General features: G+C 42.7%; 3 protein-coding genes across 3 annotated transcripts; 2 read left to right on the top strand and 1 right to left on the bottom strand.

Annotated features, from left to right (window-relative positions):
• Window positions 1–576: 576 nt before the first annotated feature.
• On the top strand, window positions 577–28472 carry ATP6V0A4 (ATPase H+ transporting V0 subunit a4). The gene is made up of 21 exons (XM_075074473.1): window positions 577–1135; window positions 3023–3234; window positions 3735–3813; window positions 4645–4739; window positions 5796–5921; window positions 6315–6409; window positions 7461–7587; window positions 8172–8254; window positions 12588–12681; window positions 14129–14341; window positions 14751–14901; window positions 15485–15624; window positions 15933–16090; window positions 16359–16452; window positions 18242–18360; window positions 19333–19549; window positions 21161–21268; window positions 23118–23252; window positions 24224–24341; window positions 26251–26422; window positions 27526–28472. Exons 2-21 carry the CDS (start codon window positions 3118–3120, stop codon window positions 27617–27619), a joined length of 2535 nt encoding a protein of 844 aa, XP_074930574.1. The 5' UTR covers window positions 577–1135; window positions 3023–3117; the 3' UTR covers window positions 27620–28472.
• Window positions 28473–31574: 3102 nt separating this feature from the next.
• Window positions 31575–52925, top strand: SVOPL (SVOP like). The gene is made up of 16 exons (XM_075117550.1): window positions 31575–31834; window positions 34508–34626; window positions 35629–35720; window positions 36760–36858; window positions 37304–37375; window positions 37480–37604; window positions 39091–39154; window positions 41249–41374; window positions 42719–42847; window positions 44501–44574; window positions 46048–46250; window positions 47455–47566; window positions 48694–48775; window positions 50305–50394; window positions 50767–50880; window positions 52841–52925. Exons 2-16 carry the CDS (start codon window positions 34548–34550, stop codon window positions 52850–52852), a joined length of 1473 nt encoding a protein of 490 aa, XP_074973651.1. The 5' UTR covers window positions 31575–31834; window positions 34508–34547; the 3' UTR covers window positions 52853–52925.
• A 214-nt stretch (window positions 52926–53139) lies between these two features.
• TRIM24 (tripartite motif containing 24) lies at window positions 53140–118282 on the bottom strand. The gene is made up of 19 exons (XM_075117538.1): window positions 117761–118282; window positions 92576–92694; window positions 84030–84177; window positions 81619–81751; window positions 80192–80308; window positions 78940–79054; window positions 78100–78246; window positions 75258–75375; window positions 71606–71871; window positions 70803–70967; window positions 69048–69227; window positions 66516–66651; window positions 65283–65355; window positions 63729–63897; window positions 62873–63186; window positions 59973–60105; window positions 58479–58553; window positions 56960–57109; window positions 53140–55897 (listed from the first exon to the last, which is right to left on the bottom strand). Exons 1-19 carry the CDS (start codon window positions 118152–118154, stop codon window positions 55688–55690), a joined length of 3162 nt encoding a protein of 1053 aa, XP_074973639.1. The 5' UTR covers window positions 118155–118282; the 3' UTR covers window positions 53140–55687.
• Window positions 118283–120531: the final 2249 nt, after the last annotated feature.

Genomic DNA, 120531 nt, shown 5'->3' with positions numbered 1-120531 from the left:
GCTTTTGAATAGAAAACCTCTTTGCTGGGAAATGCTCTGCTGTTACTCACCTTTCAGCATTGTTCCCTTGGACAAACTGCACCCTTTGGCCTGTTGGGTCAGGGCTACTGGGTACCTCTGAAAAAACGGGTCTGAGAAAGCATTTCTTTAAGGGGTGCTTTACAATTTACATATAGCTATGCATTTTCATCAGCTTTTCTTTTGAGATAAAATTTCTAACGGATGCTAGATTTAATAGTGACCCAGCCAGCCTTATTTACCAGGATGAAGCCCTGCCTCTTCTGACCTCAGCGGGAGCTAAGCCATTGGTTTTAGAAGGGGCCGAATTTCTCTCTGGAGCCCTTGCTTTAGCAGCTGAAGAGGGAGAAAGTCTATAAAGCCACCATTTGGCACAGTGTTTGTTATTTCAAGGAGTGAGAATCAAGTTCCCGTGTCTCTGCATTGCCCCAGGCTAGCGCAGCTCTCCTGACTGAGCCCCTGTCCTCCCAGCCCTCTCTTTGCTGTATAGCTTTGCCCGTCCCCCGGCTGCAGTAAAATCATTAATCTCTCGTTGTTTCCCTGTCCTTTCCCCAGCTGCCTTCTGTGAGGAAAAACCAGCAAGAAGCAGCACAGAAGCTTTCCACCTCCCCGGCGACTGATCCTCCATCCAGAGCTTGCAAATGAGTTTTTACGGGTTTGTAGCTCTCTGGGTACAGCGGGTTTCAAAGGCTCTGGCTTGTTTTTGGGTGGCCAGGACGGTGTGAGCCGGCATGCCCCTTCTGTTATTAGTCTCAACAAGCCGCGTGCTGCTGCAACACGGCATGCGCTTGTCACCAGCCTGACGCCGAGGTTGTGACCAAGCCAGAAAGCGCTGGGTCCAGACCACCCACGGGTTGTTTCGGGACAGAAAAAGTTTCCCTTCTCTGGTCCAGACCAGTTCTGACCTTAAAAGAAAAGGTTTGCTGTGCTGCGCATGAGACGGGACAGTTGGCCAGGGCGCTTTGCTCGCCGCCCTCCTTGCCCGGTGTGGTGCTTGCAGCCATGCCAAATCACAACCCCGCTGTTGTCGCCTGACGGGACTGCTGGCCAGCCGAGGGGAGAGCTCACCCCTTCCCCGGGGAGAGGGCCTGCCGGAAAGGAGCGCGGTGGCTGAGAGGTAAACCCGAGTAACGCCTTCGCCAAAGCGATTTACAGCACGGGGATTTACCCTGCCCAAAACCTGGTGCGTTTTAATGCAGTGCAATACTGCTGGAAAATAACAGCCGGGGGCAGTGTGAGTGGTTTCTCAGTTAAGTGTTCTTTTGCCAAAGGAAAAAGCTGGGGGGGTGTTGGGGGATGTTGATGGAGGCATGGCTGGCAGAAGGTGGCTTTGGGCAAGCCTCCTGTAGCTGCAGGAACGGATAAAGGGTGAATACTCTGCCTTCCTCGGAATGGGGCTGGGAAGGGTTTCCTGGCTGGAAAGAGGTTTCTTTTTTTGTTTTTAATTTTTCTCTCATTCCGAATCAAGATGAAAGTGAACCTTTGGGGTTTTCCACTCACTGATGACCGAGGAAAAGTAGAACCCTGGTTTTGGATATTTTTGAGGCAGTTTAACTATTTCCAAATATTTCATTTGAGTTTTGTTCTTTAAATTCTAAGGTTTTAACTTTTTTTTATGGAAGTTAACTGCAGGTTTAGAAATACAAACTGCTTTAAATTGTTGTCTCTTCACCCTTTACCGTCTACAGAAGTTAAGATGGGACATTTTGATGATCTTTTAAACTTTTTGAAAATCAGAGCTAGGGAATTTTTTTTACTCTCTTGCATGTGTAGTGGGGGTCTTTTGCAGCTTTTGTGTCTTTTTCCTGTGAAAAATATAGTTTCCTGAAGAATGTCCAACTAATTTTAAAGAGTATATCTTTACTCAACCTACTGGAGCTGGCACATGCTATGTTTTATTTTAGCAAGCTACTAGTTGTTATGTATTATATTTTCAACATCTTAAATAAGTTAGTGAATGGGTACAAAAAGTAAGACAAGGAAAGCTCACAGGACAGTTGAGCAAATACAGACTTGCAACTGTGGTGCTCCTATTAAACAAGGCTTTAATGTCTTGCAAAGTGTTTCTTTCACATTTATATAAAATCTTTCATATGTTATTAAGAAAGTTATTAGAATCCACATTTTAAAAAAAGTGTTGCAAAAAAAGGTTTGGGGGGAGAGAGAGAGAGATAGATAGAGGGTTAAGGACAATTGGCTTCCCATCCCTGTCAAATAGTAGAAATGCAGATATAAAGGGACTGTGTTTTGCTTTTTATAAAATGTAGGCTCCTACAAAACTAAATGCATGGAAGAAGTGTATCTACTTGCATGGGATTTTTCCTGCGTAATAATTATGGTGTTTGTGCATGCAAATCAGTTAATTTTGGCAATTTGTATGTTCAGGTTGCTCAAAGTAAATGAGGAGAACATACAGACCAAAGGAACTTTTATGAAATGCATGATATTTCATGTATCTCATTTTGAAAAGTCCTTTATGGGGAGAAAATGCTCTTTAAATCTTAAAGTTTGTTTTAATTTAAATAAAATAATCATCTTTTCCCCATCCCCATATAACATGCTCCAGATATGTTCGCAATGTTGTGTTCACACTACCAATGAAAGTGATATAAACCAGCCAAGCCTCTTCACCTGTCTAATTGCAAGGTGAAATTAATGATTTTTTTAATCTCTGTCTTGTGGAAGACAAAGATAAAGTGGGTCCTTCACAGGCTCAGCATCTGAAACCCAAATCAAGGGCCTGAGTGCAGTGGCCTGAAGCATCTCTGGCCCAGCAGAGGACAGGGCGGGGTATTTGGTCTTCATCTGTCCTAGGGGCCCAGTGGCTCCCCTTTTTCCATGTATCACACACACACTGTAGCATCCATCACTGCGCTGGTGGGATACGACTTCACGTGGGTCTGAGAAGGCTTTTAGGAAGTGAAGAAACCCTTTTGAAGGACATGATAGGCAGCGATGTGTTAGCTTCCAGCACTTTGACTCAGTGATCCCAATGTTTCCACAGTGCTCAGCACCTTCTGGCACCTCCCTGGGTGAGGAAGAGTGCACTGCTTCCAGCAAGGCCCCCACGGACGCCCAGGTCGGAGGAGAGTAGGTGAAATGGCCTCAGTCTTCCGGAGCGAGGAGATGAGCCTGATGCAGCTCTTTCTGCAAGTGGAGGCTGCCTACTGCTGCGTGGCTGAGCTCGGGGAACTGGGTCTGGTCCAGTTCAGAGATGTGAGTAGTGCCCAGCTGGCACGCTGAGCTGCAGGAGATGCGCCCCCAGCTGTGCTTGTCCTTCCCTCAAAGCATTTGGGGAAGGTGCACCTGCAGGGTGGTCAGAAAGCCCACAGAGAGAGTGGGACTTCCCCAAAGCTCATCTGAAAGCCAATCTCACCATGCTGAGACCCAACCTGCTCCTGAGTCCCCATCTGGTGCTCTGCACACCGTACGCACAACCTTAGGACAATCCCATCCACCACCAGAAAACAGGGGATCTCTCCATGAAAGTCCATCTATGACTCCTGCTGTCGCAGCAAGGCTGGGTGGAAATGAGCCTGGTAAGGCCATGATGTCCTTGGCCCTAAGGAAACCCATGGTATTGCCCTGCCTCTAGGAGTCTGTAGGATGCAGCGGTGTTGGCTGTCTGCACTGAAGGTGTTTATTCTGTGCTGTTAAAAATGAGCACGGTAGCTTGCAGCCTCCAGCCCCAGCCTTGTTTTCCCTTCTGTTTTTAGCTGAATGTGAATGTGAACAGCTTCCAGAGAAAGTTTGTGAATGAAGTGAGGAGGTGCGAATCCTTGGAGAGGATCCTGCGTAAGTAAATGCTTGTCAAATGCAATCGGCTTTCCGCCAACTGCTGGTGTGGGATTTATTTCTTTGTTAAGTGCTCTCACACTGTGGAGCAGAATTAGTGGCAAAATGGTGATGTGTTCAACTGAGCCCCTGGAAATGTTTTGCATGCGTCAGCTAATTACCGCTTCACCCCATATGGGCAATAAATTGTTGCCCCTGTTTTGAAAACTGAACTGAAAGGAGATTAATTAGCTTATATAAAATCACAAGATAAATCTGGGGCTGGGCAGGAGGCTAATCCAGACAAACAGACTCTTACACCAGTGCTCCAGCCGTTGGCATACACTTTCTGTGGCCAAGTGCTTCAGCCTGGGGACAAATCCTTAAAACCTGAGCAACAGAGCGTGTGGCACCTGCTCTCCTATGGACATGTGTCCTGTGAGCTCTGTGCTCCCCCCACCATAGCACTGGTGCCCACCGTAGCCACTGTGGCAAGGACAGCACTTGCCATTGCTAGAGCAGAGGAGAAAAGCCTGACCTTGCTGTGTGCCTTACTCACTGCTCTAAGCAAGCAGATGCCATGCCGGCAATTTATTCCAGGGCTGAGGGCTGTGCAGGGCAAGGGGTGGGAGCAGCCACCACAACTTCAGAAGAAACAGCATCCTTAGTGAGAAAGGAGGCTGCTGGGTGTCTGACCCAGATGGTTGTGTATATGCAATGGGTTGATGGCCCTTGTGTATCACTGTCCCTTGTCACACCTCCATGTGATACCTCAGTCCTGACAGGGGGTTTAGCAGGAGCAGGTGACCAGGGATGACTTTGTATGCAGACTTCTGTGTCCTTTTCTTGCAGGTTTTCTGGAAAATGAGATGGAAGACAATGTTGAGATAGTCAAACTAGAAAAGTACCCAGCGACCCCTCTGCCTCGAGAAATGATAGATATGGAGGTACAGAATTTGGAGCGGGACAAGGAGAGAGAGATGGGGATGTGCACCGGGATGTCTGTGTAATGTGCTCAATACAGCCCTCCCCTGTAAGGAAGGACCAGGAGCTGAGGCTGGCACAGATCTCCCTCCCTATGGGGGTGCTCCCTGAGTCGCTGTCTCAGCAGTAAGGTTAAGGCTGGTCTTACAGCATGTTCCTAAAGGAGTCCAATCTTTTTATCATCCTCTGGGAAACATCCCTCTGGCCCCACATATTAATGGAAAGATATCACTATCCCAGAATGCCCCCACCATCCTGTAAGAGAGAATAAGAAAGTTTTTGGTGATTAACCAGGAGACCTGATATTAGAACCAGCTTCACTGCATAAAAATTCCAGGGCTGTCAGTCCTGGTCAGAGCATGGTTGTGATAATATTGATGTAATATTGGGGCCTGATACAATATTTGTGCCTTGCCTTTGAATGTGCAAGTGATGCTTTATTCTAGCCCAGCTGGAAGCTAAGTTTACCGACAGGGTAATTTTTAAATGCTGCACACGTAGGTGATGAGGGGGAAAAAAAAAAAAAAAGCTTTCCAAGGGCTTCACCTTCATGAGCAAGGTGGTTGCCTGGTGTGTTCCTGGATCCACATCCTTACCTAATTTTTGGCCTGTAGCTAATGAACCTGAGCCTTGTTGTAGGCTTCACTTGTAGGCAATAGACTAACAGTCAGTCCACCTGGGGTCTGAGATGTTCTGCAGGAACTCCAGAGGTGCCAAGACAGGCTGAGACATCTGCACCAGGCACCCACTTACCTGCCTGAACTTTGGTCAGGTGAATCAACTCAAATGCCAGAAGAGGACAAAGCACCTAGTAGGGAATGTGGCAATGGAAAAATGAGGTGTTGGCATTGACTAATACCTTCCTACAAACTCAGTATTTATTGAAGTCCTCATTGAATATTTCTACATTCCCTCCTTGAAAAATACAAACCATCTATTGTTTGAGATTCAGTATCAGCTTGGTAAGGGGCCATTGGTCTGCTTCAGAGTTTTTCTGGATGTGCTTGGACCCTAAACAGACAGTGCTGGAGAAACTTGAAGCTGAGCTGCTGGAAGCCAACCAGAACCAGCAAACGCTGAAGCAGAACTTCCTTGAGCTGACGGAGCTCAAACATCTGCTGAAGAAAACCCAGGACTTCTTTGAGGTGAGAGGCCTCTGCTCTTCCAACAGAAATGTGGAAGGTTCCTAAAAATGCTGGCATTTTCATTTGGTGTGTGTTGCTGTCATTGATTTTTAATCAAAACTCAGCAGTCTTTACCACAAGCCAGTAAGATATGTTTGCAAAAGCATGTCAATCACTTTGGAGCTGGCATCGATCTGTGAGTCGGTGGGTCTCAAGAACCTGGTTCCCAGTTCTCTTTAAAAATGGCATTTATGCTTTTCTGTTGCTAAGAGAGAGTTCAGCTTTTTATTTCTCCCTTTCGATCTAAATCTCTGTGGAAAACTACCTTTGGGGGGAAAAAATGTCAGGAGAAAAATGTGAAAATAGTTTTCAAACTGGCAACACTGAATAGTTTTTAAAAATAATGTTTTCCAGGCAGAAACCAATCTGCCAGATGATTTCTTCAGTGAGGACACATCTGGACTGCTGGAGCTGAGAAGCACTCCTACTGCTGCAGCTGCCAAGCTGGGGTGTGTATTGGTGACGGCCCCCAGCTTGGCCAGGCTTCCCAGCTGCACTGCATTGCTGTGACACTGGCACACTTCCTTCAGCTTCTAAGTAGAGGTTGCCCACCAGCCTCTTCAGACTAGCTGTTTAATGAAAATAGAAGAGTGACTGTCCTCTGAAGTTATCATCAAAACTATGGTCAGGTTATGGGTTAGTGGGACAAATGGATTTTTACTTCCAGGCCATCAGTTCCAGTGACCCCTTAGTAGGTATTGACTGAAAATTATTATGGCACCTCACCTGTGGCTTCTGAACTCAGGTATCTGGCTACCAGCCTGGTCCTCAGGGATGAATGTCTAACCACAGCAAAAAGCCATAGGCTTGCTTGCCACTGGTCTTTGTCTGCAGCAGAAAATGGCACTGAGGGTGAGAATTAGGGGAGTGGAAAGGCCACAGTGCGTATTGCTGGCAGTAATTCGGTGGACAGCATAGATTCAAACAGCTTTCCCTACATCAACTAGGTGTGCTGAAACTTGATGATGGTGTTCTTCCAGGCTGGTGTTTTTACCTGCCTATGCTGGTATTTCTGAGGTCATGTTCATATCTTTTATGAGCAAAGCATATGCCTGCAGAGGGCTTGCCTTGGTGGGTGTATACCAGCATGTCGTGCTGCACTTCAAAGGTGCAGTCTGGTGCTTTCTGGGAAAAGGAAAACAGGAGGGAGTAAAGACAGACCACCACTTCAAAATTGCTACCTCCTGCCTCTGTCATTCAGGCACTCTCTGTTTGTGTGACTTCAAGCATCTCTCCATTCCTCCATTTCTAGCCAGAATTGTTTCTTCTTTTTCTGTTGATCTGGTGAGGACTTAGAATGTTTTAAAGGAAAAACAATAGGGTAAAGTCAGTAGATTGAGATAAGAGCCAGGCTTGAGCAAGGAGGTCTTTCCTAGAAGTGCCTACAACAGTATCAGAGCCCTGGCTATGACAAACAAGAGATTGTAAAATCGTGTGTGTTACAAGTCCTAAAAGACTTAGAATGGGCTTGTAATTTATTTCTCTCTTAACTCTGCTCAGATTCACAGCAGGGGTAATAAAGAGGGAAAGGATGATACCCTTTGAGCGCTTACTGTGGCGAGCCTGCAGGGGAAACATCTACCTGAGGTACACTGAAATGGACACCCTGCTGGAGGACCCTGTGACGGTGGGTACCAACTTGGTTTTGCTTCACACTGCTCCTCGTGCCTGCCTGTCACCTGCAGAAACCGAACAGGTGCCCTGGCCATGCTGCAGCACCGGCTGCATCACCAGAGCTGTGTCTGAAGGCAGCCTGTAGAAGAAAGGTGGGGAAGTCTGAGAGTGGGAGAAGATTTTTTATGTTGCTTTCCCTTTGTGCCATTATCAAGGTGGCTTCTTTGTCCTTCCTAGTTAAGGTACATGTGAGTTCTAGAAGGGTGGCTGTGTTACAGGGATCACTGGGGAGGTGGGCTGTGTCTGTCCTCACCTGGGGCTGGCCATGGAGGGTTGATTCCCCTTGGTGTATCTGGGATGATCCCTGTGCCTCGGCAGATCTCCTGTGCCCTACCTCTCTGCTCCACATTGCTCCTTCCCCCATCACCCAGAGCTGCCACCCATGCCTGGTCCCTGAGGAAGCATCTAGGGAAAACATTGATGCTGGAAAACTGGGACTGGGGGAAAAGAAAAAGCCAGTAAAGAGGCTGCTGAAAAAAACAAAAACCATCACCTTTTCCTCTGGGTGCTTTAAATTCTGCTTGAATTGCATTGCAGAGAGAAGAGGTGAAGAAGAACGTGTTCATTATCTTCTATCAAGGAGAGCAGCTTAAACAAAAGATCAAGAAGATTTGTGATGGGTAAGGCAGGCTGGTGGGCAAGCCACAGAGACTCCTGTGGAGGTGTTTACCTGTCAGCCTGGGCTGGCTGGGTTTGGAGCTGGAGATTAGATCTCTGTGCCCCTGCTGTCAGCTCTGCCACCGAGCTCCCTTCCGCTCCTCAGCTCTGCTGCTCCTAATTCTGAAAGATATCCATCACCTTGGCACTTGGAAATTGAGGTCCTAAATTTTCCAGAGTGCCTTAAAGATCTTGGGAGCTTCAGTTGCTAGGATTTTAACTTGGGACATCTTAAAAGGGACTGGTTTTTAAGAAACACTCAGCATTTCCCCTGAAAACCAGGGCCCCAAACTTGGGCACTCAGAACATGGTAAACCCTGAACTGCTCTCAAGCCTTCCTGCACTTCAGTGAAAAAGATGATGCAGTAGTTTGTTCAAGCCTTTCCCAAGGCCTTTGGACAATATCTGTGTAATCAGAGACAGGGCCCAGAAGAGAAATGAAAGCTTCATACAGCCTGACTTGTTTCCACCCTGTTAAGCATCTTGAAAAGATAATTCAGTTCGAATATTTTGTTACTCTTTCATAACACTGATGACCGATGGGCTTTGTTGCAGTGTAAATCAGATTTGACAAGGGGATCTGTCTGCTGTCACCGAATCCATTTCAGGTATAGCCCCTCGGCCAAGTGGGGCCAGCTAAGTGCCAGCAGGCTGCAGAACATCGCAGGGAGGGGTTGAGCAATAGCTCCTACCTGACATGTGCGCTCAGAGCAGGGCTTTCCTTACATCCTGCCTTTAATCAGAATAAAAGGAGGAAGGTCAGTTCATCCAGCTGGGAGAACTGACTTCAGTCCCATAAGCAATAGACCTCTGGGGACTATTAGCAGTTCCTGCACTAGAAATGGGGTCCTCCGAGATTCCTTCTAGAGGCAGTGGAGGGCAATGCTCATCCTGAGAGCAATTCAGCCCTCCTGAGGTGGGGATCTCTCTCTATAAAGCAGCCAAGGGGGCATGGAAAGCTGGGGGAAGACTCCTACATCTCAGTCACTCATTTCTGATCCTGAACCTCAGACACGGAGGGAGTTTTGCCATCGCCACTGTGCAGGATCAGTCTGCTGCTGCCGGTGGTCTTTGAGCTTTCAGCGAGTCTTGTTCTTTTTCTGGATTACAATTTCCTGCTTATGTCCCATTTCTTTGCCTGCTTTGTAGACGCTGTTCAGTACCCTTCTCCCCTTTTGCACTCATGGGCAGTTGCTGGTGGTGAACGCTGCCCGTTGCATTGGCCCCTGTGCCGATGGCCTTGCAGGTTGCCAAGCCATACATTTAGGGTTGGCTGGGGCTGCCCACAGAGTGCTGCAGGTGTTTGGGTTTGGAGGATTTATTTTTTTTCTGCTGCAGCATTTTAAATTCTCTGCAATCAAAAGCCCAATACTTTTTTTCCAGTGTGGGCGCAAAAGAACAGGCAATGTGATGCCTGACAGCATTTTTGTTATAGATTGAACCCAGAATCTTCCAAACCAGAGGCACGACCTTCTGCAGCGGGTACAGCCGGGAGCATGGGGCCAGGAAGCACTGGAAGTGTGAGCAGATCCCTGCAGGGTGGGCCACGATGTGCAAATTTGTTATGACCTGGTGGCATGTATGTGGTGGTAGGTTTATAAAAAGGAACTTAGACTGGTTTATCTCAGCCTCTTGTAACTGAATGAAAACATACCGACCTACGACAAATTCACAGGATGCCCTTTACCGTGCTAGTGCACTGGTTTTTGTTTATTGCCAGCTATCAGGCTACACTTGCATTTGTCCTTTATGTCTTTTCTTCCTCCCTTTCAAATTTTTCACTTGCTAGTATGCACATATATATGAATTTTTTGCTGAGTGGCAGTTTTTAAAATGCGTTAATCCCATAACTCTCCTTTTGTGCTCTGTGGGCCATCGGCCATCCCCAGTACACAGGTCAAGACATTTTGGTCTGGTCCATGTTTAAGGCAGGGTTAACTATACCTAAAGCAGATGGCAGTGTCATTCCAGCCCCAGCAGGACATTTCTGCTTAGCACTAAGTCATCATTCATGACAAGTAAATATCCTGCAAAAATCATGGCACTGGTATAAGCCAGTCTCCTGGAAGGCTGGCTAAGATTTGTTTGCAGAACAGTGTGCCTCAGGTTACGGTTGTAGTCCCTGCTGGACTCTAATTGGTAACATTAGTCTGCCAATTTCATGAGCATTAACTCCATGCACAAATTTATTAGTGAAAGGTGTAGAGGGAGCAGGGAAGAGGAAAATGTAAGAATTTTTCTTTTCCTCCTTTTCTTGTGGCTGCCTCAGTGCTAATGTGAATCCTAAACTGGGTTTATCAATGTAAGGATTCCCTGCTGAATTCTCCTGGAGCTTTCAGAGACGTCTGTGCCATTAGGGCAAAGCTGATACTCAGTATGCAAAATGGCTGTTAAAAGATCAAAGCAACACTGCTGCAATAACGTTATTGGAAACGGGGGAACTGTACAGCATGGAGGAATGAGCTTTCAAGTTTGATTAAAAATCCTTATTAAAGATGAACTAAGAGCTGTGAAGAATAAGAAGATGGAAATAATTAGGCAGGGTGTATAACCTTTGGAAATGAATACCAGGTGTTGAGTGAGGAGAGATTCAATTCTGGAGAGGGAAGTTTAGCTGAAGACCGCGTGCTGTCATTACACACAGCTCTGGGCTGATCTCTGGGAAACTGCGGTATGTTTTGTTCAATTTGCAACTGTCCTCACTTGTGCTGGAACTGATTTTGGAGAGCAGGTGGTGATATATTCTGTGCTCAAACAAAGCCAGAACGTGATGCTTATCTGTACACAGAGCATGCACATTTTTGTCTCTTAAAAAGGGGTAGACCCCTATGACCCTGTTACATCTTCTTTTAATTCATCTCACGTGCAGAAAGACAGCCCTTCTGCAACCCTAACTCAGCATAACTCCACTACAGGATGGTGCGTGCAAGTGTATTGCCTTAGGTGAGCAGAAAACCTCCACTCTGTAAAGTGGGATGATCTCTTCCTGCAGACCTCTTGGGACAATATTGAAGGAAGATATTTATAATGCCCTTGAAGTGGCAGGGCTGGCACAAGCAGTTGATATCACTGAACAAACTGAGTAAAATGGAGAGATCTCTGCTATTTTAACAACTGCAGCACCTCAGCTCAGTTAAAACTTGGAGGCACGGTGCCTACCAGCAATGTACCTTGCGACCTGTGAGGTCCCAGTGGGAACTGTTGTGCCCACTCTTAGTGTACGAAATATATTCTGGGGCTTGTTTTGCAGGCAGGACAGGTAGCTGTACACTTCTCAGAGGGACATGCAACTTATTTATTTCTAATTGGCTGTGTTGGGTTCATATAGTGGCTTTATAACACCGCAACGGAGAAGGTCATATTGCATACTACAGATGAAGCAGTATACAACACCTGCATGGAGATAAGACCTTCACTCACATATTAGAAGCCTACATTAGTCCTTATTATACCACATTAAACAAACCAGCTGAATCTCCCAAATACAGCCTTGGGGGTAAGCTTATAAAAGCATTTATACTGGCCTGGCTGCATGTACACTGACATAATGGATACCACTCTCAGGTAAAAACTACACCCATCCTCCTCTTGCTTTCAAGCTGTCTAGCCAAACAGATGGACCAGAAGCCAAGAGCTGGCTGTATGGTCATTCTCCTTTTGTTTAATCCTGGATGTAGTTGTTTGCGTGGTTTTTCTGGGCGGGGTGTGTGTGTGGTTTTGCTTTTTTACAGGGTTATTTACTTACCCAACCTGCACACACGAAGGGTGTTAGCTGGATGTGCAGCAGTAGCTCAGCTGATGCCTTCCCCCAGTGACTGCGAGAGGGTAGTGCAGAGTCAGGGACATGGTATTTTTCCAGCCTCAGTGCAAGAGGGACATCTGTTGGCTACCGTGTTAACGGGGCTCCTTTTGCCAGGGTGGGTTTTTGTGGCTCTTTGCAGTTCAAGCAGCTTCCCCAGACGTTACCAGGGCATCCTTAGTGTGGGCATAAGGGAGGTGCCTGTGTATTAGTGCTGACCATTGTATAATATCATGTACTTTGTAGCACCCGAGACAGGGAGCAGTTTTTTTCAGCTAGAACAGGCAAAGGGATCCTTTTTCTCATGAAGAGATAAATGTACCTTTTTGGACCTTTGTGGGAGACCAGGCACAACTTTGTAGTATATAAGGAGCGTATACTACCAGGTGAGGAATAAAGTCCAGTTTCCCCAGCTTAAAACTGAGAAGGGTCCAGAGGAAGAAAAAGGCAGTCAAATAAATAAATGGTGTTTCTCACTTCTCTCTTACTGAGGCTAGATTTCGCGCCACAGTCTATCCCTGTCCAGAGTCTGCCAGTGAGCGCCGAGAAATGCTTGATGGAGTCAACACAAGGATTGAGGATTTAAACACAGTAAGTGCCAGTGGCTTTACTGGGGTCTGAACCCAGCAAGTGGGACCTGCCCAGATATTTGTCCTATCTGAAACCATGTGGTCATGGCCAGATCCCAGGCTTGTTTTGGGAGCTGGCTGTGCAGAGCTGGCCAGGGGCTAGGGATGAAGCCACAAGCTCAGGAGTGGTCCCCCAACCTATTGCGAAGGCCAGTGCCTGTGCTCTGCTCTGTCTATTTACACCCCCAAGGAGCTGCAGGGGGACAGCCTCCCATGTGAGGGGCTCAAAAAATACTTGCTGCTATTGGATGTGCAAAAGTCAGAGGTTTAGACCTTATGATGAGGGGCTACAGGGTGGGATCTAAGGTCATGAGCAGGTTATAGGTACTGTAACCAAGTTGCACATTGTTCAAAATGGTTTCATCTAGCTCTTACAGCATGGTTTCAGCAGCTCACAAAGTTGCTTAGTCACAAGTGTAGTACAACTATACTAGGCTCAGAGAGGACTCTAACAATTTATTTTATATTCAAATTAGGTTTTCTTTACCAAGGAAATCTAGGGGTGCTTTCACACTAGCAATGGAAAACCAAGACTGCTGTTCTACGAGTACAAGTCTCCAACCTCTTTACTCCAACATTTAACACGGGGCTGAAAATCACAAGTTCAGTTGCTGCAGGTGTTCGGTAGCTTGTATATCCATATACTGTATCAGGACTTCACACCTTTTGGAGGGACTGGTGGCTGTGACCTTTGTATTGTCACACATGACAATCAATTGGTCCCAAGGCAGGAGGGACTGGATACCCTGTTTGCCTGAGGTGGCCCATCTGGCAGTTGACATCCTGCTGTCACCCCCTCTGTGGGTGCCTGTGGCTGCCAAGCCTGCACACAAGACTGCTTCCAAACTGACTTTCACTCCTGAGCATCGTGGGCAGCTCAGCTTCTTCAGTGCTTGTAGACCACACAGGTCGTCTTCCTAACATGTTATCTCCGTTGCTCATTTATGCAGCAGCACTGTGGTGGGCACATGATGCATGGAGGTCCCTCAAGGGCCATGAGCTGTAGATCCAGCAGGGCAGGCATGCTTGTGGATGTGATGTGCCCCAAGTTCATGGCACAGAAATGCCTACAGGAGATGGCAGGGTGGAAGTGCATGGTGAGATGTGACCAGTCTGTAAGCAACTGGGTAAGGAGCCAATCCCATAGCTCAGTAACTCCCGATGGTCTCCTCTACACCTACAGAGGCTCTGGGCCATGCAGGGAGAGTCCTTACTGAACAGCATTGTGCATCTGGTGTCAAGTGCTCCTGTGTCCAGACCTGACACACTGCCCTCCAGGATGCCCCACACATTCATATGAATTGCTCCCTTCCACAACCCTCTTCCACCTGCCTTCCCCAAATAACTGCTGAGTAGACCATGCCACCTATGCCTTCTGATCTTGAGCACTGCCTGGGCTGTGTTTACAGGTGATAACCCAAACCGAGTCCCACCGCCAGCGACTGCTGCATGAGGCAGCAGCCAATCTGTGGTCCTGGGGGATCAAGGTGAAGAAAATCAAGGCCATCTACCACATCCTGAATTGCTGTAACATCGATGTCACCCAGCAGTGTGTCATTGCAGAGATCTGGTTCCCAGTGGCTGATTCTGGCCGGATAAAAAGAGCTCTTCATCAGGGAATGGTAAGAGACCAACATTTTGGGTCCCTGAAGCTGTCACCTAAACTGAATTGTTTATATGGTGAGCATATGTTCAGACTTCTGTCTGTTACTGTAATGCTTTTCTGTTTTAATTAAGCTGAGGTTGTTGCATGATCGCTTGGCCTCGGGGAGTTTAAGGTCAGCATTAAATCTTAGCAGGTTTGTGATCGACCCACAGGAGTCAGCAGTGCTGGCAGCTTTCCCTGAACAAATCAATAGCACAGAAAATGGAAAAATCTGGATATTAGAAAAAGGGTTGAGATATAACACTCTTGAGCCCCGCTTTCATGTTGTTGCCTGTGCATGTCTGGACACAGACCTTGGTGCTGTGGGACCAGTTCCTCTCTGCTAGTCATCCTGATTGTGTCTGTCCTTGTTACCGGCTTTGCAGGAGCGCAGTGGCTCTACTATCGCCCCTATCCTGACCGCCATACACACCAGGATGGCACCACCCACCTTCAACAGGACCAACAAATTCACAGCTGGATTTCAGAACATTGTGGATGCATACGGTGTAGGCAACTACAGGGAGATGAACCCAGGTAAGAAACACTCAGAGACCTGCACCTGCCTTGCTAGAGCCAAAGTGAAGCCTTTGAGCTCCATCACTGTCCTAAAACATGCACTCATTGCTGACTGAGAAACGGAGACCATATTTTCTGCTGGTAAAAATTGTTACTGTTTGGTGCATAAGCATGACTTTTCTCAGGTAAAGAATTTGTGTGTCAGTCTTCAGTGGTTGATTGTGGCAGAAATAACGAACTACACAAATACAGGATTGGGAATAAGTGGTGAGGTAGCAGCACTGAAGGAAAGACCTAAGCTCACAAGGCAAATACAGGTTGAGCTTATCATGCTGAGGCAAAAACAAAAAAAAGCCAAAAGGACCTGGGTAAAGTGTGAAACATTAGTCTCAAGGAGAGCACTGAAAATGAACAGAAACGTAGAGTCCTTCTGGTGGGAAAGCTAGTCCTGCACTAGATGTGATTACCCGGTGAGTAGGGGAGGGATCGTGGAGGCCTTTAAGGGCAGCAGCTGTGAGGAATGGTCCAGTGGGGTGGACTGCTTCTCTGCTGAGTTCGTTTTGTTTAGGAGGAGCTGATTTTTGCCCTTTCCTTCCTGCAGCTCCATATACTATCATTACCTTCCCTTTCTTGTTTGCGGTGATGTTTGGGGATTGTGGCCATGGTGCTGTCATGCTGGGCTTTGCACTCTGGATGGTGATTAACGAGAAGAGCCTTCTTGCCCAAAAAAGCACTAATGAGGTGAGTACCAGGAGCTGGTGCACCCTATCAGCATAGGAAAAGGCTCCTCATCCCCATTTGATAAAGGGGACAACCAGCCTCCCACGGGCTGAGTGGAGATGCTTCGAAGATGCTTGTGAGGCAGAGATTTGGCAAGTAATTCTGCCTACTTCTACACAGAGACCTGGAAGGGTCCAAGGGACCTGGAGTTTCCTACGAATAATTGTATGTGCGTAGATTAGTACAATCACGTCTCCTGTTCACCGAGGCCCACCATCTGATGGGACTGCAGGTACTTTAATCACTGGCACTGCCTTCTCCCCCTGCAGATTTGGAACACCTTTTTCAGTGGGCGCTACCTGATCCTGCTCATGGGTATATTCTCCATGTACACTGGCTTCATCTACAATGACTGCTTCTCCAAATCGTTCAACATCTTTGGCTCTTCCTGGCATATCATCCCCATGTTTAAAAATAGCACTTGGAAGTAAGTGGCTAAATGTGGGAAACAAGTGAAAACACACCGAATGGAGCACATAGGCTTTGAAAGACAGTCACAGTGACTGCCTGTGTGGGGAAGGGAAGAACTCCCTGCTGTGGATGCAGCTGTGAATGAATCAGAGGTTTTGTCTGACACACACAGACAAACTTGCTATTGAAATGGAAATGCAGAGTCCCTGGGAACACACCTGTTTGTTCAGGCACTGATGTGCATAAATGTCTGCTGCAAAGGTCATTTCCCTTTTCTCTTGTAGTAAGGATGTGCTTCTGGACAATACAGTGCTGCAGTTGGATCCAGCAGTCCCAGGAGTCTACTCTGGAAATCCATATCCATTTGGAATAGATCCGGTAATTAAATTAAATTGCTCTAAGATAATTTTTATTTCAATCCTGTTTTTACATATCAGGTGCATCAGTAGATCCCTGATCTCTCTTCTGAAGCTGTGCTCTTCACTTCTTGCTCTTCGCTTGTTCTTTACATAGTCATTGTGATGCTTTTCTTTAGCAGTAAAGCACACATATTGCTCACAGTTTTGCACAGGCAGCAGCAAAATGGTAAGCAGGAAGGAACTTAGATTATGCCGGAGAGTGGCCTTGTGCTCCAGTCTCCACTCTGTCACCAGTCTGCTGGACTCAGTTTCCTTACTTAACACATTCCAGAGCCACCTCACAAGTCTGAAGGCAAAGTCCTGATTTCCATGCAGTCGATTTATTGTATGAAGTGTGAGGTAAATGCCAGTATTAGTTAACTTATACACATTCTCTTCTCTGTGTCTTATTTCCCTTTTCTTGAGTTCTCTCTTTATGATGTATTGAAATGTAGTTGTTATGAAACTTTCCTGTTTTAATCTTCATATTAGCCAATTAACCTCTGTTCAGCTGAATGCACTCTCATTTCAGTCGGTCACACAAAGAAACACTGGCTTCCCCTTGTTTGCAGAGACATTGACCTTCCAGTGAGTTTTTCACAAACCTGGCTCTAAAGCTTTGCCCAGGGCATAGGCACTGCAGTTCAGGAGGTCACGACAGAGGAAGCTGAATTCTCTGTATGTTAACCTGACGCATCCCTAATTCAGGTTAACCTAGGCTAGCCCCTTTTCCACCCTGCCTGCTGCCTGCTTGAGAGGCTGGGACCCCTTGCTGGGGGGGAGGAATGGCTGAACAAGTGCTGACAGGAAAGGGGTAGACTAGAAAGCACCAGCCCCCGCATGGCCCTCTCTGTGGAAATTATGTCTGTCATCTGCCCAGAAGGATGGATGGCTTTTTGCATTTTGCAAGTGCTGGCAGGATGGCTGAGGTGATACTGGAAGAGAAAGCATCATCCTGAGATGAAGAGGCTAGGCAGTCTCTTCCAGAGACATAGAAGAGGCAAAGCATGCTGGACAAAGGCACATAAGCTAATGTTTTGCCTTCCAGATAATCCTGTCTTCCTCCCTTCTGTTCAGGTACTATACTTAATGTCTGAAAAGAGGTATCTGCTTACCATCTCTGAGGTCAGAAGACTTTGGGGTCTAGGAAGTTTTAGAGGAAAGGAGAACCAAACCCTGAAGCTCTGTAGCATAAAAAAGGCAGGACTGAGAAGCGGTGTACGGTTTCTGTCCTAACACAACTGAAAAGTTACTGCAGAGGCAGGTGACAACCTGATCCGCATGGCCAAAGAGCTGGAATGAGCTTTTTTTTGTTCAAGCAGAACATTTGAACATGCTCTGGCCTCGGTGCTTCTCTGGTGAAGGTGGAACAAAATTCTGTAGCAGCAGGAGGGATTTATTCATGCCTTTCCACCTCTGCTAAAGAAGATGACTCAGCCTAAGGGCAAGGAATGACACTGAAAAGATCTAGGTTCTGCGACCAGCCTTTGTATTGGTTTCTGGAGGACTGAAGCAAAGTCACTACATCATTTTAAATCCCTGTTATTTCCTCTGTTAAACAAGGATAATACTTTATACCTTTTAGATTAGAAGCTTGGCAGAGTGAAAAGTATTATAAGGAACATCTAGGTTTCAGTTGCTTGTTATCTTCTTACCAGATCTGGTAGGAGTAAATTGGTAGTGTCAAAGAAACAAATTCCACAAAAACGTTACTGATCAAACAACTGAAAATCTTGTTCTTCTATCTCCCTCTGCTCCTTTCCCCAAAGATCTGGAATGTTGCATTGAACAAGCTGACTTTCCTGAACTCCTACAAAATGAAGATGTCTGTTGTCATAGGGATTGTCCATATGATTTTTGGGGTGATACTCAGTCTCTTCAACCACATGTAAGTCTGTTTCACCAAACCTGTTGCTGCAGCACACAAGCCCTCGTTGCTAAATTAGTGTCCTTCGTTCAGAGAAAGTCTTATATCTCAGATCGATGACTTGAATGTTGTCCTTTCCCCGGTGCAAGTAGAAATGCCCTGTACACTGACTGACTCACGTCACTGTTGGTACAGAGTCCTGAGTCCAAAGGCCAGAATGACAATCATCACGCTGCAGATATCCTCTTGGATAAAGTCTCTTTTCACTTTCTCTTTTATATTCTTGATTCTGCAGAAATACTGAAGTACACTAAATTAAAAATATACAGCACCTCCCACTATTGATAATATTTGTCTTGAAAGACAAGCTCTTCTGTCCTAATCCAAAGCACACTGAAATCTTGCACAGTGTGTGTGTGCATGTTTCACCTGACTTAGTGGGGCTTTGGTCAGGACCTGTGGGTGTCCATGTCTATACCTCTGCCTCTACATTTTGCAATAAAAAGTAAGAAATGGTGATAGAATGGAGGGGCTGACACCACTGTCTTGAGAGACTGTCCAAAGCTAGAAGGTGTGTAGTGGCTTTCAAGGATGGAAAGTGTTTGCAGATGACTGAGAGGAGGACTGCCTCTACAGAATTGATTCTATACCTGGTTCTGACTTTTGCCAGTGTGTAATGCTTAACCTTGTAAATTAACCATTTTTTGAAAATTTGCTTTTATTTCAATGTAGTAGGCTTTTGAGATGCTGAAATACTGGTGGGTCAAGTACAAAAACCTGAAGAGAATCAGTACGACAAAACTTTTGTATTTAAATAGTGGTTTTCATTGATGAAGACTGTAATTACAGGTTCCTTTCTTGTCTAGTGATAGCTGTATATTTCTTATGTTATTTTCCAAAGACTAAGTAGTGTACAGTACTGCCATACTCGGGTGCAACCTTATATTAATACCTAGTGTATTAATTGTAGTTATCTTTCCTGATTCTTTCCAGCTACTTCAAGAAATACATAAACATTTTCCTTCAGTTCATTCCAGAGATGATTTTTATTGTCTCTCTTTTTGGCTACCTGGTCTTCATGATTATTTTCAAATGGTGTCATTTTGATGTCCACTCATCCCAGAGCGCACCAAGCATCCTCATCCACTTCATCAACATGTTTCTGTTCAATTACGGTGACACTTCAAATGCGCCATTATATCTGCATCAGGTATGGATCAAGCAGCTCAAATCCAGTGTAGCTGGTTTTGGATTTGCAAATTCAAGTCCAGTCTCTGCTGTTGTGGGCATAAAGATGGGGAACAGGCTCAGAAGCTCAATCTCAAGTGCCAGTCACATAAGAGAGTTTTTGTCTTCTCACATTTGTGTTGGCCTTGAAGACAGGTAGGACAGAGAAGCCATCAATCAGTGATGCAAAGGAAACCTCATTCTTAGTGTCATCCTTACAAGAATGATGATGCAATTTAAGTTACTTCTGCAGAAAGAAGGAAAGAAGGATGATTAGAGATGCAAAGCTGGGCATTGCAGATGTGTTGTCCTGAAGTCTGTGCATGATGCTAGAGACAAAGCAAGCCTCTTCTTTCCTTGATAATTTCTTATTTCTTCTTTGGAAAACTTGAAAACTTTATATTTTCAGCTAAAAAAATAGAAGTAGCTAGAGGATTTTCTGGCAGCTTTTTGTCAGAAATATCTCCTTTGGGGAGGTCACTTAAAAAAAAAAAATCTCCCCTAAGAGAAAACTTCTTTTAAAGTCATCTCTATTTATTTGGTCAGAACATGGATTATTATTTTTCTGGCTTGGTTTTACATCAGCAGCATCAGTGAAGAATCTGCAAGCAAATGCTGCCTCCAGCCACATGTATGCATCTACATCTATACAGCTGCACACTCTGGCACTTCAACATGAGCTCAGTTTTAGGGCTGCTGGTGAGTTAGAGTTAGTAGAGAGCCCCGATCAGTTCTAAGTAACTGTGTTAAGGCTGCAGGGGAATTTGGGAAAACACAGTTTTCCCAGCTTTGAAAAAGTCTTTAGGGAACTTTTTGCTTTGTAACAACCCAAAGCCTTTCCAAGATGGTAATTTTTTTCTCATAATCCTATCTCCCCACCCCACCATAACTGCCTGTGCCACCTACCTGGGTAGTCTGAATGCAGAGATTGTATGAGACCAACCATAAGGTGATCAGAGATGTGAGCCAGCTTTTAAAAATGCAGACGCTGTAGTCTGGGGGTTTCCTTTTTGGGTTTTTGTTTTGTTTTGTTTTTTCTTAAAGTACAGTTATGTTAGGACAGCAATAGGGGTGGCATACTGCAACAAGAGCACCTTATATTGTGGGGGCAATGTGTTGTCAAACCTATGCTATAGGGATTCAATTCCCTTCTGGAATTGCAAATGTAGAGCAAATCCTGGATTCCCTGCTTTCCAGGGGAAGACTTGAATGACTTGGTTCTTACTGCAGCATTTCTATGTTGATCAAAGCAAGGCAGGCTGACTGGCTCATGCAGCAGTTAGGACATTCACTTGGGACACTGGAGAGCCACGTTCTAGTGAGTAACATTGTTCTGGCAAATTAACCCTTTCCAACATGAAAGCCTTTCATTTCCGAGTCTCCAGACATCTCTAGCTGGCAGTGCTTTCTGGTGCTTTAAGCAGTATACATTTATTTTCATGTCCTTACAAGCAGGGGAGACTCAACCAATACAGGGAGTATATCTGTTGTAATAAAAAAATATGATTTTATAGAATCAGGTTTCTAACCATAAATGCAGTTGGCTAAAGGAAATAAAGTAACTTTTTGCTCTTCTTATTGCTTTGTCTTTTAGAAAGAAGTGCAGAGTTTCTTGGTCATATTTGCTCTGATTGCTGTTCCCTGGATGCTCCTAATTAAGCCTTTCATCCTCCGAGCCAACCATCAGAAAGTGCAGCGCATGGTAAGGGATGGGGATCAGGCAAGGGGGATGCAGTACAGCAAAGGCAAAGCTGAGGAGACAGACCCCCAAAACCTCTTTGATCTAATTCTGCTTTTCTCTGATCTCAGAGTTTCTCTGGTGATTTCAGACTGTGCTTTACTGCACATGCACCAAGAACATGTGTATGGACATTTGGCTGAGCCATCTAAATGGGAGGCAGGAGCTTTGCTCACAAGGCCATACCCTATTTGTTGGGAGAGGATTTAAGCTGACACCAAGCTCTTTCAAGTGCTGTATCCAAAACCAGAGAAAGTTTAGAAAGACTGAAGTTTTGGTAGAGCCAAGACAGGGCAAAAACCTCAGTTGCTGGTCCACAGCCACAACTAACAACTGGTCAGCTGCTCTGTAGGAACAGGGCATCTGCAAGACTCCTGGCCTTGGAGAGGTCAACACTGCTTGGAGGAGAGGCTTGATTCAAAAGCAGTTGCCTGCTTTCTAGTGATGCTTTCTTCCCCAAGTGGTTGTCCTCACATTAACGAAACCCTCCTTCCCATGGGCTCTGAAGTTTGCCCAGCTCTTCAGCATATAACTGCAGCAGCTGCAGTTTCCCAGTTGTTCATTAATTATCTCCTTTATTACACTAACAGGACGTTACTTGTCTGTCAGGATTTACTTCTCTTTATAGTTGGAGTTAGTGCCTGGAGTCCCTTTTATAGAGCACAGATGTTTCCATTTGAAGAAAAAGATGCTGGCTGTGCTTCATGACCTTTTCCAACCCAGTCACTTCTGACCTATAACTGAAAGCCGGGTCCCTGGGAGACCTTTGCATCCCTGCCTCTGAGCTGTAATTTCTTATTTTGTCATTCTTCTGGGATTTGGATGAAAGCTTGACATCGCTGACTCCATCTCCTGCTTTTATGCTAACAACATCTGACAGCTTTTCCCCACCTCCTATTATGCCCCTGTATTTCTGTTCCTAATTTTCATATGTTAGCTGTCTGATCACATCTCACATTTACCCAGATTTATATGTTTGCAACAAAGTCTGTTCTCTGTGCTGACATTCAGGTAAAGCAAAGATAAAGCGGGTGTGACAATGATTACTGCTGCTACAGGAAACAACATGTTATCATGAGACCTTGCCCACGAAACCTGCTGGAAGCTATAAGTGACAGGGCAGAACCTGACAGAAGCTGAGATATCCATATTTGGTTGTGCTGCATAATAGGACTGTTATAGTCATATAATGTAGGGCTATTCTTATGCTATGCTGTAATTTCTGGAGTGAGGCTCAGATCAGGTTGTTCAGGCCCCTAGAAAAGCTCTGTAAATGATTACAGAGAGAAGATGGATTGTCATGAGGTTTTTGACAATTGGAGAGATCAAGAGATCTGAATTGTATTTCTGTCTGTATCCCAGGAACTGTGTGACCTTCATCAAGTCACTGGATCCTTTCAGGCTCCTTTTCCCTTTCACTTGATGCTAATTCCTTTGACTTGCACCCATCTAATTGAGATCATCAGCTTTAATGTGCCTCAGTTTCCTCATTTGCCAAAAGTGATGGATCTTCTCATGCTGGGTATTAAGGGTGCATTGTGAGACTAGAATCTGGCTCCAAATCAGTTGGAATCACTGGAAAATGCTCTAGGATGGAAAATATTTAAGTATTATTAGCCATTCAGCAGGACTACTCAGTTTCTGTGGTCCATGAGGAATGGCTATTGTTGAAATTGTCCTCATGTTCATGATACAGTCCTTCTGATGTTATCCATTATGGAGTTATTGATGGAGTTCTGTGACATGCTCTGCTTCATTTCGGTATCAACCTGTAGCATGACACAAAAGACATATTACATTTTGTTTCTGGAAGATTCGATCTCAAGCCATCTCGGAAAACCCTGGAGGTGAAAATGAGGTAGATGTCCCAGAGAACAATCACTCCAAGAAAGCTTCCCAGGGAGACCACAGTGGTGGCCTTGGAGGACATGAGGATGATGACGAAGAGGTAAGAAAATGTGGGCAGAAAATTATTCAGACACACACAATAGCAGAAGACACGAAGTCAAGTAGAAGGATTTGCAGAGTTGCCAGCCCTTCTTTTTAAGAAGATACCAAAACACACTGTTGCAACAGTTTGTGTTTCCAAACAGAGAAAGCTTTGAATTTTCATAGAATGAATTCCTCTAAATTTTCCCTTTAGTTCTGCCTGGTGAGGGCAGGCATTCTTACAAACCTCAAGCTTTTACAAACTTCAAGCTTTTGTTTCCCCAGGGTGGGTTCTTTCACTTCCATATTGCACCCAGAGAAGGTCAAGCCTTCCCCAAGAGTCAGTAAGTTTTCCTTCCTTTAAATTGCAAAGGAGCATTGAAAAAGTTGGCAGCCTGCAGCATTGGCTAGGGAGAAAAGTCTTTCTTTGGCAGATATTGTCAAGGGCTTCCACAGTATGCAGCAACACAGGTAAAGAACTGACAAAAGTGTTTGTAGCAGTTGGAAGTACCAACAATATTGACTGTGGATGTGGCTGACTGAACAACCCCAGTCATGGGGAATCTTCACTGTCTTAGAAGATATGCTTATTCAGGGATATCTCCCAAAAGGCATGTGCCAGTAGGCAGATAGTCTGAAAAACCCTATTTAATATAAGAATTTCTATCTTTACAAGAAATCACAAAGATTGGTAGCAATTGGATTGCCATCTTATTCCAGATTTGAAATTGTAAGACTGGAATATGAGCCAGTTCCTGAACATTTTCATTTCACTGGAATTTTATAACTCCGGGGAGGATGTATGGGAAGATCATAGAGAACTGAAAATTTTCAAAGCAGTCTTTTTATCTGGAAACTATCTTTGTGTTGCTTAGGACTTACCAAGGAAAAGGCAGGAGTATGAAGAGCGTTTGGTAGAGTGTTGCTCTGTTAACCAGGAAGCCCTGAACTAAGCACTAATAAAATGTATTTGGTTTTATTTTGTTTCAGTTCAATTTTGGAGACACGTTTGTCCACCAAGCTATCCATACCATTGAGTACTGCCTTGGCTGCATCTCTAACACAGCATCCTACTTGCGGCTCTGGGCGCTGAGCTTAGCCCATGCACGTGAGTGATTGACTACCTCTTAGTTACCTCACCAGCAACTCCATGCCAGTCGCTGCTTCTGCCAGTGTTTGATTATTGCTGTGAATTTCTCCATGAAATCAAAGTTCTCCTAGCGGATGTTTGTGTCTCAGAATGTTTGGCTTCAGGTCAGATCAATCCAAGCGTTTCATGGTGGCTATCTCATTTTTAAGTGGTGATTACTGGCAGCTATATATCAGGCAGCTCCTGACTGCATTTGCTGGCTGGGACCCATTTCCTACTCTGCTCTGTAGCCACCCCTCTGGAATAGTCCTCATGGTGTATGGCATGGTGGGAGGTGCAGTCCAAATGGGTAGTCTGGTCTACAGAGCATGGGAACCATAGCTCCAGTTCCCAGGAGGCACTTGCTACAGCTTTAGGGTATGCAGATGAATGTCAAAATGACCTGAAACAGTTATTTTGACTTGGTTCAGCAAACTAGAAAGAAAAGTTTTAGTTCAAGAACTCCTGGAACTTGTTGTTTTCACTGGGATTTTTCTCAGCAACATTTAGTGGAACCTCACATCCCATGGGAAATGTGCAGTGTTTCAATACCTTTTGTCTTAAGATAAAAACAAATGCTCAAGTACTAGAAATTGCCTCAGGCTGGAACTTCAGATTTTCAATTACTCTATACTGAAATGTTTTTTATTAATATTGCTGTACTGCCTCTGGCTAACAGTTGCGTCTGCCCTAAAGAATTGGGCATACAAAAAAGGAAAACAAAAGTGGGGTGGGAAATGGCATGGATTGACAGGGGTAAGCTGTACTTCTTGTCACAGAAATGAGCTAAGTGGGAGTGGAGTAGAAACTAATACACATTAGCTTTACATGGAGGACAGGTATCTAAATAAAATAAGCCAACTAAAAACCTTAGCTAAGAGCAGTCCTATGTGCTGTGTCAGAATTCTGCCTGGAAAACCACCATATTCCTTTGCAGCCTTACAAACTGGCACTGACAGGTGTATTTTTTCCTGAGGGCAGCTGTTGCAAGGGATCCCTTGCATCTGCTGTCACCTAAAGTAACAGGTCATGGAATCTATAGTCTGCATATGACGTGAGGACCAACGACCATCAAAATGGAAAATAAGGCTGAACCAGCGACTGGAGCATCTGGATGGAGAAGGGCTGGGCTAAGTCCTTGCTTTGCCTGTATCACAAGAGGAAAATTGCTCAGTCCTGAATCTAACCAATATGACTGGTGTAGTTAAGGCAGGAGTATGGTCCTGCACTGACAGGACATGGCAGATATACCAGTGCTGTGAATGTTGACATAAACCTCTGCAGGAAAAAGTCTTTTAGAGCATGCAAGCATTCTAAACATTAATACAGCCTGCCTTGAGTGGAAACAACCAGTTGTCTTTTTTTTTTTCCACCGCAGCATCTCCATGACACCCTAAGTGGTTTGGAGAACAAATGGGAATTACAGGTCTCCCATGGATCAAAGCTAGCATCAATTAGTACATCTTGTAACCTAATCTATGCACGTATTGACTATGTCAATCAATCGTGTTCACTGGGATTTAACAGCAGGTAGTCCTAGAAGGCTCAGCATACTGCCTACCTCCCATGTTGAAGAGGTGCAAATTAAACTGATGACTGTATTAGGGTAACAGCAGTCCTGGTAGTGTGCTCACATGGAGTTGCAATACAAAGCAAAGCCAAAACAGCACCATGAGCTTCTAACACAGTGAAGAGGAGCAATGGAAAAGAACCTGCATCCACTTTCCTTCCCTGGTCATTGTGGAGAGGCAGGGTGGCCAGTCATGATTATTGTCACGTACATTTTATCCTAGGCCAGCTCATCTAACTGGGAAAAATGGTGTTTCTGTCCGTAGCTGTTGCTCATCACTGTTGCTCGTCACTGTTTTCCCTTAATTTCCTTCTGCAGAACTGTCAGAGGTCCTTTGGACCATGGTGATGCACAACGGGTTCAATAACAGTGGCTGGGCAGGCCTCATTGTCATCTTCATCATCTTTGCAGCATTTGCAGTGCTGACAGTAGCCATCCTGCTTGTCATGGAGGGGCTCTCAGCCTTTCTGCATGCCTTGCGTCTGCACTGGTAGGTGGTGTGGTCTTTAGGAGCTTTTCCCAAAGCAGTCTTTGGGAGGGATCAGGCTGTGGAAAGGGATGCCCACACCAGCCTGTGTTAGACATGCCGTGATACCAGCTATGCATTAGGACATCACTACCCCTTGACAAATGAAGTAAGGGAGGCGTCTCTGATGGGAGCTCAGAGCTCCCTGTTCCATCTCTGAGCTGCTCCCTGGAGCAACCTGCCTGTCCTCCTGAGCCTGTGGGGACTCTGGACACGTGTAGCAAATGGCAACCTGCAACTCTGCTCCCATAAACATGCAGAACCACCCAGGCCGCCTTGACCTGCATGATAAAGCCTGAAGGCAGAGCTTCACCACTGGTTGTGTATTTCACCCAGGGTTACCATCAAACAAACCAGCTGGGGACTACCTACTGCAGCAAAAGTCCAGCCAAGGCTGCAAAACCTGCTGAAAACTTGGGTTGGCACTTGTGCCACTAGCCCAGGTTGAGCTCCAGGCTGTTTTGGTTTTGTGGCAAACCAGTTTCAAGTTAGCTTATGTCTGCCTTAACTAGATGTCAGTCCAGGAAAGGACAGCAGCGCAGATGCACCATCACGCTAGTATGTAAAGCAAGACCAAGGTAACAAATTGCCCCTCATCAGCACCATAACTTGGCATCCTGCCTGAGCATCCAAGCTGTGGCCTTTTTCACCATGGAACATCCCACCACAAAACACAAACGCTGCCAAGGTAAACCACGGTGCAGCTGCTTGTCATCGTGCAGGGAAGGGGAGATGTCTGTCTCCCACCAGAGCGTGAAACCAGCAGGTGGCTATCCCAGCTCTCAGAGCTGCTAGAAGCAGTTTAGCAGACAGGCAAGGTCCTGTCAGCTGGCCTCATGAGGAGTGTTTCCAGGCTAACTGATGGAAAGTCAAAGCTGACGCATATCAGGTCCCTCCCTAGGCTGCCGGTGTCTCACTGCTGGCTCCAGAAGGAGCCTACATTCCCGGCTCAGAGGCCACCATCTCTTGTGGCCTTCCTTTTCCCATGGGTGCCACATTTCAGCCTCTCGGCTGGCCGTAGGTTTTACCAGTGAGCAGCACTGACACCCCCTTCTGCTCTTCCCCAGGGTGGAGTTCCAGAACAAGTTCTACGTGGGAGCTGGGTACAAATTTTCTCCGTTCTCCTTCCAGAACATCATTGATGGCACTGCAGAAGAGTGAAGCCTGTACATTTCTGCTTTGCTCCTCAGACCAGGCTCTATTTTCTTGTGGTCACTCACCCACAGAGTGGGGTGTATGGGATGAAACAGAATGGGATGTGGCTCTTGAAAGAGATAAAAATGTCCCAGTTGCATTCACATATACTGCTGTATCAGCTGAGAGCTGAACTACATTGGCTGGGCTGGCTGGACCCTTGGCTGAGTATCTCCAGTGATGTCTTTGCCAAGTACTTGGTCCTCAGCATTTGATTGGGTCAGCTGCCTAGCGCTTGGTGGAAAAGAAGAGATGCAGCTTTTGAATTAAATTGGTTGTTAATAGTCAACTCGCATGTGTTTTTCTCCATTTACTGCCTTGTCTTTGTGGCATATTTCTTTTTGAGGAAAATATGTTTCGGCTGTTGTTTCAAGCTGTGGTCGATCATATGACAACGATTAAGTCCCTTATGAGATTGCAGCCCTTCATTTAGCACACAATGCAAACCAGCTCAAAGACGGATCATATTGCAGGCTTGCAATTTTCTACATACTTTACTACAACAACCCTCTTTTTATCTGATTTGCTCCAGGGCTTGACAGCACTGGATTATAGACGTTTGCACACGTCATCACTTAACAAAAGTGTTAGTTTTGAGCTGTGTAAACAAAAGAGTGCGCCAGTTTCCACATTGGCAGCCAATTTATTTCTTTCTATTGACTTGTTTCTCACTGGAGACTTAAGATGACTCCCCTTGTGCTGTATTTTTCAAGACGGGTTGTTAAAGCAGACTGTGTAGAATTGTTAATACCTAATGAACAGAAAGAAGAGCAGAATCAAAAGAGTTGAGATGAATTTGCAGTATGGATGTACTGTGATCTTTCCTAAATATTAATGAATTACAAATCTTTCAAATTGAATAGTATTAATTGTGACTGTATTTTTTTTTTAAGCATGGAGGATGTAAAATCCCCACACAGATTTGGAGGTGATAGTGCTTCCTTCATGGGGTGTGACCACTCAAGCCTCATTTTCAAACCTCACACCTCTGATATCCAGCTCCACCAGAGAAACCCAGCTGGGAGTGTTCCTATCAGGACACACAGTGGAACAGTCATCGCAGGCCGTGAACCTGCGGTAATGAGGCTTGAGAGCTGCCACCTTCCTGCTACATGGACCAGGGAGGAAATACAGTCCCAGGCAAAGTAGTTATTCCACCTTTTACCTTGTGGTGCCAAGAAGCCATACTGGGGTTGGGAAGTGGTTACCAACAGTCAGGAGCCTTTTTCCCTTTTAACAGCAGCTTGGGTTTGAGGCAGCAGCTGGAGCTGAGAAGAGGCAGGCACAGGAGTGTGTCCATGACCCACACGTGGCCTCATGCCACCAGTTCTTCAGGCATGGCTAACCTATGGTACAGACAAAAAACACATGGACATGAACGCAGCTGGTGTTACAGTTGCTCTGTGTAGGCACATCACCTTTCTTTCTTCCTTCCAGCCTATTTTGTTTATTCCTATCCAGGAGAAAAGGTGTCTTGAAGCAAGAAAGGCCAAACTAGTTTAATGCGTTACCAAACACAGAGAAAACAATTTGCTTTATGAAACAGTGGATGGATTTTCTGCACAAACACCTATTTTATCTTCATTGCACCTTTCCACGTGATTGCAGTGTAACTGAGAAGGTGATTACCTGAAACAGAATATCCATTCTTTTCAGAGCTTCTCGGCGTTTTGCTTTTTGTCTGAGGTTTACATTTTAAGCAAGAAAAACAAGTTATCCCGTGAACACTGCAGGTGACAAGATGGTCTGTTGTTTACTGTACCAAACAGCAATTCAAACATTCGGCTTAATTTTGTATTCAGATCTCCCTTTCTGTGTGCAACTGAACAACACAGCAGAGCCTGGGGCTCACTTGTGCATTTGTGATACAGGGACGGCACTTCCCCACTCTACATGAGGACCAAGCCCACTTATAATCAGGGAGCATTCAGATGAAAAATTGCTGAGAGACAGGGCTGTTCTCATACCCTTTGAGGAGAGCCCTGGCTTTCATTGGGATTGCTTTTAAGACTTCTTAAAAAAAAAAACCAGAAATATTCCACAGAGTGCCTTGTTTTTAAAAGGTTTTCCTGCAGAAGATGAGGGGGATTTTGGAGCAGAGCCGTCACTACCTGTTCCCCAGCACAGCTGCTAAGCTGAACAAGACCATGTTTTCTGGCTTTTAGTGTGAATGTGGTCACCAAATGTGGTCAGATCCAGCAGAGATCACTGTTACAGACTAGTAGATCTCGGTACAATACCCTGGTGTCCTCATCTGGACTTTACTTATTGCTGGAGGAGGTATAACTTCCAATTGCCTGACTGGGAACGCTTCCCAGGTCAGGACCTCAGTGTGCCCCTCCGGGATAGACTCAGGACTGGTGCCTAGGGAGGAATGGGTGCCTCTGGATACAAAGCTTATCCCATTGCTAGGAAGCTGTCTCTGAGAGCTGATGCCATGAATTGTATAATTTGGATAAAATTAATATTAAAAAATCAGTGAATGACCATGTAGGAAGGGAAAGGGATAACAAAATCAATCAATTGGGTTTCAATTGCTCACACTCATTCTCTCGTGGATTTTTTCACTCATTCTCACAAGAGCCATTGCTGTGTGTGGCCAGGCCCTCCTGCCAGGACGACTTTGGTGACACGGAGCATGTGAAAAGGCAGGTATCGAGTTCTTGTCCAATCTCTTGGGTCCTCTGGACTGATGATGATGAAGAACTGGTTTTTGGACTGGGCTTTCATAAACCAAGGAGTTAAAAGTTTCTTGGAGCTCAGCCTCAGGCTCCTCAGCAAACAGCACTTTCCTCAGTGTTTACCTGTGTGATGGCTCTCTGTCACGTCCTTGGCCAGCATGAAGACCTTTCTTCTCACCCTCGCTCTCTTGTTTCTCCTCGAGCTTTCACACATGCAGATATTTCGGTTCATGCTTCAGTATGACCAGTCTTTGCATTTCTGTGGCAAGTAACTAGAATATCATGAGATGGTTAAAAAAAGCGACAGACATAGCAACGCTTTGTTCAGTACCAAACACCTGGGCCTGAAAGCACATCTCTGTGGCTGAGAATTTCACTGGTATTTTGATAATTTTTTCCCTTCTGTGCTGGAAAGATGGAATGCCAAAACATCTGTACCCGCCTGTGATTGCAGGCACGCTGTCTGAGTTTTTGCAATGAAAACATAATGGTATGGATCTGGCAGCCCAGAACATCCATCTAGTTCAGCAGATGCCAATAATGGCTGTTGCTGAATATTAGACATTATTAAGAAGAAAATAAGGCTGTGAAATAGCATCTGTTTGTTGGTACAAATGTCTTCCTGATGCTTGGAAGCATGAGATTCAGCATGGGAGTTAGATGCTTTGATAAAACTATTGCAGCATTGCTGCCAGCTCAGTGTACATATTTAAAAGAGAAGGATTTTGGCAGCCCTCACAGAAGAGAGAGACAAAAAACATCCCAATGTCTTCACTGGGAGAAAATAGAGCCAATACCAACACACTTGAGTAGTAAAAGGTGACATATTCTCTCCTAATCAAGACATACCTATTGTAGCTCAGATTCACTGGCCAAGCCAGCCTGTAGCACAGACATTTGATGCATGGTAAGGTCAGGATTACTGCAGCAGTTTAAGCCACAGATGCTCCCTGCAGTTTGGTACTCAGGAAATTTAGAAGGATGAAGCAGATGAACAGGCCCCATTTTTTTCATGGTGATGGCACCTGAGTTGGTTTTGCCTGGCTTGAGGGGGGCTGTTAGCTGCAGCACCAGGGTGCTACTCATGGCTTTGCAGGAGTTAGCAAAGGCTCCTTCCATGTATGCTGGTGCTGCAGGACCTGCCCCCAAAACCTGTCAGCTAAAATCTTGCTGGTATAGTAACAGGGATATCTCCTGAGTGCCCTCCCTCCATCTCACTGGGGTCGTGCCTGTGATGGGCAGCCCCTGTGGAAGACCTGTACGTGCCGCAGAGCCAGCACAGGTCATCACTGGGCCACCCCAGCTGCAGCACCTACTTCTAGGGAGGCGGATGTAGGTGGAGAGGGACCCGCCTGTGCCTTACAAGGAGGAAACCTGACTCCTGGGAGCTGGATCTCAAACCCATAGCACTGCCAACACTGTACAAAGAAAAGAGCAGAGGGGAAAGAAGCAGCCAGAGAAGAGGAAAGGTCTGATCCTTCATGCCTGAGACATTGCAGAGGTAAGGAATCTTCACTCGAAAGAAAAAAAAGAAAAAATATCTAATCAAGCCTTGCTTTAACAATGGGGGTGTATGATCATTTGTATGTCATGTGCAGAAGCTCTCTGACTTTACTAACAAAATTTGCAGCTGGTTTTATAAGCAGTATTGCATATCATGTGCCCTTTGCTGTATTGCAAGCCCTCCAGTGTGGGGCTCACAGTACCCTGCTGCTGGGTCCCAGCAGCAGTTTCACTGTGCTCTTGGTATCTCCCTTCAGATGGAGGATGGCTAATTTCCCTGCCAGCAGCAGCTTTATCGCTGCTGTTCTTTTGGCCCTTGTAATTGGCATTTAGTGTTTTCAGTGGGATTTACAAATAGCAGGAAACCTGTGACTCCCTGAAGAGGTGTGATAGACACTAGGTACTCCAATAGGGCAAACAGTGCTGCAAATGTTTGGGATGAGCAAACCGTGGGTTCAGTAGGAACCGTTAGGGGTTTTACTGAAGAGTTGCATCTAAATCTCTATCTTTTGGACATAAATGCTAGAGCAGAGCATACAGTGCCAGGGACTTACCTGAACAGTGGCTTCTTGTCTGCTTATGGATGAGTGAATTTTGCTCCAGCTGCCCCATTACCCTGGAGAGAGGGGGAATGCAGGTGCCTGCACAGGTTACTGGTGTTATTTCAGATGCTACAGCAGGTAGGCCACCTGCTCACCCGCTGCTGTTTGGGAGCAGTGTGGGTCTCCCATAGATGTTATCCACCACCCTGGTGCCTGTGGGGGTGTCTTGGCTACTGTGGGGTGTTGGAGGCAGCAATGCACACTTCTGCTTGAGCACCTGAGCCTCACCAGGGGTCCTACACATCAACGCAGGGGATCGGGGTCTCCTCCCCTTTTCTGGAATGGCTGCAGCACTTCCCAGCATGGTGGCAAGTGGCCCAGAGAGGGTGAGTGCAAGCGAAACCCTCTAGTGCCTCTCAGCAAAAATCAGCAGAGTATCCCGGCATCAGGCTTTCACATTGGGGCGGGCAAGGGCCCTGGACATGCCCCAGAGCCCAGTGCTATGGGCTATGCCTGCCATGGGCTTTGGAGGACAGTGGCTGTTTAATCAGATACAGGTGTGACATGGCACTCTAGGGCAGAATGTGTTTGCAGGTCCCTAATCATAAAGGAAGAGGAGGCCCACAGATTTTGTTATTGCAAAGCCCTTCATGATTCAGCCACACAGTAAAGCTTTACCTCTTCTCATGGGCTCTTCCAGGCACCTTGTTTGGTGGTTTTTGAGCTGGTTCCTCTTGGAAATGGTCCATAGCTGGTGGCACTACGTGCTGCTTGCAGCTATCACCACCTCCAAGGACACTGCTGAGAGACAGTTGTAAGCAATATCCCACGCACCCTCTTGGATGCTGACTGTAATGATCTGTAATAGCAAGGGCAGTGTATGTGACCCAACTGACTGATCTGCCATTAATCCTTGATGACCTCCTTATAACTGTACCTCAGTATAATGCTTTTAAGGTATCCAGCCTAGGAGTACTGTAGCTCCGTGCATTCCATATTTGTGCTGCCCTCCATCTCAGCTGGGATTTTATATCTTTTGTTAGATGTTCTCAGTCATTAATTCTCTCAAGTCTCACCCTGCTGCAGCCTCCCCAGCCACTTCTGGGTGGCTGTGAATGCTGCCTAGGCCAAGTCCAGCACCCCTGGAAGGAAGTAATCAAAGGAGAGGCTGCTGTCAAATTGAAGACGAGTTGATGGCCCCCACCCCAGTGCCTGAGCATTCAATTGGCAGGAAAGCTTGGGGGTTAAAGCAAGTGGTGTGCTTAATCTCTGCCTTAGGATTAAGATGAGTTTCTCTGACCAGGAAAAGTGGCTGGGATCAGGCCAAGGGATCTAGCGTTGGAAAACCGAAACACTGGGGGAGGAAGCCAGCTGTCCCCTGTTGCAATCCAGAATGCATGGCTGTGTTTTCTTGCTGGCGTGAGAAGATGGGGATTAGCACAGCAGTGGGGTGAGGCAGAGGATCAGGTTTGCAGCGGGAAGCGCTATGCTGGCAAGGTGCAGACTGGGTGACGAGGAGTTTGGTGCTTGCTGCTCGCTGGCCGCACCATCTCGGGGCAGCCAGGATTAGGTGCATAGGCTGTGCCACCCTGCTCCTTGGCATGGCTGTTCCTACCTGCTGACTCTGTGTCAGTGCATGGTCTTATAAGGCTGAGCAATTACAGAGTGCAGCACCTCTACATCTCACTCAGCCCGGGTTCCCAAGGGGTGGCAATTTCTGCCTCCAGCAGGGGCAACCTGCTGCCAGTCATGCACATCTTGGCTCTTGGAGATGCAGCATCTTTTGGCTGCCTCTGCATTTCACTCACCTCCAGACTGGGGAAGTCATCACATGCTCTTTTGTGTTAGCAGGTGTCCAGTCTTCCCGAAGGCAGTCCCAGGACTTTCCATAAAAACATCCAGTGCAATGCAACCTCTGATCTCTATCTGTTCCGTTAACTTACCTTGTGATGTTTCTATGTGTTTTTCACAAAAAGCACTCTGGGAAGGGATGCATCCTAGTCACTGTCTGAAACAAACCCATGTTTGAGCATATCTGAATGTTGCCATTCCAGCGCAGGATGCTGCTTTGCTGGATTATTGCTCAGATGGCTTTGTGACTGTGCAGAGGTTTCACAGTTAAATTCCAGCCTTGCCTGACAGTGACGGTGGACCCCAGGAGGAGCTGAGATGGCCACTGCACCAAATGAGGCAGAAAATGCTATTGGCTTGGAAGAAATCCACACAGAAAGACAAGAAGCCCCAAAAGGTGGGTTTGTATTGGCAGGACTAGAAATTTGGTTCCTCATTTAGCCAGGGTAGAGGGAGGGTCCCCAGTCGTGGCACTGCAGCTACCTAAAAGCTTGGTACATGGAGCCACAAGCATCAGCTTCATACTGCTCCTCTCCCATCACAGCTGCCAGACTGGTGGCTGCTACCTACGGCGGTGGGAAGAGCTGCCTGGCTTGGTTTTTCTCAGGCTTCTACTTTGTGTAAATATTTTATCAGTAATTCAAGGATTCTTCCATTTTGGATAATTTCTTTTTTTATATATAAAAGAAAACCATATTCTATTTCAAAAGTATTTTAGAGTGAAAAATATTGTACAAAAGCATAAAATGAAAAGTCCTACATTTGCAAAAAAAAAAAAAAAAGATTTCTCCTGAAACCCTGCAGTAAGTTTTGTTTCATTTCAAAGGTAATGTTGATGGGTTTGAGATGACTTAGTTGGGAGATAAATGGCCTGACAGAAAAATTTATGCAGCTATGACTTTATCTAAATAAGAGCTTAAAAATATACATATACTGAAAGCTTTCTGCCAGGTCTGTTTATAAAGTCACCCCAGCCCTGATCCTGAGATGCTTTGTTTGCTCTTGAAATGGAGGGGTGCAGAGGGGCTGAGCCCCGCAGTGGTTTGGGCAGAGGAAGGGAGCAGACCACTGCCCAGATACAGTCCCAGCCATGGGTTTCTGAAGCACCTGGGGTAACTCAGGACAAGGCTCTAAAAGCCCCAGGGGAGCAAGTCTGTCCTTTCCCCACGCCCATCTTGCCCTCTCCCCCACTGGCTGCTGTTTCAGCAACCCCTGATGTGCCTGGCCACCAGCATGCCCAGAGGCTGGTCAGTGGTCACACAGCTGGTTGATGTTTCCAGCTTTTTTCCTGGTTTGGCCCACAGTAGCATGAAAAGCATTGACATTTCATAAAGAGGAGGTACAATTTGACTGCTGACATGGCTTTTGTCTCTGTCATTCTTTCCCTTTTTTTCTTCAGGGCAGAAGACATTTACGGTGGAAGAAGCTGTGGAAACCATTGGGTTTGGGAGGTTCCACATTGCGCTTTTCCTGATCATGGGCAGCACTGGGGTAGGTGTCTGCAGCCATCTGCACTGGCCCGAAGAAATGCTTATTTTCCTTATTACTGTGCAATAACAACCACAAGCACCACAGGCATACGTTGCAGCCCATTTTTTTCACACATACCTTCTCAAGCAGCATTTCTGCTGTTGTCGTCTCTGGCCAAAATTAGTATTGGCCACAGCTGATATCAGACCTATTTCAGGGCAAAGCCAAGCAGGTTGGCCCAGAGCATCGTGGCCTGGATCCTGTCCTGGAACACCATCCCACCAGGCAGCACTGATGGGGCACATCTTCAATAGTGCCTGAGGGCTTGTTTCAGCCTCCTGATGGCATTTTTCATGCCATCTTCAGGATGTCCAAACCCTGTGCAATCTGGCATGGGAGGGCTGAGCCTCCCTCAGCCTTGGATACCTGAAAAATTTCCTAACTGCCAGGGTCTTCGGTTAATGGTGTATCTGGTCTGGGAACTGAGGCACAAGCCTGAGACCAGGCTGGTGTAAACGTGTGATGGAGACATATCCATGAGGAACACTGAAGCTGAGGTGTAAAAACCTCTAGCTGTATGTAAATGACAGGCTCATTTCTTAACTGAAGCCAGCTGCCCGGGCAAACAGCCAACGGAGCAATGAAGTTTTTAATCAAAAACAGTTTTAAGAGGTCATCTTTGTGTTAGATGCCTGAATTCACAGCTGGGTAGCTAACCAAGCATCTTGGTTTCCAGTCATAGTTGAAGACCTTCCACTAGCACAGTTGGGTAAGAGTCTTCTCTGCAAAACATGAGTCTTTCCAGCCTTCCTAGATACACAGCGTACCTAGATACCTGTTTTCTGGGTGCACCTTTCTCCCCTCCTCTCCCTGTTTCCAAGTGCACATGTTTTCCAGATCAGGAACAGGGCTCAGACCACTATCAAGGTACCATGGCTTCACAGGGCTGTTTTGACATGGTGTGACTGCCATAGCTGCAGGCTTGGTGGGACTGAGGGACCTTCCACTGTGGGCTTCTTGTGGCTTCCTTTCTTGCTAATGTGCATGCTCATTCCTGAAGGTGGCCGAAGCCATGGAGATCATGCTAATAGCTGTTGTGTCCCCTCTCATCCGATGCGAGTGGCAGCTTCAAGACTGGCAGGTGGCTTTAGTGACAACTGTGAGTGACTTATGTTCCCCCCATGCAGGTATGTGGGCATTGTCCAGGGCACCACCACGGGCTTTGTAAAGTACATTTGCCAGTGGACCAAATAAACTCCTAGGGCTTCCTCTCAGGTACAATAAGTGTACCACAACTGTAGAAACACAGAAAGCGAGACGATGTCAACACATGTCTGCACCCAGAGCTGTGATGCCAAAACAAGGCCCCATTTCCATATTCTTATTTTGAAGTCCTTGCCATCCAACCCTCAGCTTTGAGGGCTGAAGCAGTGAGTGCCTACATGGAGGAAGTCAACCCCTGAAAGCCACCTTGCTCATGGCTCTGGGCACTGCAGTTCATCCTGCTGCTTGGAAAGCATTAAACTCACCCACAGTTCAAAGAGCAGAGCTGCCTGGTGCTGCAGGCAGTGGGCCCTCCACAAATGAGTTTCAATTCCCCTTAGATGGTGTTTTTTGGCTACATGGTCTTCAGCATAGTGCTTGGGCTCCTGGCCGACAGGTATGGCCGCTGGAAGGTGAGTGGGCACCAGGGGCCGCACGTCTTTTCCCCAAGCCCCACGGGAGCGATGTGCCTGTCCGAGCCCGTGGTTTGATGACCCTAATTTTACCCTTTTTGCAGATTCTGCTGCTGTCGTTCCTCTGGGCAGCCTATTTCTCCCTGCTGACCTCATTTGCCCCATCTTACATCTGGTTTGTGTTCCTGCGGGCCATGGTAGGAGGTGGCGTGTCAGGCCACGCACAAGGGTAAGGTCACGCCTCACGCACCATGGCACGGGCAGTGGCAAGCCAGCCTTCACAGAGAGGCTAGCAGAGGCACCCCAGACCTAGAAGGGCTGAGTTCCGGGGCTTACAGCAAGAAAAGCACTTCAGCTCATTTTGGCTGACCCTGGCCAAGTGCCCAGTTTCTCTTGCACTGAGCCTGATAAGCTGTGGCTGCACTGTGACCTGGAGGAGACGGCGGGGAAGGGGCCTCCAGGGGGCTGGATGTGGAAAGAGGAGCAAATTCCCACGTCACCTTAAAACAAAGTGCTGTTCTGTAATTTCACTGAATCCTGGTCGATCAATCTAAATTGCAGTTCCCAAGGACTCCCAAGCCCAGGAATAGAGAGGACAGCTGGTTTACGTTAAGCCAGTGACAGAGGGATTATTAGGCACGTATATTATAAAAACAATTAGACAGGTAACAGATGAGCAAAGGCTGCTTCCTCATAAAAAAGTCAGAACAATTCTGCTTAAGTAGCAAATTCTTCTTGAACTGATGTAAAATGTTCCCACTTAAATGAAACTTGTTGCCCTGTTAGGGCGGAAAGGGGGACGTGGAGGGGGAGAGGAGAAATTCACAATATTAATAACCACTTCACTAGGAGCCTGGAAAAATAAATTATTTCTTTTGACTGTCTCAGGGAAACAAATGCAACATTTCAGCATCTCCCGTGGTTCCTCGAACCTCCATGCTGGCTGCGCAGGGAGGCTTAAAGCTGGTCACTCTGACCCAAGACCCCTTTGCTGAAGCAAAGGATGGGAAGGAGATAGGTGGTGTGGGGAGGAGAAGGCACTATGTGCCCAGGTTGTGCATCCACCAAGCTCCCAGCAGTGCCTCCTTTGCAGGAGGGCTCCCGTTCCCTGGCCACAGAGACTGCTAATGCGCCTAATGAGGATGGAGGAAAATTGCACATTTTATAAAATGCTTCAATAGCTGGCATAGAAGAGGCCAACATGGGTCTCTCCCTCCCTCTCTCTTTTCTGCCAAGGAAGCAAAATTCACACCTGTCAGCTTGAGAGGTGCCAGTGCCAGGCCCTCCCCCAAGGGCTAGCCAACCATTTGCTAAAAAGTGGAACGGACTGTTTTGTTTATTTAATGAAAAAATAAAGAGTCACTAAAAATTGTTTGCTCCTACAAATGTACTCTGCACCTGTGCTGACCGATTGCCCCACAGGACCTTCCCATAGGTTTTCTGGTGCACAGGAACACCTGCCTGGATCCTACAGCCTTGGCCTGGAGAGGATTCATGCCATGCATCTCCCTTGCATGTAATTTGGTGCCTGCCTGAATGGGAGGCATGTTGAGTGTGGGCCCCCTCTCTGGGTGCTCAGTGGTAGAAGAGGCATGGTCATTCTACCTATGGGCAGCAACATCCAGCACTAACTGAGCTGAGCTGAACTGTTGCTTGATTAGTACAGAAATTCTCATTGTTGCTGTATTTCTGCATTGTTTTCCCCTTCTCACTAGGCTTATCATAAAAACGGAATTTTTGCCCACCAAATACCGAGGATACATGTTGCCCTTATCTCAGGTAAGAGTGAGCACGTTACTGTTTCTTCTGGACCCAAGTCCTGGGAGATTTGTCCTGCTGCTGTTTGGAAGATGGGTCTCCAGGACGTCAGCCTTTCTCCCGGACTATTCACACTTGTCTTGGTCCTAGCTAGCGCTTGCTACCTCCTGCGCCCTGGAGCATGGCATCTGCGTTATTAAAGATGTACATGGGCAGCTGCCTGCAGAAGAGAGGCAATTTCTTCTCAAATAATTGGATGTTCCGAACATTGCATGGGCAGCTTGAGTGGCGGCTGACACCCAGCCTCTCAGTTGCCCTATCGATAATGGTGCTGCCTGCTCTAACAGGGCCAGTGCCGATGGGCTTTCTGGCAAGCCCTGGGGCTAGTGGCACCACTGGTTCCCTCTGGGCCTGAGTTCATCCTCTCCTTTCTTTGGACTTGTTTAGTAACAAGTGATTAATGAGGTGATTCCCAGAAAAGGTCCTAATCTGCGCCTCTCCCTGTCCCTGCTCAGGGACAGCATGGGGCTTTGTGCAGGGTAGGACTAGCGCAGATAGTCTCAAATTAGGCCTGAGACGTGCTGGGAGGGTTGTGACCACTTGCTGGGCGAAGACCACAGCAAGCGTGACTGGGGTTGTTGCTTACTCCAGATTTCTGCAGTGGGCACTTGCTGCATGTGCAAATGATCTGCGGAGGCCTTACTGAGCACACAAATTCATCTGACTGTTGAACCAGAATTGTTTGTATATGATCCTTGTGGCAGGGATAATTTGCTTTTCATTACTGCCTGTTTGATCCCAGGGCTTCATTACCGAAGTGTCATCAGAAAAACAAAGGTTTATAAACAAGAACAATCGTGTATTTCTCCCCAGAAATTTGTTATTTCTGCCCACAGATTACTTATGAACTTGCTATGGCTTTTTTGTGTTTGTTTGCGCTTTGTGTTGGCTGAGCTCCTGTTGTGGTTTAACCCCAGCTGGCAACTAAGCACCACGCAGCGGCTCACTCACTCACCCCTGATGTGAAGGGGGAGAGGATCAGAAGAGTAAAAGTGAGAAAACTCATGGGTTGAGATAAAGACAGTTTAATAGGTAGAGCAAAAGCCACACACACAAGCAAAGCAAAACAAGGAATTAATTCACTCCTTCCCATCCACAAGCAAGTGTTCAGCCATGCCCAGGAAAGCAGGGCTCCATCATGCGTAATGGTTACTTGGGAAGACAAATGCCATCACTCTGGATGTACCCCCCCCCTTCCTTCTTCTTCTTCCCCCAGCTTTAGATGCTGACCATGATGTCATATGGAGTGGAATATCCCTTGGGTCTGTTGGGGTCAGCTGTCCCAGCTCTGTCCCCATCCAGCTTCTTGTGCACCCCCAGCCTGCTCGCTGGTGGTGTGGGGTGGGGTGAGAGGCAGAAAAGGCCTTGACTCTGTGTAAGCCCTGCTCAGCAGTAACTAAAACACCCCTGTGTTATGAACGCTGTTTTCAGCACAAATCCAAAACAGCCCCATGCAAGCTACTATGAAGGAAATTAACTCTATCCCAGCCAAAACCAGTGCAGCTTCCTTGGATGATCCTCTGGAAAGGGACACATCTCCTAACGGGAAGAGGTGGACTTCGGGGAGGAATGTATTTGCAGATCGGGAGGCGCACATTCTCTGTTGGTATAACTTGGCATTGAGTCTATTGGCGACCCACCAACTTCCAGCAGCGGAAATCTGGCCCATTTTTGCCTTCAGTGCTTGTAAATCTGCTGCTTCCCCGCAGAGATTTAGACAAGAGAAAAATTCATGGGTGTGAGCATTAGCAGAGAAGCAACTAAAAGGACAAAAGAAGTGGCTTTAAATACAATGGTAGCCACAGCAAGTTATCTGTTTTCATCTGGAGCTAATTAAGACTATCTTCAGCCATCCCTCCCAAATCCTTGTCTGTCTTTCCCTCTTTCCTTCAACCCAAGCTCAGCTTCTCAGACAGCCGTGAGATGGCTCAGTTTGAACTGCAGCACTCCTCAGCACAGATTCCCACCTAGCCATGGAACCAGACCAGAAAGGAAGAAAATAAACAAATTGTTGTCATGTGCTCATGTTTTAACCCTTTCCTTTCCCTTGGAAAGGTGTTTTGGTTGGCAGGATCCTTGTTAATCATTGGCCTGGCATGGGTGGTGAACCCAACCATCGGCTGGCGGTGGCTGATCAGAATCGCTTCCATCCCTGGCATCCTCCTCATCCTGGTGTTCAAGGTAGGAAAAGCTCCCCTCCCTGCTCCCTGCCACACTGCTACCGACCTGTTGTCTCTCCAGGCAGCAAAGAGGCATCGCCCTCCACCCCCACAAGTCTGGGGCTGTCCTTTTGTCCTGCTTTCACCATCACAGCCCTCTCACCTGGAGGGCTTGGGAAGGACCTGATGGCCTGAGGGCAGCTGCAGACCAGCTGCTGGGGAGATGTCACCCTGCAGGAGATGGCTTGGGTTTGCTTTGCTGCCCTGCTGTAGCCCTCCAGCACCACAGGCTCCAGTGTCCAGGCTGCCAGTGGTACCCAGGGACCATCAAGAGGGAGACAGACTAGGCAGGGTATGCAAAAAATGACAAGTAATATGTTCAGTCTAGTGCTGGCCACAGTGCGCCCTCCTCAGTCTTTACATTTGCTGGGGCTGAGGAAAGAAGCCTCAGTAAAGTGTTTATAGAGCAAACGGGTGCCAGGGTCAACCGTGGCTTCCCCAAGTTTACTCATGCTTCAGAAATATCTGCCTCGGACATGAGGACCACTGTATCCGTGGGGAGTGATGTGGAAAATCCCTACTTACAGTGCTCGTGGACATTGCAGTGCTAAGCTGTGGCTGGTGCAAGCCGTGCAGATGTGAAAGCCCTTCCTGCAGCTGAACGAATGCACAAGTCTATCTGGGGTGCTAGCTGGGCAGTCAAATGCAAGGTCGTTGTGAATGGCCACTCGTATAATTTTGACATGTGGTTTCCCTGATTATTTTTGACAGGAAAAACTGGGTAGCAAAAGTTTTTAGTCCAGAATAAAAAAAGACACAGTATATACACCTTTAAAAAAGGAGTCTTTAATTCGTATTTCAGTGATACAGCTATAATTGGTAATATTTTAATAGAGCTAGCATGTAATAAAAAAGATATTTTAGTTTGGAGAGAGCAATAGGTGAGGGTGAACGTTGCAAATGCTACTGATGAGTGAGTGTCTTCCTAAATTTCATCCATGTCTTCTTTTTCTTTGATGGCCTTGTTGAGTCTTCCAAGACTTTTGCTTAAGTAAGAGAGACACATGAATTCAATTTTTGTTAAACCTGTGTCTTTGGCTTCCACCTCTCATGAGTGCTTGCCACAGAGAGCTCAGTAGCAGACGCCTGGGAGCTAGACGAAGAAATAGGTTTTCTGGGCAGGGTGAGCCCCCCCAACATGGGCTGTGGGGAACTGGGACATGCAGGGGTACTCCAGGGCACAGCTGTGGTGGTGGTGGTGCCCTGTGTTATCCTGGCCGGGCTCCTGGGCTTGGCGGGAAGGTTTGAGCAGGGTTGCGTGGACAGAGGGGTGTAGAAAGGCTTTCTGCTGCTGCTCTGCTTTCAGTTCATCCCGGAGTCGGCGCGGTACAATGTGTCCACAGGAAACATGGCAGCGGCCCTGGCCACACTGCAGAGCATAGCCAAGCTGAACGGCGCGGCGATGCCCGAGGGGGTGCTGAAGGAGCCCGCCAAGGTAAGCCGAGCCCGTGGCGCTGCCTGGCCCCTCTGTCCTGGGCAGGGCTGCCGGCACCCGGGGTCTGGGGAGGGAGCAGGACTGCCAAGCATATCTCGCTCTGCCTCTCTCCCCTTCCTCACCTGGTTTCTTTCCAAACAGCTATTGAATGTGATGGTGAAGAAGTAATTTCTTCTTTTGGAGAGACAGTAATCTTGGCCCTCAAAAAAGACTTTAGTCTTCTGCTTTCTTTCATATTATTTGTGTTCGCTCAGAAAAATATCTTGCTGTGAAAAGGTTTGCTTCCTGTACCACAAAAAGGGATCCTGGCAAAATGCGGTCTTCCTTATTGCCCATCCATCCCCCAGGGGTGTCCCGTGGGCTGTGAGACCTGGGACCGGCCCCTCAGGCTCCCTCTCAGGGCTGTGGCTGGTCAGGCTGCAAGAGTCCCTGCCGTGGGGTCAAGCCATGGCTCCCAGAGGCTTCTCCTAGCCCCTGGCCAGGCTTGTCTGCTGGGTCCCAGCACCACAGTTCCCTGAATGTGGAGCCAAGGGCCAGCATAAGAGGGTTAAAGCAGGAGAGGCCATTTCAGAGCTACCACCGTTTGCACCTGTAAGCAGCTGAGCAGCTCAGGAGTTGATCGCTACTGGACTGAAATGCCCCAAAACACATGTGGGTGTTGCAGGCAGGGCAGGAAAAGAGCTGGGGGCCAGGCCCCCCACCCCCAGGCTTCTCACCCGTATCCCACGTCCAGGTTCTGCTGACTGTAGGGTGGGAAGACTTATTCAGGTGGCTCCTTTGGCCCCCAGGAGAGGAATATTGGACAAAAGTATTGTCCAGGGCCTCAAAATTATTATCCAGCTCTTTTAAGTCCCTTTCCTGGACCTCTTTGCTGCTTATTCAATCCCACAGGCACCAAGCATTGTCCTTAGCAAGTCATGCAAGATGGTGCTATTGTATTGGAATTAATTAGGATTAAAGCTTCCCTGTAGCCTAATTGAATTTATGTAATGGATCCACATTGGCTGTGGGAAGGGTTTTTGTTAGTTGTGCACCCTCTTAGGCTTAATCAATGATGAGGAAAATAAAAATAAAGGCAACCAAAACCGTCCCTGTGAACTCGTCTCCCCTCAGTGGTGGGAAGCTGGGGCAGCCGCCGGCCCTTGGGGAGCAGTGGGGTGGACAGGGCCCCCCAGTGCCTGCTTGTCTCTCTGCTCATGGCATTTCAGGCCTCCCTGCAAGATGCATGTGGCCACAAACTTGCTTCACATGCAGAGCAGTGGATGCTGGGCCCCTCTCCCCAGCATATGAGGCAACAGGAGCTGCCAGCAGCTGCAGCAGTGCTGGGCCCCCGGTAGCAACCAGGTCCCCCTCTGGCACCATGACAGTCATGCTGGGGCCAGACTGCCAGGAGCTGGGGGGGTCCTGAGGGGCCAGGAGTGCTCAGGGTGTTCTCTTCTGCTCCCTTCCATCCTTTGCAGCGCCTCCTCCTGTGGGAATCCTTTGGGAAGAGGGGCTTTCTTATCTGGAGGGCTGATGGGGTGCTGTGTTGCACCACGGGCAGCCTGGGGCAAGGGCAGGCGGGCCAGGTGTGCCAGCTGCTGCTGCAGATCGCTCACCCCTGTATAAAACATGCCTTTTAAAAACCTTCTATTTCTATCAACTGATTTGCAGGAAAGGAGAGGAAGATTCAAGGACCTCATGCACCCCAAATACCTCAGAACCACCTTGCAAATATGGATCATATGGTAAAAAAGGCTTTTTTTTTTTCCTCTTATTCGGTTCTTCTCTCATCTGAATGGGTGCTGGGAGCAGAAGTCTCCTGTTGACTCTGCCAGCACAGGTCACTGTAGGTGTGTCCTGATCTCAGACCATGCCTCAGACACCCTGTGTCTGTCAGTGTTTACGTAGGCAGAAAAAGGCTGGACACCCAGGATGATGCAGGTGCATAAGTCCTTCCTCAGGACAGGGCAGCTCAGGAGAGGTGGGGTGGGAGCCAGACGAGCGCCACAGGAGAGAGCCCACGCCTGCCTGCAGCACGCACCAGCAATGTGCCCGCGGCTCTGCTTCCCGTCTGCGTGTAAACTTGCTCTTCCCAAGAAGCGAAATGCCCCACCTTCGCAGGCCAGCCAATGTATCAGTGAAATAGGCCTCCAACAGAAACTCATTAACTGTTACCACTGCCACTGGCCAGGGAAAATTAAGATTGAAGAGAGATAAGTTTCATATGCAATGTTCCCAGTAACTGTATGCAAGGGTAATATATGTTTCATTGACTTTGCTATCTGGAATGGAAATGTATGGACTCCATGGGAACTCATTGACCCAAAATGTTGCTAAGTCAGGCCTTGGATTTTTTATGGTTTTTTTTTCCTCCTCAACTCCTATGCATGTTATGAAATATCTTTCCTTTTGTTTTCTAATCCTCCTTTCTCTCCTAGTCCCCCCAGGAGTCACTGGCGTGTTCTCGGGCTTGCATTCCCACCCCCCCACACCCCCACCCCGCTGTGCCCCACGCATCCCCCGCTTCTCCAGGCAGCTCGTTTCCCTAGCCCAGATTCTGCTGCTCATTTCTGAGCCTGCCGGGGGGGATAAAAAAAGTGAAAATTACTTCTTGGCCTGCTTATGATTAGGCGTATGCTGAATTACTTGATAATGACACAGCCAGGCTGCCATCACCAATGCTGTGTTCTTGACAGCAAGCCAGGGTGCGATGTGAGCCTCTCCAGCCAGTTAATGAAAACCCCTTTCAAAAATCCCTGGGCAGAAAGGATAAGGGCTAACAAAAACCTAGACAGTTGCTTCATGTGAGCTGCAAGCATTGGGGCATGATGTTGAGACTCCCTAGCCCCCTGCAAAGGGGTGGTTTGGACATGTTTCCACTTACAGCCCTGCGTGAGCAAAGGGACTGAAGGAGCATGCTCTCCCCAGTGTGACCACAGCAGGCCACCTGCTGCAGCGCAATAAACAGCACTAAGGGGCAAGTAAAAACACACGCTATGACCTGGGGTGGGGGTCCTCCGAGGAAGAGCGGTGCATGGACAGAGATGGTAGCAGTGTGCCATGGGTGGAGTGACCAGTGACCTGCTGGGTCAGGCTAAGGGGGTCCATCACACAGAGCTGGTGTGCACAGTGGGCTCCCAGGGCATCCAAAACCTGTTGCATTTCAGTGTCCCTGTCGTTGCTGCCACTCACTGCGGCATGTGTCCCCCCCCCCATAGGCTTGGCATAGCTTTCGCTTACTACGGTGTCATCTTGGCCAGCGCCGAGTTACTGGAGCGGGACCTCGTCTGTGGCTCTGTGGCACCACCAGTGCAAGACCCTGGCGATGACTCCGAGGAGAGCCACAGCCCCTGCTGCTGCCGCTTTTTCGGGCCCGCTGCCTACCAGACCATGATCATCAGCACAGTCGGCGAGATCGCACGTAACCTCTTCTTCCCTCTCTGCCAAGCTTTTAGCTTCGCATGCATTTAGTGATGTGCCAGAGGTTGAAATGTCCCCAGCATTGCTGGCAAGTGCCAGGCATAGGCTCTTCAAATGATGGGCTGGGACACGGTTCATGAGCTGGCGGCAAGGGAGGGCTTTGCTCCCCAGGTGATTAATTAATTCACCTTCAGCATGGGTCCCTCCAACATCAGCCCCATCTTGGAAGACCTCCTTTGCAGTTACTGTGTACTGACAGCCTTGGTTAGATCCCAGGGGAAGTGCTCCTGACTTATCAGAACAAAGCCTCGCTTCCAAGATGCCTAGATGTGTAGTTTTTAGAAAGCCATAGATAAGCAAGGACTGCAAAGAGTTGTATTGATTGATGTAACTGAACGCACCACACATGTGCCCTATTTTCAGAGATGGCGGCCTCAGGAGCAGGTCCTGTGCTGAGAGCTAAGGGACAGCTAGTGCCCAGGGAAGCCACAGCAAAGCAAAAATGCTTTCTGGTGCAGCCTGCCAGGGAGCACTGGGGGATGGCAGGGAGCCCAAAGGCAGCCACATGGTACCCTGGAAAGAACTTGGCACTGTGTGTGCGGGGCTAGTATTGCAACACTCCTGGGTGATGGATGGTTTCCCTGGCTCATGTCAGCAACTGAGCTCCAAAGCGATGGGGTATTGGATCCTGCAAGTGCAGGTAGGTGGGCTGGGACCAGTCCCGTGATGCACTCAGGTGCCTACTTGGCTCTCAGCTCATGGCGGGACTCAATGGGGCTCACTCTGGTCCCCCATGTTTGGCAGAGCCATGGCCAGAGGGAGCAAAACCACCCAGGCCAGCTGCATTCACCCAGCACCCAGGTGCCTTCCTTGCCTGTGCTACTCATGTCTCAGGACCAGCACTGGTATCCTGCTATAACAGAGCAGGGCAATTTCAGAGGACAGGCTCCATCCTGTGAGAGGAAGGACAAATGAAAAAGGGGCATTAGGACAAACTATAGGGTTTGTGCATTTTTGTAGAGCATTTGGCACGTGCTGGGGCTGCAGAGAGGTATTTCTGAGGCACGCTGCATAAGGTCTGTCATGACAGAAAATCATTGCAGTTAGGCCAGCTGACATTTTACTGTTTTCTGGGTTGGTTTTTTTTTTTTGTTTGTGGGTTCTTTTTGTTCGTGTTTTGTTTTGTTTTGTTTTTTTTTTTCCAGTAAATCCTTTGAACATTCTTGGCATCAATTTCCTTGGAAGACGCCTGAGCTTGTGTATCACCATGGGATGTACGGCGCTGTTCTTTCTTCTCCTTAATATCTGCACCTCAAGGTAGTCTCGCTCAGCATGCAGGTGTGTGTGGGGGGATGCAATGCTGTGGGCAGAGGGCAGTACCTGTGCTATTCTCAGGTCGCTGGCCAAGCCAGTAATTCTTGCACACCTGAAAAACCCCTCTGACTGGTTCCCTCCACTTTCTGGGAAAGCTGTGGCAGCAGATGCTGTGGTGCGGGGCGGGGGTGGGGGTACAGAACAACTCACTGGTATTACTGAGCCCGCATGGCTTCCCCTAAGCATACAACTAGCTGCTTTCTAGTGCAGCCTGGAAAATTAAAAAGTATGTGAAGAACATCCACCAGAAAGAAGTCTAATTCTTCTTTCAGCTTCTTCCCCCACCCTCCTTCTTTCATTTTTGGCAATGCTACCTGCATCTCCTCTAACTTGTAGAGTCAGGCACTTCAAGTGGAGCTCAAGGCATCAAGGGAAAGGCTGCCACGTGTGCTGTAATTATCAGGTCGCTTTGTGAAAGACCCCTCTTCAAGCTGGCAGAGCTTAACGGTTACTGAAAATCAGGATGGCTTCGAGCTGAAGCTTCCTATAAACTGGCTGGTAGCCTGGCAGCTGCTTGCCAGCGGTGTCCGCCCCTGCTGCCTGCCCTGTGGGCCACTGGCCCTGGAGGCTGGCTGAAATACTTCGGAGCCGGAATAGGAGGCTGCAAATTATTGTTAAGCTAAATAAGCCCCTGTCAGGAAGCTTACAGTCATTCAGCAAGGCATTGGCCTCTGTACTGCTATTATTATTTTCAGTTTTCCCTGAAGCTGAGCCAGGCTGCCATATTTGCTTGCAACAGTTTTATAAAGGAACAGAAAGCAAGGGCTAGGCTGGAAGTCAGACCTAACTGTAATGCCGAAGGCACCCCCTGAGCCACTATGGTCCTAGTCAGATCATTCTCTCCAGCCTCTAACACTGGCCTAAAGGAAACCTAATGTGCAATAGCCTGTTGTCAAACATGCCTTGCCACCGGGCTAAAGAAAGATTCTACTTGTCAACAATTAAATTTTCCTTATGCTTTCCCTTATATTAAGCTGGTAAAGCCTTAGCACAGTGGATATTTAGGTTGCACCTCTGCTGATCACCATTCAGTGATACTAACTCTTGGCTCCACATGGCTTTCTCTCCAGCACAGGCATGACTGGGTTCCTCTTCATGCTGCATGCCTTAGTCTCGGCAAACTTCAACACCATCTACATTTATACAGCAGAGGTGAGTCCTCCTGAAAGTACGTTAAGCTGCTCTGGGGCATGAAAGACCATTTGCCTATACCCAGGAATGCTGGTGTATTTATTCACTAGTTAGAGTCACTCTCCTTGAACTAAGTATCTCTGGCTTCCTGGCCACACTGTTTTCACATGCAAGATCAGAGAAGGCAGCAAAAAACTAGCTGCAGATGACAAGCGCAGGTGGAAGAGGAATGCCCTCCTGACGCACCTGCTGGTCAGCTACCACAAAACATTATTTCTGAGGACACTGTATACCACCATCTTCCAAAACCCACGATCTTTCCCCTCCCCAACACATGCAAAGTTAGAAAATAGGCTACCACTGAAAGGAACCTCTTCCAGCACTTAAGGGACTGAGGTAGTAGTATGAGAGAGTACATGAGGTTATCTATACAATTTTCTTTTCACTTTCATGGACATTACTGTGTTCTGTCTGCAAATGATTTTAACCCTTCAGTGAGCTTGTCCTTCATACAACTTCAGAGCCGTGAGGTCTGTGTGTTAAGTATGCATTGTTGGGGTTTTTTGTTGTTCTTTTTTAAAAAATTGCACAGAGTTAAAAGGCAGTTACCTTGCAGATTGAATAAAGTGCTAAAAGTCAAATGGAAGTAGCTCCCTGTGTTGGCCTGATACTTCTTTTAATAGTACACTGTATTATTTAAGCATGCACCAGCCTTGCATAAACACCAACGTTTGAACAGTCCTGAAGTGGATGCTGGTGATGTACAGACCATTGCTGCAATGGCCATATCATAAACCAGTACTACTCACAATTTAATTGATGACCAAAACCAAACCTGGAAATCCCCTTTACAGCCACATGCCTGGACTCTCCTTGAGGTACCTTACCTCCACTGGTTTGGCCCAGTAAAGTATTTGAACAAAGGCTTCCATGGGTATACTTGCTAAAAATCTATTAACAGGACTTTAAGCAAAATACATGTTCAAGTGCTTTTTTGGCACAGGTGTTTTGGACACGTGAAAAAGAAGATCCACAAAGCACATTCTTCTAAGCCTGGAGGTTTCATAGTAGGATCTGGTTTTCTTTCCCTCCTCCTTAACAAAAGTGCTGTTGATAGAAATAAATAGGCAGTCTTAAAGGCTGCAGACAATATCCTTTCTTCCTGCTTTCCAGATACTGGGCTTGGCAATATAAACTGAATTCTTCCTTTAGCACCCAGCCTATCCTCTGCGGCTTTGATGTGAGCTGCCCAGCACAGCTGGGAGAAAGGTGGTGGTAGTAGTGGTGGCACGCAAAGAGCACGGGGATCACATCCAGCTGAGATTGACTTGCCCTAAAACTTTACTTGGGGCAAAAAATGGCAGGTTTATAATGGCAGAAAAAAGAACCAAAGGAGCCTTTATTTCTTTTCATATCTTAACTCACTAGCTGCCCTTGATAATGTCATGAGTCTGTCTGAAGAAAAATTTTAAAAATTAAAAAAGGAAAAATAAGGACACTTATCACAGATTGTTGTTGCACTGATCTGATTTCTTTCTGGCCTCTTTTAGGTTTATCCCACCACAATGCGAGCCTTGGGGATGGGAACAAGTGGGTCATTGTGCCGTGTCGGAGCCATGGTGGCCCCATTTATATCACAAGTAAGAGCACGCTAGAGAATGTTGGTAAACATTGTGCCAATCACTGCTATCAAATGTGCAGAGATGCCCCTGAAGTTCACAACAACAAAGTATTCAATTCCCACCCCCCACCAACTCATTAGTTCTTTATCTGATGTTTACACAGAGAACTTATGTAGTCTTTGCCAGATGCGGATCTGCAAAAATCTCTTCTCAGAGCTTAGCCTGCTAGTATTTGTTACTTTCTGAACCCTCTTAGATTCACAAGACGTTGTTTTTCTATTATCGAGTCTCTCAGGTGTTTGTAACCCTTTGTCCACTCCTTAATTCCTAATTAACTGCCAGCCCCCCCATACGGCCGGGCTGATGTTTGACCTGTTCATTTACCCGCAGGTTCTTATGAGTGCTTCTTTCAGTGGGGCCTTGTGTCTTTTCTCATCTGTGTGCATCGTGTGTGCAATCTCTGCGTTCACACTGCCCATCGAGACCAAGGGCAGGGCACTGCAGGTTTGTATGACCACTCCAGGGGCTCCTGTATATCTAAATGCTAGTTAGAAACTAGTAGATTATGATTCAGCCGGAATCCAAACCAAACTCTCCCAAGGGTTCACAAGCCAAAATAAGGCCTGACAAGCAAGCACAGGAGCGAGCTGTTGCAGCAGCTTAAAGCACTGTCACCTTAGATGCCTAAAGCTCATTTCTCATAAAAGAACAAACCAGAAGGGCTGCCCTAGCCCCAGCTCCCTCATGCCGGCATGTTAGCTTCTGCTAGCGCAAGCCCCTCTGTGCTGGTATCTCTGGTCCTGACTTGAAGTTGCTTCTTCACAGGCACACATTCTGTTCTGCCTGTGCCGTAGGGAGAGAGGGCAGCAGATCTAACTAATACCTTAAACTACTAAAGCCATTTCTTTATCAAATTCAAGTCAAAAGCCCCAAGAGTGCATCAGCCTGCTAGCTAAGCCCTTGTGGCTAATGTTTCCTAAAAAGCAATCAGCCAAAACACTAAGCACAAAGATGAAGGGGGAAAGTTTAAATTCAGACAGCCTCCCATGCACAAGTCGCGCTAGTTTAATTACAGGAGGTGGTGAGCAGTTCTGTGACTTCAGCCGATTCAGCTGTACCAGCATGGCAATTTCCACGTCATGCATGCAGCATGCCCGCATCACACTGCCTCTTATCCTGCAGTCTTACCTGTATAAACCAGAAGACCATGGGCTAAATAATCCACATTCTTCAGCAGCCTAAAGCAAGACAGATGTTTGATCAAAGTGTTTTATGTAGGCTTCAGAACCAGACTTTAAAAACCCTATATATACAAATACACACATATTACATGTATAAACACACACGCACTTAACACACCTGACTTCTTGGGGTCGCATTTTCTAAGGCTCCTCCAAGGTGCATGGGACAGTTAACATTAAGAGTTTTCAGAATATATTTCAGCAATATATTAATCATTGCCTGCTTCTTTAAATGCTTGTCTTGTAGAAATGCTTGTCTTTTATGTTTTTATGCAATTTAAAATATCTATAATATTCTGTAAAAGACTGGTGAAAAAAAAAAATCAAAGTTTAAGTAAGGAAGTGGACAAAGCAACTTATTCTTCCCTTGTGGTGAAATTAAACCTCATGGACAGACTGCAGAGAGCCACATAGGCCTTCAAATAGTTGGATTTACAAGAATTTCTAAGCAAAACACTTCATTAAAGCTGCTTTAGACCTAAAAGGAAAGCTTTGATTCAGCTACAGTTGGATTAACTTTGGCTAACAGTGGTCAAGATAAATGGAATCATAACTATTCTTTAATAGGATCCCCCCTTTTCCTGGGGACTTAAATCAATAGCATTATCCTCCTTGCTACAAATAAGAGTTATACCCTCCAGATGCTGGCTTGTACACGCGCAAGTCAAAAGGATAGAAAAAAAAAAAATCTGCAGAACTAGTTGTGCACTCAGAGAAGCCTCCATTAGATCTTAACTTCAACTTGCTAACTCTTATCGCTTGGTCATTTCAGAGATTACATTTGCGTACGTAGTCATTCAGGGATTGCTGAATCATGACTGTTGAACAGGTTGTCCAAGGGCCTCACACAGTACAGTCATCCAACCCGTAAAACAATTTAAATACATGATGTCAGAGCTCTTAACACAGTGGTATTTAGTCCTAAGGCTCCAGGTAATATATGCGCTCCTTAAAGCTAGGTGTAAACAAACCAACTAAATAAAAAAAAATATGTAACTTTTTGTGAAATCTAGACGATGACATTTAAAAAGCGTATCTACTCATTTCAGTTTATCAGGACAGCATCACACCACTCTCAAAGAAGTCATGGGGGATTGCCTATCAGAGGCAAGACATTTTGGACATACCCAAAAATGCACATTATTTTCCCCTGTACCTATTTCTGCTGGTTTTCATATGCATTTTATTAATTTTATGTTTTCTTTTTCCTTTCCCCTTTTTAGCAAGTAAAATGAAAGCAAGTGTTTGATGTTGGATTGGGTAGGAAAGAAAAATAAACCTTTGGAATCTGCCATTTCCTGTGAGCTGCATTTGATGTTGATTGCTTCTCCATACCATTTCCATTATTAAAAATTGCAACTGAACGGTGTAAGAGGTATGATTTCTATAGACAAACGGCAAATTTCTCAAGGACGTTCCATTCCTTATGATTCAACAGATAGATGCTTTCTACCTGTCCCATGAAGTGAGATGAAGACTTTACTACTAGGGCTAATAGTAGTGACATTCCACACACGAAAGGAGATAGAGCGCGGAGATAGAGCGCGGAGATAGAGCGCGGAGATAGAGCGCGGAGATAGAGCGCGGAGATAGAGCGCGGAGATAGAGCGCGGAGATAGAGCGCGGAGATAGAGCGCGGAGATAGAGCGCGGAGATAGAGCGCGGAGATAGAGCGCGGAGATAGAGCGCGGAGATAGAGCGCGGAGATAGAGCGCGGAGATAGAGCGCGGAGATAGAGCTCAGTGGATTGAGGCAAAGACGGGAACGCAGATACAGTCTTTGCCATAGCAGGTTGAAAAAATATAGCGTTTCCTTTAAAAAGAAAAAGACATTCCTCAACTATTTGTGCGTATCCTACCTGCATTAAAGTGGTTACATTTAACATCTCAAACCTCATTGCAGTTAGTTTCTGAAGATTCTTAGGGTGATGTTCAAGACCACAAAACGAAAGTTGAGTCAGATTTTTCCAGTGGATTATTTAAAGAGAGACATTTTCGAACAGTTTACAGCAGACAGATAAGTAACTGGACTGCAGGAGTACATCTACGCTCCTCTCTCCAGTATTTTCCATGGGTAGAAAAACTTGAGTGTAAAGCTGTATAGGAGTCTAACTTCACCTCTAATGCACTAGGCCCCCTATTAAGCCTGTGCTTGCAACATACAGTCCAGAGAAACACACAACACCCTCCTCTGGAAGCACTGTTAAACTCAGAGACAGGGTATCTAGGACTTCTAGGCATTGCCAGATCTTTAAGACTTCAAATGTTGCAATGGCAGGGCCTCTTATTTCTCAAGTCTGTGCTATAGTAGCGTGCACTGATCACACCTGTTTTGTCAGAGTGGTCTTCCTCACTGTCCTGGTCTGCTCCTTCACCTCTCTTCCTTTTTTTCTGGTACTCTGAGATGGTAAAACTCCTGCTACAATCAATTCTCTTCAGGTAATAAGTGCCTTTCCACCAAAAAAAAACCCAAAAAACAACCAAGCAAAACAAAACACAACTAACCAACAACAAAAAAAAAAAAGGAAAATGAATGGTTACTCTGGACAGCTTAAAAAGCAGCCACATGATCATGGCATTTCAAAAGCTCTGTCAAAGACCTGCTGCAAACAAAACAGTGTTATTCTGAAGTGTCCGCTACCTTTCAGTATGTAGTGCCACCCTACGTGGGTACTACCCTAGGTGGGTAGTATCTCATTTGCTGAGAGGCAGCAAAAAGGCCTTTTTCTGAGCATATATGTACACAGCCAGGAGGCACACGCAGCACTTGTATCTAGTCTCTTCAATGATCTATCCATGGCACCACATCGGTGCTACAAAGCAAGTCAAAAGCAGGCTTGTGTACACTCAGATGTCTTCACAATTCCATCTGCAAAATTTTGGCATAATCGGAGCTCAATTAATCCAAAAGACTGCTTGTTTTCCCAAAAACTCAGTTTTCATTTAAGATGACATAAATGAAGAGTATAAACCAATAGCTGGAGCAACCACAGACAAGCACTTCACTCTGCAATCTCTGAGGGCAGAAACAACCATCTATATTATTGTCGGTGCTTCTGGAAAGTAGACAGAACAAAAAAAGGCAATTTGTCCTCACCTTCTGGTGATTTCAATAGGGACAGATGAAGGGTTGAAAAGCAATATCTTTCTTTTTTCTCCACCTCTTCAAACTTGTGTACTTCCAAGTCAATAACAATGCTGGTTACATTCTGACAACAACATATTTAGAAATTTGGAAAAACAACAAAAGCTTGAGGACAGAGGGGATGGTTTTCCCCCCCTATTTAAACATACACAAAGACTGACTGATAATTGCAAGCAAACATTTTTCCCCTCAAGACTTTGCCATCAACTTCATTAAACAGAGGTACATCAAACGAGACACCTGTTAAACAAAATAGTACAGGAATACCATTGCTTCTTGCTGGTGGTGAGAAAAATGATGCAAAACAAAGTATTCTGTCCTTTGCTTCCTCCATTAAAAACTCTCAAACAAATTCCTTTTCCTTTTTTTTTGTTTAAAGTTATTTTTAATACACTCTCCCTTACATTTTAAAATTACCAATAACTTCTTTGGGGGCAACTACACTTTCATTGTACCAGTCAGTATTGCAGGACAATAATATTACACCATCTGTTTTCATGGCTTGTGTTAAATACAGTACAAAGAAATCAAATTATGGCCAGCCACATGCCTTTGGTAAAATTAAAAGTCTGGTGAGACCACATTTTCTTCAAACTCAGAAAGCCACATGTTGAACCCATGTAATGTCATAAAGTTCAATTCTATACAAACTTCTTTTCTTCCTCAAAGTAAAGTTAAACAGCTGTCACCCCACGCAAATGGCAATTTCTGCGCTGCTCCAGAAGTACAACGAAAATTTGGAACTTCAGAAGATCTCTCCTCATGCCTTGATCTCCGTTAGATTTGTGTTTCTGTCAAGGGGTAGAAAGTCTAGTAAATATCCACAAACCTACAAGTCAAAGCAGTCATGGTTTTTCCCCTTTTCACAATTAACAGTGATAAATATTCTTAATTTTTATAAAGCGTTCCGTAGTAACACGTGTGGCTCATTTAAGCAACTGACGCTCTTCTCCTTTGAGGCGTTTTTTCCGGGGCTGTACAAATTCGTCATCCGAGTCATCAGTAAGTTCTGGATTATCTTTTTCACTCTGGCAGTTGGGCTGTACAGGGAACTTTCTCTCAGGGTAAAGGTTCCTCAGAAGTTCTTCAAAGTACGCTTCAAGTTTCATGCCGGCATCAGCCACTTCTGAATCGGGCTGTTGAGTGAATTAACAACATTAATGCATCACAAAATAGCTTGAGTTCTTCAGGTGCTCTTACAAACGGCAAAAAAAATCAATCAGCAGTAAGAATGGCACCTGTGAAACACATGGTCCCAAACAGCACAAGCCTGCAAAGCAGAGGGCAGGGGTAGATCTTTTGGCCAACATCCCCCAATGACTATTTTCTGTGATGGATTATCATAGAAGCCAATTGCAAAAGCTATACTGCCTGGGTTCTGAAAGCTATATAAAGAGATTCTAAAAACTCTTAAATCCTAACTAAAAAAGTTGGGTTATGCTGTGAAATATATAGGTATGCCTTCAGGGTGTTACAGTGTTTGGAACGACTGCTTGAAAACTAGGATTTCTCTAGCTTACAGACGGTGAAATTATTACTAGGATAGATGATGATTGTAACGTGGAAGATCAGGCAGTTCTGAAGTCATTCATAGCTACCATGACTAATCAGTGTCATGAAGTGGAGGTCACCACGGCAGGAAGTATTTCCAGCTACCAAGGGTGACTGGATGAGAGCCCCACTGAGGCCACTTACAGGAGCCTTTATTCCGAGTGTAATTCTCTCTCATTTTGTGGTCCACTCAGTACCTGCACCCCTTTTTCACCACATGTTCCCTTACGTGCAGTGAGGGTTAATAACAATCAGTCAATATCCAACTAGACGTCTTAAGGGTGAGTACAGACCTCCTGGAATGAAACTCCCACTGAATTTAAGATTTGAGGCAAGGAAGATTAAGCCAATTTTTAAATCAAATGCCCACCATTAACCTCTATGATAAACAATTGTCCTATTCTTTACCTGCTGTCCTGCCATTCAGCTAGCATGTTTGTTACAATCCTCTGTCCTTCTGTGGAAGGATCTACACTGCAGAGTCATCTAACACCACAGGGTTTCAAACGTGATCTATGTTTTCAGTGCAGTCTCACAATCAAAATAAGTTTAATACAGTAAATTCTTGTGTTGTAAGTTCTACCCCCGCTACTCTTCCTGAAAGCAACTAATCCCACAAAACCAGATAAAGTATCTGCTTTTCTAACCTCATTAAATTCAGCACAGTTTTGGAAAATCAGTCTGAAATCAGCCACAAAATCTTCCGGCTTTGTGTAGAATGAATTGGTCACTTCAAGTCTTTTCTTGATGGTTGACAAATCCATAGGCTTTTTGATTATTTTGTAGTAATCAGGAACCTAAATGGAGAAAAATACTTTTTATTGAATGCAGTCATGTTCATTACTTATTGTTTTATAAACCTATAGCTCTGAGGAAGAGGGCAAGATTTAGTCTCATCTCCAAAGTACAATTCTAAGATATAAGAAATGTAATTCTTATATATATGCAGACAGTTTCTGGCATTACAGTGATATATGCTAGGTTTGCTGGCTAAAATATACTCCTTCCAAAGCCTATTTCAAAAGAAAAGAAGAACAAATAAAAAAACGCACATACATTGACTACATATGATAGAGCAAATGATTTGGACATTATTTTCGTATGCCGTCAAATGAGCCGTCTATTTAGTTTCACTCTCAGGGCCACCATATAACAACTTTGGCAACCCACTTAAATGGAGGCAGTACACGGGTTGCTTAGTATGAATTTTGGTTATGAAATACATCTGTGGAAACGGTGGCAAATTTCAGCGATGTCAATGATTTTGGCATCTCAGCTGTGGTTGTAGGATCAAGATTTATTCTTTCTTTTAAAAACAAACAGAAAATAAGTTATGAAATCTAATGGTAGTATTTTCTTATACGTTTTTCCTACCTAGATTCACATTTTAAGAGAAATGCTGTACTACCTGAATTTCGTAATACATGATCATTCTACGATGAATCAATTAATCCCTTTTGCCCTTATTATTAAAATCTGTGGAATGTTCTTCAAAAGAATTCTTATTCAAATGGAATAAAAAGGGTGCACAGGAGCTTATTACTTAATGATGAATTATTTTCTCTCTGACTTGTCTTGAAGAACATGAAAGAGGTACTTTTCGTCTGATCATGCTGGTAACTCTTTTGTGTATCCTTGGACTACAGTTTGCTTGCTTTTCTTTTTTTTTTAAATGGTAACAGCACACAAGTAACTTTCTGTCTTCCTTCCATTGTCTAATGCACCCAGGTATTATTTACCATTTAAAACTAATGAACTTCAAGCTAATAATAAGAAATTCAATTTCATATTAGTACTGCAGAGCACTCTAATTCTTAAAATCAGGTAACTGTTTTTAAAACCAAACATATCCCAATTCACCTTTTTGGTGATATCACTCAGAATTATGAAATCAGCAGACAGCGTTAGAACTTACTTTTTGTGTCTGGTTTTGATGTATTAAGTAAAATCAGTTCCCAGGGAATTTTACTAGTAAATCCTCTTCCAACCCAATGCTTCAACTTCTAACTCCCTATCAGACAGTTTAAATAAAATTTAACACGTTTAGTACACTCAGTGTCTGGGAAACTTGACTTCTGATAATGGACTATGAGTGGACATTAAAATGTCACTAGAAACGTGCCAATTATGTTGCTAACATAAAACGGAAAGAAGTGAGGTACATACTGTGGGAGGAACAGGATCTTGAAACGCAAGACTCATTTCGTGACAGTAGAGGTACAGCAGCAGCCTTTCACACTTCTGTGTCGAGAAAAATAGATACCCAAGTAATTAGAGAATCCTGTAAGATTTGTTCTAAAATGACACACCACAGAAAATATCAAACCGATGCTCAGTACTCCCCCAGCCCCTAAGCAGAAAAGTGAGCACAGAAACTGTATTTGGAAACAAGCTTGACTGTCATAACCAATGGCCTACAGTATCCTTTCTCTGCAATAGATTATCATTATCAACTCTCAAATGCATGCTACGAAGCCTCATACAGTTACTAACAGTGTTATTCAGCATTTGCTGAGGCCAGCAGAAATTTCAGGGAATTAAAAAGCATGCGTAGCTCTTAGGGCTTCACAAATATTCAGAGATATCAGTAATATTTTTCTGATCTGGGTATAACTGCTCTGACTGCAAAGCCTACGGTGCTTTTCATTAGAAGTGGGAAGGAATATCTTTTCTTTGTGTATCCAAATATATTAAACTGGATCTTGAGCCTTGAAAGAGGTTCTAAAAATAGTTTTGTGTGATTTTATGCTTGCTGATCCTTTATCAGAATATTTACAGGACTTAAAAGTGAAAGTTATATAATTTACATTTAACACAAATACATGGCTAGTTTTTTTCCTTTCAGATAGCAGCACTTGTAAACAACAGTTCTGCAGGTAGACTAAGACCCCAAACAAAATACTGATTTCAGTCTATTTACACAAGCTGCCAACTGAAACCAAGTAGAACACTGCTGGAAGTTTCCAGTAGAGCTCAAAATTGCTTTAGAAAAGTTTCAAATAACAAAACAACTACAAAGAAATAAGAAAAATCAAAAAGGCAAAAAAACCCCAGTACCCTAAGAATCCAAAAGATTCCATCAAGCAGTTCAACTGTCTGCTCAAAGGCAATTTTTTTTCTTTGAACTCTGAAGTTTAAGGGAAAACAAAAGTTAGAGGTCCACCGCTTGCTTTGTAGCTTTTCCGCCAGAACACTCAAACCTGCGAAAGGACAGCAGTTATTCCCAGAGACTTGTGTTCATCTCTACAGGATCAGTATTATTTCTCTGTATATCTTTGTCAGCATCCTTTTAAAAAATTAAGCTGGTTCTTTTGCCACAAAGTGCTTTAAAGAATGAAACCATTAGTTGATAATGTCAATCTATGCCAAATTTGGAAAGCACAAACAAAGAAAAAAATTCTCAATGCAAGGTCACTGTGTACAAGAGCTTTGTTGAAAACAGCACTTGGTAATTCCTAGGACACAGTCCCAGTGCAGAGCGCAAGATCACAACCACTTCTCCAACAGTCAGGGTGCGTTGTTCAGCACGCTTACCTGATGGCTGCTATGATCTCAGAGCTTATTTTAAAAGATAATTCTCGGTTTTTACCATTCCTTTTTAAAAGGTGCATACATTTCAAAACACAAGAAGCAGCAAGACAGTATTCATTTTATCCTCACCCTACGGTCTATTGGTGCCAAACCCACACTGTCTTCCAATTTTCTTTTTTCAGCGCTGTGAGCGGGTTTATCACAGTCATATTCAACTTCTGGCTTGGACAAATCCCGACAGAAGGTACAAATCCACTCGCCACTAAAGAGGACAAACAGACACATTGACCTCAGTGATGTGGCACGCTTGACAAAAGGCTTTCCACATATTTCTGGGTAAGTTCCTCATTTGTGGGGTGTTTTTTTCTGCATTGTGTGTTGTTTTATTGATGTAGGCTTTTTTAAACACTACAAAAGGCAGAGATTGCTGGCAACAATGCTTTATTAGAACTCTGTTTCCTTTTTAATGGCACCGGTGTAATTTATGGTGTGTTAACACAAAAATGGTTTGTCATAATAGACAAATGGTGTCTACCTTTGTTAGTACTGGAATTCTTCACTTAAGCTCACAGGATCCAGTCAAAGCACTATTAAAGAGTTCTGTTTCCTAACTGCACAGAGACTGAAGGAATTGTATAGGCCAAACAGGAGGAAAAGGGTTAGTGTTATACGGCGAGAACTATATATTCTCTCTACAAGCTCAATCTACAACATACTGTTACTCTATACAGATTACCCTAGACAAGGTTTTTTTGAAAACTGGAAATTCTTCACTCCCTAAAACTTTCAGATGTTCTTGATCTTATCAGTTAGCTAGCAAAACCCTACGGATTTAAATGACAGCATAAGATTATGACAAAATTAGTTCTGTAAGCTATGTTCACTGATTCTCTAATACAATTTGTGAACCTCAAAGTTTTGAAAAACCTAAGAAGAGTGTTTTTAATATAGTTCTTCACAAATGAAGGCACTTGCATGCTTGCAGATAACCACAAGAGGGCTGAATTGTACTTCTTACACATCAGACAGATTTCAGCAATAATCAGTTATGAGATCTAACTGCATGAATTTTCTCAGAGATATGTTATAACAAGATCTTTGTAACTGGGAAATAGTTTCTGCAGCACCTTTTGATTAATTTCAATAGTAAGGCAGAAGGCTTTCCAAGTTTAAAAACAAAAAATCTTACTGTTTTTTATTTAGAGTAATCCAAAGGTTTCCACCATCTACTAATTGTAGCATACACTAGTAAATAATGGGCATTTTCCTTCAAAGAGACTTTTACCTTCTACTGTCTTAACTTGATGGAGTTATTTATAGGACGGGGTCACCGCTGTGCCTGGACTAGCATCAGAGAAATGTTGTGGGAGATAAACAAAAATAGATACATTCCATGATCTGAAGATCTTATGATACTAGAAAACAGGAAACACACGAAAGATGGAGGAACAATACATTTAAATACCCCAAGAATCAGGCAGAGTGTGGTGGGTTGGAGTGAAGGAAAAAAGATGCAGTGACCAGGTGATCTATAGGGGAAATCGTTCTATCCATGTGAAGCAAGAACAAAAAGCAATCATGAAAGAAGTAGACTGACACCACTGACATAATAATAAGATAATTATTTTGTGTGTTTGAAGGAACTAATGCTAAGAGACCAAAGTTTGTTAAACAGACTGTTACAGCTACAGAAAAAAAATCAAAACAAAACAAAACCCCACAAAGATGAGAATAGAAACCTGATACATCTGAAGCCAGGAGGAAAATTAAGCTAACTGTGGTTTTGAAGTCCAGGAACACAGTGCACTTGTATTAAATATGCACCTTTACAGACCTGAACACTTGTCAGAAAACTTGGTTTTGGCTCCCTTGCCCCCAGGGCATCATCATCTCAGTTCCCACTGAATGATCCAGTAAAAAAAAGATAAATTTTAAAGGCTTATTCTTGAAGCTTTAATTTTAATAGAAACAAAGCCTTGTAAATACATAGTTATCTACCTGCTCAATGATTTTTTTTTTCTTGTCAGAAAGGCACAAGTGTTTATTAGTTTAAGTGCTTACTGCAACTTTACTGTGCTTTGCTTACGGCACAAAGCTGTCACATAGCATGTTTTTATTTTAAAAACCCAAACTGTAATTTGAAGTTTCAAAAGGTAAAAGGAACATTCTTACGTGCCATTTCTAGTCACATTTGAAAGATTAGATATGCTTGCAAAAGCATGCTTGCTCAGTGTGGCCCAGAGACGATCAATGTTCCAAAGTAAGTTGCTATCTGAATGTTTTACACCAGCAAGCTATGCTGATATTTAATAAGAAAGCCTAATATTTATAAAAGCATTAAACAATGAACATGTTATGACAGACGCTTTTATCCTTTAATACTAATAAGCTTACTGCATGGCATTTCCAAGTTGGAACATTGCAAAATGCCATTTATTTTAATCAAAGACACTAATTCCAGAAGTAAATGCCAGTAACGCTTATAACAACAACCTCTTTAAGACTGTATTTTGAAACTCAAGAAACTGAGCCAATCAAGAAAGCCTACTCCTTGTTTCAACACTGAACAAGATGTTACTAGAAGATGTCAGTCGCTACATCCCACGCTTGAAGTGTAGCCATGTTTAGCTCAATATAGTATTAAATGTATTGCTATAATCTTAGATTTTTTCCTTTAGTTATTTTTGTCATTATTATTGAAATGTAAATATTTTATGTCATCCTTAAAACATTTTATGACAGATTGGTAATTGTGTAGGCCAATTTTAATAATAGATGCCCTAAATGTAAGTGATCTTGCTTAACTGCCAAATAAGTGAAGAGTTTTATTATTGTGGCTGTAAATCTGTAAAGTTAAACTGGAATTTCAATGCAAATTCCAGTTTTCATCAATTAATAAAACTTCTGGATTCAAGACTTCGAAGACAACGCTGCTTGCTTAGAGGCTGAGACTTCTTGTACTAGGTTTCACAGCACAAGCTTATGGCTTTTGATGCAAGTTTAGATGGAATTGAAGGGGTCATAATTACCTTGGAAAGCTCATCAACGTAGGGACATGACAAGAAAGATGGAATACTTTGGGACATTTCTCACAGCAAAGGAGCTCCCCTCCATTTTGACATACTGCACACCAATCTTCATTGGGATCATCCTCTTTTCTGCCCTCCCCAATGTGGGGGGGCCCTATCCATCCTGCCTTCCCACTGGATGTGTTCTCCTGCAGTATCCCTGGCTGATCATCTGTGCTGTCTGGTGCATCTGTTCTTAAGACAGCTTCATCAGAAGTGGAATTATGATTGCCATCTAACAGCAATGAAGTAAGTATGCTTCTTGAAAAGGTGGCCTGTAAGAAGAAACAAAGGAAGCCAGATTATAATATTGATGTGAATTTACCTGACCCTAACAGCAAGTAAACTGACCAGAATAACAAATTTATATGCAGGCAGCCATACAACTTGCAGCACGCATGCAAAAATTACTATCGTACTATAGCATCAGGCAACTAAACACAAGAAATCAGCTATGAAAGGCTATTGATTGCTCACTGCTCCACTAAAAAAAAAAAATAAAACAAATCTTTGATGCCCCCAAAGTCTAGCAGCCTTATTTATGTATATTACTGCACTATGATTAGAAACACTTCCTAGCACCACGTAAAAATTTAACGTTTGCAAGCTATTTCCTGCCTTCACAGGTTTTCAATGGACAAAAGCAGTCTGATCGCACCAGTTAATTAACTGAGTTGGCAGTAGAGCTAGTTTTATTTAGCTTTTTAGTTTGCCCCTGAAAAAGTCCCCAACAGAATATTAGTAAATTATTTTATTCCCCATAAATGCAAAATACCCTCCACCAAAGAGAAAGGAGATATTTATAACTTAATATTACATTCCGAGGCCGGGATTCCTCATCTGTTTCTTGCTTCACTATAACAATTGGGAAATCAAAGTTCTCATTTGGTGCACTTGACTCCTGTTTAATTCTGATCGGCTCCAACATAACAACTGGGACCTTGTGTGTAGAATCAGCTCCCGGTGGCCTGCTGGAGGAGCCAGAACTGTAAGTGACAGAAAGAGGCAGGAAAAAAGGGAAATTAAGAGTCAGAACTGGATGCCTTTTGTACACTGATGCTTTCTGAGACCTCAGGATGCTAATCCATTTTGCTTCTTTGAATCCTGAGCACTGCAGTATTACATTTATACAATAAAACATCCAAGTTTATTTCCTTTCATGTACATTGAAGAGGCATTACAAAAAGGGGAAAATTTTAATGGCGCAGTTCCAGAACTAGAGAATTACTCATGGTTTTACTTCCCATTAGTGCAAGATATGCAAATAATCTCCATTTCTTTTAGGTCATACACAAAAAAGCACTTCCACCGAACATCATCCCACTTTTGAAGAGATGCAGCTGTATTTTGGGGAAGGCCAGTGTTTCTCTGGAGCCAAACTGATCATTGTAAACCACACGAGGAAATAAGCTGGATAAAACACATATTTACATTATCTTGGAATGTAACAGCCTTGCAGCTCTACCAAAACTGGAGCTCTACTTTTAGAACTAGATCTGCCTTTTTTCATCTCTTTAGTCATGACAGGATGAGAATGGACAACCACACTCAAAAATACCAGCTTATGATTATTTTTAAATAACAATCAAGGATTTTAAATCCAACAAAATGAATGCAAGCATCAGCAGATAGAATCACTTTTTTTTTAAATGTAGGTAAGACTCTTCAGACAAACATTTAAACAGTTCATATGAGTCCTTCACAGAATTTAACATGTAAATGGAATAGAGCAAAAGGTATTCTATATTAAAAAGCATCTCCATTTCCAATTCAAGTAGGATGAATGCCATCTGATTTTTCTCTGCATGAAAAAGTAATCTCATGTCAGATGTATGCTCTAATTTATTGGAACACATTAATGGATCTGCAGTCTTCAAACAGCATTGCGTAGATCTATTTGTTCATTAATAGTCCATCACTAAGGGAAAAAACATTTGTGTAGACTCTCACTAGATATCTAGTGCTTACGTAACTAAGAATTTTCTGCCATAATACAGTTAATAACCCTCTTTGTAACATCAGTTCCTTAAATCTGAAGTCATTTATAGTTCCATGAGGACTTTCAGCATGCAACCTTCTCCTTTAGCTGATTTTTCTGAATTTAAAACCTAATTTAGAATTGGCATTCTTTTAATAACACCAACCTAGCCATCACTTACAGAGTTAATATATTTTTAGATGTGCTATTAATACATTACAAATGAAATTACTACTTTTAGAATGCAAAGAGTGCTGTAATAACCATCAGGCCTGGCCTGTTAACAAAGGAGGTGAGGCAAATTGACTTCTATATCCATCAATGAGAGAAGAGACTGAGATGTGTTCTATGGAGGTGGAGGTTACATTTTCTTCTCTCCCAGTGTTTCCTTACCTCTCCCTGCTCCCAACACTGGAGGCACTGGGTGAACGAATTGGAGGGTGTATGTTTGTCACACTGACTCCTCCTAGGATAGAAGAATCGGATTAGAACAAAACACAGGTCTGTGACAGGTCGGAGATGTGACTCAGAAGTACACAGGTTTGGGGGAAAGTTTCTCCTGCAGTGTCATTTATTTAACCCACATCTTATTGAATACAAATTAATGACAGGACGAGAAGCATTGGACAACTAGAGGGATAGAGAGGACTAAAAGCGGGCCCACTACATGTGAGTAAGCAGGCTGATGAGTCAGTACCTTTGCGTGGCTGACCCCTCCACCTGATCACTGCAGTTTGTTTTGTCTTACCTTATTAAATTCTAGCAGAACTCTCAGGAGATCTGCTAGGAAACTTTAAGGCAGAGTAGCCAGCGAATAGGAAGGAGTCTGGGGGCTAGATATGGGAGAGACCAAAGGTCTGGGGACGAGATAGCTGAAAGACTTGTGAAGGACATTCTTGCTGAGCATTGGTCCTGAGAAACCAGAGTGTTCAGAGTTTGTGCTGTCTGTGAATGCATTATCCACCTGTCTCAGCTAATCTGCCCAAGCACGTGAATGCCATTCGAGTGCATGAATGTTGCACAAGTACTTATTCATGCTCACATAGCCTCACTACAGGCTAGATTAGGAAATGGGAGTAAGGAGCAGCTGCTGATTGCCACGAGGCATGGTGCCAGGGATCCCCTGGGTCCTTCAAGTCCACCATATTTAGCTACCCATAACAATAACCTCTCTGGTCAACCTGTGTCTGTGCTGCACCACCCTTCTAGGGAAAAAGATTTTCTAATATCCAAATCGAAATTCCCAAGTAGCTACTGTCTCCTGTTACATCCTATCTTGCTTTTTCAAAAAGTTGTCTCCTACCACAGCTTCTAGGTTTTAATTTGGTGTACCCCTAAGAGTGACACTCTTCTAAGTATTTCTATGCTATTTGCTAAAATACATTATGTTTTTCCCTCCATGTTTTTAAGATCTGGCCACTTACCTTTGTTGACAATGCTAAAATATTGTCTCAGCTTTACCTCCTACTAGGGTTTCTACTACTTTGCTTTCGTTTTGTTATTTCTCATCTTTGATACAAAATATAAGTAACTAATTCTGGTATCAGTGTTAACAGTGTCAAATTAGACTTTTCCTTTACACCACTGTGTTAACTTTAACAGAAAATTGCACCACATTCCAATTACCTGAGAGGCCTGGTGATGGTACCGATGAATTTGGTGACTGCACAGTTCTGTTTGAAGGGGGTTTTGGCTGATTCTGCTCTGATGTGCCATCTTTCCTTACAACATTATCCAGTGTGATATTTCCTGAACAATCAATCTAAAAGGCGGGGAAGAAAGAGGAAGCAGTTATTGTTGGGGGGGGTGGGGGAACACAACGAACCCCCCCAAAAAACAACAGCAAAAAACCACCCTATGCCTCTGCCATGCTGTTATTTTGAAGGTGAAGGCCAAAATGCATTTCATCTAAATTTAGCCATCCAAAAAGTGAGGTGGTTACTTTAAAACAGGTCATCTTGCTTTCTGTAAAAAGAAAAGAAATGGCCAAATCCAGGCAGTGCTTCATTTTCAGATCAGATGATTCTGTACATGCCGATTTTTCTCCATCAACCTCAGAGAAGGCTTACATCAGGCAGGTAGCTTTCACTCATTTAAGACACGAATTTTTATCTCTACACCTTATTTTGACATGCTCACCTTATATACACTAAAAAAGATAATCTGCGATACACAAACTACCCATTAATCCACTAGTGTTTAACAATACTGGAAGAACCTCGAAGGACATACAATTCCATCTCTCCCCCATACCTCCTGAGCAGGGGCCGTGCATATTGACTCAAAATGCAAACAGCAAACCAACACTTGTTCCTTCCATCCACAGCCCAGGCCAGGTAACTGAATTCTGGTTTAGGGGCCCTCAATTTACCATTCTAACCATCTGTAAAATGATGCATTCTGGTTTAATAAAGAGACATAACCTTTTGAAGTGTTAGGCGTTTTGCAATACAAAAGATCACGTTAGGTCACCTGGTATCAAGTTCTCTCACTTATCCAGACACCTCACACATCCACTGGTATCAACTGCATTGACCACTGAAGTTTCTATTTATAAGCCAGACTTATCTGAAGTGGACACAGAAACCTCTGCTAGGTCAGCATATTTACAGTGATTTGGGCCACGTATCTTAATAGTGTAAACTTAACCGTATACAAGTAGAAGAGTTCATGTGCACAAAAATCAGTATGCTAAAATGTCTCACAAGCCTCAGTAGTTTTAAGATCATGTTGTGTAGTTCACCTTTTAAGCCTGACAGATACTGTGATTCTGTACTCTATGTACTTTGTTTAAAAAAAAAGAACACTCTTATCTGAGAGTTTATTGGTGAGAACAAAAGACAAGCAAGATAAAGAGGGAGTAACAGCAAGTTATGACAAGAAAACCATGACATTTCAGATATCTACAGATCTTAGACCACAAAAATAGGCTCAGCAGTTATTTGAAAGAACAAAATCAACAGACTACCACTCAACAGCTCTAACGTGGACCTCTGACAAACACGTACCAATCAGAAGAAACTACGTGTGCTGGTTTTGGCTGGGATAGAGTTAATTTCCTTCATAGTAGCTTGCATGGGGCTGTTTTGGGTTTGTGCTGAAAACAGTGTTCATAACACAGGGGTGTTTTAGTTACTGCTGAGCAGGGCTTACACAGAGTCAAGGCCTTTTTCTGCCTCTCACCTCACCTCACCAGCGAACAGGCTGGGGGTGCACAAGAAGTTGGGAGGGGACACAGCTGGGACAGCTGACCCCAACTGACCCAAGGGATATTCCACACCATATGACATCATGGTAAGCATCTAAAGCTGGGGGAAGAAGAAGAAGGAAGGGGGGGGTACATCCAGAGTGATGGCATTTGTCTTCCCAAGTAACCATTATGCATGATGGAGCCCTGCTTTCCTGAAGATGGCTGAACACTTGCTTGCGGATGGGAAGGAGTGAACAAATTCCTTGTTTTGCTTTGCTTGTGCGCACGGCTTTTGCTTTACCTATTGAACTGCCTTTATTTCAACCCATGAGTTTTCTCACTTTTACTCTTCTGATCCTCTCCCCCGTCCCACTGGAGGGGAGTGAGTGAGCCGCTGTGTGGTGCTTAGTTGCCAGCTGGGGTTAAACTACAACACTATGAAAGAGAAGGAAAGATGATCTTATGATGCTCCTTCTACCACCTCCTCAGAGCCATGTTAGAGGAAAAATATAAGGAATATATCATCCAGTATACCAAGAATTAATAACTACCTAAGATAACCCTTTCAATGACTTAAAAATATATTTTGAAAATGTTAAAAATTTACCAGCAATTCTGTCAGCAAATCAGTGCTATCTATAGATACTGCTAAATGAAAGGTAAACCAATTCATTTTTGTTAGTATCATTATTGGGGGGTTGAGGGAAAAAATATGCAGCATCCAAATAAACAAGTCCACATACAATTACAACCTGCAGTGTTATTTTCCTTAGTTGTCCTAACAGCTGTCTCCCAGAACAGTTCTGAATATTGCCAGCAACATGTAGGCAATCCTGTTGTTGTTTTCTGGAACTGTCTCACTTTGACAAACAGAGGAATAATTTCAGTCTAAAAGGTTTCTACTTTTCACAATCGTTAAGACTTACTTCAAAATAAAATCCATAAAACACTTTTTTTCTTACACTTACATCAGGAAGAGATGGTAGATTGTAGGAGCTACCCACTGGAGAACTCAAATCTATCACAGGGGGACCGTATGTCTTCCCATCACATCCTGCAGCACTAGTGACTGTGGGGCTGGATGGAGTAGATGTTGTGCTACTTGCAGTTGAAAGGGCAGTTGACGTTTGTCCACTACCAATCTGCCACTAAAAAGACAGGACAATAATCCACCATTCGGCATTATTTTTTTCAACAGATTACATCTACTGCACATACTGATTCTAATTCATCAGTTAAACAAGCAGCTTAGTTCAGTAAGCTGAATTCAAACATAAAAATTCTGATTTGCTCTGAAGTTATCTAATTTAAAGAACCAATCTTACAAGACAAGGGAAGATGACAAGTAGTTGAAAACTATGAATAGAAGAAATGAATGTGAATTCTTAAATTCAAAGCTATATCGCGTTGTTAAGTATCTATTAATATTTCATGATGCATTGACAGTATTGTGGGGGGAACGTTAACAGTTTTAGTGAAATAAAAGCATTACAGATAATAGGCTGAATGCACAACTGCTCCAGTGCTTTATTAAGTAAATAGCAATAGTGTCACTTGGACACCATCAAATATTTGATATTGTGCTTCCCTTAACAACTTAAAGTGATTAAGAATTTGAAATGCTGACTGGATCCCCACCCACATATATGTTTAACACCGTGATATGAAACGCACAGTCAATCAGACTAAATTTCTCTCTCATGGGCATATACAGTTTTCAATGACTTTAATGGAATTTCATGGCAACCATAGACAAAATTCGACCCTGCTCAATTCCTTTTCAGACAGTCATGCTATTTACTGGTTTCTAGTTTCAGAAAGACATTACTAGATAGAGAAAATACTTGAAAGGCAGGCTTGCAGACAGGCCAATCTTCCTTTCAGAGGCACAGAAAAGAAGTGACAGTTTTTGTTACTAGAGGTTCTCTTAGATATTGTACAGCTTTCTTCAATTTAGTTGGAATTAGTTCTCTGACATTGTAAGCACTACCAACATTAATGATATTACTCCACTTCTCAGGTCGCAGGTCAGATTAATTTGATTCTTCCCTGCTTACCTCCAGTGACATGATTTTCTCTTTCCTTCCACATACCTAACCACCCATGTGTTAATATGCTTTTTAATAAAGATTTGCCTTCCTGAACATCCAAGAGAATACATGAAGTATTTGCCTCTGCCCCAGTTCAACTGCTGATTATGTGGGTATTGGTCAGTCTTACTCAGCAGAGGTCCCACATTGTAGACTTTCTCTCTCCTCAACTGTAGAAGTGGCATACTCTGGAGAATGGTGGCAGCTATAGCTTTTTAGTCAAGCTTGAACCTGGTTCCCAGTGAAGGCACCGGCAAACATCAAGCTAAATAGTGGGATTTTCTATTTTGTCTTTTCAATGATTGTAGTGCGCAGACCATGGCCATGTTAAGTTTTGCATAAGTGGCCAGAAATCATAGTAATAGCAAAGAAGAGAATGAAATATCTGCATAGCACACACAGTGGCTCACTCTGTAAAGCTTCAGCTACTTAGAACTGTCAAAATGAAAGAACTTGACAGTTATCTTATTAAAAAAACCTGTGGGTATCTTGTCATAGAGAAAAAATGCAGTCTCTGTTCTAACTGAAAAGCACTCTAGAAACATAATATAAAAATAAGATTATATAAAGCACATCTAATTTTTTTTGATATTTTATTTCTACATGGCGAGTGACAAGGGAAAGAAACTCTACCTGTTTTATAGCTTGCTGCGCCAAGAATGCCATTTGTAATGGGTTGGGCTTTATTGCTTGCCTTGGTAGGTTCTGATTTTGGGGAAATCTCATCTGTTGAGCAGGAAGAGCTGAACCATTGGATTTGGGGCTATGATTCTGAAAATGAATCAAACGTGGAGGTGCCTGCATCAAAATAAACAAACAATTCTGCAAGTTAGCTGATATCTATTCAGTGCTCCAGAAATCTTTACCAAGTGGCCCTTTTAAACCTCAGACTCTTAACAAATTAGATGCAAGCAAATAGTACCACACCATTTATCTGAATGATCACACAACACATTGATTTTCCATGTTAAAGACAAAACCTAGTAGAGGTTTTGAATTATTATGGTGTAATGGATGCACATATGTCACAAGAGCCAGTGAGAGTATTTCCAACTTTGAAAGACATATGAAAGAATCACAGAGTTTTATGCAAAAAAGTGTTGGAAAAAAATTAATGACAGAGTCACTTTTTAATCATTTGACAAAAATACAAAATACCTAGCTCAGCACTATATATGTTTGGATACCAAATGGTGTTTTTTTGTGTGAATAAAATAGGCTATCACACATTTTGCCTGACAAGTTTAAAAATCTCAGTTCAGTTCTCAGTAAAGAAAATGTTCTCTAACCCATTTACATAGCCATGTACTAAAGAAGATGAAGCTATCTAAATTTATGTATCTGGACATAAGTTCTTTCCTTTTTCTAAACTTTCTTTGCTTTCTCCTTCAGTGCCACGGAAAAAGAGAGCCTTCTCTGGAAATATCATCACACACCTGATGAGAAGCAGGAGGTTGCTGCATGGCTCCTGGCATTCTTGGATTTGGTAAACCTACCGGACCTGCTCTGCGTTGAGCTTGCTGTCTCTGAGCCAGGACCTGTTGCTGCATGTGCTGGAGTCGGAGCTGAGCTAAGCTTATCTGCGTCGGGAACTTAGACAGCTGGTTTGAAGGTAAGCTGCCTGGTGGCTGTAAGTTTGCTTCCATCACAGGGCTCTTGGGCATATGTGGTGGGGTTTCTTTATCTTCAATTACCAAAGAACCTAGATTGAACAAAATAAAATTAATACCAAAATATTGCAGTTAGCAGAAATGCTATTTTTCACAATTAGTTCCTTTTATACCATGTGGTCATCATTCATTATTGTAATGTAACAAGTGGATAAACATGAGATAAAAGGACTCCATTTACATGTTTCCCTGAAAAAAAGAATGGTTACATTTTACAACAAACTGTCTCATGCTGCAGCCTCCTCTATACAGTGGATTCTCCTATGAAGGTGTCCTGGCCTCTCCAGGAGAGCAAGGGAGCAAAGTTTCAATGGGAGAGTATCCTGATCCAACCATCTGATACAAAGATTTAACTGTATCATAAAACTTAAAGGTATTGTGAACCTTTCTGGCCTCTGAGCCAACATCATGGAATACTCAAATGATACTCTCAGTTGCTACACACCACCAATTCTAGGATGTGATGGGCACCTCCAGGAGATGTTTTCTCTCTCTTTACTGACTTAGAAGGAAATGTGACTAGACAGGTAACTTCTAGAGATTAATGCTGGGTGAGAGATTTTATCTGAAGAGACATATACCGCGATTACATGAAGCGTTCATGTAAAATTCTGCCTACCTCATGCAAGAAACATGAATTCCTACTAGAACAGAGTTTGATTCGATTCAAGGGAATAGCACACTGTACAGGAAAAGAGCAAAGACACTTTCTTTGTTTAAAACAGAGCAAAGTAAGGAAAGTTATGGTCCAAGACTGAGAGTTTAAAAATTCCAGTGATTTGTGGAAGATTGCACAACAGCTTTTCAATACAAGTGGGAGATAGACACCTCACACTCCCTTATCTCCCAGAGACTTTGGGCTGCTCCCAAGGAGAGTTCACCTCATGAGGTGGCTACACCATACGACAGTTGGACAATGCCTGTTACAGCAGAACTTGAAATCACCCTCTCCCACTTCTCTCTTCATATCAATCAGTCTCCGTGGATCCTGCGCTGTCTAGCCTGGCTCATTTTGGGGTAGATTATCTGAAGGAGGAGGAAGCTTCTTTCTTTTATATTTTATTTTCCTCTTTTTCATCCCAAGAGCTGAGACGCTGTGCAAGTAGCCTCATTCTAGTGCCACGTCTAGATATAGGCACAGAGGGAGTCTAGGCCAGCCAACATACTATCATGCGGAGCAGGGCAGAAAGCTAACATCAACAATACTATTTTCTTATTGATATTTTATTGTTTGCATACATTTTAATTATGACCCTACCACACCAGTCATTAACAAAAATATTAAATATGCTAAACAAAATAGAAAAAAACTACCAAGCTATTGCCTAATACTCTTTATTAAGCCTGTATCAGGTCTAGTCAAAGTTTCCCATAAAGTGAGCAGAGAAAAATGCAAATGAACAATACTGTGTCCCATATATGACTGTATGAAATATTTCACTACAGTCAAAATAGATCTGTGTTATTTTCTTTCTCTAGAAAAGGAATTACCTTGGCAAAGAATGGTATTGACTTACTACAATCAACTGTGAAACCCATACCACACTTCTATTCTGTTCTCTTCAAGTAGTTACATTTTCAGAAGTCTTTCCAGGCTTAACATCTGTGGTATAAAGCTACTTACCCAAAGGTATTACAGAGAATTACTCCCTTCTATCATTCTAGAAAACCATGGGTTATCATACTATTTGTGGAACTAAAACACTTTAAATGTTGTATTTTTCCTTCTTAAATACATTCTGAAATCATAAGACAGCTATGCTGTTAGTGTACAGATGCTATCAACACTGTCAGCAACATGCAGCCTGACGAGAATTCAAGCCAATCCCAAGGTAACTTGTTTCCTTACTCAGACTTTATTTTATTTTCCTTCAGTGGTTCTTAAACCTGGTTTATTTACAAAAATTGAACATGTTTGATCATGAACATAACAGCCTAAAGGTTTTGATTTCTGAAACCGGACAGGTAAACGTGATCTGGTTTTATCTATCACTTAAATAGATAAACTGTTACAAGAACTCCTATGCTGATCTATACAGGTGCCATTTCTATTGTAGCACTTTTCAGAATTTCAGGGAACATATTTCAGCAGCTCATTAAGTAAAAAGATAATAATATAAAGAGAGCACCAAAATCAAACACAAGAAAAAGCCCCCTGTTGACAAGCAGCATCTCAGTTTAGCAGGAGTTTCCAGTCATCACCATCCAGCTTGACAGTTTGTTTCTGGGAATGAGAGATTCACTTTTGATTCCTTTCCCAAAGAAAATTATTTACAAAGAAGGAACTTGGAGAATTTCCCTGCTACCATCTAATGTCCTGGCATGTGGGGAAAGGAGCTTGTTCACCTTAAAGCACTGCCATAACACTTTTCCCTGCCTTTGTAGAGAAACATACATTTGCACCTCTCTGTACAATTGTAGAGCTGACTCACTTTCTGATGAAAGGCAGAAAAGGTCCCACAGGTATCTTGCAAAGCATTCTGCACATGACAGAAAAAAAAAATGCTCATCAAGCTAACAGTGGAGACAGAAAGGAAGCATGACAGCAGTCAAAATCCTAGAGAAACCACTAAGCTTTAATTCCTGCTTCTATGCTGATGAGTTCCTAGGATGCTTACCCCCATTAAACTCAGGCTTTCAGGCAATCACAGAAGCAGGCTCCATGCAAAACTTCCAGGATCTGGGATTCACCAGTATCAAAAAACCCTAGCAACTTACAGCTGTAAGAAAAAATTTAAAGACCAGTTTGGAGACTAGATCAAAATCTATTAGGATAATGAAGATGAAGCACATTTGTAACTCTCTTAAAAACATGCTTTCTCCTGAATTCTATCCCACAACTTCAGGAAAGTCAATCTAAAAACCAGACAACTGTCAAAAAGTAGCATTCTCTTCCCTGTTGTTCTTTTTCTCTTAGGCATTCTCCCCTTCTCTTTGTCTCAGTTCTCCAAGGCTTATTGTTCAGCAGGACAAGGGAGCAAACGGGGGTTCTTGAACGTATTATGCTGCTGCTACAGGTTTCAGTTTGGGATGATGAGATTGAAGTAGAAGAAAAGGCTAGAAGATACAGAATGAGACTGCTGGAATCCTTTCTTAGGATGTGAAGTTGGGTTATAGATTGTGTTCCTTGTTTCAGAAGTCAGAAGGCACGTGTATTGCCCAGGAGACTGAAAGCTGCTATTTTCACCATCACGCATACTATTCAAGCAAGGTAAGTTTGTTAATACTTTATCATAAGTATTCATAAATAATACTTTTTCCCATACAATGCACTTTAAATATCTTCCACAGGTAAGGAAATAAGTCTAACAAAGTAAACCAAGAAATTAATAGTGTGGAGGCTATTTATCTTCACAAAAAGAAAGCTGCTTTCAAAATAGGATGAAGATGCCAAAGGGCTAATAAAACTTTATCATACCTAGATTGAAAATATTTTGAGCCCAGAAGCTAGGATCACAGTGAAACTGGATGGTATTGTTAGTCACCGGTGAAGCATCACACCTTGCTCGGAGGAGATACCGCAGTCGATACGTAATCTAGAACAGGAACAAAACAAGATCTTTTTTGTCTCTGGGGCCAGAGACATGTATCTGAACAGCATAAAAAGTCTTTTCTAAAAAAAAAAATACCCAAAACACCCAAACAAACCTCCACAAAACAAAACACCATACACCACCCCCAAGCCCCCCAAAACAACAATAAAAAAGCCCCTGAACAAGCCCCTAGAGAACTGAGGTAAAAGGTATAGAAATTTGTCCAAGCTAAAATAAAAGAGGTATTCTTAACATCATCTCCTTATTCCTAAAGTAGTTTCAAAACGCAATCAGCTACAGCCTAAAACAATTTAATTCTTCTCGCCTGTAGAAATACATATCCTTCCACAAACTTGGTCATTACATTCAATGACTTGGAATGAACTACTTGCAAGTGAAGTACAGATTCACATAGCCATTGTTGTTTTTCTTTTCCTCCCAAACCTACAGTAGCCCATGCATTCTTCTTTCAAAGAAAAGTATCCCATCCTTTTGGCAACAAGTATAATTACAGGGAATCTTCCTTTGTAAGAAATTTTAAGTTTTCTTCAGAGAGCCAAAGAAGAGATTTTACAAACTTTGTCTCTGAAAACTCTCAGATTCACAGGTATTTTCAGACTCTCGAATTCCTTGGTTCCAAAGGACTGGACTATGATTACATTACACATGCAGAATACTCTACCAAATGCTCACTATTTATCTAGTTCCTAGAAATAAAATATTTTCTTGCAGTTGTTTCACTAGAAATATCTAACACAGGCACTAATTTTAGAATAACACACAGCAGCTACACAAAAAACTTAAGAGTTCAACACTTTTTTTTCTTCAATAATAGATTATTTCCTGGAAAAGCTCAAGAGACATACAAAATCATCTTAGCTGTTTAAAATTATACTAGTTATCTTTTACATAGGAATTTTATAAAAGCTTCCAGTTTACAAGCTTTTACTTTCAATTTTAGCCAGGCCAGTTTCAGATCAGATAAAAATATTTAGCAAGGTTTTTTTTTAATGACCGTGGAAAATTAATTGCACTCTATTTCCTAGGATTTCTGTGTACACTACCAGAATCAAGTCTACTACATTACAGAAATTCTAGTCTTTTGTCTTGTCACCAATACCAGTTGCACAGTCTTTGTCATAGTTTGCACCATATATTCCTTCTATTGTGCACACACAAATATTCTAGATAAACTCATGACTAGACTAGTTACCTCCTGTCAGTAATAGCGGTAGCAGTGGCTATTCATGCAAGAGGGCCAGGCTGGGAAACTGATGTCTTCCTGCACTATTTCCCTGAAGTAGACATTGCCCCCTAGCTTTAACTCTGCATTTAATTCTGCTAGGCATTCCTCCCTCCTAGTTTCAAGTGGTTGGATATGCTGGAGCAGAAGTCTCACACGCTCCTCCATGCACTACTGCTCAGGAACAGATTTTCCAGATGTCCACAGGAGGTTAGCTACTCAACTCCCAAATAACACCAACTTTCAGCAAGAAATCAGGAGCCTAAAGCTCATCTGTTCTTCTGAAAAATATTTCTCATTTACTGAGGCTTTATGGCCTAAATGGTCTTTTTCTTCAACTGCATAATCTTTATAAGATTAACACACCTGCAACATAACTTGTTTTCTTACTCATACAGCAGAAGTTTTTGTAGCAACACTAACACTTATATACGACATGACACAGTTTGGTGCCCTTTTTCTCTATTCAATTAAAAAATATTACTTGCTGAGGCAGTAGAAGCCAGGCCAAATAAATTTAACTACTTGAAGTAAGTTGATAAAACCCAGTAATATTCCACTATCTGCTATAACCTGCAGCATTTTAATGGGTAACAAAAAAAAACCAAAACCCAACCCATCACCAAAAAACAACAAACCCAAAACAAACAAAAAGCTTCTGTAACCCCCCCCCCTCGCTGTAGGTTCTCAACTAAGCAATGGGAAAATAAAGAAAAAACTTTGTGATCCAGTTACAGGAATTGAAGAAAAAAGGATCTAGCATATTTCCTCAACATTGTCACAGATTTCTGTCATCAAGCTCATACAATCTAGTAATCTCTGGACAAATCATGGTCAGCTTTTTCTTTGTATTTTTAATGTCAAGTTTTTTAGGATTTCTGTTCATCATGAGCAGTCAGCTTAGTGAGATGACATGCACTCAGATCTTAAGTGCCATCACAGCATTAAAACGTTTAGCTTCATAACTGTTTGCATGGACAAGCAAAAGCCTCAGCTTCATTTTTAGCAATTTTTGAAGACAATGGAAGAGGAGTCTGACAGAACAAAGCAATACATTAATTTTTGCATTAAAATGCTGGATGTCAGACTCTACAATATACCAATACCATCTTTCTCTGAACTCAGGTGCTGCAACAAGTACTGAAAAGAACATAAATTATGATGTTGGACACGCAACAATTTTCCCAGTGTTTTGTGGCTTTATGGTTGGTTTCCATTCCAAAGAAAAGGAGTTGTTCCTTCTTCTGCAGATCTACAGTTCCATGGTAGTGTATCAGAACAGAATCATGACCAGAGAGGTGAATTATTAGAAGCATTCTGTATTTATGTCTAAGAAAAAAACATTAAAAATCACATACAAGTATTCCAGTTAGTAGAAAGTCATTAAAAAGTCTAACCCCCTAGTATTACTGACAAGCGTGTGTGCGTATCTGCCTTAATTATAGTCTCTAAGGAAACGGAGAGAGCTATCTTCCTAACCTTACCAAGCGTTTGCTGTACAGTAGTGCTGTGCTGCTCCCACTGGAAACTGCCCATTTGGAAAAATTCATTACATGTTCCAGCTGCTTAGAGAGACCTGCCACTTCCTGTTGTTGCTGCAGAAGTTTCATCCGATGCTCTTTTGCCAGAGTCTGGAAGTAGAAAAGCAATTTCAGCCAAAGGGTTCAATTTACAGTTAACAGGCATTAGCTTTCATATTTGTAATTCACAATGATCAAGTAGTTTCACTTAGCTCTTCTAAAGCAGCTCTTCCTGCCCCCTGACTGCAGCTATCAAACAGAAAAGTCAGTATACATTTATTTGAGATATCAGGTCTTTCTGTGCAGATTCCTATTTTCTCTTATGACACATTTTCATATTTATGTGTGCCTCTGTACACATACACACTTTTTAAAACACAATTGGAGGTAATATTTTTCCAGGTATCCACTCTAGACAATTCTCTCTTTTGATTTGCTATTGGATTGCTGAATTTATGAAAAATTCTGATGGAAAGTCTTTTCATACATGACATGCAGAACTATGACATGTAAAAGCATGGAGAAAGGAATGGGGCTCAGATACAGCCCTGATTCACTAAGAAGGGAACACAGATAATAATTACAAACAAAACAACAACCACTCCCCAAAAACCAAACCGTCCTCGCCTACCCCCCAAAAAACCCCACTTGCTCAAATAGCTTGTAAGGGACATCCCTCCGCTTTGGAATTGCGGTAGGACAGGCACAGGTGGCTACTGCTATAAATGGATTTTATTTTAGTGTGAGTCCACACAAAAAAATATTGACTGACATTTTTATTTCTTACGATAGAAATTAAATTACCTCCAGCTGATGCAGCAGAGCTTTTCCCTTTTTGTTTATTTCTACCATCAGTGTAAATATGGCAACTTTAATATCCTGTTCCACCTGCTTTTGATTCTGATTCACTTCAAGAATTCTGTAAGGAGACAGTATAGAAAAATCATGTTCTTTAGCTCACAAACCCACCCTCCAAACAGTATACCCTCCCCCGCACTCTGTTGCTGAGACTACACTATATCTTGGTCATATGCACCAATTAATATATATACCATCAGATACTTATAGTCAGGAAAATTGCTGGGAGAAATAGAAAGTGCAAGTATGAGTGACCTATGACAAAAATTAATTAACTGGTGGCAAATTTTAATGCCATAAGTCTGTAAAATTACTGACATCTGCCACTGATAAAAATTAAATGCTCATTGTAATTGAAATTCTTGATTTTTAATTATCTGGCACATTTCTGGAACAGTCCAGGGCAAAACTGTTTAAGTCTAATTTCTATCTGAGGTAGAATGGCACTCCAGAAACAAAAACAATGAATATATTTTCTAATTTAGATATTTCAACAATAGTGCTCAAACTTGTAACAGCAAAGCATCATCTTATATTGTAAAAGCCACTACTGCTACGTTGCAAGGGAGAATAACCACTTGGATGCAGCAAAACAACAGAAAGGTGTCTGCTGGTTTTTTCCATCTCCACCATCCTCAAAGACAGACAAAAAGAGAAGAAGAATTCAAATTGCACTCAGCATCCTGTACTGTGTTGAATCATCCTGGGTACCGCCTTTGAAGGTTGATGAAGGAGCAGTTACAAAGGCCTACTGCATCACACATTTTACAGATTAATTTTTCTCCTAGATTTGTAGTACTGAGCAAATAAAGCATCAAGCATAAAAGTATTACACAAATCTTCAAATATGTGTCACAAGCATTATGAAAACATGAGTCATAACCCTTCACTTTCTAAGAGGGATCCACACTAAGAAAATAAGACTGCCTTCTACAGCCTTTATTGCATAAGTTGTTTTGTTGCACCCAACCTATTGCTGCCCATTAATTTGGCAGGCTGAGCAGAAGAGTTACCTAACACAGCCAAACACATTAAACAGACAACAGTCACTATGGAAAAGTGGTGATTTTAGAATTTCTCTTTCTAGAAGGATAAAAGGAGAGAGGTATAAAATGTACTAATCTGAACATTTCAAGAAATTACAGTGTATATAAAGTTGCCCTCTGTGTCACTTTTAACTTCAAAATCTGATACATACCTGTTTTGGATCTGCTTCCCAGTATATTTTATATACTTAGTCTTCTCCATCAATTTGGTTATTAGTGTCTCAATGATCACTTTCTGGTTTTGAAAAGCTTCTTCTATAAACTGGTACCTGTAGGAAGTAACAGTGAGTATTTATACATGCAAAAGGTGTGATTACTTGCTAAAAAGCAGAGTGCCTTACAAAAGACTTCTTTAATTAAAGAAAGATGCTGCTCAAGTTCAGAATTTAACTGTCGTCAGGGAATTATGTCAGCAAATGCTGATATATTTTATTTATAGTATATTTGAATTTATAGTGTGTTTCCTGTAATTTTTATTCTATGTTTTGATAATTATTACATGAAAAATGAGAAAACTTTCATAATATGAAGGTATACTGCATGACCATAGCCTAATTTTAGCAAAAGAAAAATTTATGTCGTGCTGTAGCCATCACTTTGTAAGTGAATGTGCTTGGAAGCTGTTACTTCATGCAAGATAAGGATGTAGAAACAGAAGAAAGAAGAGAGATCGCTGAGTCAGTAGAAGTCAGCAACATTTTAAATCAAGGAACTGAAATCATCAACAATTTGAGGGAAAAAAGAGATGGCACATTCTGAAAGGGATATAAATCCTACGAAAAGGAGAATTGAAATGGAGGATTGCAACTCTGCAAGAGCAAGGTTTAGCCTGTTCCAAGGAGCAACAGTGGCCAATGCTTCTCCACTGACTGATGTTCACCTGGTCAGGCAAGCAAGTTCTTTGGGTGGTTGTGTCAGGTATAGCGAGCACATTAATATTTAATCTATAACTACATCTGTCCCAAACCATTACTGTATGCATTATCCAGCAAGATTATTGTCTTGTACTCAGAAGTTTTATATAATCCTGCTTTTCAGCTTCTGTGGCCAGTAAGAGATGACCAAAGATTTGAATGTTATAAATAGTGTTCTCGAAGTACAGTATAGCCAAACTTTAGGTTTACTCTTCGTTTTAAAGGGCTCTTCACAGAAAAAAATGCTCATTTGCTCCATTCTGAAATTGTTTGGTAATGTTCTGTTATATAACCATCTTGTTGAAGGACAAATGGAGAAATTACACATAGGCGTACAGTTGCATAACACAGCCCCTGTGCTTTCTAAGGACTCTCTGAAGAGCTGCATAGCAACAAATTCTATGCAAATAACTTGACAGTAGAGAAAGGTCTTGTGCTTATGTCACCAGATTAAAAACTGGGAGAGCTAGGTTTTATTCTAAACTACCACACACTCATCAGCCACACTTTTGGATACAATCTCTGTTTATTTGTGGGCTTAATTTCTGGGCAGAAAATTTACTTTGCACTTTTTCCACCTGACCATATTCCATACATCTGGAGCTACAATCAGCTTCGAGCCATCTTCCTGTAAGTAGTGTAAAACATATACTTTGTCTCGATACCTGTGCTCTTTGTGTTCTAGTAACTGACAGTCTCGGCAGGTCAACTTGTCACAGGTTTCACAATACAACTTCAACTGCTCCTTTTTGTGGTAAGGGCAAAACACCGGTCGCTGACTGGTCACACCAACTGCCTCTGTTGAATAAAGAAAGATGTCAGTCCAGACTCTTGAGATCATTAAAGATTTGCATTCTCCTGTCTTTTTTATCATATTCCTCACCGAGGTGCTAGAAGTGTGTATCAGGCCACCTAAATCAAGAATATAACAGCTGTAAGCTCAAACTGCAATGTCTCACTCTTGATCAAGCATGGAACTAACACCCACCCTCATGGGGAATGTCTAGAGCCTATTTTAACAAAACTTAGTAAGGCCCCACGAAACTATTTACAAAAGGAGTAGCCAGTACTTTCTTTTGCAACTGCAACATTGCACAACCAGCAAGTTCCTTTTTTAAATGGAAATGAGGAGACTGCTGACTTAATTCATTGCTCTGTCTTCTTTGTCAGTCAGATGGGTGAAAGGGGGTTTAAGGATATAAAGACACAGGCATTCGAAAATGTAAAACGTACAGAATATAATAACCAGAATTTATTGATGTCCCTTCAGGACCCCACTCTAAATGGGTGAGAGGACTCACTTCAGTTTCTAGTGAGCAAATACCAAAGGGCATAGGAAACACCACCAGATGATAGAAATGAAATCTGTTCTTTAAACCATTTAACTGACAAACCCTAATTTCTTATGAGTTAGGTTGGACACCAAGTTCATGAGGATTATATGGCCTATAATGAAAACTGGCTTCACACTGCAGCCATTCCTTCAGTGCAGATCAATAAGGTCTCTTTTCCATACCCGTTGATTTACTTATTTTCATGAAACCTGGAATAAGTTACTTTCAGATCTGTTTCAGTCAAAATTCTTTGAAACTGAACAGCAGACTTGCACAGAGAGCGTTCCTACCACCAAGCCATAATCAGGTTAACATGCAGACACTTTCACCTACTACTCTTGTCCTCTCCTGAAAGTACACTCGCTACTTACTTTTGATTAACTGCATCTAAAAGTGGGATACAGAATACAGCGTTCATCTCCAAAGTATCATACTGGAAGCTACCCTTTGAGCAATAAAGATTACAGAAGTGAAATCCCACATTATATATAAAATTCACAGGGCTAGATATGGTAGAATGATCTAAACATATAATTTTAATACATATATTTTTAATATATAATAATCAAAATAATGTATATATTAAAAAAATAAGTCATACAAGTCCAATGGACTTAGAACCAGTAGAATGTTTGTCAGCGTCCTCCTATGTTCATAATTGTCCTACAATGTCACTAAAAGACAAGACAATGGGCATAAACTGAAACAAAAGAGGTTCTCAATGAACAAAAGTAAAACCTTTTTTATCATTAGAATAATCAAGATTTCTCAGAGAGGCTGTATTGTACACCACATCCATCATTGTTGGCCTCAAGGCCCAAATGGATAAAGACCAGAGCAACTTGATCTGATCTCATAGCTGACTACTTTAAGCAGGAGGCTGGACTAGATGATCTCTTGAGGTCCCTTCCAACCTCAATTATCATAGATCCTACTGAGGAAAAACACCCAATTCATAAGATACTTCCCTTTAATTTCTAAAGCAAAACATTTCTAACTTAAAATATACTTAGCTAAAACGTGAACTGTGGCATGCTTTATTGCTAACAGAGCATGCTTTATTATCAGCGTGCTGAAAAAAATATGATCTATTAGTGCTCCTTTAGCTGCAGTATATGAAGTTCATATAAATCAGTTGGTAGACCTCTAGAAAAAACAGAGGAGCCAAATGCATAAAGTATTTTCTGCAGCTGATCTCTAACGTCCAGACAATAATTTGCAATCATTCCGGGTTAAAGAGAAAATCTATGTGTATTTATTGGTTTAGAACACTTTGCATAAAAATTGTACGAAATACTAATCCATAGGGTTTCTTACCTCTATGCAGCATATCTGACAGAAAAACCTGACAGAAAAACGGCTATCATACCCTCAGCCATGACAAAGTCTCCCTTTTCAGTAGCTACGTTCTAATGCATCTAATGCTTCAAATAAAGTTTTCTCTTTTCTTAGCCGGATCATTTAAGAGATCCACATAGATGGCAGCTTTCAGCAATGAAATTGAAATAAGCGACTGGGAGGCAGGAAACTATTAAAACATATTCATTACCAACCAGGAAAATAACACAGTTCCACTAATTCATATGCACCAAAGGGTTATTATGGATCTGTCCTTTTACATTTACTAGGACTAAAGAATACAATCTTTGAAATGCATCTCTTTAAAAAGAAATGTGGTGGCCTAATACAGTTTTCCATTGCAGACACACATTCTTTGTAAAATTATAAATCAAGAGTGTTACCTGGAGATACTTCCTCTTTCTGTCTTACTGTATGATCCTTTGTGAATTTAACCCTCTGGTGAGCTCTGATGCAGGTCTTGCACAACCATTCTACACATTCCACACAAAAACCATGAGCTTCTGCATTGTCTTCACAGCTTGTGCAGACCTGACATGAGGAAAAGGTAGCTGTTAAGTGTGGAATATACATACAAGCTATTGTTCATATACAATTAGTGCACTTTTACAGTTTTCCAAAAACAGTGAAATGAGAGTGGAAAACTGCCCAAGGTACAGTGTCCTGATTTCAGCTGGGATAGAGTTAATTGTCCTCCTAGCAGCTGGTATAGTGCTGTGTTTTGGATTTAGCATGAGGAGAACATAATTACACACTGATGTTTTAGTTGTTGCTAAGCAGTGTTTATACTAAGTCAAGGACTTTTCAGCTTCCCATGCTCTGCCAGTGAGGAGGTGCACAACAGGCTAAGAGGCAGCATAGCCAGGACAGCTGACCCAAACTGGCCAATGGGATATTCCATACCGTATGACATCATGCTCAGTAGATAAACGGGGGGGAGTTGGTCAGGGGGCAGCGATCCCTGCTCAGGGACAGGTGGGGCATCGGCTGGCATATGGTGAGCGGTTGCATCACTTGGTTTTCCTGGGTTTTGTTTCTGTCTCTTTTTGTTGTTTACCTTTTCATTACAATTTTTAAAATATTAATTTTATTTTATTTCAATCATTAAACTGCTCATATCTTAACCCACGGATTTTCAAACTTTTGCCCTTTCAATTCTCTCCCCCCTCCCACGGAAGAGGGGGGCAGGGTGAACAAGCAGCTATGTGGTGCTCAGTTGCCAACTGGGGTTAAACCACAACATACAGGAACACTATAAATAACTGCACGGAAGTAATGGAGTGTGACTTTTCAAAGAAAGTCGTCATTTTATCAGTGTTACTCTAAAACCTTTACCTGACATGATAGACGTCAAACCATTACTTTCTGCCTGACGCTGCACACTTTGAAGCCATATAAAGTTTACTGTATAGAATATGCTCTTCTGATATATTTATTAAAAACAGAACACGATCAGCACTGCTCTGATTTTAGAAGCCTCCCTCAGTTCACACAGAAGCTTTAATTTTCGTTTCTGTTCACCTGCGCTTAAGAGTTTTAGGAAGTACACACAGCACTGAACAGCAGGGTTGTTCTCAAGAATCTCTGCATCACCACTTACAGACAGCATTCCAGTTAAGCTTATCAGTAAAGCGACCCTAGAACAGATTCGCAACCTGTGCATAATAATTTTCAGACCGTGGCCTGTTAATTCCTGGGCCTTTTTGGACTATACCCAAGAGATAAAGAAAAAATATTTAATTAAGGAAAACAACCTAATAGCAGACCAAAACCTCTCTGCACAGAGTCAATACATACACAGAAAAAATTCCTACAGACTCACAATTTGAACAACAGGTTTGTAATAATACTTCATTTTTAACTCCTCCATTACAATACCTCTGTAGTCATACCTGCAAGGGATTTTTTTTTGTGGTAAAAATAATGAACATGCTTGTGCAGACATTTGTTTCTGTAACTACCACCCATTTCTATCAATGGTTAGCACTGCTGCAAACAAAAGCCTCAGCTGAAGATTGCTATATCCTACAGATCCCACTGATAGTTTTGGTAGCAGGAGCAACAAGGAGAAAACTTTAGATTTTAGTTTAGCTTTCAGTTTGATTTAAAAAAATCCAACTTCTGCACCCTCACAAGATTAATATAGGCTAAGTTAAAGAGTAAGCAAATATTTATATCCTCTGCAGATAGATAACATATATACGTAGAACTATGTCCCAGTTTCCCCTTCAAGAAAAAGAGGAAAATCAGCACAAACTTGCCTTAGGCCACTAAGCAAGTTATTGACAGAACTAGAATTTGAACATAGGAGTTCCAGATTCCCAATGCTGTGCTTATTCTTCTGAATCATGTTGCCTCTTAAAGCAAATATCTTCTGAGAAATGAAGTTACAACACAAGGGTTGTTGACCCCTCTTGTTGTCACTTGGAGTTTGAAGCAGTTCCTTTTCATGAAAGGTGACCTGCAAAGGAGAAAAAAATGGGCTTGTGCCCCTTTTTCTGTTTCTTTACAAAAGGAAGTCCTGAAAGTTTTATTTTTAAAAATCTGCACTTTTTTTAATCTTCTGCTTGGTTTCTCTTTTTCTTCCCCTTCTTCTCTTAACAATAAAAATTCTAGTCTTATCTGAACTACTTGACTAGGGAGAAATATTGAAGTCAGGACATCATTAAAAAAGTCAAGAAAATGTAAGTAAAGCAGTTGAAGTCGGTTGTAATCAAGACATTGAAAATTTTTACTTGCTCTTAACCCTTAATGTCAATTTCAATGACATTTTGCAAAACAAAAAGTATTCTTAAGGAGTCAGCACAACTTATTGAAAAAAATATTTAGAGCAAGCAAGTACCACTGAGGCATTACTTCACTGTTACATTTTCTCTGGCAGGAATTCCCATGAAAGAAATTCCCTCCCTTCTCCTTTGCCTCCTCAGGTGTGCCAGTACAACCCTCTGCAAGGCTGTGGTGTAAAACTGGACTGATTACATCATTGTAGCCCAAGGATCAGTGACACATCAGCACTGCTGACTGGGCAGTGAACTACCGCAGGATGAGCAAGAAGTTTTTTAATCAGTCTTGCTGCCAGAGAGGTATCACCATGCTATGCTCCCAGCCACCCAGAGCAGAGAATAAGAGATTGGATATTTATTTTTATAGTGTAAAAGACTCAATAGTGAAAACAAAATAAGCAAAGGAAACAGCAACAACAAAGTGTTTCAGGCATTCTTTAAGTCAAAGAAGCAAAACAAAGACAAAAAAAAGAAAAAGGCAGGAACTCAATTTAAAAAAACAAAAAAAACACACACCAAAAAAAAGCCAATAAAAACACCAAACCAAAAACGAACAACAAGAAATCCACAACACCCTACCCAGTCACCTTTATCAAACTTAGGCAGATAAACTTGCTACGTGCCAGGGCATTTAAGTAAGTTCAAAGGATTTCAGAATTTATTCACTCCTCCTAGATTCCAAGATCTTTGTCAGTTCTCTTTTTTCCATACGTTTTAGGTTTTCTCAACTGGTTTGACCTGCTATAGTCGGAATGAGACTAAGATTGTGGTTCAATAGCCATTAATAACCATTAATCCAAGTGAACCAAAACTCCTCCTTTGTACTACAAAATTATATATACAAGCTTTACGCTCTTCAAAGCCACCAAGTGGAAAACAGATTTCTAAAATTTTTCATATACATAACTCACACTGTCAAAATAGTTATGCTTTCTAGGTAGAATGTAGATTTGCTTCTACCCACTTCTTATTTGAAATATGCATTTTCAGATATAGCTTGGATTTTGCTAGAACCCCCCGTTATTAGAATAAGTCATATAGCTAAAGTACATGGAAGTACAATTACTGCAGATGTTTGCTATACTCTTACAAAACCTAGAACTTATTTCACTTATTTTTGTGACTCATGCAAGCAGTACTTCAGTGATTTCAAATAAAACTCTCCTTAGTTAACCTGTAAATCTTTATTCTGGTTAGACGGATATTTATTTTTAATTGAGTTTTCCTTGTAATTATATTTAATTCAGTTACTAGTTTTAGTTTTTATAACCCCAGGAAGTATTCATTCAGCCTTCATTCAAATTTAATGAAAGATGAAATTACTCAGCACATTGCAGGTAAGTACTACTTTTTCTGTTGTAAAAGCTTATTTATTTACTTAAAAAAACATTTACATGCAAGAGTTGAGGTAATAGAGCTGTCTTCTCAGCTACTGTAGTAACTAACCACTCTTCCAGTTACATATACTTTGAGTATTAAAGAGATTAAATAAGCAACCAAAGGTTTCCAAGTTTCAATGGAAGACAGCAAAGTAGTCCAGAGGAATATTCAGTGAACTATTATTCCAAACTTCACCAGTGTAAATTGGATGCAGTGGTTTACCCTATGGGATCCAAAAAACATTGATCTCATGGCACATACAAAATCACCAAAGGGAGCACTGTCTTTTGGGGCACTCTCACCTATGTGTAACTCTAAATATGAACCACATGCTGATACCTCAAAATGCATAAACCCTGATCGACATATCCTGCTTTCCCCAACATCCCATCAATGGCTGCCTCTCAGAAGCACAACAAAACTATATTGTGACTCTTCTTGAGTCTATTACCCACTGCCCTAGACCAGTGGCTTTCAAAAACATTCTGGCCACGGCTACAGCTTTGATAAGCTATTTAGCATACTAGTTCTTCTTTGGAAGAATACATAGCGGCTACTCTGGTACCATACAAAACCAGAGAAACCTTTTGTTCTCAATTGTCCTCATTAATCGCTCTATTATGCCAATCAGACTTGCTGTCTTAGTGTCCAGGTCTAGTATCAGATCTGAACTTGGGCCTTGTTTTGTTACTACATTCCCAATATCTCACATAAAGTCTTCATTCCTACTATTACATTGGTTGACCGTTGGACTTGATGATCCTGGAGGTCTTTTCCAACCTTAATGATTCTATGATCCTATGATTCTATGATTTAAATCTCTCAGGTCAGTAACTGGTAGAGACATAAAAAGTATTCTTACTACCAAAAATATTTTTACACAGGTTCTCTTTTGGGCACAGAAGCTATGAGAATTAGAACCTAGGCTAAAACGCACTACAGGCTCAATATGCTGCAGCGTCAGTGTTATCACTACGATCTTGTCTTCTGCATCAATCTCACACTCCTCATTTTTACTTTCATGGCTTTGCACACGCATTAAACAATTTTCTTCTGTTAAGTTCCTAGATTTCCCTCACTTGTCTACCCTTTAGTCTTATTTGAATCTAGCATTTGCTTCAGTAACATTTCTTGGGTTTGAAGCTGCTTTCCGCTCATTCTTATGAATCAAGTATAATTAATTTTTATTTTCAAACTTTTCTTCAGCATCCAATAATTTTGCCAAGTCTTTCAATAAATCATAATGGGGAAAAAATTATAAAGGATCTGCTCTTTTGAAGTATTTATGTCCTAGCTGCCCACAACCTACAATGGCGACTTTCAGGAAGATCACAACTGCATTTCCCGTTAGTCTCTTTTCTTCCACAAAAGGTTCCTATGCTAATAGCCAGCACAAAATCCTTAATGTTCTCTTTAATGATAGCCAGGAAAGCCCTTGTGGAACATACACTAGGTAGTTTTATTCTTCCTTTATGCTTACTTTTTTTGCTCCTTAAGTTTTCAGTAGTAATTGCTAGAAAGCACAGCTATGTAAGTAAGTAGGGTACTGAACTGCCAAAATCAAGCTCAGATAAGGTAAACATGATTTTAGACAGAAGGCTGGCACTTGAATGAGTTCCAGTTAGTTTTCTCACCCCACAATCCCAGGCTCCATGATATGCCATTCAATCCTACAGTTTTAATTCAATATGCTAAAACCAATTTTAGCATTATTACCATTTTAAATCTGAAATAACCAAACATTGAATTTGAAGGGGTGTTTTTTTGCAGTCTCTCTTCGATTGAAATAAATCAGTCCTTCCTGACAACACACATATACAGGCTAGTCATGGATATGGACCAGTGGTTCTAAGCAACATCACTTCCACAGAACCCATGGCTTGCCTCTAATTCTAATTTCTTAAACAACCTGCTAAAGCTGCCAAAGTAGCAAAGCCAAACTGACTATCTCAGTAGAAGGTTTCTATAAAATAGCCAAAGTTTTTGACAGAATTTGTATGATCTCTGATCCAATATTTCCTGCAAGTCACAGCATCTTTTCCACTTACAGTCCTCTGATCTGTTGCCTATCCTGTTACTGGCCATTTTTCCTTCTCTTCTTTTTGCTCCTTCAAAGGCAAAACAAGATAGAAGGAGGTATGTATCATCCTTAAGCATCATAATATTCCCCAACAGGACACTGATCTTTTAACTATCATTGAGTTAACTTTGCTGTTCCTCAACAGACAGCTTTATAGAATGGTGTAGCTATTTTTTTTAATGGTTCCAATGCTAAAGTACAAAGGAATGTCCAAAAAGCTTCATTATTGTACCAAAATATGCACATCATTCATTTCCAGGAGGTAAGGTACACACTCACTTAGCGGGCATCTAACAAAACATCTAGCTCTATTTTACCAAAAAAAAAAAAATAGTCAGCAGAAAAGCACATGAATGTACTACCCTGCTGGTTCAGCAAAGTCTGCTGGTTTGCCTTCAACTGCTGCAGAAAGTACACTGAGTTCAGCCAGGGAACTTAGCAGAAGAACAGACATGCTTTCTGAAGGGCAAGCCTGATGGTTTTTGTTAGAGAGAGAAACAAATATGGAACGGAAAAGTAAGATAGATGTCTGAGAAGGGAACCCAAGGAAGCACAAATGCTTTGAAGAACTTCCCTGAAACCTGGATGATTCCAAACCGGCTGTTGAAATATGTGGATTTTTTCTGTATCTCTCTCCAGCAGGTCAAGATCAAGAGGTAAACAAAAAAGACATCTCCCTCAATTGCAAGGAAGTACCTGACTTAACCCAATATCACCAAGATTGGTGGATTCTCCAACTTTTGACACCCTCTGACCCATCGAAGTACACCCAATTTTACATGATTATGACCAACCTCAAGTATTTAGAGAACCCTTCTTGAATTTTCAATTCCTTATCCAAGTCTCAAAGGCCTTCAGTTACTTAACTTTCACAGAAAGCAGAAAAAAAATGGGGGGAGGGGGAGGGAGAAGACAAAAAACCGCCCTGTGACTTTGTCACTACAGCTAGGAAAAATAATTCTACTTCTATCACCACTCCCCAAAGCAATATCTAAGGACTTGTTATGTAACTAAGCAGAGGTTATGGCAAAGGTCCAAAAAAAAAAAAAAAAAACCAACCAGGACTGCTTCTGCATAACAAAGTTATTTGTTATCTTGTTTCTCTTCCTAATTTTAAAGTCACTAAAAAAAATATGGTCAAATTTTCAATGCGACAGGGACTATTAATTTTCTCCATCTCACTGGTAGAGTATTGAAAGATCTGTGTAAATCTTACACAGATTTGTAAAAAAAAGAAAGATTTGTGTAAATCTTACAACCATCTCCAAAACTCAGATGTCTTCCTGCAACACCCAGGGGGAAAACAAACAACCAAACAAAAAAACCATGTACACAAAAAAACCACAAAAAAGCAAACTTCAAACTGTCCTACATTAAGATAACACTGCTCATACTTCCAGAAACTCCCAACTGAATTTCAGTTTCTGGTAAGCTCTATCATTTCTCAGAAATCCAGTTGAAAAATTCCTTATAAGCTCATCACAGTAAGCTCAACACAGTTTAATGGTTTTTTGAGACATAAGTTAATTCCACTTCCTCAGAGATGACAACACTTATGCTTTTAATAGTCAGTGAGCTGGTATCACAAACCTGACTGAGTACTTTCGTGTGTTCCTGAGACATACCCATTCATATATGTAAGCACAATTTTCAGCTATGATTTGAAACAAGCAGACTACGCAATAGAGGACTTCTAAGAAGCTGCCCCCAAAAGAAATGCATCAAGAGCCAACAATACAGGTCCCCAAAACAGGAAAACAAAAAAGAGGCATTTTCAAAATAAAAGGAGACCACCATCCAAATGTTAGGGGATGAGTTAAAATGCAAGCCATGTTGACAAAGTAACCTTTTTGTTACTATGAGGAATGGTGCAACACATAAAGAGGCTGAATTATTTACAATAAGTTCCCGGAGTTTAATAAAAAGTTTGAGTAAAGAGATACTTGAGATACTCCCTCACTAGCTAAAAATGAAGACGTGCAATATTTTGATACCAGAGATTGCTAAACTCTGCTCCTACACAGATGTGACTATTCACTTGGTACTGCTTCCACACCATCCTGAAAAAACATCATGAGGAAAAAACCCAGTATTACTATTCTTCCAGATAAGCAGGTTTTGTTTTTATGAGGTGGCTATTATTTGATTGCAAATGGAAGAAGAGGCAGCCTACATAGGAAAAACAAACAAAAAACCCCTACAACAAACCATCCTCCCCAATTAGAAGTTTGAGCCTCTTGCTTGGTAACTGCACTGCAGCTGTTTAGTCCCATGTTTTGTCAGCGCTGAGATAAGAACAATGAAGTTGATTTAACTAGAGGATTCCATTTTACATTGCAAACTCTTGACATAGTGTGGTTTGGGTCTCTGCTTTAAGGAACACTTCAAGTGCTCTGTCCAAAGTATAGAAATTCCCATTTTAACGCCTATTCCTTACTTTTATCTTTTGTTCTCACAATGAAATTTTATATCAACAATTAAAAATAGTTTAGAATAAGACAACCACCTTCCTCACATGCATTTTCATTGATTTTACCAGATTTTCTAGAGTAACTACCCGATGTGATGGCTAAGTACTTGACATCTTTTTCTGCATATGAACAGCAAAAAGGCCACACAGCAAGAAGCCAAAGATATGCATACACATCTAAAAGGTGTTAACTTGATTACATGTTAATACACTTACCTGATTTGATTTCTCTACTGTGCTACTGGGAACTTCTGTGGTATCCTTCACAAAAAAATTATCTATGATGTGTCTCTCTGCACATTCCTGACCACAAATTGGACAGCGGATAACACCAACTGGGGGGGAAAAAAAAAAAAAAAAAAGGGTATCTGATCATGCTTGCACAACTTAAGGTATATCAAACAACTTCAAAGACAGCTTGTAAGTATAAGTACTTTGAAAGGATGTTTTAATACTTTCCTGTCAATAAGGTGAGTAAAAAGAAGCTAATTCTCATTTATCACTGAAGTAACCTTTACCTGTATTTGCTGATGACACATTCTTTCAACCAAGGTCAAGCACCTTTTGTTTCAATCCTATGAAGAATTTGCCTTAATCTTACAGAAAATTAATTATTTTTCTCTAAAGGGAATGTATTCCCACTGACAATTTATTGCTATAGAATGGATTCAAATAAACATTTATTAGTGTGAAGTATTAATTAGTGACATTGAGCGCTATTATGTACATGCCAGCAGTGTGACATGACTGGCTTCAAACTAAGTAGTAAGAGAAACTGAAATGTAATACATTCAAAATTAATCAGGCAAGTTGTAAAGAGAAAGAGAACCTGCATTAATATTGTGACTACCTTCACACTGAGCAAGGGAAAAGCAAGAAAGAAAGACATAGGAATAAATAAGCAAGGTTGTCTCCCTCCTCTGCAAGACATGCTGGGAACAATTCTAAGACAATAACAGACTCCTGGTTGAAAAAAAAGCTGAGAACCAACAACTCAAAGGGTTAAACAATTAATAGTTTTCTCAAGAGAATAAAAACAACAAAGTCAAGCTGAAAACTTGGGGTTCGACAGTGAGTAGACACAACTGAAATGGAAAAACATTTTACAGTAGACACCTTTCCTAGGTGCAGAAGACAGAATGTCTTATTAGCACTGAGGCTTGTTTAGCATCCCAGAAAAATCTCTAAAATGCTAGGCATTAACATCTTGCTTTAAGAAAATTATTCCAGTCATTACCAACAAAAAAAAAAAAAAAAAAAAAAGAGTTGAAACTAAATTAGGTCGAAATAATCACTTAGCATGTGGAAAACATCATGCAAAGCCTACAGCAGATTAGTCATGTGAGTCCACAGTGAGATTCTAGATTCTAGACCTACAGCTGCCATTTGAGAGGAGGCGTGATTTTAGGGCCTTGAAGAAGGTCAGAGGCACTGTTTAACCCAATTAATTTACCACCACTATATAATTTGGCACTTGCATATTTAACCAAACCAGCACGGACTTAATTCTGTTCCTGTTTCACTTTTACAATAAAATGTAGAAATACAGAAATTAAATAGTTCACTTTCTGCAGAACAACTTAATCCCTTACTACAAGTGCTTCACACAAGCTTTAGGTAACTTTTTCATAATGTTCTTCCAATACATGCTAGAGTATTAACTGGCCAACCCACTATAAAGCAGCTCTCTAATAAAAGTTCACCAATTTTCCTAAACAAGCTCTTCATTCTGGAAATTTAGGCGGAAGTTTTCCACTTGTTTGCAAGGCATTTCACTTTCATCTGAAAGGCTATGATGTTAAGCCCGGTTTTATTATAATTGCCATTTTGCCAGGCTGCATTTCAATACATATTTGTGCAACAAATTCTATATTTTGGCTAAAACTTGTGTAACACATTTTATGCCATCATCATGAAGGACAATTAAGAAATCTAATTCTCGTATGTCAGGTAGTTAACTCCAAATACTGAATTTCTCCTTTTATTAAGCAAATCAATTTACCACAGTCAAGAGTGAACAAACCTCCTAATGCTTAAGCTACATACTTGCTAAAAAAAGACTAATTTTTATATTTTTCAACAGCGATGATTACAAACCACCCTCTGTTCCCTCGCTGCTCATTCTTTACCATGACAAAGCACAGTGGTCAGGGTCAGCACAAGCGACTGAGTCGGTCTTTGCATGTGTTTGGGAGCAGGGTATAGACAGAGAATGAGACTGGCAAACTGATTCAGCCGTCGATGTATTTCTCCTGCTCTCCCAAGCTTCACCTTCATCCTTCCATCTGCTTCACTGACCAAATGCACTACTGCTTACGCTGAAGCAACCGGAGAAGCAGCACGAGGGTGGGAAGCGGCCAATACTGCCACTGAAGACTAAACATGGAACCACTGAAACAGAATCACAGATCAGTTGTATTAAGCTGTTTATAAACTAGCTTGAATTGAACACATGGTGGACAAGGAAGGGGCAAGGGACAAGTTAGGAAACATACTAATGTAAACCAAACATTTCATTTGCATTTTCACCATCAGAATACTGCCAGTGACCTGTGCAAGAGCTCACTTAGAAATTCTAGACTGAGATGGGAGAAGGAGAAAAAGAAAACTGCCCAAACCTCTCAAAAGCCTCTTGAAAAGAAGAGAAAAGACAATGACTACTTTGGAATTAAGTGGAAAACATGGATAAATATGAAAACAATGTATTCAAAGTTAGAAAAAAGAACACTGGTTATATTCAAGTAAAGACACACACTCTAATTTAGCAAAGCTAATGGACAAACTTATCTGTTTAAACATTAGCTTTTGTACTGACGTTAGCAGGGCTACCTATCATAATCAAGTACTAAAGTTTTATTGGGAAATAGTAATTTTCAAGTAAATTCTCTTGCAATTCAACTTTGCAACACTAGTTACGGAATGCAGCTTTTTGTATAAAAAGCTAAATCTACACATAGGCCAAGCAAAGTTTTCAGCCATTCATCCAAAACAAACTGCACAGTTGTCAGCTATCACAGATCTGATGGGATTTAAGTCAGTTCATGTTATTTATGCTACTTACAGCCCAAAACGCATCAGCACAACCCTAAGAGCACACATCTGTAAAGGCCAGGCTGCAGAGAGTTATAAAGAAATATTGGGAACAGGAGCAGGAAAGTAACTGAATTTGTTCAGTATGTTTCTGAAGACGACGTATAACATTTAATCTTTTCATGTGCAGAGTCCTCTTTTAGAGTAAGATTTGGTCCAGTAACGTGGTGCATGGGGTCTACGTGTCCAGGTATTGGTAGTAGGCGGGCAAGGGGGAGCTGCAGGGGTGTCCTCTGTGAGAAGACACCAGGGGCTGCCCCATCACAGGCAGAGCCAATTCCAGACAGGTCTAAGATGTACTCACCACTGGCCAAAGCTGAAACCATCTGCAATGCTGGTGGTGCCTCTGTGTATGTGTTTAAGGGAGGGTAAAAAATACTGTGCAACAGCAGCTGGGAGAGAGTAAGAGAAATGTGACAGAATCAGCCCTGCAGACACCCAGGTCCAAAAAGAAGGAAGGAAGGAGTTGCTCCAGGTGCTGGAGCAGAGATTCCCCTGCAGCCCAGAGAGAAGGCCACAGTGAAGCAGACTGTCCCCCTGTAGCCCATGGAAGACTGCATTAGAGTGGATATCCACACTGCAGCCTGAGGAGGGCCTGTGGATGCGCCCTGAAGGAAGCTGCAGTCTATGGAGAGCCCATGCCAGAGCAGGTTCCTAGCAGAAGCTGCACCCTATGGAGAGGTGCCCATGCAGGAACAAGTTTTCTGGCATGAACTGTGGCCTGTGGGGAACCCACGTGGGAGCATCCTGTTCCCAAAGGACTGCACCCCATGGAGTGGACCCACATTGGAGCCTGTTTTGAAGAAAGACCCCATGCTGAAGCAGGTCTTGAAGGAGTGTATCGCATCGGAAGGACCCCACAATTGGAGCAGGGAACAGTGGGTGGAGAATGGAGCAGCAGAGAGGAACTGTCATGAAGTGACCACAACCCCCACTCCACATCCCTGTTCCACCACTTGAGCTGGTGAGGAAGGAAACTCAGGAATGAAGGAGGGAAGAGGAATGTGAGGTAGAAGGTGTTTTGTTTTGTTTGTTTTTAAGTTTTTTGTTTCTCACCATCAAAATCTATTTAATTGACAATAAATTATCTTCCTCACCTTGAATCTGTTTTGCCCATACTGGTAATTGATAAACAATCTCCCTGTCTCTATCTGTCTTGTTGATGTGGAAGAGAGAGTGAGCAGCTTGGTGGGTGCCTGGCATCCAGCCAAGGTTAACCCACCACACATCAGTCTTACAGACAGGCCTTAATGGCTCTCAGCTTTTTTTGTTTGGGTTCTTTGTTTGGTTTTGAGGTTTTGTTTGGTTTGTTGTTGTTGTTTTTTTTTGTTAAAGTTAAATGCTTTAATCTATAATAGATAAGAGAAGTGGATCTGAGAGATGCTGGTTTGTATGTAACTTTCCAGGTCTTATATGGAGAAGATAGTGCTCTGTCGTGCCTGTCAGAGTGCAAGGAGTGTCTGGACAATGCTTAGTAATATGCTTTGGTGTTAGGTAGTCCTGCAAGCAGCAGCGAGTTGCACTCGATGATCCCTATGGGTCCCTGCCAACTTGAGATATAATTCAATGACGCGACCTTAGAGAAGTGTAGAGAGTATATACCCTCATGCCAATTACAATATCCGTACCACTTTGGAGGTCTAATCCAGTTTAGACTATTGCTAACCATAATGATCTTATGCTTCCTCCTTCTCCCAAGTAAAAAGGACTCAGTACTGAGACAGTGTCATTGTCCTCAAACTAGTCTACTGGATGACACCATATACTACAGTAGTTTAAGATAAATTTTATTTTAAAAGATAGGAGGAACATATATTTTGTATGCACAGTAATGATTTGACAAAGGAATCACAGCCATGGTTTGAAATCCTTTTTTCCTCATCCGGTTTTCCAGTACAAAGGCTTAACTCAGACCACAGACAAGCATCCCCTCCTACCTCCTGCGGTATAGCCCCAGCATTTTCTTACTAGTTTCCATGTATGCATTTGTTTTTAATGGTCATTGTTACACCTTCTTCCTCATAAATATTTAATTACATTTTAAACCGTTCTTAAGCATGCATAGAACGCAGTTCCTAAATTAACTTCTGAATTAACATTTCCTCCATTGAGTTCCTCTGCAAGACACTTTTCCTAGTGCTACAATGAATCAAACTTTTTTTTTTTACTGTTAAGGTTTGGAAGCAATCCTGCAACAGCTTTGTAACCATGCTTAATCTTATTGCCAACACTTCCTTCTTCTTGTGTCAAGACACCTGCTTCCTGAATTGTGCCACAACTTATTTCAGTGCTTTCAAGGCTGGGAACCCTAGCTTTTATACCATGGTCTGTTCAAGAAGATTCTAATTGAGTAGCAAGATATTAAAAGCCATTTAGTTGATTTCCTTATAGAAATTGGTAAGGAAAATAATTCCTCCTTTAACAAAGCTATAGGAGAAGCATACTGTGTCATCAAAACAAGAACTATGTTATTGCTTTAAAGGGAAAAAAATCCCCAAACAATTTTGCTGTTCATCCCTCCCCTCCCCCCAAACACCCACAGTTTTGATAAAAGGAATGAAGGCAAAAAGAGAAGAAAAATGTGGAAAGCTGCAGCACAGAACATTATTAACCCACACACTGTGGGATAATGAAATTTCACTAACCCAAAAGTTATTTCTGAAATTGATATCTGCTATACCAAGTATATATTCTTCAAGTACGTTACCAAGTCAGCCCAAACCTAGTATTTTCACAACAGACAAAAAACCCAGTATCTTTAAATAACCTGTTTCAGAGCAATTATAATGCAGCAGCATCAGATTCAGGTCAGCATTTTGGTTGACCTGAACGCTGTTCAGGTTAAGCATATTCCTGGATGGCGAGGCTCTACTGTTTATCCTAACTGGGGGTAAAGGGGGCCTCTAATTCCACATTAATGTTTTGATACTCAACTAATTCTTAACCCAGTCATCTCTAAAGAGCTTTGAGATGTTTGTGTGTGCACTGAACAATATAGTTAGGAGGCTTCCAAGATCAAGTTGGTTTTTAGTGAACAAAGTAATATTCCTTCCTGAAGATTTTCTAAAAGAACATTTCCTATGATAGCAAATTGCCAGAAATAGAGAGTTGATACTTGGTATTTTTAATGTCATCTCTTTCAGAATGCTTGATGTTGCAGAACACTCTAGAGACACAGAGAATATCTGAGAAAACCAGATCTAGTATCACTTAGGTGAGGAAACAAGTTGAGATCAAGCTACCTCTCCTGTTCCTCCACAGAGCTGGGGGGGATGGGGAACTGGGCAAGGGTGACCTTACATTTTCCTAAAACTGCATGAAGTAGCATCACCTACCACCATCTACATCCTGCAGTTTAAAGGAAACAAACACCAAAGAGCATCCAGCTGTGACTCTAGAGCAGCTACAGGATTAGTTAATCAGGGACCTTCAGCCAGTTGTTCCATTTCCGACTGGACTTACCCTTCCCTAATTGCCTGTTTGTTCCAAACTATGTTTCCCCCTCAACCTTTTGTCAAGCTTCAGTCAGTTGCCAGCTGATTTGCCATCCTTCCTTCCAATTCAGAATATTCACTCCTACAGAACCTTATTTTCTCTAGTGGTAACAAGAAATATGTTTTCTGGTTCTAACCATCACCCATATTATTCACATCAAATGCAGCCTACTGCTTCCCACCCTGTAGTGTGCATTACAATGGGGTAAATGCATGGGGGAAGAGAACCATGAAAACCCCACAGGATTCACCTGTAAAATAATTGAAAATTTCAGTATGTTTGGGCCTGAAGCACTGCAAGGCTTAGCAAATACAAACCAAAAAAGAAAAAGCATCTGAGAAGTAGAGAGCGCAAAAAATACCCATGTATTGTTAGAAATACATACGGTTCCTCTGTAGTCTTAGCACTTAGTGAATCTTCAAAAGGGCAACAATGCAAGGGAAAAGATAAGGCATTCTAGTGCATGTTTCACTGAGAACAGTCCAATTCTACACGGGCTTAAATTTTCAGATTTAAGAATCCTAACAAGAATTGCATAGCTCGCTCCCTTTTAAGAGCTGATTATTACGTAAGTATCTTCATTCTCAGAGGTATAAAACAAAGAAATCCATTGCCTATCAAGAAGGAAGAGAGGCTTGAAATGGTTTCTCCTCCTGCCTCTGCGCAGTGATACAAACCAAGGGAGAACATAAATCTAGGTACGCAGTCCAGTGAGCTTTGAGAGTAGGTATTTCCAATGTGTCAGTTTGTACCTGTTGGTGTCTAATGTGAAATCACTGCAGAAAGTAAGATCTTTAAAAGCATATTTACCTGTTTGTTCTTGCTCAAAAGAATGAAGTTCTCAAGTGTCAGTGTTTATTTTTGTCAAAATAATCCTATAAAATTTTTTTTTTGGAACAAGCATTTCCAGAGTGCTCTGGTGGGCAGGTGAAAACATTAACTTGGTTCCATAATCACCATAATGATTATCATGAGGATGTTAAGTGATATGATCCCACATTTTCACCTACTCCTTCATGCCAGGATAGTAGATCATGCAGAAAGTGTGCTGGATCAAGCGCATGTGGCTCTTGAGTAGGAGGAAAAGAGGGAAAGACCTCTACCCTTTTTAGCAGCAGCATCCATTCATATAAAAATCAACAGCTGTGGAACTTTACATTCAGACTTTGCCTGAATCCGGCCCAGGCACTGCATTGCTAACAAAAGTAAAAAAAGCTGGCTTCCCGGCCCATGCATTTCTATCCCATGCCACCACAAAGATTTATGCTGCCACACAATGAGCTGGATTAGGGAATATGACATGGATTAAATGGGGTAGTGCCAGGAGACAAGAGTTAGTTTCCACCATAACAGCTCTCACTGGCTATAAACTTGCAACAGATATGCCTTTTCAAGGAACGCTAGCCTGCATTTTAGAGATGTACGGGAAGCCACAGCACATTCTTACTCTTCTTCACAAGTTACATGCTGCATCCACAGCAACGCCATTTCAAGCCATTCAGCAGAACGGATTTACAGCATATACTGTATTATTTCCAACTCAGTTCTCAATTTCCTGGGAGTACATTCCACACTATTGAAGCATCCTGAGACAATAGGAGGAGACTGCTCTCTGGTCTGCCCCAGTTTCGGCTCATTTGTGTCTTCACTGTAGCGAACAGGTTTCAGAGCCAATTTAATAAAGCCACTGGATAATCATTTGTAGATCCAAAAGAGTATTTTTGTTTGTAGATGCAAAGTGTTTTACTAAAAAAGGAGGGCTTAAGGGTTCCCTTTCTTCAGTAGAGGTCAGTAATTAAAAAAATAATACTTATTTTGTAAAAGGGAGCTCTCTCTATTAGAGTACTTGGAAGCAACTGGCAACTAATTTTCCCTAAAACGACATTGTCATTACAGAATAAATTAATTAGGCTTGTGTACAGCAATTTTCCCATTTTACACGATTCTTCTTTGAAATTTCAACTACACAGATTTCAGAGCAGAAAACACTAACAGTGAGTCACACATGGTTAAATTTTTCTTAAAAAATGGACAGGCTAATTAACATTAATAGAAGGTATGTTAAAGACTGAAGACAGTATCTTATAGTCCCAGCTATAAAATTTTTAGTATAACTACACAGAAAATTAGGGCATTTCAATTGTGACCTACAGAATCTTTTCTCCTTTCACTGTGTATACAGACACCATTAATATTTGCAAGGTTTTTCATTAAAATGCATGGGACTGAGGGTAAACTGGTAATATTTATACAGGTCATGTTTTTCTGTTAAAAACAAACACTTCAAAAACTTAATTTGAGAGATGATATCATGTGCAATAACATCTGAATCAATTTTTAAAATAATTACTGCTTTCCTCTTGTTTCTCATTAAGCCAATACTGGTGCTGCAAATTTGGCAACTTCTTCAAACCAGTTTATTCCAGAAAAAGCTGCTCCTACCTAGTTCTGACATCCTGCTGCTGCTAATGGAGGAGAGATAGGTTAAACCAACAAGGAAGCACATCTCAAGGGGAAACTGGCACCTACTGCCAAAATATAAACGTTCAGAGGAACCATGGATCTAGCCGATAAGTTTATTAAAATCTGAATGTTTTATTTGCCACCCTTTAAAATGTAAATGGATGAAAGCCAGACAAAGACTACTAGCTGTAATCCCCCCTCTGGATGAGTGTTACAGGCCAGTTTTTATGCTGCAGTGCATTGACTTTCTTGGAAAGCGCTGCAGAGCTGAATTAAAATATTTCAGCTGCTCTGTGAAATGGTTCATTGTTTTTGCTATATGTGCCCAATCTTCAAACATTTCAAATATTGCATATTAGACTTCGTAAATCGTAAATTTTGCAAGGGCTGACTCTCCAGCCACTTCTGAATACCTTAAGAAATTCTGAAAATAGTTTCTGTTCACATCCAAGGCTGTCTAATGCATTTCCTTCAACAAGACAATTATATGGAGTGTCATAATGGTAACAAAGGGAAATACAGCTATTGCAGGATAGATGATATTTAAGTACAAGATGATGAATAAAAAAACCTCACTGCCTTGCAATGAACATGCTCAAACAGCAATGCAGAAGCTGCCAACAATTATGTCAATTGTCACTGCTGACTGCAATGAGCATTTCTTTCATCAAAATTAAAATACATTCTTTAAAGTCCTGAAATTGTCAAGTATTTCCAACTTATATGTAATGAATTCAAGCACACAAGATGCAAGGATTTTTAAGATTCAGTGATGTTCTTGCACCGTTTTCTCCGAGCAGCCTAGTATTTAATTTTTCAAGTTGCTAACATTTTGAGAGCGGTTTAGTGCTGTCTGGATTCATACATTCTACTGAAATACCATTTTGCAGACACTCTAGGTTCCTGCCAACAGTGCAGAAGTCCACTGTATCCATGTGCTTCTAGAAGAAGGAAATCAATACCTTTCTCCCTGAATAGCACCATGTTAGCATGTTGTTTTTACTATTTTAAAAAGATCACTGGGGTAAAAAATTTCTGTTGCCAGAAACTCTGGTATGGGGATGGAACCTGCTTTAGAGTTGCAAGCACGACACAGTAGTCATTTCTTTGTAGCAAGAAACATCATAGTCTGATCTTCACCTTTAGAGTTCTCATCTACTACCAGCTGACAGTTCAGTAGTTACAGTACAGGGCATCTATTACCAGAAATTATAGTAATAAAAAAAGTACGTAAGCAGATTATCATTTGGTCAACTGGAGCCAGTCACAAGCCAAAGAACCAAGCTTTTCTGGAAGACACTGAAGGAGTTGGTTCTTCTTAACCCGTTATTGAAAAGATGAAAACTACACTCCAATATGTGATGCCTGTTTCACCCGATTCCTCCATTTAGCCCCTGATACCATAATGTTCCCATCAGCACTGAGCAGTTGTAAAGGTAAAAAAAGCCTCAAGAAGTAACTTCCAAGAATCTGGCCAACATTAAGGGAACCAAGTTGGAAGCAGTAGTGGCATCAGCAGTAGGTAACAGGCTTTAGTCAGAGTATTTCAGGGGAAATGTCATCCAAAACAGGAATGCTAATGCAATTCAAGGCCTTTGGCTAGCTCATATTACTCTCTGAGGGCTCAGATGCACACCTGCAATCTGTTCTTTCATGAGCGTCCTCACATTCTGAAAATGATCACCCCTCAATAACTGGAAACTACCTACCAGGACTTGGGAAACCAGCCTCTTGGCCCTCATTTTTCAAGCCACTAGCCTCAGGGGAGCAATTCAGGTACCTAAACAGACATACCGAATTTGAGGAGGATATCCTGCCTGGCTTGCAGCCACTATTCCAGAAGGAAAAAGGTCTCCTGTGGCTTGTGCAGTACATCTGCCAGCCTTTTTTTGAATATCACAGGCATCCCAGCAATTCAGAGGTAGCAGAAGATAATCAATTTTAGACAGTGAATATCAACTTACTTGTCTACTCTATTCCACATATCTTTGCTATGGTGATTTCAGATTCCTGGTAGAAAATACAACTGAGGCACACACAGAAGATCTCTTATACAGAACCCAAACAAACTGAAGTCTGTAGCTCCAAAGGAAAACTTGGTCAAAAATCAATTATGTTTTAAAAGTGTCAATAGTCAGAGCCATCAACTTGTTAACCACAGTGTTTGCTGCACCCATGTGTATTCTGCTATATAGATATCTATTTTGAATCTCTCCTCAAGGACAGACTTAGAGTTCAGAAGTAATCAAAATTACATTTCTTTAAAAAAATCTCAAAACAAATTACAGCAATGTAACAAACATAATGGACGACTCCATCAACTTTATCCATAAATTCTATATGCAGGGAATGGATGTTCAAAAGTACATAGAAATAATATGTTAATTTAGAATAATAGGTTCTGCCTTCGTTTATTTTGTTTGGTGAGGGAGTGGAGAGGAAAAAAAGGGTAGGCCAAGACAAAAAAAAATTGATTTTTTTGCTAAGTAGAATCATTTAGGTTGGAAAACACCTTTAAGAATCATCAAATCCAACCATAAACTTAACACTGCCAAGTCCACCACTAAACCATATGTCCCTAAGCATCACATCCAAACATCTTTTAAATACCTCCAGGGATGATGACTCAACCACTTCCATCAGCAGCCTGCTCCAATGCTTGATGACCCTTCCAGTGAAGTAATATTTACTACTATCCAGTCTAAACCTCCCCTGGTGCAGCCTGAGGCTATTTCATCTCATCCTATCACTAGTAACTTGGGAGAAGAGACCAACACCCAACTTACTACAACCTCCTTTCAGTTGTAGGGAGCAAAAATGTTTCCCCTCAGCCTCCTCTTCTCCAGGCTAAACAACCCTAGTTGCCTCAGCTGCTCCTCATCAGACTTGTGCTCCAGACATTGGTGGTCTTAGTATCTCTTCAGTATATTCTTCATTGTCAATATGATAATAGCACATTTACCACAGAAGTACAATGCCCAGGACTTAGATCCCAAACAGTGAGAAAGAGGAATTTGATATGTATTTATCAATAAATTATTAATATTTTTAAAGGTACACTTTTACCTGTGCTGAAATTAAGTCTGTTATATAAAAAACACTTTTATGATTAACCTGGTAATATTTCAAGAATTTCTAGATATTTTTAAGGCTTGCTGTTGGCAGGGATAGAGAGAATGCAAGGCACGAACAATATTTGATTAAAATTCCCACTCTGGTAAATGTAGTCAGTAAGACAAAAAATAAAGATACTTCTTATTTCCTGCAGTTTCCATCAAATAGGTCTGAATGCTCTGCAAGACATTATTATTGGAATTAAAAAAACCTACAGATTCAAGCCATTTCATTTATTTGATTAAAAAAACCCCAAGATTCCCATACCAAGTCTATTCTGACTGCTTGTTGTATTCAAAAGGTGTTTAATACTAAAGCTTGCCACATGCAGAATTTTTGCATCTATGAAAAAGTAACTCTTAATGGCAGCATAAAAATAATGCTCACTTACTATGCCAAAGTGACTCCACAAAGTTAAACTCTGCACTTGAAAGATGGATAAAGTTTCTTTGTAGTGTTGCCAAATTTTAATACCTTGGGTGGGATTCATCTAAGTGTTGACTTATATGAAGTTCCCTTCATAGTCAGTGCAGACCTAGATAATATAGTTCGGTCATGAGTAGTCTCATCCTTAAAGCAGATGTCTACAGTTGGTCAGATTAATCATACCTTAAAAACATTCACTTCCTTCCAGTACCTACACTAACACTCTTAACCACTATTGGGCATCCAGTTCAAAGCAAGAATCCCTCTATCATTCTAAACCCAGGAATTAGAGAAGAATATCATCCAAGTTATCTGCAAGTTACAAGCATTGTACTTTTGCATGTAAATGTACAGGAATAAAAAGCCAACTCACTTTATATTCCTGTTATATGTGCCCAGTATCCCACAGAACTGCTGTAAGGCTTCAAAAAGCAAGGTGACCAGCTTTTTCCAGCTGCCATATAACTTTAAGACTACAAAGCTGGAGCAATATATGCATTGTGAGATCCACATGGATTATACAGCCTCCAAGAACCAGCATTAAGAAGCAGCACTGTGCCTTCTACTCTGACAATGCATTAATATGAAAATTACTGAATGTAACTAATAAAATTTATTCCTTCTGGACAGAGGAGATGCACTCGATCAAGTAAGAACAACAGTGATTTCAAATAGCTGCCCTACATCTCTCAGAAAACAGCAGATTTACAGAGGCAGCAATGATACTACTTGCGTTCTCATCGCATATCTTCTGATATTCTCTCTTGCTGTAATCTGCAGTAAATAACTGAACCACAGGCTAGACCCTATTAGCTGAAGTGAACGTCTGGTGAAGAAATCAAGTCTTCCTATGGTTTCTTCTGTTTTCCCAAAACCAGAAAGGAGCTCCTTCAAAGGTGCTTTCCCAGCATGACACACTCTATACTAAGAATGAAGCTTAGGGAAATGAATCTTCTACCAAAACCAGTCTTCATAAATGCCATTTCCCTGTCCTTTAGATTCACTTGATGTATTTCCACCTTCTTGTGCCATACTGCCTGAAAGGATTGATCATATATTGGTTTAGAAAATAACGTTCTAGAAACATTACACTTTGCCTCCAATACCAGTCTGGGAATGAACTAGGATTATACTTCTATTTCTACTTTTTTTTTTTTAAGGAATTTTCACAAGGGTTCAACTATGGCATTGTGGTTCTTAACCTACTTGGCTGGCATAATGGCAAATGAAAAAGGAAAAACAAACAACAGTGACTTTAATGCGGAACAACAGCTACTCTGGCAAAGGTTTGAAGTCAGACATCCTGCAGCTCATAGCACCTATATCATATTCTCAATAATTTAAATCAGTCAAAAGGCAGCCATGGAAAACCTTATTAAATCTGATCTTATCCACATGCAACTGGGAGTTGGGAAAAAGAAAAGAAAAACACAAAATAAATACCATCAGATTGGAACTCAGTGCAGTAATGCATCCTTTTAAAGTCCATTTAGCAACAGTAAGATTAGCATTTAGCTTCTTAAAGAATTTAGACTATGTTCGGCTCTTGCACAAATGGTGGAATGGAGGAAGAGGGCTGTCAGTTCAATCCATTTGGGATGCTTATATAGTCTTCATTTTGCCAAAACAGCTTCTACAATGATTATGTTGAGAAGAGATCTTTGACCCTGCTGAGTTTAAATGGCAGTGGTGGTAATCTAGGAGGCATATAAGCTACCACAAACTGTGGCTTTGCTTTTAAGTTGTATCTGGTCCCAGTTATAAGGCCATTTCTAAAAAAAGAAAGGCAACGGAAGGTTGTATCCCGATGTGGAGTTGAACCCAGTCAGTCCATCAAGATACACAGGATTTTACTGATGGTGCCAGTCCCAACAGTTTATACAACAAACATTTATTTATCGAGTGGAGATAAGAATGACCTGCAAGAATTGCTATCATACAGAGAATAGTTAAGACAAATGTAAAATAAGATGCTATTGCTAGGCTTTTTTTTTTTTTTATTTAATCTTCACGGCTAGAAGATGTGGGAAGACTACAGGCCCTCCCATACATTCTACCCCACGGTCTTCTGAACACTCTTTCACAATATTGGACTCTGCCTTTGCTATGAAGCAGGGAATAACCATTCTATTTTACAGCTTGGAGTGTAATATTTGAAGAAAGGGCTGCTAGCATCTCTGGACTCACATTCAGGCAGACTACATGAGGCAACCTACACCTATGTTTATCCCAGGAAAGAATTCTGTATGTCTACATTTTCACATAATACTTACTCGGGCGAGATTTCAAGCATGAGCTCTGAATTCACATTTGAGTTTCTTGCATAGAAAAGGGACTGAGGAAAAGTTAAATAGATCTCCTTTGGGAAGCTCAAGTTCCCTTAACATTTGATTAAACTAAACAATCAAAGTATTCTAAATTATTTTGGGGGGTTTCAAAGAAAGAATTTCTAGCTAGTGGGTTACACCCTTATAGTCCCTGCTCCCTACCAGCAATGGGAAGAGAAAACAGAACTACTGAAGGCCAAGTAAGTAGTCTGTAGTTGGTAAACTCAACAATTCCTAGGCTAAAACAACTGAGAACAATAGCTACTGTGTGATGAAAGACCTGCTCCTTACTTGCTCAGGGAACTACTGAGGGCTAAAAACTAACTGCTTAAGCAAGCAAAGGTACTACTGGAACTGGGAAGCTGTAAACACTCAAAAGAGCTAAATCTAACCCTGAAGTATGCTACCTCCAAGATTTCAACATTCCCAGGACATTCAGCCGTTACTAAGATCCTGCTATTGGACATCACATATCATTGCACAGCTCTATATTCATTCAACAAAACTTGTCTGCTAAATAGACTGTGTTTATCTCACCTTCTGACTGATCAGTTGCCCACCACCCTAATTCATCACTTTGGGGCAAGGGAGTACTATGAATTTCAACCTTTACTTGAAAACTATTGAAACCATAGTTACAAGTGACACAGCTTTTCCAAAAGGCAAAGACGATTCAAGCTACTTCCACTTCTTTTTAAATCAACTGACTAGGAAGGCAGGCAATTCACACTCCCACATTAGTTTAGCAAGTAGTTTACTCATTTTAAATCAGAGTCCAGTTTGGAAAAGAAAAGGTATGTTTCAATTCACACTTTTGCTGTTCAGGCCAGTCTTGCATACTAGTCGTTTCTAGTAACAGGCCTGTAGGTGCTGGGCTATTTTACCAAGGCACCATACCTTGCATTTAAAATTAGAACTTTGCTCCCACTTTAAAATGTCTTATTCTCCAGCTCCAGTAGTGCTGCAGCTCTCTACCACACTTCCCACCTACTCATTCCCTGCACAGCTGCCAGCATTGCCTCCCCTAACCAGCATCATCAGTGTTACAAGCACCCTGACATAGCAAGTTCAGCAGCAGCCTTAGCACAACAGGAACTTCTGTTAGGCTGGCTTATAGCATTAGTTCAGCAACTTCAACTCCACACATCCTTAACCACGTTGTGACTCTATAGCAGATGCCTAGAAATGAATGAAGTGGATTAAGTGAACTTTTAAGTTTATTACACGCTTTCTGAACTCAGGTAGATATCCTAGAAAATACACAGGGTTTTTCCAAGTCAACATTATGTAAAAATAGTCCTGTTTCTTTTTTACTATGTACAGTAGACAGATGTGTCAGCTCACTGGGAAAATATACAGTCACTTTTCAAATCAAGTAATCATTTTAGTTCAAAGGGTATTTCAGGTACAGTCTTGCTTTATTCAAATTGCACTATATTCACTTGAGGGACTACAGTAGAAAGGGGAACTCATTACTTTAAAAAAAAAAAAGCTGCCTGTGGCAACTTATTAATCAGAAGCAGGAATCTTTCTACAGTCAGAAAGCAAATGGCTCAGTTCTCTTGCCTGTGTACTCCCACTTATGGAGGGTTCAGCACTGGAGTTGCAGATTTCTTTTTTTAAATTAAGATGTACCTGTGACCCAAATCCACTTCAGAAAGAAGGGCCCTCAAAACCCATGAGTGCAGTTCAAACAGCTGAGCCTTGCTTACTGTCTTCCTTTTTCTCCATAGCCCACTGGTGAACTTCAAAAATAACTAGAAAGCTTGGGTATGCAAGGTAATACACAATCTTCTCCCACATAAAAGCTTCAAATAAACATTTACTTGAAGCACTGGACAGACAGTATCAAGTAATTAGGAACATTCTTTTGCTCAACCTTTGGTTTCATACCTGACTTTACAAGACTGCTTCTTGTTAAGAATAGAGTAATTTTCTTAGTTACTTCACACAACTGTTTCATGCTTTCTTTCCTAGTAAACATTTATGGTTTTATGCATTCTCTCTGGCCACTAGGAAAAAAAAAGTAGATATTTAGTCAGTTCAACCATGACACTGATGTCTCCAAAGCACATTTGAGCTGCAAGTACATAGTTTAAACAGTAAATTACTCCATAGCTATCCAATTGCTGAGGTAAATTTTAATAGCATCCCTGGGATTTTTCTATGAAAGCAAGTTTTCTGCGACCTTTAAATCTGTCAAACATAAAAAATGCATCATTAAACTGTTACAAGAGATAAAAGTTAAATAAGGGTAAATCCAGTAGGAGATTTTGCTACTACTCACAGTTCAGCCAGATCATCTGGATAGGTCCACAATGCAGGGCCATATTTACCTGAATAACCCTGCCTATTCCAGCATATCATTGTTGGGAAATCAGTAAAAACTACTGTATTAAAGTATTTCACCTTACTGGAAATGTGGACTTTTAAAAGATGTTTACAATTTCAGAAATAACAGATTTTTCATATGCAGTCAGTTATTCATACTGAAATACAGTCACATTAAAATTCACTTTAAATTCTTGTTGGTTTTCCCCTGTCTTATTTTTAGATTAGATATAATGGGCAAAGTACCAGCTTCACAAGTTTACTGTTACTGGGAAATTCCACTAAATAATATGGAAATTCCACCTACAGCACCTTAACACAAACTTACACAACCCCGGCATAAGGTTGTTCCTGTACAAAAGACCAGCTTCTTTAACAACACCATGTTGAGAATCCAGAGTTTCAACAAAACTCCTTTCTTAAATTTAACTAACTGGGTAAAGTTGAGTGAACATGGCAACTTTGTAGCACTTGTGTAGGTCAACAGGCCAACCTAAAAGCCTGCTGCATGGCCTACTACCTCTTTAGTACATTTATCTGATGAATGAGGTAGCCCACAAAGAGCACATTCCTTTTTTCACTTGCCTCTTAGTGAACATATGCACCATTATTTTTCCCTTGCTCTTCAGACAAGTAATTTTCTTAAGAGGTATCTCCATCTTTATCCTATGCATTAAAACTCAATAGACTTACAACTAGATACACAATTTTTAATATATTAGTATGTATTTCCTCTCCTGTTACCTTATGATCTGATTCCTTTCCATTATTAAAAGTATTAATTGCTTACCAGAGACATTATAAGCTGATTTTATATTGGAAGAGAGCTAGGCTGGCCTCTGAGGTTGTAAATTGTCACTTAAAAAAAATCCACACAACAGTTCAGCTATTTTGATAACTTCTGAAAGGCTTCTAATGCAAAGGAACATCACTGCAGTTGTTCTAACACTCATCTGATGGCTTCAGGTCTTCAATCTCCGACTTCATGTTGGTGAATGAAGCAAGAATGTAAATGCATCTAACCTAGCCGTAAAACACTATTCTGTAGACATACACAAGGTAATAAGCATACAACATATGTTTATATTAGTCATATATTGGAGCAAGCATGATTAAAGCTTCTTTCAGCATCACGTAATTGCCTACCTTAATAAAGACTGCATAGGTACGTCTATGGATTTTTCTCAAATTCCTGGTAAAAGAGAATGCAGGAATTTTTGGCAAATATATCCTCTACTTCAAATTACACTTGTACAACTAGTATCAGCAAAAGGAGGGCTAAGGAGATTTTCCAGCCTTTATTAGATGTGGGAGGAAACATAGTGACAAAGGATGGCAAAAAGGCTGAGGTACTTAGTATCTTCTTTGCCTCAGTCTTTAATAGTAAGACCAGTTGTTCTTTTGGTACCCAGCCCCCTGAACTGGAAGACAGGAATGGGGAGCAGAATAGAGCCCCCATAATCTAAGGGGAAATGGTTAGCGGCCTGCTACACCACCTACACACAAAAGTCTATGGGGCCGGATGAGACCCACCTGAAAGTACTGAAGGAACCAGCAGAAGCACTCACCAAGCCTCTTTCCATCATTTATCAGCAGTCCTGGCTAACCAGGGAAGTACCAGTTGACTGAAGATTAGCAAATGTGACCCCCTTCTACAAGAAGGGTGGGAAGGAGGATCTGGGGAACTACAGGCCTGTCAGTCTGACCTTGGTGCTGGAGAAGGTTATAGAGCAGATTACCTTGAGTGCCATCGCACAGCATGTACAGGACAACCAGGTGATCAAGCCCAGGCAGCACGGGTTTAGGAAAGGCAGGTCCTACTTCATTAACCTGATCTCTTTCTATGACAAAGTGACCCGCTTAGTAGATGAGGAAAAGGCTGTGGATGTTGTCTACCTGGACTTTAGTAAAGCCTTTGACACTGTTTCCCACAGCATTCTCCTGGAAAAACTGGCTGCTAATGGCTTGGACAAGTATACTCTTTGCTGGGTAAAAAACTGGGAGGATGGCCAGGCCCAAAGAGCTGTGGTGAATGGAGTTAAATCCAGTTGGTGGCCTGTCACAAGTGATGTTCCCCCAGGGCTCAGTATTGGGGCCAGTTCTGTTTAATATCTTTATCAAGGATCTGGACAAGGGGATCGAGCGCACCCTGAGTAAGTCTGCAGATGACACCAAGCTGGGCATGAGTGTTGATCTGCTTGAGGGAAAGAAGGGTCTACAGAGGGATCTGGACAGGCTTGATTGATGGGCCGAGGCCAACTGTAAGAGGTTCAACAAGGCTGTCAGCTCCTGCACTTGGCGCACAACAACCCCAGGCAACACTACAGACTTGGGGAGGAGTGGCTGGAGAGCTGCCCAGCAGAGAAGGCCCTGGGGGTGCTATTTGACAGCTGGCTGAACATGAGCCAGCAGTGTGCCCAGGTAGCCAGGAAGGCCAACAGCATCCTGGCTTATATCAGGAATAGTGTGGCCAGCAGGAGCAGGGAAGTGATCGTGCCCCTGTATTCGGCACTGGTGAGGCCGAACCTCAAATGCTGTACTCAAGTTTTGGGCCTATTACTACAAGAGGGACATTGAGGTGCTGGAGTGTGTCCAAAGAAGAGCAATGAAGCTGGTGAAGGGTCTGGAGCACAAGTCTGATGAGGGACAGCTGGGGGAAGTGGGGCTGTTTAGCCTGGAGAAGAGAAGGCTGAGGGGAGACTTTATCACTTTCTACAACTACCTGAAAGGAGGCTGTGGTGAGGTGGGTCTTAGTTTCTTCTCCCAAGTTACTAGCGATAGGATGAGATGAAATAGCCTCAGGCTGCACCAGGGGAGGTTTAGACTGGATAGTAGTAAACATTACTTCACTGGAAGGGTTATCAAGCATTGGAACGGGCTGCTCAGGAAAGTGGTTGAGTCACCATCCCTGGAGATATTTAAAAGATGTTTGGATCTGGTGCTCAGGGACACGGTTTAGAGCAAACTGCCAGTGTTAGGTTTACAGTTGGACTCAATGGTTTTAAAGGTCTTTTCCAACCTATATGATTCTGTGTATATCCCATCATATATATCTTGAGAGCATACCTTTTCTAAAAGGGCATTATAAACAGAAAAAATAAGAACTTCTCTAGACAGTTTGCTGATTATTATTTTAAGTTTTTTCTTAGTTTCATGGCTTTTTAGCCAAGAGGTTTGTCCATTACAGGCTATCAAAACAATAATATTATATTTCATCTGTAACAATGCTAAATGCTTTTCACATATGCAATCTCTGGGGCTCCGGGATTTTTCAATTCAAATTAAGCATAAATCAAGAACTGTATGAAAACTAGGCATATCTTTCCTATAACATACATTATTTTCAAATATCAGCACTCCCAAATATCCCTAAGTTTGTTACAGGTTAAACAATTCAGTTCTTGATGGCACCACAGCAGAAATAAGACTTGTGAAAGGATGCATAGATGCAACCATATATGTGCAAGTGTGAGTATATACTGGACTCTTTGTAATGGCAAAGACTGAGACAATTCAGTTTATGCAAGTGGCAATACAAAAGATGAAATTGAAATAATATGTAGCAGGTAAATAAAAAAAAATCTTAAGTCTTCTTAGACTACCCAGACCTGGAAGAAAAACTGATCTTCACTGTAAGAAAGCTCAAATGAAGCTATTCTATTCTTCAGACTAATAAGGATCCTAATCGTTATCAAACTGAAAGAGGGAAAGAACATGTTACATACAGAGAAATAAGAAAGTTTAAGTTAATTTCAAAAGCTGTATTTTCAATGTCAAATGAAGTGATGACATTGGAAAGTCCAGATATTGAGATCAGACAAGAGTCTTAAAGAGTTTAAAGCTCTCTGGATAAGGACTGACTGTGGGACATAATAAAACAGCAGATGCCATCCACATACACGGATATCCTTCAGGGGATATCAAGGGTTAGGTCTTCATTCCATGCCTTAAAGACCTCCCAATCGTGTTGGCAAACAAATATTTCTGGACATTAATAAGCTAAAATATTAAACATGAACATCACCGAAGTACTTGTTTAGTAACTCTGAAGTATTTATTCCTTAATTAACAGCAAGTATTGAACATATTTGAGTTGTGAGTCTGGGCACTCCCCAAGAATTTATATCCTGGGAGTGTCCAAATGTTACATGCTTTTAACAGCTTCATACAGATTTGTTTGCTAGTAGGTTTGCGTACAGATAAAGAAAAAAATTTACTCTATTTTTGGTATCGACACTAGTAGGATTTAATCATAATACCTGCGTAAAACTTTGCTATGCATTTCTATTCACAAGTTTTTTCCCCAGGCCAGTTTCCAATCTGTTTTGTGTGCAGATTGATGATAAAGAACAAACACAGACGTTTGCAACTTAAATAGTTTTGAAAAGGAATAGAATCTCAATCTATAACTTTGCAGACTTCATGTACATCTTTCACGTTTAAAAATTCCACAAGAGTACTATGAGGTCCAGATACTCCCCACATTAAACACTGTCCTTTAATTAAAGTATAGGCAGTACTGCTCAACTAGTCATTGAAGCACCACCCAGCACAAAATTTGGGGAAACGGCAGGCTTCTAATAACAGCCTTCTTGTACGCACCAGTTGTAACTCGCACAAATAGTAAGGCATGACCATTTCAGAAACAAAAAGAAAACACACATGAAGTTAGCCAAGATATCAAGTAGCGGTGTCTGTAGGCACTTGATCACAAGCTAGTATCACATTTACAGACCTACTCTTGCAGCATGCCCCACAGTTCGTAACATTCTGTGCCTAGAAACCCTTTTTTTGGCAATGCAGCAATAAAAGTATCACCTACATCAAATAAGCTGCATTGGACATTCAGAAAACAAGCAGTGAGTCCTCCAGCGCTAAGACCATTGAAGATGGACACACAGCTGATTCTGCAACAGGTTAAACTTCAGGAACAGTTCAGAGATCAGAATCTCCAAGTTTCCTTCTCTACAGAAATTTTATTTCAAAACTGAACGCACATGGCAGCACAGAGCATATCCATGCCAAATGACCTTGCCACCAGCCTACCTTTGCAGGAGGAATACTGATTAACATCCACCACAGGAAACGCCTTCACATGTCTTGACGTTTGTCTTTGCCACTACCCATGCTGAACCTTATACTCAAGTAAGCAACACTAGAGTTCACTCTAGATCCTTACATTTGAAATTTTTTTTTCATAGCACTCCTTTTTAGTTGTTAAGTGTCTTTACAGAAAGAGAACCAACATTCTCCCAAGTAAACTTGCCTGTATGTTGGAAGTTGAAGGCATGCATTATTCTAGTAAAGCGAAGGACTGTTTCTGTTTAGAAACAGTTTACTGAAGACAAAAAGCACATCCAGATTATACCTGAAACTCAGTTCCTCTTTAGCTACCTGTTTCTCAACTTGGGTATTAGCACACCCTCAGTAAAGCACTCTTCAAATCACATCCTCTCCTTTGTTCAAAACAGACTCCCTTCTACCAATCTTTCTTGAGACATCTTTCTGTGCAACATGTTGCTGCTCAGCAATGCACATAAGCAGGCTGTCTGCTTATCTTTCAGGGGCTTTCCATAGTTTGTAATTCTATTGTGTTCCTTACCTAGCACATTCCTTGAGCACAACTAGCTTCCTTGCTGTTTATTCTTCAGTTAAATCCCAGTAACCTCATCATTTTCATCATGAGAGGCATTTACTATCCAACTTTCTAAGCTTATACTCTTCAGTTTATTTCTTCAGGTCACTCCTCAAACATTTTGCACAACATATTACTAGAGGTGACAGATTTGCACTGTTTTGCCCTTCCTTCCGTCCTCTGTGAATTTAAGAACTCCTCCAACTGTAACATTTTTTCCTCAATATAATCAGCTTTAGATACTGACTTTTTTTTTTTTCCCCTTCAATACTAATTGAAGTTTACAACTTCTTTATATCAGTTGGAAAACAGAAAGCAGCCCACACACATCAAGTTAGGCCTTAGCTAGCTAGTATACAGCTATTGTTATTTTAACTGGCCCAAAACCATGACAAGGAAAGTGTGAGATTTATAAAAGTTTCTTTTCCTATTGGACAATGAATGGTAGTGTGGAAGCATGAAAATAATTTGAAAGAAAAGTTGCAGGGTAAAAATAACGTAACCAAAAGATATTATGCCTGAACATTTGTAGAATGAGAATATGTACTGTGTATCTCATTCATACAGAGCCCACTCACATAGCCAAAAGGAGGGAACAGAGCTACAAGTTTACCATTGCTACGATTCATTATTTCATCTGTTGTTTATCCTCTCAAGGAGCTGTTTGAATAGCAATAATCTTTTCATTCATATGATGCATCTTATTTTTTCCTCAGCTACAGACCCCTATTTCTGCTACATTTAAACAGAACATCTGGGAACTGAGCTATGCTGTTCGTGACCTCAAAACTCATAAGATGATTATATTGCCTCTCAGCCTATGCTGCAACCCCTGAGCTAGCTGCATCTCTGCCCTCTTTGTCATTCCCAAGTATCTCATCTTGAAATATCTCATCATACACCAGGGTTTGTGCTTTTTCTGTCCACCCATGCAGAACCTCACAGTTCTACTCCTAGACATATGAGCAATAACATCTCCTGGATCAAACGATCTTAAATATACCGGCTTTGGGTCTCATAGATTTTCCCATTCTGGAACTTCTGACTAGGCAGTCTGACTACTACATAAATTACATGCTAAAATTAAAGACTGAATGAATACACTAACACAGACATCCATGTAGATGAAGCTCAGCATATCCTGTTAATAACATACTCAGGGAATTCTTGGATATTCTGAAGCAATACTATCTCTCCACTTGTCCCAAATATTCCTTTCTCTCGAGATGGTGTTCCTTTATGAATTGCTGCAAACATTTTGCATATTCAAGTTGCAATCTTCCTGGTCAGAAGCGCTGCGCGGATGGTAAGGTTTTCCTAAATGCACTTAAAGGACAATGGCCAACACTTAAGTAGTAACTCCAGATTGGCTATTCTTCTTTCTTTATATAGAGTTTTTCACTTGAGCCCCTGCTACACATCCCAGTAACAACAACCTCCACTAATACGTATCGAGAAGTTAATTTCCATCACACTTCCTCTTTTCTATTCAAGATTCTGCAAGGGTCTTCACCTGTTTCCACTAGAGGATGCTTGCTTGCACCTTTTTCTAAGATGAAGTCGTCTCTAACAAAATTAAGTGACCCACTAGACCTAAGAAGGCTAGGAAAAACGAAAACCATTAGGAAAGCACTTTCAGATTGTAGGAGTTTATTGCACATCTTCTACAGCATTGACATAAGCTACTCCGCCAGTACAGGAGCTTACCAAAACTTCCCCACGGCATTCTCCATTCAGCGCGACAATTAAACAAGTGAAGTTTCACACTGCAGCGTTACCAGCTCCATCCAGGCTGCCTATCACGTGGACAAGTGTTATTGCTTGTCCGCACTGGTTCCCGCCCAGGCGCCCGCGCCCTCCCGGCTGAGCGCCGCGGAAGGGGGGTGGCACGTGCAGGGCTCCCCTCCAGGTGAGCTCCCAACCGGCGGCCGAGAAGCGTGACTCAAAACAACAACAACAAAAAAAAAGGCCGTTTTCTCCCTACGTTTTTCTGTCTTTGTATCACCCCGTATTAAGGTTTTTCCGCCAGCAAGAGGCAAAAGAAAGCTCTTCTGGGCGCAAAGCCCCGGCGCCCACTGGGGGAAACTGCCCAGGCCGGCCGCGGTCCCCGGGGCGCCGGGAGGAGCGGGACGGCTCCCGCCGCTCCCCTCCAGCCACACAGAGAGGTCCCGGCAAAGTAAATTACTGCCTTCCTTCCGAGGTGGGAAACTTCATAGTAATAAAAAAAAAAAAAAACAAACAAAAACAAAACAAAACGCCACACAATCCCCCCGCCAGGCTTGGCGCTGGCGAGCAGAGCCCGCCCCGCTGGGTCCGTGCCCCCGGCCGCCCCGGGGCCGGGCACCTGCACCCCGCCCACGGCACCCGGGGCTTACCAAGTTCCCGTCGCGACAGCTTCCCGCCTCCCGCCCCCCAGCCCTGGCGCAATACTCAGGGGGCCGGGGGGGAGGACAGCACCCCTGGCCGGGGGACCATGGGCCGGGCGGAGGAAAAGGGTCTGAGCTCCGAAGGGCCACTTACCGGGCGTACAGTGCAGAGGTGAGGCCGGCGAATGGACCGGCGAGGAGGGGGGCGCCGGCGGCTGCGGCTCCTTCGGGGTGCCGGCGGCCGAGGAGGGGATGGCGGGGGGCAGCATGAGGTAGCGGTCGGGCTGCGGCAGGCAGCGCAGGCAGACCGAGTGGAGGCAGGGCAGCAGCTTGGGCCGCCGGCTCTGGATGGGCTGCCCGCACACGCCGCAAGTGTCCAACAGGTTGAGCGGGGCCACCTCCCCGCCGCGCTCCGCCGGGCCCTGCCGGCTCTCGGCCTCGTTCTCCCCGCTCAGCGCCGCCGCCCCCGGTCGATCCGCCGGGCAGGGCCCCGCCGCCGCCGCCGCTGCTGCTGCTGCTGCTGCTACTACCGCGGCCGCCTCTTCCATTGTCCTGCGCCGGCCGCCGCCGGAGCGCCGAAGGGAGGCGGGGCGGCCCCGCTGCCCCCGCGCTTCCCGCCCGCGCCGTCGCCGCCGCACCGACCCCCGCCCCGCGGTGTTTGTGTGCCTGCCCCGGGAGGAGTCCGCCCCGCCGCCCGACACGGCCAACGGCCGCCCACGCCCCGCCCCTCCTCGCCCGCCCCGCCCCCGTGCCCGGACCCCGCCCGGCACCTCCCCGCGCCACGCCCCCTTCGGGGCCACGCCCCCACACCGCCTACGTGCCGCCCGCGCTTCTCCCGCCCCGCCCCCACAGGAACCAGCCCGACGGCCAGCGGAAGCCCCGCCCCGAGAAGCCCCGCCCCGATGAGCCCCGCCCCGATGAGCCCCGCCCTCTTCCCGGGCGGTAGGCGGGGCTCCGCCCCTCGGCGGGCTCGGGTCTGCAGCGGGGCCGCCCCACCACCCCCTCCCGTGGCGCCGGTTGCCCACCGGTGCAGACCCACCACCTCCTTGCGCCCCACCAGCCCGTGAACACGGCGCTAAAGGCTTCCCACCGGCCCCACTGGAGCCCGTGGTCCTCTTGGCCCCTGCCCCAATGGCCGCCCTCCCCCCTGGGCACAAGGGCTGGCCCAAGGCCAGCGATGTGCGGGCACCCTGGCACTGCCTGGGTGAGAGGCCTTCGTCCCTTTGACAGGTCATCCAAGAGGTTGTCCTTCTCCTGGGATTTATGTGAGGGTGTCTGTGTAAATACTGGCCCGCATTCGGTTTGGCAGGGCGCGTCTGTGCTGCCGTGCGCGGGCACATTACCTGACTGAAGCGACCGGTAAAATTAAAAAAGTGTGATGGAAAAGTACAATTCTGGTTTGGATGCACCATTTTATTGAATCGAATGCTTTAACTTCAGTATGCATGCAGACATGAAGCACTGTTTACGTGTTGGTCACAGGTCAGTCATAAACCGATCCCAGCTCCTCAGAATACTCCAGATGTCTGCACTTAAAATCCCGCTTCCTTGCAATCCCATCAAGACCCTGACATCGGACCCATAATAAATAGGAGCATAAAAAAGTCACACATGACAAAAGACAAATTTCTTCAGCGCGTAGAACAACTGCGTACAGGAGCATTGTCATGATTCAGCATGTCTCACATCCATAATTTACCGTGATAACAGGAGAACAATACTACAGGTTATTTCAGGGAGCGGGGGGAAGCAGATTTGGCTTTACAATGAGGAACTGTTAAGAGATAAATGGCATTCCCTGCGTAAGCATGTCAACCAAGGGGACAAGCCATACCTTCTCAACTCTTGACCTGCCAACGCATCAGGACAAAATGTCACCGGAAGCAGTTTCCTGAAGCACCTTCTGCCTCCCGGTCCAGCTGCCTCTCTCTCTTTGCTGAGACTAACCTAGTGGTAGGGTAGAGCCCCGTTATCCTCTTTCTCTGATCCCACACACATCGGCTTGGCTATCCAACAACCTACAATGCTGTTCTAACAGTTCTTTGTGACGGGAGCTAACATGCTGAGAGCATGTGAGTGTTAATGATGAAAGGGGTTCCATCCTAAGGAGGATAGTACAGGTTCTGTAAGGTGAAGAAGTATCAAAAATGCCATTAGAATGGGTCTGTTAGGGAACAGGTGGTAACTGAAGTAGTTAGCAAACATGATCGGAAAGTCAATGAATAATATATTTGTGAGGGATGAGAGCAAGTCATAAGATCATCAGACTAGATGGATTCTGTAACTAGTATAAGCTGTTTCTCCAAGAGGTGTCAACACAGGAAAATAGAGGTATTATCTAACAGTACAAAGATGACCCTGCAAAGGATCTGAGCAGACACTTTATTGGAAATTATGATCCTTTTAAGCCAGTATCCCAGAGATTAGTAAAATGATATGTTTCCTGCAAAGTTTGTTTGCTTGGGATGTTTGCACAGCTCACTCAAACTGTGCTGTAAAATCTGTAGTCGCATGGCATCTGAACAGCCTCTGATTTAAAATAAATGTTTGAACTTGCATAATTTGAATTTGAATGTAGAGCCCCGCTGTCCTTCCTGTTAGTGGTGGTGTCATATTAGGAGTACTCAGGACAGGAACAAAAAGCGTTAGGGAGGAGCAGAAATAACCATCTTGAGATAACCAGCCGTTCAGTACATGAAGACAAGAGAGTGAAGGAAAAAGCTTTTCAGTGTAACTGCATTGCTCAGACAAAATATGGAAAAAATCATTGAAAGATGCTGTGCCCCATTATGCTCATCTTTGTGCACTGCTTTTGGAGCACAGCTGTGCTGTGTCTGGCCAACAGAGACACCAGGTAGAGCTGGCTTGGGGCTGCTTGTAAAAGGTGATGTAGGCAAACCCACCGTGGGTAATACGTGCTGTACT

This window comes from Phalacrocorax aristotelis, chromosome 1 (assembly GCF_949628215.1).
Source record: "Phalacrocorax aristotelis chromosome 1, bGulAri2.1, whole genome shotgun sequence".
Lineage (NCBI taxonomy): Eukaryota > Metazoa > Chordata > Aves > Suliformes > Phalacrocoracidae > Phalacrocorax > Phalacrocorax aristotelis.
Note: the sequence above shows the minus strand (reverse complement) of the source record. Positions and strands in the feature narration are given on the sequence as shown.

What these genes read in the sequence shown, in the direction of transcription:
- ATP6V0A4 (XM_075074473.1), top strand. Translation starts at nt 3,118, where the DNA reads ATGGCCTCAGTCTTCCGGAGCGAGGAGATGAGCCTGATGCAGCTCTTT. An exon ending in GAGCTCTTCATCAGGGAATG is followed by an intron (nt 14,342 to 14,750) that starts GTAAGAGACCAA and finishes CCGGCTTTGCAG; the next exon opens with GAGCGCAGTGGCTCTACTAT. An exon ending in CCCAAAAAAGCACTAATGAG is followed by an intron (nt 15,625 to 15,932) that starts GTGAGTACCAGG and finishes CTCCCCCTGCAG; the next exon opens with ATTTGGAACACCTTTTTCAG.
- SVOPL (XM_075117550.1), top strand. Translation starts at nt 34,548, where the DNA reads ATGGCCACTGCACCAAATGAGGCAGAAAATGCTATTGGCTTGGAAGAA. An exon ending in ACAGGTATGGCCGCTGGAAG is followed by an intron (nt 37,376 to 37,479) that starts GTGAGTGGGCAC and finishes CCCTTTTTGCAG; the next exon opens with ATTCTGCTGCTGTCGTTCCT. An exon ending in CTTAATATCTGCACCTCAAG is followed by an intron (nt 47,567 to 48,693) that starts GTAGTCTCGCTC and finishes CTTTCTCTCCAG; the next exon opens with CACAGGCATGACTGGGTTCC.
- TRIM24 (XM_075117538.1), bottom strand. Translation starts at nt 118,154, where the DNA reads ATGGAAGAGGCGGCCGCGGTAGTAGCAGCAGCAGCAGCAGCAGCGGCG. An exon ending in CAGTAGAGAAATCAAATCAG is followed by an intron (nt 84,178 to 92,575) that starts GTAAGTGTATTA and finishes TCCTCATGTCAG; the next exon opens with GTCTGCACAAGCTGTGAAGA. An exon ending in AGTGTTGGGAGCAGGGAGAG is followed by an intron (nt 63,898 to 65,282) that starts GTAAGGAAACAC and finishes TGTCACTTACAG; the next exon opens with TTCTGGCTCCTCCAGCAGGC.